The sequence below is a fragment of the Gouania willdenowi genome, chromosome 4 (assembly GCF_900634775.1).
Source record: "Gouania willdenowi chromosome 4, fGouWil2.1, whole genome shotgun sequence".
Lineage (NCBI taxonomy): Eukaryota > Metazoa > Chordata > Actinopteri > Blenniiformes > Gobiesocidae > Gouania > Gouania willdenowi.
The window spans coordinates 12,708,151-12,838,420 of NC_041047.1; the positions used below are offsets into that span (position 1 = coordinate 12,708,151).

General features: G+C 37.4%; 6 protein-coding genes across 8 annotated transcripts; 1 reads left to right on the plus strand and 5 right to left on the minus strand.

The window, feature by feature from the left end:
- Nucleotides 1-10,897: 10,897 nt before the first annotated feature.
- Nucleotides 10,898-15,208, plus strand: gamt (guanidinoacetate N-methyltransferase). The gene is made up of 7 exons (XM_028444353.1): nt 10,898-11,200; nt 12,813-12,958; nt 13,078-13,141; nt 13,894-13,961; nt 14,149-14,259; nt 14,654-14,809; nt 14,939-15,208. Exons 1-6 carry the CDS (start codon nt 11,023-11,025, stop codon nt 14,792-14,794), a joined length of 708 nt encoding a protein of 235 aa, XP_028300154.1. The 5' UTR covers nt 10,898-11,022; the 3' UTR covers nt 14,795-14,809; nt 14,939-15,208.
- Nucleotides 15,209-17,804: 2,596 nt separating this feature from the next.
- Nucleotides 17,805-26,688, minus strand: ndufs7 (NADH:ubiquinone oxidoreductase core subunit S7). Its single transcript, XM_028445186.1, has 8 exons — nt 26,584-26,688; nt 24,980-25,016; nt 24,481-24,552; nt 24,263-24,407; nt 20,913-21,092; nt 20,567-20,613; nt 19,528-19,616; nt 17,805-18,247 (listed from the first exon to the last, which is right to left on the minus strand). The coding sequence occupies exons 1-8, from the start codon at nt 26,597-26,599 to the stop codon at nt 18,150-18,152; spliced, it is 684 nt and encodes a 227-aa protein (XP_028300987.1). The 5' UTR covers nt 26,600-26,688; the 3' UTR covers nt 17,805-18,149.
- A 1,773-nt stretch (nt 26,689-28,461) lies between these two features.
- Nucleotides 28,462-42,893, minus strand: LOC114462021 (transmembrane protein 79-like). Its single transcript, XM_028444573.1, has 5 exons — nt 42,759-42,893; nt 37,693-37,977; nt 33,768-34,334; nt 31,621-31,834; nt 28,462-29,053 (listed from the first exon to the last, which is right to left on the minus strand). The coding sequence occupies exons 2-5, from the start codon at nt 37,964-37,966 to the stop codon at nt 28,795-28,797; spliced, it is 1,314 nt and encodes a 437-aa protein (XP_028300374.1). The 5' UTR covers nt 37,967-37,977; nt 42,759-42,893; the 3' UTR covers nt 28,462-28,794.
- A 1,874-nt stretch (nt 42,894-44,767) lies between these two features.
- On the minus strand, nt 44,768-58,589 carry ctdspl3 (CTD (carboxy-terminal domain, RNA polymerase II, polypeptide A) small phosphatase like 3). Its single transcript, XM_028444528.1, has 11 exons — nt 58,198-58,589; nt 54,566-54,674; nt 54,357-54,497; nt 54,158-54,272; nt 52,201-52,312; nt 52,001-52,087; nt 51,701-51,763; nt 49,528-49,607; nt 49,226-49,352; nt 48,306-48,401; nt 44,768-45,009 (listed from the first exon to the last, which is right to left on the minus strand). Exons 1-11 carry the CDS (start codon nt 58,339-58,341, stop codon nt 44,944-44,946), a joined length of 1,140 nt encoding a protein of 379 aa, XP_028300329.1. The 5' UTR covers nt 58,342-58,589; the 3' UTR covers nt 44,768-44,943.
- A 9,118-nt stretch (nt 58,590-67,707) lies between these two features.
- On the minus strand, nt 67,708-109,536 carry arid3a (AT-rich interactive domain 3A). 3 transcript variants are annotated; one of them, XM_028445015.1, is made up of 9 exons: nt 109,239-109,536; nt 89,703-90,431; nt 88,818-89,100; nt 74,692-74,764; nt 73,630-73,813; nt 72,275-72,522; nt 71,061-71,351; nt 69,991-70,080; nt 67,708-68,272 (listed from the first exon to the last, which is right to left on the minus strand). In XM_028445015.1, the coding sequence occupies exons 2-9, from the start codon at nt 90,032-90,034 to the stop codon at nt 68,121-68,123; spliced, it is 1,653 nt and encodes a 550-aa protein (XP_028300816.1). In that variant the 5' UTR covers nt 90,035-90,431; nt 109,239-109,536; the 3' UTR covers nt 67,708-68,120. The 3 variants fall into 3 exon arrangements, with proteins under 3 accessions (XP_028300816.1, XP_028300818.1, XP_028300817.1); XM_028445017.1 differs by having other exon boundaries at nt 71,061-71,348; nt 109,239-109,535; XM_028445016.1 differs by lacking the exon at nt 109,239-109,536 and adding an exon at nt 92,704-92,948.
- Nucleotides 109,537-118,418: 8,882 nt separating this feature from the next.
- On the minus strand, nt 118,419-127,470 carry r3hdm4 (R3H domain containing 4). Its single transcript, XM_028445217.1, has 8 exons — nt 127,285-127,470; nt 124,641-124,798; nt 124,428-124,552; nt 124,249-124,351; nt 124,068-124,153; nt 123,108-123,193; nt 121,922-121,977; nt 118,419-121,780 (listed from the first exon to the last, which is right to left on the minus strand). The coding sequence occupies exons 1-8, from the start codon at nt 127,323-127,325 to the stop codon at nt 121,677-121,679; spliced, it is 759 nt and encodes a 252-aa protein (XP_028301018.1). The 5' UTR covers nt 127,326-127,470; the 3' UTR covers nt 118,419-121,676.
- Between the last annotated feature and the right edge of the window lie 2,800 nt (nt 127,471-130,270).

Genomic DNA, 130,270 nt, shown 5'->3' on the forward strand with positions numbered 1-130,270 from the left:
ATGGGAATTGGGAAAGTTGAAGTGAGCTTCACCTTTTCATTCATATTAGAATTTTTTAATTTTTTTTTACCAGTACATACATTTTTTTAGAGGACAAATTGCAGCAACACAGCAATGTGTCATAGCATTTGACAGACTCTCTGCAGGGACTAAAAACAATTCTTTTCCTATTACTCGGCCTGTACCTGTAGAAAAAGTGCTCTCTCAGAGGTATTTAGCTCACTCTCAAGGAATACCGCTTAGTAAATGAAAGCAATTCGAGGCATAGTGGTTTTTTATGATGACCATTAATTTAAACCTCTGATGATACAAAAAAAATAAAATAAGGCCATGCATGTTATATTAATCTGGTACAATTTATAAATATTGTGTTAGTAGGCCTGTTTATCATATTTGAAAACAGTCTTTATCTATTTCATACTCAGCAGCCCAGAGGAAGTTAGCAACTGCTGCATCCTGGTTATAAAGTAGTGGGTTAGAATCTTAGATTATAGTCTGAATTCTCTGACTGGGCATGTTTAGTTTTGCTTGGTTCTGTGCTTTCCATCTTCTTATTTCGAGTGCCTAGATAAACAAAGAATGGGATCGACTACTTAAGGTGGAACGTTATATTGTACGAAAAGATATTGCAATATTAAAAGGTTACGAGACATATTGTCGAGGGTACGAAAAATCCAAACGACCTACTACACACCAGAGTATGGTTTGTTTGTATTTTTTTAATATATTCCTATTGAGTTGAAAAGCTGATGTTCAGAGTAAGTATGAAAGTATGTCAAGAGTTGTAGTCATTTAAAAGCATGGTTATTTTTCCAACTGCAGTTCTTTTTCCTTTTAAAAATAAGCATATCGTTATCATGAGTCCCTTTACATCTATTGTATCGTATCGTGAACTTGGTGAGATTGTTTACCCCTATACTACTAACTACCAATTCTGGATGTACCCCGGCCTAGTACTTTGAATTAATTGGGATAGGCTTTGCTAGCCCACATTCTTTTTCTGGGTTTTACAAGTGATTGAATGCATGCATGATTTTAGTAGAGCAGTGATGGTGAAGGTCCTTTGTCAAGCAAAGCAAGCCATTAAAATTTATGCGTAGTAAAGTGTTACAAATTTAATAGCGTAAGTAAAAAATAAAAACACATTTTTAGGCTTTCTTCAACCAGCAGATAAATTGGCAGCACTGGTATGTGTCTAGAGTACAGAAGGCAGATCAGGGCCAATTTTGATGGAATAATTAAAAAAACAAATAAATTAAATAATTTTGGTCGTATATGGTGAATTGGCCCTAGTCCACTTCCGTAGATTTGACTTTTCTCACAATACTGTATTTTGAGTTTGATTTCAAAATTCTGACTGTAATATAATCTTTTCAACTTTAATCTCAACATTATGTTTCAACTTTAACCTCTGCATTTCGACATTAGTCTCGGCATTTTGACTTTATTCTTGATTTGTTCAAAATTATTTTCTCCATTAAAATTGGCCCTTACCTGCTTCTGTACTAGAGAGATTAGGCTGCTAGTCTAAAAAAAAAAAAAGCAGGAAAAAAAACATTTTACCCAACATGTGAGCTGAAGCTTCACATTGTCTTTAAGAACACAGCACCCTCGTCCTGCCAAGGACTGCAACACAACATGACAGTTATCTTCTTGTCAAAGCTGATGGTGCTCAGGTGAGGCCTGATGGTGAATCATTGTACACAGTCAAACCTCTTTATTCCTGTTTTGTTAGGGCTATGGATCATTGTTGAAAGTTTTGTGTGTTTTTTAAGTTTGACGTTAGAAGCTTTAGTGACAGAAGTACAGAACATACACATACAGCAGCAACAAGAGAGAGAGGAAGATTTCTTCATTCATGATTGATGTCAGTCACTTAAAACAAGTGAGTTAGAAACTATCAATCATCTGTGCAGCACTTTATTTCAAAGATTTTTTTAACAGCAGTGCTGTGAAAAGTGTTTAACCCTCACAGATTTTCATAGTTCTCACTTTTTTTTCTCGCACTTACATGTTTCAGGTCATCAAACGACATCAACCAAGGATGAGTAATCACATAACGATATTTTACAATTCTGATTTTATTCTCAACAGGGATTTGCTATCCAAACAAGCCTGGCTCTGTAATAATCAGAGTTCCTTCCTACATACATGCTGAAGTTTTGTTCCTATAAAACTGCACAAATATACAGTTTCTTTTTGCCTTTACAATACATGAATATTAAACACATATCACCCACTGCGACCATGATGGTTAGTGCTGAAATGACCACTATTAGCCTACACTTTCAAAACTGAACTGGTCCTAAAGAAATTATTTATCTCACTGTGGTGTCTTCTTTAACCTCGAGGCATGTTTTATTTTTCAAGCCCATACTCAGAACTACAACCTGAATGAACGCTTCCATTGGCTGTAAACACTAGAGCAGAAATGTTCTCAGTAAACTTGAATCTGTTCTTTATTTTTTTTTTAATGTTACCTCATGTTTTGGTTTTGCTTAAAGGACTAAATGTCTAAAACAGGGGTGTCAAACCTATTTTAGCTCAGGAACCAAATACAGACCAGTTTGATCTCGACTGGGCCGCAGATTTGAGGCGGAGTAAAAAAAAGAGCTATTTCAGCATCATTGTGCCCTAGTTTTTAATATCAGTCCCTGCAGAATCTTTACTTAATGATTTTGTAACCAATTTTTGTATGATTTAGAGGAATTTTATGGAATTCTTTGTAAGAAGTTTCAGGATTCATTTAAAAATTGAGAGTTCTTTCCACAATTTGCATTTTAAAACGACTGCATTTTAGTGATATAAGCATGGGAAAACTGCGAGCCTCTAAAAAAGTTGTGGAGTTTGATTACATTTGTGAATATGCAATATCTACAACTGAATTATTTGGTAATTTACACTATAATTTATGTTTTCTCATTTCTACTGTCTTCTGCGGACCAATTTGGATGCACTTAAGGGCCAGATTTGGCCACTAAGCCTTGAGTTTAACACAGGTGGTTTAAAAGAACATATACCAGTGATAATGCAACACCATCTATTGCCAGTAGAGGTCTGCTGTCTACACTTTGTTCCTTTAGGATGGACACTTTAGATCCAATGCAAACACAACTCTTACAGTTTATGCATGTATGACAAAGTCTGTAGAGAAGATCTCAAAGATCCATTCAAAGTTTAGAATTATCCATCCACACAACCTGTTCGTTGTTTTAATAAAGGTTTAACATGAGACACTTTAAAATGACAAATAATTTGAAACTAAAGGTTCTCTAAAATTCTGGTGTGAGTAACTTACTTTTATGACTCCCTTTGAGAAAATACGTTGGACTATGAATTGGAAACAAGATGAAGAACCTCTGCACTGACTGATAAAAGAATGAGGGATTATCAGTCCGTCCTGTGGAAAGCACTCTATGTTCTGCCGCTTTGACTCTGGCCACCAGACGTCACCTTCAATTTAGGCTGAAATGCTGAGTGAAGCAGAAAGGCTGAGAGCAGACATGGACACAAATGTGTGAGGCATAATGGTAGCATAACTGAAAGGAAACAAAAGTATAGTCTTTTACACTAAGATAAAGTTGTACTGTAACAATGGCCTAGCTTTAGTGCAACTAAATACAAAGAGTTTTCATACATTCACTGCTATTATTTATTCACTTTGTTTCTCTAACGACGTTTAAAGTTAGCTATTCCACATAAGATCTGTAAAGTACAATTATGATTGTATTATGTTTTTTCAAGAAAGTGTCTATTTGTACGGTTGCCATACGGACAACCCCCGGTGCTATTGGTACGGTTACCGAAGTACAAGTATGTAGCGTCTTAGGGTTAGGTTATAACCCAATATCGCAACAATTTTTAGGGTTAGGTTTAGGTTAGGGTAAGGTTTATTCTTAGTCACGCAACCTAAACCGGCCAATGTCTGACCTATCACGTGACTTAACCTGGCCAAATAGGGGCGCTGCGTACGGATAGAATGTTGGTATATGAATACGGCAACCGTACGGATAGCCACTGCCTATTTTCAATGTTGTGTTGGAAGTGTTGCAGTTTGTGCCTTTTTAAAGATAAAAAATAAAGAACAAGAAAACAGTTCAATGCACTGTAATGAACATTATAATAAAATTCAACAACCCAACCATTTCAGCAGTGTTTTAGATGTCACTTATTTGAAAATGCCATATTAAAAATGGACACTAAAGAGCAACTATGGCAGGGTTTAGTTTAAACCTTTGTTCTGTTAATCTACTGGGAGGTTTGAAGGCTTCTGAGCATTATTTTACAAACCACTATACATATACCCTACACTGAATGCGATTCAAAAGCCTAAAATATGTGCAACTGAGGTTGCAGGTGCATTTCTCACCAGAGACACTCATCTCTAATCCCTCTTCTCAGTCTATTCTGTAGCTGCATGAGTGTGTGCAATGGGGAATTGTTTGCTGGTTGACAATAGGTATAGGCCTCTATACGAACACAGGGTTAGTAAAGTACCAGTGATACTGGGCTGTGATGAGGATTGAGGACCCTCACTGAGGAACCAGTGACACTTGGACTCAGCTAATGGGAGTGAAGAGGAAGACCAGATGAAAGGAGTCAAGCAGATCATCAGACAATTATTACATTTCTGCTTCGTGTTGTGAAAAACATTAACATAAATTAGGTGGTGGGGGAAAAAGACTTCTGAGTAAAGAGGTAACATGTAACTCCATTCAAACCACTTGTTCTCAATAAGTGATGTATCAGTTTTGATATTTTAGGTCTACTTTGTTTGGAATCCAGACAAAGACTAAATCCAGACAATAATAATGGCTGCTTCATGGTTGGAAGGGTAGTTATGATTTAAAACTAAAATCACTGCCCTGCTTCATAGGGTGTTTTATCTTTAATTCCAGTGTTGCATCCTCAAACTACAAACATCAAAAAGCACCCTCAATCCATTTAACGCGTTTCCCTCTGATAAATGTGTAAAGTAGGCGGATCTCTTAAGAGCCACAAATAAATGGGAGGAGGAAATGCGAATAAATTAATGCAGGGAACGCAATGCAATTCATCAAACCTGGACTTCATTGCTGCCTCTGTTTTTCCGTATAAATTTAGCATGGGCCACAACCAGGTGGTAACTGTTAAAGCTTTTTGTGCAGTGATGACATCAGTGATATTTGTGAGGAGACTGGGCAGGGTAGAGGAAAGACGACCGAGGGATGGCATTTTCAGACCTTGAGTTAATATATATGGGATGAATGACTTGACAATTTTAAGAACGTGTTAAAACCTTTCCTGTTTTGTCTCCCCGCCGTGGACTGGGGGGACACAGCGGAGGTCTGCACTCTCCATGGCCGGAGGCTGCTTCTCCTCCGGGGTTCACTCCTGTAAGGTTGTTAAAGATGGTACCGTGTAGGAAGAACAGGCCGTCCCGGTAGCCAGTCGGACTCTACCCATAGGCACACATACATATCTCTCCACAGCTCACTCTCACACACACACACACATGTGCATTGGCCGTGCGCATGCTTCCTTGTCACTCATCCACACACATTTCCCCAGTGTGGAATGAATAAGAATCCATCTATCTATTTATCTATGTCTTTGCTGTAATTCATTCATTTTTTATTAGCTTCCTCTACTAACACCTCCAAATCTGCTGCTTCAAATGCATTGTTTCGCTTCCGCACACTCAGCTCATTTAAACGCTCATTTAAATAGGGGGGTCTGCACCACTTCTGCACGTGCACTAATCATTGCTGCAATCTTAGTGAAAACCTTGCAGCAGGTGAGGAAACTGCGTCACCAAAGGATTTAGGGAAGCAACTGGTTTACCACCCTTTATTTCAGATCTTAGTGAATATGCCCCTCAGAGTAGTGCAGTACAGTGCAGCAGCTACAACATAAACATATAATCCAAATAAAGCTGTACAGTTTATTTCAAGTTTATTTTTGTGTCCGCTTCCGTAGATGTAAAATCTAAATCAATCAAGGCAAAGACTTAGGATTTTTCTATATAAAAGTCTCATATTGTAATCAGAATCAGAATTGTTTTTTATTGCCAAGTACATTTACAGTACATATACAAGGATTTTTTCTTGGTGTACTGATGCAAAAAAAAAAAAAAGGCTAAATAACAAGTACTTCAATAAAATAAAATATGAGAAGCAGTTACCAATATATAAAGTACAATTTAAACACAAAATGTAAGCTGCAGGGTTTAAACATAAAAAATAAAATAAAGGGGTTTTTAGCATAATATGACAAACAGCTCACACGTGTTGTGCAACAGGATTCATGTTTAAATGTCTGAATAGGAGCTCAAGCAATGGTTGACCACAGCACAGCTGTCCACATTCAGGGAGCAGGAGGAGCACAGAGCTCTCACTCTAGTGCCATTTCATGGCATCACAGGCTTTAGCTGAAACAATGGTTGAAACTGTCCCAAATAGAAATCCCTTTCATTTAACATCACAAACTAACTGCAAAACTGCACTACTCTGGCTATCGCCAATCTGTTGGGTTATGCCAGAGGTGGGCAACTTGTACAGTATCACAATTTGTGTAATCGAAGGGCCACATTATCAGAAGTTATCTGAGTGTTAACTGTTAACACAGGAAAGATCAAAGGGTTTTTAGAGTGATTTTGTGTGTTTTTCTGCCGTTCTGTGTATGTTTGTTGTTGTCTTGTTTGTTATGATTGCATTTTGTGCATTTCTGTTGTCCTTTTGTATATATTTTCCAGTAAAATCTATGTTTTTTGGAGTCATATTGTGTATTTATGTTGTCATTTTGCATTTTATTTTTGGATACATTTTTTGTGTATTGGTGTTGTCATTTTGTTTGTTTGTAGTACTGAGGGGTATTCCAGCAGGGAGGTTCAACAAACTCTGAGTCTATCCATAAACTCTGGGTCAACATACCCCACGATGGGAAACTCTGGGTATCCAATTCCATTACAGCTTGTATGAAGTGGGTCAATCACCTTTGAGTATGTAAACCTTGGGCTACTTACATGCTCAAGCGCAATAAAAAGCCATCATAAATGGAGCAAAGATAACACAAACTACCATGGCAACTACCTGAAAGAGAGTGATTTATTCATCCCGATGGGTGAATTAAGCAGGTGTTTGTGAAATATGAGCCTGTTCTAAAGGTGCGTTCACACAGAACGCTATTTCAGCGATTATGTTTACTTAAATCGCCTGTGATGAGTCGCTTGAACATTGTCTCGCTTTTTGGTCGCTTCATCACTTCATCGCTCCAGTGACGACAGGGGAATAATATGAATAGAATGTCCCTGCAGAGTCGGGGCTGCTGCGTAGAGAGGTCTGATCACTTCTTCTCCGGCCATACGTTTACAGCACTTATCATAGACAGCTCCACTTGTAATTACGGTTTAAATGATCAACGTACGGGTTACTAAAGGATGAGTTCACTGAAAATATACTTAGAATTTAAAAGACATATTCAAGAAAATAACACTTTCATTTGGCCCCAGTAAGTAGAGGATGTGTACAGCCCTCTCATTGCAGCTTCGGCTTTACAGACAGTGACGGCCGTTTGACGTTGTATCATTGACATTGATTTTGAATGTAATGTAGTCGCCAGAGTCGTCTGGACGTCCGAAGAACAGAAAAAAGACTAATGTCAGATTCCAACCGCACTTCCTTACCCATTGCACCATTGTAACATTCATATTGCATTGCTCACTCTAGGGTCAATAAGTATACATCCAGTCATATTTCAGTAATATTCATATATTGCTCTTGGATCTTTCCTTTAAATTGACATATCTCCCTTTACATTTGCCACAGGTTTGTATGCAGGGGATTTTACTACAGACATCAGTAGGCGTTTTAATACAGATCAACTTTTCTAATTGCTCTGCATACAGAGCCTTTCACTAAATGCTCTGCATCTACGTCTATGTTATAAAGAAAACCAGTTTGCCAAAAAAAAAAAAAAACAACACAAAATTTGTAACCATGTGAGTATACTTCTGTGGTGTGTGATGTTACTAATGTGTGTCAATGTCAAGTTAAATTAAAGTGTTTCTTGAGACAAAACCTGCGAGTGAGCAGGTTCTGTTTACTGAGATTGTTACCATGGTGCCAAGGTGACATACTCATAATAGAACTTTAGAACCTCGCTTTCGGGAATGGAATACTCAGTTTCCCTCATTTGAGCCTGAAAATTCTCAGGCTCATTCAAGTTTTCTGGAATACCCCTCTGTAGGTTTGTGGAGTAATTTTTTGTGTTTTTCTTGTCTTTTTGTGTAATTTGGTAAATTATTTTGTAATTTTTTGTATTTTTGTTGTTTTTTTGTGTTATTTGGAGTACATTTGTGTATTACTGTTGTTGATTTTTGTTTTGTGTGTTTTTGGACTATTTTCTAGAGGTGTCCCGATCCGATATTGGTCCAAAATTTGCCAGAAAATTAATATTGGATTTCATCAGACTATCAAATCTAAAATCACTGATATAAGCACTCCAATAAAATTTTCCGCTCCAGCACTTCTATCCATAGGTGACTGTGGTTCACACTCCAAAAAAATTTTTATTCAATTGTAGAATACTGCAAATATTATGTTGAAGGTTAAAATGTATGTAATAAAGAAAGAAAGGGCCTGGAGATACATTAAACGTAGCCATAGCCCCCAGGACCATGGGTACGTTTACGGACCTTTACTACATAAGCGTAATGTGCCTGCGTTTATACACCGTGGTCTAAGGCGCCGCACTCAAGGATTCTTCCTTCCGTTAACATGGGTTTGAATTTGAGTAACATCACTTGATCAAGCCCTTTCTAACATTCCACACTACAAAATAAGTAAATAAAAGTATGTATGACTTGTGCTGATATCGTATCGGGTAAATATCGGTATCGGCCGATACGCAAGGCTCCAATATTGGCATCGTATTAAAAGTGAAAAAGTTGTATCAGGACATCCCGAGTATTTTCTGTTTATCTTGTCTTTTACTGTATTTTCCTGCAATGTTGTAATTCTATGTATTTTTTAAAATGCATTCCTACTTTTTTATGTCTATTTTCTGTCATTACTTTGGGGGCCGCATTAAAAAATTATGATTGTAAAATTGATAATTTACTACAATTATGTCATAATTATAATTGTAGTTGTAATTTTAAAAAAATCTGTTGCTGTGGTAATTGTAATTAAATTGTAATTGAGCCATGAAAATTCTCAGAAAAGTCTATAATTTAATGCAAAAGTGGGGAACCATGTTATAGTCCTATGTACAGTTCTACACATATGTAGCTAACAATTGTTAAAATATATTTCATATCAGAATCAGAATCAACTTTATTGACTAAGTAATTAATTGAATACACGAGGAATTTGTCTTGGTAGTTGGTGCACAAAACAAACAACAAAAAATAAAAATAAGAAAACAAAGAACAACCCAGCAACAATAATAATAATAATAATGATAAATATAAAGGATGAGGGATAAATAAAGGATAGATAGAGAATAAAGGATAAATAGGATAAATATAAATATATATATATATATATATATATATATATATATACAGTGCAGCAGATAATGTCATCATGGAGGTGGTGATCGGGTGGGGGGGGGGGGTTCAGTGGGTGACTTGGGGTGTGTTCATGTGGATGGTGGCAGAGGGAAAGAAGCTGTTTCTGTGTCTGGAGGTTCTGGTCCTGATGGACCGAAACCTCCTTCCAGAAGGGAGAGATTGAAACAGTTTATGACCGGGGTGGGAGGGGTCGGCCACAATCTTTCCTGCACGCCTCAAAATCCTGGAGGCGTACAGGTCCTGGAGGGAGGGCAGATTGCAGCCGATGACCTTCTCTGCAGAGTGGATGATACGTTGCAGTCTGGCCTTGTCCTTGGCAGTAGCTGCAGCGTACCAGATGGTGATGGAGGAGCAGAGGATGGACTGCATGATGGAGCTGTAGAAGTTCACCATCACCTTTGTTGGCAGACTGAACTTCTTCAGCTGCCGCAGGAAATACATCCTCTGCTGAGCATTTTTGATAAGGGAGCTGATGTTCAGCTCCCACTTGAGGTCCTGATCAGAAGCAGGAGCAGGGCTAGCAACCAAGCTAAAAGCTAATCCTCAGAGAACGCTGCTTCCTTCCATCCTGCGTTCTAATGTCCACTCCCTGCAGAACAAACTGGACTACCTGAAGCTGGATTTAAATGTAAGACAGGAGATGAGGGCGGCGGTGTTTGCATAAACACCAATAACAACTGGTGCAACAACGGTGAGCTAGTCTCATGTCACTGCTCTCCTGATGTAGAACTACTGACTATAAAATGCAGACTTTGTTCTCCTTGATTTGTTATAACTTTTGGCAGTCTATATAACGCCATGTTTTTCACGGTCTGACAAAATAGTACAGCCAAAAACACGGCAATAGTTCACCATTTCCTCTCAAATTTCGGGAATTTGCTTGTGTGTGCTGTTTGTAAAGCTGCTGCTTATCTCCAAAATGGCGACTTCCGGGTTGATGACGCACCGTGAAAAGCTTCTATTGGGTGCGTTCAGTGCACACACATTGAATGTGTGGAGGCCGGACATATCACGGTAAATACTGTTTTCTGTATGCATTTCAAATGTTGGTTGATAATGCTGCTCCAGTCTGGAGTTATAGTAATAATAATATTACATCAATTTTATATATCGCTTTACAGAATTAAGGGATTATTCTTTCACTCCACACTTGGTGGTGGTAAACTGTAAACACAGCCGGTGTTTTCCCTGTGTGTGTGTGTGTGTGTGTGTGTGTGTGTGTGTGTGTGTGTGTGTGTGTGTGTGTGTGTGTGTGTGTGTGTGTGAGCCATCGCCTCTGCAGAGGATCTCTGTAAAGGCCGGGGGGCGTTCCAGGGAACGTGTGTGTGCGCCTTTGACCTGGACTCACGGACGCAGCGTCAGCACCTTTGAAACCGTTATAAGGCCTCGGCCTGCTGACTCTCACTCTCTCTTCTCTTTGGAGACGCAGCTTGAACCAAACATCTCCAACAACAACAGCAGCACTCACCATGTCCACCACCACCCAGCCCATCTTCTCCAAAGGGGAGGACTGCAAGACCTCCTGGCACGACGCTAACGCCGGATACAACGAGACCGACACGCACCTGGAGATCATGGGCAAACCCGTGATGGAGCGCTGGGAAACCCCGTACATGCACTCCCTGGCTACTGTTGCTGCCTCCAAAGGTAAAAGTGGATGGTTGATGATTGATTATGTGCGTGTTCCATTATCGGACACAGTGCATTATGTTGCATGGTGTCCGATAATGGACGCATGGTGTTACAACATTGGCACTACACCAAGTAGTCAGAAGTAAATTAACGGCTCAAAAACACACAAACTACTAATAATTTTAACTTCAGACAATTTAATCATTAGCAACTGACTGAATTAAATCACTTATCACATATAATTTTTATTTTTATTACTATTATATTGCACTGCACAAACATAACTTAACTTCGGAGTTGCTTGCAGTGCAGTGTAATATTTGAATAAATAACGCTAAATAGAAAAAAAAAAAGATAAAATGGTTTATTATACTTATGGGATCAAATTTAAAGTTTTTTTCCCCCTGCAAATCCAAAGTTAACTAAATAAGTCACCTGCATTTGAAAAAAAGGAACCAATTTAATACATTTCTGACACTCTTGGCTTTGTATTAATTTCGTCATTGTAACTCAGCACAATTAAATGATAATTAAATAGAATATATATATATATATATATATATATATATATTAGAAAAAGGCAGAATAACAATAGCTTGATACAATAAAAATGTTATGGTGTTTTTAAAGAAATACAAATAATTATGCATTTTTATACATTATAAGTTTCATAGAGGTTATAATTTGTATTCATCTGTCAGTGTTAAAAAACAAAACAAAATGAAACTTTTAGAAATAAAACTCGATAACATATTGTAAAAAGGCTTTGCTTTGAACTACTTTAGTGGTATTAGTTTCAAGTTGAGCTCATTTTTCCTTTTCATTTGTGGCCACTTATGTATCAGACATATGTGTGAGTGCATGTGACCAGCATGGTGCTCACACTCCTGCTTGGTGAGTACTACAGCAGCTGTTAGTGAGCCACGAGGACAGCCAAAAACTCTGTAGGGGGACTCTGCTCATCTGCTTTTATGTTTCTATGTTTTATGTGAAAAACAGGTCGACCCGCACAGTTGCACAGACATGGTGGGATTGCATGGACTCAAATCCAGCTCTGCAATTGTTTTTGCAGTTTTTAAAAAAAAATTTATTTATTTAATTGCGTTTATTATCTTTTCTGATTTGTTTTCATCCAATATATGACTTTAAACACATTCTGTATTTCAGAAATATTTATCGTTTTAAAAAAAAAAGTAAAACTGCCCCGAAAGTTACTTCAACAACTGCCTTTTAGACTTTTTCTATATAAAATAGAAATTCCACTAATTCCAAATTTTGCAAACTAAGTATTTAAGTCTTTAACTGATCAAACAACCACCAGACCCTTAGAAAAGTGTCGAGCAGTAAGTATTGGCCTTTAGCCCTCATCTATTTATAAGACGCTTTGGGAGCAGATGAAACCCATTGGCCTTTCTATGCAGCCACATGTCGCCGCCAACTGTCCCTCCCACCACACCCGGCAAGGAGACCATTAAAGTCTGTCCAGTAGAAAAAACAACAAAGGATGACTCATTATGATACTTAAGCTTCTGTTAATATTGCTATGTATTTAAGCTAATAAATGCTTACATTTGAAGGGAAATTGTACATAAAGGTTGGTTTAACAGTTTTGCTTCTGTTTCCGCAGGGGGTCGGGTTCTGGAGATTGGCTTTGGTATGGCCATTGCTGCCACTAAAGTGGAGTCGTTCCCCATCGAGGAGCACTGGATCATCGAGTGCAACGATGGCGTCTTTGCGCGACTGGAAAACTGGGCCAAGTCTCAACCACACAAGGTCAGTAAAACCGATGAATCAGATAGACCTGTCTTATGTTTGTGTGATTTATTATACTTACATGCAAAAGACCAAATAAAAGAATGATTTAGAGACCCTGAGTGTTTCTGTGTTTGCAGGTTGTACCTCTTAAGGGCCTTTGGGAGGAAGTTGTTCCCACACTGCCAGACAACCACTTTGATGGTAAAAAGTAAACCATACATGAAGCAACTCCGATCATTTTTAAGAATATAAAAAAGTATATCAAAGGAACTTTTTACTTTGTTAGACTGAAACTTGGACTTAGAATAAGTGTGACAAATCATCTGAGCATAAAATGCATGCAGTTATACTCACTTCGAAAAATCACAGCTTTGAAGGGAAAAAACCTAACCTCTATTTTTAATATATATATATATATATATATATATATATACGTATAGCAATAGCACAGAGCCCAAACCTATGCTAAGAACCAAATCTCCTCTCTGTCAGATATAGATATAGCTAGTTATCCCAATTACTGACAATGCAGTATAGGTCCAAATGTTCCGACACCGTCATGTTTTTGGAGTCGCGATGCAATGCGCAATGTGCATCCGATCTGGATGAAACTCTGTAGGGTAATTGAAGAACTAACCTGACATAACTGAGTTAAATTTCCTAAAAATCAGTCAATTACCAACCGAGGAATGGATTTTTGAAATGTTGCCAATAATGAGAGATAAGGTTTTTTTTTAACATCAGAATCAGTAATGATTGATCTGCATCCCATCCAAAATGTATTGTAACCCTGCATGGTGTAAGGTCTATCTTTGGTTAAAATTCTGTCAAAATGTGTACTTTTACTGCAATCCTGCTAACACAATCAATCAAATAAACAGGTGAAAATATGACCTCCTAGTGGGCGGTAAATAATGTAAGCTAATGGGTGCTGCATTATTTCTCTTCTATAGGTATACTGTACGACACATACCCCCTGTCAGAGGAGACATGGCACACTCACCAGTTTGACTTCATTAAGGTAGGTGTTTACAGATTTCTGATAAGTTATTCAGACCAAAAAGGCAAAAATAGTAAAACAAAACAGTATATAAGAGTGTCAGTGTTAGATAATAGTATGCATTAAACAGGGGATCTAAGATTGCATGGATTCCCTGGATTTATCTTATAGCGGAATTCTTGACGGTTGGTTGTTTTTTTTTCTGCAGGGTCATGCTCACAGAATGCTGAAACCTCATGGCGTCCTCACCTACTGCAACTTGACCTCGTGGGGCGAGCTGCTCAAAACCAAATACGACAACATCGAGAAAATGTTTGAGGTTTGTATTGTTTTAAGATACGGTCAAGGTGAAACATAAGCCTCAACAAGAACACGTTAATACATTATGCTGTGTCTTCACTGTTGGTGCTAAAAAAAGGCTCAACATTACCAAAGACTGAATACAATCAGAACATGATATGAGACTTTTGTGCATCAGAATGTTAAATAGCACGATACTTTTACTGTCAGTGGAAAAATGTGCAAAATCCTGAGGCTACATTCAGCAACTTATCAATTGGATCAATGTTAGTTTTTGTGTGATAAAAAAGAGACAATGGACTGAGTTGTTCACACTCTGGTGCTTTGAGGTCATGTTGGATCATTTCAAGGTTAAACAAAGTAGGAGAAATATTGCCTCTGCTAATCATTCTCTCTCTGTTAATGTTTCCCAGGAGACACAGGTGCCTCACCTGCTCCAAGCCGGCTTCAAGAAAGAGAAGATTAGCACCACCACCATGGACATTGTACCACCCAGCGAATGCAAATATTACTCCTTCAAGAAGATGATCACTCCCACCATTGTCAAGGACTAAAGTTCAAGGATGCTGGTGCAGTATTTTTTTTTTTTTTTTTTACTAACATGCCTTCTCTGTTTAGTCTGTGGATTTGCTCAAATGTACTCACACCAAACTACATTTTATAAGGTTCTTTTTGTTTTTCTTTTGTTTTTTTTTTAGACGTCCATTTTAGTGGTAGGTTCTGCTGAACACAGACGTATGAGCATAAAGTCTCACATCAGATTCTATAAGTTCACCTATTTTGCAACATGTCGACCTTCATATAAAGGCTACACTACATAACCATGCAGCAAGTCAGAGTTAGGGTAACAGATGGGACCTCCCCCAATACTCCCTTTGTAAACACTGCCTGGGCTGAGAAAACACTGGCTGCTGAGGACGAAAGCGATGGATTATTACTTAGGCATGTGCAAATACATGTTTAATTAATAAAAATATTTAAAAACTGATGTTAAATGAAGTGTGTGTGTGTGTGTGTGTCACTCAGATTATCTATAAAGCTGTTACACGGCTGTTGCTCTGTAGAGCGGTATGTAAACATAGCGCAATACGGTGGGCCTGAGAACTGCACATGTGAAGCACTCGTTTGTTCACATTAAAAAGACAGTTTTGCTCCCCTGGAGTTTCTAAATTATCTATAGTGATGTGTGAAATATGTTAGCTTTATAATGGGCCGCTGATCTTTCCAGGGTATAACCAACCTTAATGAAATAAGCTATATAATTAATGGATAATAAGAAAATAGTAACTAAACTCCAGCAAGATTCTTTTTGAATAATATGTTAAGGTTTCATTTATTCAGACAACTGTTTCTCAGGAAATCCACCTTGATCTCCTGACATGTTTCGACTCAACTGCCAGTCTTCCTCAGACACCAGAAAGAATCTTTGTGTCTGTACTGTTCCCTTTGATGTTTCCTTGACTTCCACGTAACAATTCCAGCAAAATTATTTCTGAACTCTGACGAAGACTCGCAGTTTACAGTCAAAAAATGTCAGGAGATCAAGGTGGTTTTCCTGAAGAACAGTTGAATGAATAAATGAAACCTTAACATAGTAACTCAGGTTTTCTAATATTTAACTAGATTAAATTTTCAGCAGTAGATTGAAAAACCGTTAAAGCTCCTCAATAGAATTGGTCACAAAGACACTTTTTCACATTGAAGTCATTCTGATTTAAAAATCTGATTGGGTGAAATTTAAGTACAACTTTTTATAATCAGAAGGAACATGTAAGAACTTTTAGATTGATCTGAATTATTTGCAGGCTATAGTTTTCAGTTGTGAAGTATTGACCAGCAGTCTGTTTATGTGCACATCTCTTAGACTGGTATAACTCTGGACATTAATTACCCAAGCTCACAGAGGTGTTCACAGTTCACTGTATGCATGTTTTAGGTTAAGGTTGTTGATAAAGCTGTTATCTGATCACATGGGGCTGTGACAGCAGCTGGCCTGCACACATCAGTCTTTAGATGGAGGCTTGTGATGCAAGAGCAGACTGTGCTCAGGTGGGAAAGTCGAGCAGCTGCTGCATTTAAAGTAGGAAACCTCCACACAGAGAATACAGTATGTGCCAAAATAAAGACAAACATTCCTTAATACGTATTTAAGAGGATGAACTATTTGGGACATCCTCAATCAACTGAAGATCTTTAAACTGTAAGAATTTCTGACATGATCAATCACTGTTGTATTGTTAAACATGTCTATGGCCATGCTGATGCCATCTTATGCTATTTAAATTGGTTCACGGCACTAATTTCACAAAAGCTCGTCTGGCTAAGATTTGACATGTCTCCAACTTGTGCCTGGTATCAAAAGTCTCCAGAAAACCTTTTACATATGATCTGGCTCTGCTCATCCCTACAATAACTACTGGATGTCAATGTTGTCAGAAACATTTGGGCTTGACTTAAAACTACATGCACTGTGCTACTTTCAAATACAAAAAATGAATGGATTTACCTTTGCCACAATACTAGCTAGAAGATTGGTTTTAATTATTTGGGAATTTGCAATCACCTCACCTACAGTACATAGCTACTGGGTTAAAAAAGTTTTTTTTTCTCATAGTAGAATGAAATGACTTTACTTAGCTTTGTCAGAATTTGACAAATTTTGGGGTCCAAGTAGAAAGATTTTTTACAATGACTGATCTTCCAACCCATGTGAAACAGCTGGTTATTTGGCTGTACTACTGGTTTTGGTGCAGGTCAGAAGCTGTGGACTACAGCTCCTTTATCACACTTAAAAAAGCCGATATGATGTTCTAAGAATTTTTCTTTTAAGCTTTGTAAATATATCTGGACATGTTGGACTTTGTTCTGTCCTGAAAAGTTCAATGTACAAAGTTAAAGAAAAACAGTATCACATTGACTCTATGCTGATTGCAACAATCATGTTGTTTTTCATATTCTAAACAATAACCAACATAAACAAGTTTAAAAAATAAATAAAAAGATTTCCTGCTGGTGAACAACAGGGATTTAATTGCACATCCATATCGAGGTTTGACAGTTAAGATCATGGAAATGTTTGGTTTGAGATCATAGACAAATCGCACAATGATTGAACAAAATAAATAAAAGCATAGTGTGTTATGACGACTCGTGATAAAGGAGCCAGTGACTGCACGTTTCCATCAACAGACTTCTCTTGATTTCAGTGATCAGATCCACAGAAAGCCTGAGCCCATTCCAACATCCACAGGGAATTCACAAGCATGAACTCCTACTGGCATTAAACAAGTATTATTTAATAAAGAAATGTAACGTTGTAATAGCAAACTGAAGGATAACAAAATAGGAGTGCATCACTGAGACGCTCTCTAACTGCATCATCTTTGATGGATCTGATTCTTCCAGACAGTTTTCGCTTTGTGGTTCTGTTTTATAATCAGTGACTTCAGAGTGAGGCAGAAAGGGTGAAAGAGGTGAGACAAGCAGCTGGTGATCACAATGGGCCCCCTTGTGGCCAAGGCTTAAAGCTTGTTACCAGAATAAAACATTACACGTGTGCACAGATTTGTTGTCATGTAAGCGCAGTTTATTGAAAATAGTGCGTTACTCTCAGACGTCACACTTTTTTTCTGTTCACAGGGAATATGAATGTAAAGAATGACAATGTAATAAATGACTCTTTGAATATGGATAAATAAAACCTAAAGCAGAAGTTTTCCAAGCAGAAAAGTCAACAGAGAAACCTTGAAGAAATGAGTCTCAGCTGGTTTTTTAATGGCTACAGTGTGTGAAACTGAAAAAGGATTTGACTGACGTTAAACACCGCAGCTCTACATGGAGGAGGAGCAGAGCTCCAAGTCAACCGATATACATCATTTACAACGTTTAGCAGAAACACATAATTCATGTTCACTTTCTGTACCAAATCCCAATTTTCTTCTCCCGCTTAATCTTCCTCTGCAGCTGTAGAGTCCCATAGAGCAGAGCCTCTGCAGTGGGAGGGCAGCCTGAAGACAAGAGGACAGACACACACTGAGGGTTCACTTACTGGTAAAAAAACAAAATAAAACTAAAAACAAGAACACTCAGAGAGAACAAAACCTCCTCCAAATGCCAAATATCCTCTTCATCAGACATTGGCATTTATCTGGATCAATGATCCTAATCCCATGATAATTAACACTTTAAAGGCTTGGAAGACATTTCTATCCCTATTAATAACCATACAGTAGGTACAAATGTATGAACACCCCCATTTATTCTGAAAAATCGTAATGAAACACCAAGATATGAATTTTCGACAAAAGATGAGGAAAATGATTTTTCGATTCTTGAAACTAATCCATCAATATATTGATCCAGATCCCCTCCAAAATCTTCCATGACGTAAGGTCTTTGTTTAGTTAAAATTCTGTCAAAATCCGCTACGTACTTAACAAATAAACAAATTTGTTAATAATAAACATAAACAAATAAACAAACACCAGTAAGAATATTACCAGTAGCTTGTCGGATGTAAAACAAATAAATAAAATACACACAATAATGTTAATTTATAACAATGTGCTTTAAAATCCTACAACCTTCTAGTAAGGCAGCCATACTAGTAGTCTTCGGTTTTAGTTTACAGCCGTTGTTTGCAATCAAAATTTTTAACACCTGTTTTTTCAATAATGCTATAATTAGCTTAACAAATTGTACATGAATTGCATTCCAAGGTTTTAGTTTTTTTTTTCCTTCATACGGTGAATATTAATAATTGAAAAAAACTTTTCCTAACCATAAACTTTAATCTGCTGCAAAAAAGTCTACTTCTTTTGTTCTTAGGTTCCACTTCACATGCCTGCAGCTGACACAACACAGTTTAAAAACAGACTTTGATCAGACTCCCTTATCAGTAAAGATAATTAATCAATAGATCTATGAAGCAAAGTCTGTCACCTACTGTATGTCCATAACATTAACTGTTCATGTCTATTGTATTAAAGATACCAGTGGCTTGAAGCTAACCACTGATGCACAATTAAAGTCACCGACACTCAGGAGTGGCTCGACTGTGTTTGTTCACAATGTTTATGTTTTCAACCCACTTCATCAAAGTAAAAATCAGTGTTTCAACAACAAACAGAGGAACTAGCTTTTTGTCATCAATACTAAGTGAACACAATGAACAAACACTGTGGTAGGCAGCTTGCGTCCACAGCCTCACAAACTCTGCAGACTGTATTTGTGTGGATGTATAATGATATTCTGTTCATGTATCATATTTAGGGAAGCACAACAGTACCTGGAACATAAATGTCCACTGGGACGATTCGATCACAGCCTCTGACTACTGCATAAGAATAGTGGTAGTAGCCTCCTCCATTAGCACAGCTGTAAAAGAGAGTAAATAAATAAAGGAATGAATAAAAGATCCTCATTTTTAATAAAGTTAAAAGAAACACTGAAGGTACAAATATACTGCTCTCTATAGAGAAAATATAAACTTCTGATGACTGTGAATTCAGTATTCTTTGTTTAAATAATAAAAAAAAAAACATTACTAATTAGATTTCAGTTTAGTGATTGTGAGTAAATCATAAAAGAAACATGAAAGAATCCAACTTGAAGCTTATGGACTGCCGGGACGGAGGGGTATTAATAGGTCTAGTTCTGTTCTAGTACAAAGTCAAAAATGTTATGCACAACATTTAGAGATGCTGAACATTGAAGTAAAATTAAAGTTAAGGTAGGCGATTTTCTCCAGATACACTTTTTAAGTTTTTGGGTGAAATTGTCTTTATGTCCTAATAGAAATGAAGAGTCTTATGTGCTCTGAAAAAGAAAAGAAAAAAAATCCATCATCTGTAGCAGCTGTAAACCTGTAATAACTTCGACCAATGGAAAAAAAAAAAAAAAACGTTTTTTTGACCGATCACATCTCCCTGTCTCCCTGCTCGTTCTCAATCCCTCGCATGCACAAGCTCACACTGAAAGCGCGTCATCGCTCTTTTAACAGAGTTAAAACAGAGTTTTTGGTCACATTTTTTAACATATACAATGGTAAAGTTAATTGTTTACTTACTACTGAATGAGACAACAAAGTTTCTACACAATACAAGTGATGAGCTGAGCTCCTCTTCTGCAGCTGTGCGCATGCATGTGAGTGAGACGGAGCACAGGGGGAGGGAGTAAAGGCGGAGCCGTCACGGAAGCTACATTCAAAATCATGCTAGCTTTTAAAAATCGCCTACCCTACCTTTAAAATAATCAAACATCAATCAGCACATCTCTGTAAAGAGTGAAATGCTTCTATACAAAAACCTGAGAGAGAATTGTCTTACCTTCCCATGGAGATAACATATCTGGGTTCAGGCATCTGATCATACACCTGTTGGGAGAAGCAGTGAAGTCACCGTTAACGAATTCGATTTGTGGATTCAGCTGGAGAAAAGCTACATGCTGGACTAGCGATGGTGAGACAGACTAGTTCTAATCCCAGCAGTGTTAACACAGCCAGACTGTACCCAGCACTCCCATCCCACAGGCACAAATGTCTGACAAAAAGCACAGATTGTGTCAACAAGCTTAGCACTCAGTTTCCCAGCTGTACTGGTACAAAATCAACACTTTGAACTGCACTAAAATGAGAACAATTGGAAAAAGCCCAAATACTTTCCAAACGCTTACCTTCCGCAGAGCCGGAGCCATCTTATTGGTTAGTGTTCCTGCCACTATCATGACGTCAGACTGTCTGGGACTCGCTCTGAACACGACTCCGAAACGGTCCATGTCGTAGCGAGGAGCCGCCATGTGCATCATCTCCACGGCACAACACGCCAGGCCGAAAGTCATCGGCCACAGAGAACTCTGAGGAGAACACACAGCAATACAACATTCAACAAACTCATGCTTTGTTTCCTATTTAAACAGATAATAGTCTCTTAGGTACTTCCAGTTTGACTTGCCATGATATATGGATGGTCATTGTATTCAAGCCTGATGTGTTTCTGCATAAAGTCTATGCATAGTTTTTAAAATATAGCTTTTTTTGCATTGAAAGTTAAAAAAAAAATGATCAGACAATGGCGTACTGCTGAGTAGGGTTGGGTACGAAACACGGTACCAATATGGCACTGGTTCCGACGTAAACGGTAGTAACCAGACCAAAAAAGAACGAACATTTCGGTGCCCCGCCACCCCCCCCAGTTGTTGATCGTGACGTCAGTGCCGCTACTCAGCAGACTCAGCGCAGCATACCTGTTGCTTATAACTGATAGCGAGAGGATAAAAGACCACATGGAGTTTAAAAAAACGAACAATGTACCGTGCACCCGGAGCCAAGCACGTCAACAACAGCAGCAGCGTCGGCCTCCCTGGACATACTGAAGTGAGTCCCGCTCCCAGTGCTGTTAGTGTGGCGCACATCATCACAGATGATGACAGCTGCCTTTCCTCTCAGCAAACACTGATGCCATTCAACGTATGACAACAATATATGAGCTATGTCTATACTTCAACTCAGTATCCGCTGACTTTCTGTTTAATGTTAGGCTCATAACAAGTGGTGTTTGTAGACAAACTGTTGAACTTAAGCTTTAACATCAGATTTAAAAAGCACAGTTTTGCATTTACACAGTAATGCAGCATATTGTCAAGCTCAGGGGTTTACTGCAACCTGCGGCTCAGGAGCCACATGTGGCTTTTGACTCTTTTGCAATGGCTCCCTATAGCTTTAAAAAAAAAATTTAAATAAAGATTTTTTATTTTTTTATTTTACAAAGGCTATTAATGATTATTGACAATCAAAATCATTATAACAATATTAATCTCCAGTATTATATAGTTTAATATAATATTGATTTATTGGATATTATTTAAATGTTTTTGTTTATTTATTATTTCCATGTTCCTTGTATTATATTATTTAAGGTAATACTGTGTTCAATTTGGCCCTGAAAATAAAAGGATATTGTATTTTGACAAAGTGTATGTTTAATTTTTTTAAAAGTACAGGTTTAAGCACCGGAACCATTTAAAAAATACCGAGTAGGCACCGGTATCGCATAAAACCGATACATCTCTGTGACATTTTATATCAACTGCAGCTCAGAAATGAGGAGAAAATATCTGAAATTATCTGTTAGTGCCAATTTTTTTTGTACCTGTAAAATATGATAGTTTGATCTTTAAAATAGGGACAAATGTCACCTGGGGCCTCATGTACAAAAAGATGCTTGAAAAATTGCGTGAATCAGGCTACGCACATAAAAATTCAGATGTATGAATCTGTGCGTATGATTGAATCCATGCACCTATCCCGGAGGATTCCCACCCAAAATGATTTTTATCCTACGGGTTTGTGCATCTTCAACACTACGTCATTTACTCGCTAACCTCAGCCACCAGAGTGTGTCAGTGCACTGTTTAAGAGAGAGTAAAGATCCCCTAGAAGAGCTCTTCTTCTCTGCTTCATTGTCTACTACCAAATCATAGACTTGGAACTGTCGCCCAATGCAGCCATAGATTATTTTTCGGGTCACGACTGTTTTTATCTTCTTTCCATAAACATCAACATCTTTAAACTTTTTCTGATTATTTAGAACAACCAAAAGCAGCACAATTTGGTATTTTGACCTAAAAAGCTGCTAAATGATCTAAAAAGCAGCCCGAATGCTTCACTCCAATAGGAAACAATGGGATGTTTACAGGCAAATGGGGCTGTGTGACATCATCAATCACGTGATTTCAAGAAGGCGGAACATAGGCTCTAAAACGGTAAAGCTAGTCCCATTTTTAAAAGTTAATAAAAATGAATATGGTGCCAAATAATGCATTTTGTTAGGCATAGATCTTCTAATTACTACATTTCAAAGGTTTTAAGTCACATTTGCAAAAATAGTGAAGGATGCCTTTAAGAAGTGGGAAGCAGATTAAGAAAGAAATGGAAAATATCACTAAATAATATATATAATGATGATAATGGCAAAACATTTTGCTGAATAATGATAACAAGGGGGGACAGAGCTATATACCAGGAAACCCTTATTTTTGGTAGTGAATCAGAGACATTCTGAAGGTTGACATTATGCAGGCGTAATGTTTGGCATGCTGTCTTCGATCTGAGCATAAAACAGGGTGGGAATGTGTAACAGGTAAATGTGACTCCTAGTGTCTAACGCTTTGAGACTAAAGCACTCTATAAGTGAAGTATGTTTACCAATACATTCAATTAAAATTCACTACAGGTACCCTTTAATGCAGTGGTTACCAACCTTTTTTTGTGACCCCATTTGAATTTTACATATTTCTGTTGACCCGAGACTTTTCCCCCCCTCTAAAATGTATTTTTATTTTACCTAGATTTATATTTGAAAACGTGATAGCTTAGAACAGTGGTTCCCAACCAGGGGTACGTGTACCCATAGGTGTACTTCAACACACCTCAGGGGGTACACAGAAACATTTGTTAATTTATTTTTCCAAATTTCTGCTTGCTCACAGACATTTTCCTTATCTATCAATAATACATTGTGGCACAACTCATTAAAATACATTAAAAAAAGGTGAAGATCAACACCTAAAATGGTCAAAACATCAGAAAATATGAGTGAAGCTTTCAGATGAGACTTCTGATGCAAATTAACAAAATAAAGGGGTACCCGCCTTAAGACAGAAAAGAAAAGGGGTACATTAGACAAAAAAGGTTGGGAAACACTGGCTTAGAATACAGTTGTTGGAGATTGTGTGTGAGAATGTATGTGTTTTGAAAAAGAATGGAAGTATTTTTTTTAGATGTTATTATCATTAGACATTTGAGTCGACCCCATTTTATTTGTAGGTGATCCCAAGGTTGAAATAAAGCTTTTCAGAAATACAAATGCCGATTGATAATCTTCAGATGTATTATAGTTGCAGCTCTAACTGTATCAAGCTCCATGCAGAGATGACTTGTTGTGTGTCTGGCAGTGTGTTCAAAGCACCTATCCCCAAAACACACGTAGCTGCCGTCACATGATGGATATCTTTAAACTACTCACTCTGCGAGCCCAGTTAATGAGGTCGTCCAACTTGGTAACCACATACTCCCCCTTGCTGCTGGCTACAGCTGCTGGCTTGGCTGTTGCTGCTGCTGCTGGCTTGGCTGCTGCTACCGCTGTGCTCCTTTCTCGAACAGGCACCACACTGCAACAGACGGAGCGAGTGTGACTGACCCAGCTGTCCATGATCACAACAGGTTGTTCATTAGAAAACTTACCTCGTGCTGGCATTTTCACTTTTAAATCCGCTGTGTAGACTTTTCTGTTGAACAGCCAAAAGTGAAATGGGCCTGCAAGAGAGCCAATACAGAACAACTGATGGACTCATTTTAAAAAAAAGTGACAAAGAGATTTTAAATGTTAAAGCTGTCACTAAAAAAAAAGTCAGTTCAAAGGATACAATACTGGATAATATTTAATTTGTATTTGAAGAAGCAGGCACAAATTTCCAGTTTGGCAAGGATTAGCTTCAAATAATGCAGTTAAAAACAAAATAAATAATGATAATAATAATAATAATAATAATAATAATAATAATAATAATAATAATAATAATACATTTTGATTAGAAGGAAAAATTAACCTTCAGCTTTTCAACGGGCTGGCTGAAAAAGTTATCTATTAAAAGGTGCCTGTCAAGTACTCAACAAGCAACAGTAAAACAAGATTGGATTAAAATTAAACTGGAAACCAGAATAAGAATTATCGAGGTCTTACCTTGAGGAAAAAGAGCCAAACATGGCCAGGCGAGGTGCTGCAAAACAAAATCAAGAACCTAATGAAATTTCAAATCCCAAAAATATTAAAGGTGTTTCAGAGTTTCCTGGAGCTGAAGTAGATAATGCACATTAAAAAGCTTGCTCATTTCATTTCCTTTGCATATTGATAAGTTTTAAACTTGAGTATACCTGACTATGTGTCGAAGTGTCCTTGGGCAAGACACTGAACCCTAAGTTGCTCCCAGTGGTCGACAAGCGCCTTGCATGGCAGTCCTGTCCCACTGGTGTGTGAATGTGAGAGTGATTGGGTGAATGAGCTGATATGTAAAGCGCTTTGGGACTGCTTCAGTGTGGTGATAAAGCGCTATATAAATCAAGTCCATTTACCATTTATACAGGAACACCAATTCAATATCACGGAGGCCAACAGTGCCACCTTTCAGTAAGAAGGCTGAAGTCAAATTAGACATTTTATAATTTCTTCATAAACATGGTTTGTTAAGGGAGCACGGAGCATGAGTGGGTTATTTGGGAGGATGATGATAGATTAGCGGATTGCTTTGAAAAAGAAGACATAGCTAAAAGTGGTTCTTTGTGACGCGTACAAGTCTATTCACTCATTTCATCATCACAATGCTAGTAAACAAACAGTGAGCATTGTTTGTCGTTTAAATTGCGAAGAAAAAAAAAAAAAAAACATAGGTAAAGGTGACATTTACTCCTTCAAAAACAGAACGGGAGATATGGCATTCTTTCTTCTTTAAAAAAAAACAAAAAAAAAACACATTTGCACAATAATGAGTAAGAATCTCACAGTTCAGTTTGCATTGATCCTTATTTGTGACATTATTACACACTTACTGAGTGAATTTAATATATTCCAGTTGAGTTTTATTTGAACACAAAAACAAACTGACTCAGACTAACACCGTAGACATTTGCTGTTGCACGTCTTGACATTGGTTAACATCGATTATAAAATATTGAACATTTGGTATAAGCTTGTCTGTGGATTTTAAACAACATGAACCCGTTTATCAATAGTTAGTTGGTCATGTGTAAACATTTGAGACAGTCACAGCAAATATTGTACGCCCCAAAACAATGTAAGAGGAGATAATATAATTTGTTTTAATCTAATTTTAACCCTCTTTAAACCAAAAGAATGAGAAACTTCCAACACGTTTATTTATTATAGTGATCTCCTAAAGCTAACATGATAAAGTCTCACAAGTCTCTCGAATTTTTACATCAACTACAATGACTCAAACGCCCCAGTGAATAAAACAGATGCATTAACAAACAATTGTAATAGCTAACAATAAATTATGAATGCGATCAGTGTAATGCGTCAATACGATATGTTATATTTTGACTGACGGTGTTCACATTAGCTAACCAAGCTAGCAGCTATGCTAACATAGCCAGAACAAGGTCAGTGTGCGCATTCAACAAAAGTCACAAAATATTCATCAAACGGAATCCCGTATATGATCAGAACAATTACGGGCATTTCATTTAAACGTATAAAGAATAAAAATTGCCAATAAACGCAGCACTGTGAGATAAAAAGCGTGTCATTGGAGTCAAAACATCACTCACCCACCAACGCCGCCATCTTTATTGTCCTATTACGTCACGAGGCTTCATGTGGCCACGTGATGGCGCTGCTCAATCTTAAATAACTACACTAAGGCTGGTCCGAATGGTCCCTCCTATTTCCTTTACTATCCACTGTTCCTTCACCCCCGGAAGTGTTTAAGTGGTGGCCATGATAAAGAGCGTCCAAGTTCTCTTTAAGCTAAGGAAAAGAAGCTCATTGCTTCTTTTTTAAACCTCCTTTAGCCTAGGAAACCATGATGAACCCTTTACCAAAGGAGACGAGATATAGCTGACCCACAATTCTTTGCGGAGACAACATTTAAAGGAAACACACACACGAGCGCTCACGGAAACTCACGATGACCGTGAGTAAATAATACGCCTGAACAACTTTAAAGAAAAAATCTAAAACCTATATCTTCTTATATGTAAGACATATTATCAGATTATAACTGACATAAAATAGACACTCTGTGGTTCTGGAAAAAGGGATCACATACATTTTTAGCCACATTATGTTTTATTCAACATAATTCATATTTCTATGTTGTCACTAACTCTGTGTTTGTAACACAAACAGTACAACAAACATGATCAAAAACTAATTCTGGAAAGAAAATAAAAGTCTCTTTGGCGTTGCCAATTGAGGTCACAATCCAACGAAGGTTTGAACCCCTTCTTTGGTCTGCGTGAACATGGTTCCTCTCTGAAGAGCAACAATAGAAAAAAAATCTGCATAAGGCATAAACTCTAACATTTAACGATAGGCACGTCTGAAAGTGATGCACTTTACTAACGACGCCAAAGAGAATGAAATAGTGAAGATGGCACTGACTTCATGTAGTAAAAGGCTCCTTTAGAAACATTTACACCATTGTTCTGTAATGATTAATAATTTTAAAAAGGAACTGCCAGCTGCTTCTTCACGAAACAAATATTTTGTATATATTAAACTAGCCAGGTATTGGCAGCTACATAGTAAATACAGATATATGTAAACGTCTCGTTACCATAACAAGTTTAACCAAAATGCAAACTAACTAACAATAATCTCATTATTTTTCTGTAATTAAAAATATGTTGCTCACTTTGTTCTGTAGCAATGTATTATTAAAACTGTAATATTTCCTTTACTGTTAGTCTGTGATAATGTTATTATGACTCAACTTGTCGTTTTTATTAGAATTTAAGGCTTAGTTTAATGTCTCAACACCATTTGTTTTACTTTCCCAAATAAAATCAAAGCAGTGGCTTATTTTCACCAGGATCATATAACTCTGTCACAAATCAATTTCAATTCATTTTATTTATTTATTTTTTCAACTAAAATAACAAAAAGTTGTTGTCAGATAGCACAGCACATCTTCAGGGGTCTCAAAGAGCCCATGCTTTTAAGAAGCCAGACTTTAATCAGTATACTGTATATTTTAATTCTTTTTAGAACTATGTTGTAGCATTAGTCCACATAAGTGTGTGCGTTCGGTTTATGTTTCAAAGTTTGAAGCCAAAGTGTATTTTAGTCTTGACCCAAAAATAACTTCAAGTCCTAAAATTATAGTAATCATACGACGTGATTATTCTGCAAGTCCAAAATAAATGAAGCGAAAATTGACTCCTCCTCATTGTGCCACGAACCAAAAACTTTACATCCTGCAAAGAGGACAGAAGCAGGGTGGAGGGACGGCGAGCGAGATGGAAAGCATGTTATCACATAATGACAGTCCTGCAATGAAAAACACAGAGCAGTGCGCCATTTCTCCAGGAATAGCTCAAAGAAAAAAGCAACTTCATCTCTTCTTTTTTTTTTTTAACAAATGGCTTTTATTCCGCCTTCATCAAATACAAACTTTTTACACAATACAAAAAAATAAAGTGTGTAGCTGCTTTTATTTATTTATTTATTTTTTAAAGGGAAAACCAAATTGCAGAGCTTTAAGGTTCAAAACATTAAATACAGGCACTGGTGTAGCTTAAAAGGAAAGCCAGTTTTATTGTTCAAAAGAGCCATCAGAGCGCTTGTATCGCAGATAATAAGTATAGATCAAACGTAAAAAAGGATTTGTTTAGGGAGGAGCAAGGAGTGGAGTGAAGCTGCCACAGAGCTGCAGATTATAGAGGCAGTGTGTGTAGCTTGTGCTCTAATGGCAACCACAGGAATGACCTATTTATGGATAGATGTCCTCTTAGAGAAGAAAGCGTGGGTCCATCTCTTCACTGAGCATCCAGGATGTCTGTGGGTTGGACGTCTGGTTTCCCATTCGGGCTCTGTGATGTTTCCCCTGACCAGGAAGAGGTGGTGACCTGATTATAGAGGACGTCCTGAGAGCCGGAGAACAGCGGCTCTGTTAGGTTTCGCTTGTACATGAGGAAGAGATTCAGAGACACCAGTGCAAGGAGTGGGAACACACTAAGACCAGAACCAAAGCCTCGCCACGAGCTGCACATGTTCAGACTGGCCCAGTAAACAAGCCTGTGGAGGGTCAGACACAAGGAAATCAGAGTTCAGACAATCACAGGTTCTCTTCTCTTATCAGGGGTGGACTGGCCACCTGGAAAACTGGGCATCGTCCTGGTGGGCCGTCAACCTGAAGTGGACCGGTCCGGTCCGCTATGTTTTTTTTAAAGAGCGAGTGGAGGCAGACATGTTAACAGGCGGTCAAAAATGGTCCAAAAGTGGCAAATACATGACAAGAAAAGAGTATAAAGTGATCAAAATGTGCCAAAAGCAGTCAAGAGTGGTCAAAAAAATGGAAAAATAAAGAGGAACCAGGTGGTATTTAATGACAAAGGGTAGCTTTAATGAGCAAAATGTGACAAACGATAGTGAAAAAAAGTAAAAATGTGGAAGAAAAAGAGGCAAAATGTAGGGAAAAAAGGAAACAAGTGGTATTTATTGGGCAAAAGTTAGCTTATTTGGATGAAAAGTGGCCAAAAAAAAATTGTCAAAATGAACAAGGGACAAAAAAAGGCTTATTTATTGGCAAAAGGTAGCTAAAATCTGAAAAAAGTGTCAGAACCTTTTGAAAAGGGGAAAAATGGGCCAGAGAATATAGGTAGAAATGGGTTAAAATGTTTCCCCCTTTTAAGGTTTTCTTATGGAATAATAATTAAAGATAAGTCATAAGAACCACATGTTGACCATCACTGACTTAATAACGGCTTCTACGTGGTGTCCCTCTGATCTTGTAGTGGACTGGTCTGGACACAAAATGCTAGGACTGACTTTTTGTCCCAGTCCACCCCTGACTCTAACAGAAGCTTCTGTGTAAATATATCCCTTTATTTGATATGGACATCACAATTACATTGGTAACCCAGATGTATTGTTTTAAGTGTGTTAGCAAATGTGCTAATTTACAACACCTGCCCGGCAGATATGTAGCAATAGGCTAAGATGTTCACTTCTGGAAAAAGGCATGAACATTAGTACATGGTGGTTTTTGAGTATCCTAAATTCATTTTTAATGGGATCCACACTGGCAAACCAACAGTTCCCACTCAGAATCAAGAAATCCAAGAAGGCCACCATCCGTATTGCCAATTTGAATGTTTTGTCATAACTTTGGTTCTATTTGATATAGAAGTATGATGTCAATGGTGAATTGTAGGTTTTCAGGGTCAAGGAATTGAATAACATATTTTAAAATACCGTAAATTGTGCTCAGGGCAAGATCCAAGATGGCCGCCATCCGTATTGCAAAATTTAAATCTTAGCATAACTTTGCAATATGCATACTTTGTGCCTGGCTGTCTTTCTTTTTCTGGCTTAGTGTGTCACATGGAAAAATTCATAAAGTTTTGAGAATTCACTGCCCATGTTGGCATGTTTTTTATTTATGACTCTGTCGCCCTCATGGAATAAAGGCTTTTTAACAACAGACCCTCTGAGTGTCCCTTTCAGTTAAATCCCCAAACTGACAACATTTTTCAAGCAACTTTCAACTTCAAGAAACCCATGCAGCACTTTATGCAACTGTTTTTTGACTCATAAAAAAAGATGAGTAAAGTGTACAATTGTGTTATTAAATGAATTGCTTTTTATTTTTGGCATGTACACTGGGTTAAATCCATGCAACCTGTGACTGAATCTGCTTAACCTTATTAAGGGAACAATTTACCTTATGAACTGCACCAAGTAACAGCTAGGTTAGGGTTAGGTTAGGTTGGAGCCAGTGAAAAAAAGCAACTAGTTACCATTACTAGTTACTACATTCACAAAGTAACTCAGTTACTATTTTGATTACTTAAAACCAAAAAGTAATGCGTTACTGGAAAAAGTAACTTTTGAGTTACTTAGAATTAAAGAATGTATTATTTATTTTGGGTCATTTGTGTCCATACAGCTTCATATCAGTGCTGTAATAAACTGCTATAAAACAACCATGAATGATGTGCATATAAAGCACAAAACAGTTGCCCCAAAATTAAAACAGTAATTTTTCAGCCTTAGCACAGTAATGTAAAGTAAGCTGTGCATATTACAGGTGCACATTCTGCTGTTGAAAATGCTTATAAAAATAAATGTGGAAAAACTATTTCACAGCATTTTTCTCAGCTACACAGTGCTAAACATATCAGGCTAATGAGCTGCTGTTAGCAGTGACTCAGCAGCAGCGACAGGCTTCTTAAATACAACAACATACCGTGCAATAGTTTGGCTGATCTGTCCCTGGATAACAGTCACAGTCCGTTAAAATCCAGCCGCAGCGTTAGCTTAGCTTCACTCATGCATCTTTTGGAGACAAAAATAATGCACGTATTTCCACTCTGAGAAGCGCGTCCTGCTCTAGCTTTGACTCACCATGATTGGTGCACGTGATGTAAACAGAAACACACTGACAATGCTTCTTCTTCCACTGTTTTACCGTGTTTGGCACAGCGTCCCGCAAAAATATATGGCGCCACTGTAAACAGCAAAGTAACGGACAAACGCACCATATTGTAACGGTAACGGCGTTATTTCTTTAGAAAAGTATTGCGTTACAGTACTAGTTACTGTCAAAAGTGATGCTGTGATGACACTGGTTGGAGCCTCACCTTCCTAGGATGAACATGGCAACCAGTATTGGCACCAACTTGAGCTGGTCTGGAGGCAGCAGAGCGGCCATCACCACCAGGTTGAGGACGTACAGGAGCAACTGCTGTGTGGATGCTGTGAGGAACAGCTGCTGCACAGCCCATCTGCTGGGAGGCGACTCCTGTAGCTGAAAGGATCCGTGACAGAACATACACGCTGCTCCCACCAGCATTGCTGCAAAGGATGACACAGCAACAAGTCAGTCAGCATCTTGTACCTCAGTCATAATTCCACAAACAGCTTCTAACTTCAGACATGCCTTTTTTGGCAGCAAACTTTGTTTTTTTACAATCTCCTTATTTGACTACGCTGCCTGCCGACATGCAAATAACCCCTTTCTGTCTTTAGTTTGACAAATAGAAAAGAGTAGATGCTGGTGAACTGAAGTAGGTTTTAATGTTCCTGCCACTTGCCTTTCTTTTTCCTTTTTCAGGGCACACTGATTGGAAAGGGATTCTAATGCTCTGAAGTAGCATAATTAGGCCACGGCCTGAGAGATGAGACACGTAGTTAGGCACCATTGTAGTTTCCATTAAAAGCTGTGTGAAGCAGAGGGAAATTATGAGAGGCCTTGGGGAAACGTCTGCTGCACTGGAGTTTAAAGGGAGTGAAATTAGAGATAGACGCAGAAGAATTCTGAGACAGAGGCCAGACAAAGCTGATCCTTTCCTAATCTTTTACTTTACCTTAAAGCAGAGGTTTTCATGGATGGAACCAAAGAGGGGACAGCAGACCAGTTGTAATTGGGTCGTACCATTTGCTTTTTTTTTTTACATAAAAAAAAGTAGTCTGTACTAAAAAAGTAGTCTGTACTTACCTAAAGCTGCTAGATACTTAATTATTAATCCATATAGGTCTATAGATCAATACATTGAAGATCATTTTCTTGAGGAAAAGATGTAAAAGTTGTTGTTTTGATCTTCACTTTAAAAACTTGGTTTGTTGACATTTTCTTCATACATTGCATTGTGGGATGTGAAGTCCCATAGACAGATGCAAAAAAGTGATGTGTAAATTGTTACAGAGATTTCTTATGTTTACCCACAAAACTCAGCCAGAGTGACTTCCCAACACATTTCTGGTGTTTTCATGGACTGAACGTTGTGGCAAAACAATGGCAAATGTTTATTTCGGGGATTTCAAGAATACATCCAAATCCAGTCAAAACTGAATGTCTCATGGAGTGAAAGTAGAACAAAAATTGTGACAAGCCAATCACTGTCCTCCATTTCTGGTGAAGAAACTCAAGAACTCACAATAAGTCATCCGTCTACGGAACTCCACATCCCACAATGCAATGTACAAAGCTTTTCCAAAAATGTCAATAAGAGAGTGTTTGCAGTGGAGATGAAAACAAACTTTCAAGCAGCAATTTCACTTTTTAAATATATTTTTTTCAAGCAAATAATCTTTGATTTATTGACCTATGAGGCCTACACTACAGAATGTATTTATTGGAAACAATTATTGTCTCCAGCAGTTTTAATTTAATTTTTAAAGCTTAATGTTTAGCAGTATTTATTTATCTGAAGGGGAAAAGAAAAAGGAATCAATATATTCATTTTGTCTTATTTCAAAAGTGCTTTTTAAACCATTATATACGTACATACTTCATGTTACTATGCATTTTAGGGCTTTCAAAGAAAAGCAACTACACGGAAATGAAAACCTTCATCTAAGCTTCAAACTGCACTATGTCTTTACTGAAAATAATATAGAGTTTTTGAAGACAGAATGAGCCACCATTACACGTAAGGCATGCCTGATCACTGCATTTTTAAAACTGCTTAAAACCCATTTCATTCCATGGCTTTTTAAGACTGCTCTTGTTTTAGTGTCCTATGGTTTGTCATTATTCACTATTGTGCTTAATACTACATCAGTTTTAATGCTTGTTTTACTTAGTTTATCTCATTGTTTTACTGTAGTTTTCCCCTATTGTGTACAGCACTTTGTGCCAGCTTTGGCTGTTTTAAATGGGCTGTACAAATAAAGTTGAGTTAAGTTGAGTTGAGACGGACCAGTGGAGAATCACTGCTATAAAGCACTGATCTGATGGTCAGTGTGCAGGTGTGATGATGATGATGATGATGATGATGATGATTACCCAACAGGATGGGGAGGGTGGCCAGCATGCAGCAGCACAGGGTGAAGACAATCCGGCTGCTGAGGTCGGGGCAGTCGGGGGGTCTAATGGGGACATAGAAATAGAGTGCATAGAGAATTCCAACTGAGCACAGCAGAGAGGCCAGCACTGAGAGGAAGGCGGGGACTCGACCGCTCGGACAGCTATTACACTGACAGCAGTGACAGCAGCAATGTCCCGGGTCTGACACCCCCTCCACAGCCTCACACGTGTCTACTCGCTCCTCTGGGCTCCACACGGTCAGCTCCACATTCTCTAGCGGCGGGCTTATCAGGGGCCGGCCCTCGTCTACAGTACTGTCCAGATTGGTGGATTCAGGATTCCATCTTGGAGAGTCTGTGCCGTTGGGAATGTCTCCCTGAGAGGTCGGGGTTGGAGGGCCGATGCAGTTTTCCGTGGCGGTGTCTAAACTGTGTGCTGTGGTGATGGGAATGGAAAGAGTTTGATCCAACTTTCCCTCCTCGGTCGGATCTACTCGGGGCTCCTCTGATTGGCTGACACTGGAATGCTGGAGGCAAGGAGCACGACCTGTTCAAAGAAAAAAACACACGTTAACACCAGCTCCACTTTTTTTCTGTTACTGTGTATGAGCCTTCTGATAAATGAGTTGCGTAGCTTATTGTTCAAACACAGAAAAAGTTCATTGCCTATAAGGCATTTGTGTCAAACTCAAGGCCCGGGGGCCAAATCCGGCCCTTTAGATCAGTGGTTCTCAACCTTTTCAGCCCGAGACCCCCTAAATAAAGGTGCCAGAGACCGGGGACCCCCACCAGATATAAAATGGGTTAAAAGTGACCAAAAATGGTGGAAAAGGTGGTGAAATGGGATTTTAAAAACTACAGAAATTAGTTAAAAGTTATAAATTCGAGTGGCCGAAAACGAACAGAAAAAGTGGTAAAAAGGTAATGTAATCAAAAAAGTTAGTTTAAACTAGCAAATAATAGTCATGACAAATCGTGAATGTGGTTAAATTGGCAAAAATAAGAATGAAATATGGTGAAGAGAGGCTAAAAGTGACAATAATGGGTCAACATATGTAACATTAGGTGAGAAAAGTGGTGGAAAGGGTTTATAAGTGCTGTAAATGATGAGATTTGCAAAAAAGGCATTGAAATTTGACAGAGAAGTGGCAGAAATGGATAATGTAGCAAAATCGTCAAAAGGAGCAAAAATATGGCAAGAAAAAGCAATGAAAAATTATTACAAAAAAAAAGTTTGGTGTAGTTGCAGAAAAAGGCTAAAAATAAGCAATAATGGGCTTAAATTGTTCAAAAATATTCTTAGTCTGTTAAAGGCATCTGGCGACCTCCCTCCAGTGTTTCGCGACCCCAAATGGGGTCCCAACCCCAAGGTTGAGTACCCATGCTTTAGAGCACCCAATTTGGCCAGCAACAGAAAACAAAGGAATCAGTAAATTACCAACTAATTCAGTTGTATTTTTCTCCAAAATATTAAGCAAATTCAATGAAACTCCACAATATTTAGCAGGACTCACATTTTCCCGATGCTTGTATCACATGATGGTATTTCTTTGTTTTTAACTCATATTGTTAAAATAACTGAATTTTTCCACAAAATTTCCCCAAGTTATATAAAAATTGGCCACAAAATCTAAAAAATTAAAAGTGAAGATCCTGTAGGGACTTGTAGCTGTTATTAATTTATTATTGCCTTGACATTATCAGTGCCGTACATATTTTATGTGGAAGTGCAAACTAGAGCACAATTATTACATTTAATCATTTAATAATGGTTAAATTACTAATTTTCAGCCCACTTAAGATAAACTGCTCCGTATATGGCCCCTGAACTAAAACCCCTGCTGTAATGTATTCATTGAAGAACCTCAAAATTTGAGAATGAATCATAAAAATGTCAAACAATTAATAAAGATCTTAATATGAAACCTGGGAGATATGTCATTTTTAACAACTTTATCCCAAATTAATGAATTAAAACTCAAAGAAATACCATCACTCATAACACACATTTTTTAAAACCTTATGAATAATTCATATGGCATGTTAATGCACTGAATGTCAACTTTAATGAACCCCTTGCAGCATCTTTACTTCTCACAGAAATACAAAATCACATCCAGACCAATGACCCAAAATAATGTTGTTTCTCCTAAAACCACAAATCTGTGAGTTTTAAAGGGACAAAGTCATAAAAGAAACTTTACCGGCACTTTTTAGGGCACTTAATCTGCACTTTACCGGCACTTTTTCTCTAAATGAGGAGTAGCACTTCTGTCACTGTAAGGTTTTACAGATTTCTGCAACTGGTTTTCAAAGTTCATATTTAACTGACTAGAATATAATAATTAGAATAACCTGTATTCCTACCAAAATGAACTGTGGAAATCTCTGTCCCTGTAAAAATCTGATTACGGGAAACATGGGTTTATTTTTATTTCCTATGACAAAATGTAATATTAACCTATTAAGCTCAGCTGGAGGACCCACAGCTGAAAAAGAAAGCCTTTAAAATCCTTGTCTGGAGTGGAGAGCCGGAGCGTGAAGCTATCCAGACCCCATGTTCCTGCAGGCCGTGGTAACAACAGCTATTAAACACCAGGAGACACCGGGAAATATTTGTATTGAGGAAAGTTTCTTATTCCTGTTGAAACAATGTTCTTTCCGTGCGACATGCTGTTTTTATGTGTCCTCTCCTAGCACCACAAACCACACCAAGAGCCGCTATAAAAGATTTGAAAAGGCTCCTTAAATGTGGATGCCCTGATGACCTACAGCAGACATGGGCAACTGGCGGCCAGGGGGCCACATCTGGCCCTCAGTCTAATATTTTGTAGCCCCCAAAGCAAATCCCCAAAAAATGCAATTGAAGAACTTGGAAGAAATATGAAGCCCAACATAATACACAAAAGAACTCCTAAAACACACAAATCGACAGCAAAAAGTACACAAAAACACCAAAAAAAATCCAAAAATAGACAAAATGACAACAAAGACAGACACAGCAACCACTTTAAAGTCAAGGCCCGGGGGCCAAATCCAAGAGAGAGATAATCCAATTCAGCCTGCAGGATAAAGTAAAAATGACAGAGAAAACGTGAATTTTTGTGTAAATTACCAAATAATCCAGTTGTAGATATCTCCAATTCACCAACTCCACAATATTTTAGGGGCTACTATTTTTCCTTTGTTTCTATCACATGTATGCAGTCGTTTTTATTTGTAAAATGTGGAAAGAATTCTCAATTTTACCACAAATCTTGCAATTTCTCACAGACAATTCCACAAAATTCCTCTAAATTACACAAAAATCAGTATCAAAATCAATATTTTTTTTAAGTGAATGAAATTAATATTGTGTTGTGTATGTTAAAGTTGTTATTTCCCCCCCACCTAATATCTACGGTCCGCTTGAGGTCAAACTGCTCTATATTTGGCACCTAAAAAACTAAAATGAGTTTTACACCCCTGGCTTAAATAAACAAAATGACTATAAAAACATCAACACATTACAGAATAGCTCCAAAGACACACAAACTATCAACAAAATGACAGAAAATGACAGAAAACTACAACAAAAATACAGAAAACGACAGACGTATTCCCACGTATTAATGCTCTGATTGGTCATTATTGTGAATGCTGACATGAATGTTGATCATGTGGCCCTTGGATCAGATACAATCACGTTTTTGTGGCCCCCGCTGTTATAGAGTTGCCCAACCCTGACCGACAGTACGTTTTGATTGCAAAAAAAACCTCAAAGTTTCACTTTTATAAATAATAATAATATGCTGTTCATGTGCTTTAATCAGTCCTGACGAGTTGAGCTTTTCCTGGATTCAAACTTAACTTCACTCCCTTTTGATTTGAGATCATCAGACGAGTCACAGGCAACAGTAACTCACTGCTTTGCTGGTCGGCCACTGGTGGTGGCTCCAGGGAGCGCTGTGAGCCGGAGACAGAGTGGGAGGATAAGTGCAGCTCCTCCACTGAGGATTCGGGACTGTCTGACACTGGAGCCAAAGAGATCTGAGTGTCCAGGTCCAGGAAAGGGGAGAATGAGAGCCTGGCTGGGTCGATGTCCTGGAGCTGGTTGATGATGTCACTGATGGACTCCTTCATGCTATCAAGCTCCTCGGCGTTCTGCTGGTTGGTGGCCGGAAGCCCTGAGGTGCTCATAGTCTCACAGGCTGAAAAATAAGGTTCGGACAAAAAGCAGAACACGTGATAGGAAAAGGAAACCACTTCTATCATCCAACGACCTCAGCTGTGTTCATTTTCTAACAAAGTGTGTCAGCATTTACACATCACTCTGCTGTGTTGTACAAACTCTAGACCAGACATAGGCAACAGGTGGCCCGGGGGCCACATGCGGCCCTCTGTCTAATTATGTGCATTCATGAGGTTGGACGTGACATGAATCCCAACATAACACAAAAAACTCCAGAAATGACAGCAAAATGCACAAAATGTCAACAAAAGTACATAAAATGAACACACTAAATTTTAACCTGGCAGCTTTGATTCTTGTATATATCTGTATTATATTTGTAAAGTTGTATATAATTACAATTATTATTATTTTGTTGTATTTATTTTACTGTTATGTGTGAACTTGTATTTAATCCTTAATTAATTAAGTCTATTATTTAATTATGTATGTTTTCTTTTCACTTTCTTTCTTTCTTTCTTTCTTTCTTTCTTTCTTTCTTTAGTGTTTATTATTTTCATTTGTAATATTTCTCGAGTCTCTGTGACACAAGTAATTTTCCCCTGGGATAAATAAAGTACTTCTGATTCTGATTCTAAACAACCTAACAACATACACAAAAGGACTTCAAAGACACACAAAACACGAACAAAACTGCACAAATGAAAACAATATAAAAATATATATATGACAAAAACACACATAATGCATCATCAAACACCCAAATAGGCAACAAAAATGTGCCACCATGACACAAAAACAGACAAAACCCTTTGTTCTTTCCTGTTTTAATGCTCAGATTGGTGATTATTCTAAATGCTAACACGAATGCTGATAATGTGGCCCTCGGATCAGACAATCACATTGTTGTGGACCCCGCTCTGGTAGAAGTTGCCCATCTCTGCTACAGACAAGGAAGAATGTTATCATCAAAACTACACGTATCTAAATTTTTCTTCGAAAAATCAAAATGATGTTCCAAGTCAAAGTCAAAACAGATTTTTTTTTTTTAATTTTTAATCTGTGTTTTCTTTGGCATTGTCTCCTGTAGATTGTACGCATTGTACACACCCTGTTATTTCTGCTTTGCTTCACGATGAGACTCTGGATATTGTCTGTTGTAGTTTTGACCTTCCAAATCATGAACATATTAGAGAGACTTTTTTAGAAGCAATAACCTTATCATGGCTTCATGTAGATTGATGGTGACCTAATAACACTTTGTGAGGAACCAAAATGTTCACTGGAACAAAGGAAATTAATGTTATGATCATCACTGACAGGATGACAGAGTTTATCTTCCCCTGAGAGGAAGCGTTGTTTGAACGGCTTTCAGCTGCTTTCCATTGAAAAGAAAAAAACAACTACGTTTTTATTGACTTAAAATCAACATGTGTAAATGTTGTACGTGAACCTGATTCAAACACGGACAATGTGTTCACTTCATGAAGAGACGCTTCATGCTAAATGAATGTTTAGCTTGGTCTAGCTCGTGTGTTGGTAAGATATTTGTGGGTCAAAAATAAACCAGATTGCGTCTAATTTATTCTTTAAACTTAAATACATCAACAATTGAGTGGATTTAATACATGTTGCATTATACCACGATCCACACATATACAAGCTACATATACTTAAAGGTAATTCAAATAATTGTTTTATACTTTAACAAGCATATCTCGATCAAAGGTTTAAGTATAAACTAAATATACTTTGACTTTTACGTAAAATAATCAGGGAACTTCAAGTTTTTATGTATCACTGATAGGGTAGGGCAACTTAGGCAAATGTATTTGTAAAACACATTTCATACACAAGGCAATTCAATATGCTTTACATGATCAAAACGTGCACCAGAAAACATTCAACAGCTTAAAAATCAGTAACAACATTAAAATCAACAATAAAAACATTTAAAAATCAGCAATAAATACATTTAAAATCAGCAGTAAAAACATTTAAAATGAGCAGTAAATCCATTTAAAATCAGCAGTAAGTACATTTAAAATGGCAGTAAAAACATTTAAATTTTAAATGTTTTAAATATTTACTGCTGATTTTAAATTAAAATCAGATTAAAAATGTATTATGCTACAGATTATAATGCATAAGAACATAAAAGTATATAGTCTCTCATTTTTAGTTTAAATAAGCATTATAATTGAAGCACACTTGCATAAACTAAAGGGAAATCCAACTTTGGACGTTAAAAAGGGCTGAAAATACTCTGAAGTGAGGTCATTGACTGGAATCTGTAGCAACAGCTAGCCTAGCCTAGCCTATCTTAGCTTAGCATAATCAAGCATTAGTTTTGTAAAATAAGAGTGTGATTTAAGCTTTTTTGCCCCAGAATAATAATTAAGATATTATCACTCATAAACACAATGAGTTAATAATTCAATAATTAAGATACACTGGTCACTTTGCTATAACACTTGCTAATGGGGTAGCATTTAGGCTAACAGGCAAAGAGTAAACATGTTGTTATTATTGTTCCTGGGAAGTTTGTTGAAAACTAGTTGTTTTATCAATAAGGTCAAAATAAAGGTTTTCTTTTTTTAACAAAAAGTTTTGAGAACTTTAAACATTTTAAACGTTTGTAACCTTTGACGGGTGGTTCCAAAAATATTATATTTTCAGAATGGTTTCATTTTCTCAAAAAAAAAAAAAAAAAAAAGCATATTTGAATTTCTTTTCTTATGAATTTGCCAATGTCAAATTCAAAGCCTGCGGACCAAACTCAGCCCACCAGAGCATCTAGTCAGGCCCACAAGAACATTTTATTCAAAGTAAAAAAAAATATAGCAAAAACACAACTCTTTGTAAATCACCATATACAATGTAGATATAAAACTTTATTAAAATACGATGAGGCTTACATAGTACTACATTTTACAGTAATATTGAATCAAATCATTTCTTCTAAAACCAGGAAAATTCTTGCAAATTATCCAATAGAATCCTGTCAAATTACAATACAAATTTTAAGAAAATGAGTTGCAAACTCAAATAATTTTGCCCAATTGCTTCACATTCAGGAAAATCTAAGTGGCTTAAGATGTTTTTTTACAGGTGAAAGTGCAAACTGGGTCACCAAATTTTCGAATTTGCGCTTCTTCTTTTTCTTTTCCACCTGGGTGGTGACGCTGCTTTTAGTTGTTATGCTGCAAAGAGGTGCAACAAACTACCAGCAGAACTAATGTTTTAAATCCAAGTGAAAGACATTTTTTTTCTCTACTGCTTATGATTAAGAGGGATATTTTTAATCATGTTATTGTTAATTTAAAGTTTTTACTGCTGATTTTAAATGTTTTTTGCTGCTGATGTTTCACTGAAAATGTCCTTATCTATTGATTTTTAAACTATTAAATGTTTTCTGTTGCACTTTTTAATCATGTAAAGTACATTAAATTGCCTTGTGTATGAAATGCGCTATATACAAATAATTTTGCCTTGCCTATATTCGGAATCTCTTTCCAATGTATTTATTTCTAATCTTTTTATAGCAGAGACACAAAATGAACTCCATACATCAGGGGTATCAAACTCATTTTAGTTCAGGGGCCAAACACGGCGCAGTTTGATCTCAAGTGGGCCACAGATTGTATGCGAGAAAACTAGTAATTTAATCATTATTGTGCCCTATAGTTTGCACTTCTACATATACATAAAATACAAAATATTTAAGAAGTTGACAATATCCAAGCAATAAGGGGTAGATATCAGTCCCAACAGGATCTTCACTTTAAATTTCCTAGATTTTGTGACTAATTTCTATTTCATTGAGAGACATATTATGTCATAATATGAGGAAAATTGAAGGGTTTTGTAAGAATTTGGAGCTTTTTCAACTGTTTAACATTAAAAATAACTGCAATCATGCAATATTTATGAGCACCGGGAAATCCGTGAGCCCCTGCGAATATTGTTCAGTTTCATTTACATAATGATTTATGTTTTCTCCATGATTTTGTACTTTCTCCTGTGGGCCGAATTTGATGCTCTAAAGGGCCGGATTTGGCCCGCAGGCCATGAGTTAGACACATGTACCATACATCCATGAAATTTAGGTGTAAAACGTTGGTCTTTGAATAGAAAAAGTAAAAGCAACGCAATAAGCTGCAGTCATTATGAACTAATCATTTCACAGTTATTTCTGTCTTTTTCCATTTGGCGCTCACATTAGACTGAAAGAGCCCAATCATTAGGAAACAACACGATTATTCTAACCATGAGCAATTTGAAGCTTTTTGGCGCAAAGACATTGCGCAGAAACGGTTTGCAGTGACGCTGTGATTCAGTCCAAACAAACCAGGACGTTGTTACCATGTATAGAGCGCGTGCAGGACGCACACGGAGGACCTGAGGCTTTGATCGTGGTCACAGAGATGAAAGGCAATGTGCTCCAAAGCCCCGCTTTTCAAAATTAAAAAGAAAAAAAAAAGACCTTTCCTTTAATGCTGAGCGTCTCTTTTCAGACCAAAGTCCTGCTTCACAATGTAAAAGTCTGCTAATGTGTTACAGGCTGCAGGAAATGCCACATTTACTGATTTAAACAAAAAAAAAAAAAAAACTTTCATCAAATGAAGCAGAAACGCGCCTCCAAGGAGCTGCTGTGCTGTGCGTAATGGACACATTAAGCCATTCACAAAATGTTTTATAGGTAGCAGGAAAAGTGTTGAAATCGTGAACTTTCTTCTATAAACACTTAGTTTTAATGGCGACTTCAATGATAAATACAAAGCACTTCAATGGACTTACTGCAGTGGTGGTTGTTGAGTATTTCAGTGGATTTTCTGCCCTCTCTTTCTTTCTTCCTTCCCTCCCCCTCCGTTTGCTTTTTGTCTTCCAGGATCCTGAACTTCTGAATCAAATTTCAAGCCGGACAAAATACTAGACTCTCCCTCCGCCCACTACGGTTTTTTTTTTTTTTTTCTTTTTTCTTTCCTTCCCGGGTACCATGTCAAACACCATATGGAGCAAATAAAGCAGCCAGAGGAGGGAGGGAGGGAGCGTGCGTGCGTGCGCATGTGCGTGTACCTCCAACGTTCACCATCCCCAATCATCACATGCATGACACAAACACAGGTTTATCCAAACAGAGCAGTAAACATTTACACTCAGACTAAACCTGCATGTGCAGAGCACTGAGTGTACATAACACTGATCATCATCACTGTAACCCTCAGAAACACTGCTCTGTAAACATGGACCCAGCCTCCATTTAAATTACACATTTCAGGATGTTTTTATTTTATTATTATTATTATTATTATTATATCAAAGTTATTAAGGGCCACAGACTTGTTTAAAGCAGGGGTTGCTGATCCTTTTTAGCCTTTGCTCATCCCATGGGATCCTCTTGTTTTTTTTGGTAATCTGATATGTGTCAGCATGCTGCCCTGAACTCCCTCCTGTGTCCACAGTTTAAACCACATCTGCCAAGCTAGAGGCCCGAGGGCCAAATCCGGCCCTTTGAAGCATTTAATTGGGCCCGCAGGACAAAGTAAAAATGACAGACGAAACATGAATCACTGTGTAAATTAAACTCAACAATATTTGCAGGGGCTCGCAGTTTTCTCTTATACAGCACGATGGCAGTCATTTTTATTGTTAAACTGTTAAAAAAATAAATAAATCATTCTGAAATCTTTTAATTTTCCTCAAATTATTACAAACATTAAATTAAATAGAAATTGGTCACAAATCGAGTGAAAACCCTGTTGGGACTAATATCTGTCACTTATTGCTTGCATATTGTCAGTTTCTTACATATTTTGTATTTTATGTTTACGTACAATTGCAAACTAGGGCATAATAGTATCGACGTTACTTACTTTGGCCCCTGAACCAAAATTAGTTTGACACCCCTGGTTTAAGCCATGTCTCTGTCATGGTTTAGACACATTTGAATTTGGGCTTCGCCCTAAATGTGTCTTTGCAGTCATTCCACAACCAAAAAACACAAGTTTTTTGTCCAATTATTATTATTATTATTTTTTTTTATCAATGAAGGTGTTTATTAGATAGCAGCCTTAGGACATTTTCCCTTTTTATTTCCCCTTTGTATAGCATAAACATAGTTTCAGTTGATAAACTCAAGTTTTAAACTCAAACATTTAAAGATCAACACACGTTTTAAACACATTTACTCAACTCGTTTTATCTCTCTGAACTTCTCAAAATGAAAACATTCAAATGTTATAGAAACATCAATATATAATAATAGTCATACACATTAATACCTCTTACAGTTCCTAATTTGTGGCTTTTGTTTGCCATTTAGCTCATCTGATGACTTCTCCAGCCACCGTGATGTTACTATAATTATATATTTTGTCTCCAATAACTTTGAAACAGCTCAAATGTTTTCCACTGGAAGCATCATTTTCCTGCTGGATTTTTTCTGTGACGCTGAATCAAATCGGATTTAGTGTTGCAGAAAACAAACATGTCATTTCTGAACTAGTTTCTAGTTTGACACAAATAAAGCTGACATCTGAAATAAATGGCACTAATAATAAAGAGGTGGAAATGTTCCTTTTCAGGAAATGCAAAATGTGTAAAAGCAAAGAGTGAAAATGAGACACAGATCATTTAAGTTTGTCCTTTTTATTTACTAAGTTGGTTTTATTGTATACAAATCAGTCCTAAAATATACAAAAACAAACAATAGCAGCAGCATTATACATTTGATCTTAGTCAAAAAAACAAAGAAATGACGCCAATTAACTACATGATCAATAAATAAAAAGTTATTACTATTGACATCGTTTCATCACAGGTATTTATTTATTTACATTGACACGGTGAGCATTTTATTTTGGTGAAATGACTCTCAGGGTAAACGTTGAGGAGCGACTATGTTGGTTTGAGCAGGTCAGCAGCTATCAGCAGGATAAAGAGAGTCCATAGGAGCAGTAAAAGTCATGTACAGACGGACTCATCAGTCCTCTGACAGCAGCCTGTGGAAATGATCCTTCCTCTTCTTTAGCACCTCCTGAAAATCCTCCTAGAAAAGCACAAAACGGGATGTTCAGACCTCTAACAGCTGAGAAAAGACAACAGATAAGCAGCTAAAACATTAAAAAAAAAACAGCAAAATGCCATGGGATGCTTGGTGCGTTTTTCACTTTAAAAAAAAGTGTCATCAGCTTTTGTTTTATTATATATGAACCTGCTGGAGCCGACTGTGAAACCATCAGCTCACATCAGTGTAAGAGATGTCCCGATACAACTTCTTCATTTCCGATATGATACCGATATTGCAGCCATGCGTATCGGCCGACACCGATATTGATCCAATATCAGCATGAACCATACATATTTTTTTTTTAAATAAAAAAAATAATAATTGCTTATTATTTTGTAGTGTGGAATGTTAGAAAAGGCTTGATCAAGTGATATTACTCAAACAGAGAACAATAGTCAGCAACAGTAGGTATGAGAAAATTTGACCCATTTATTATTAACCAATCGGTTACATACATTTTATCCTTCAACATAATATCTACAGTATTCTACAATTTAACAAAATAAATCCGGAAATTTGAATCCAATATCCGATATCCATTTTCAGGCTAATACCCGATATTGATATTGGATATGGACCTCCTAAATATCACATAAGCTTTAACAAAATATAGAAACAGCATAAATGACTTAAAACTTAGTAAACCACAGACGGATGTCCAGAAGCGTAGGCAGTGGGTGGAATCGACTACTACTCTCTTTCTGCCCGCCTTGTACTCTTTTTAATTTATTTTTTTAAATTTAAAAAAATATTTACTTTCGATTTTTTTTCCCTCTCGCCTTCTACTCTTAAACATGTTCATAAAGGCTTCCGTTGCCCTGACTCTGACTCTACCCGGGAGAGATGCACATATTCGGACTCGGGCGGAACAGACCTTTCTACTGACACCTCAAAATCATAACACAAATGTATTTCTTCTGTACACTGACTTTAAACATCCATGATGAACTTTTGTGCTTCATTAAAATATGCTTGTGTTAGAGATATTAATATGAATATTAATGTGCATTGATACAACTAAATAGATTTCCAGTCCAGAACCATCTACAAGCAAACTACACAAAAATGATGTTAATCATGTAGACATGTTACAGTGCCAGACAGCATTCTACAGAGGACTATTAAGAGAGCAAGCACCCTTACTACTGCTATACTATTAGCTGGTAAATTTTCAACTGGAAACAGGTAAACTGATAATGATGCTCAATTCTTTGTCATCATTATCATGAATACCAGATTTCAACTTGTAAATGCATCATGTTTACACAAACTAGGTGAGAAAATACATCATGCTAAGAAAGTGCCACAAAAAAGACAGAAGAAAAACAACAATTACACTAACATAATGCACCAAAAGCCACCATACAACATAATTTTTGCAAAATTTTCGGTGCGCAGCGACGGCGTTGCCGCAGTTATTTCTCGCTGCGAGTTTTAACCTTCTACTTTTTTTTCCTGGAACATCACTGTACAGATATTTTCCATTTAATAAACAAAGGATTTTTATCAAGAAGTTGCAAATCAATATTAATAGGACAATAAGATATTTAGTTACGATAGCATAGCTCCTTATCCTTTATTTAGTAATTGTGTGTTTAAATTTTCACCATTAGCTATTTCCTGGGTTTAAATTAGGTAAGCGTGTTGATTTCGGTCTGGTTAATTGGCGCGCTCTAGTGACGGAGGTGGATACTACAGCGTCTGCCCAATCAAATGTAGGAACTGAAGAAATCAATTTTTAAAATATGAAGAATTAAAATACATAATTCAGACCAAAAACAACACTGGTGCTGCAGTAAAAGCAGAAAGTAATTAAAGCAGGAATTGATGAGTGTTAACTGTTAATACTTAAATTAGTGAGATTATAAATGGACAATAAACACACACTTTGATCAGTTTCACTTTCTCTTTTACCTTGTCTATGGCTTCATCATAAGGTGTAACATATTTATATGTTATATTATCTACAGGATTGAGGCTCCTTGCATTACCCCAGAATACATGAATTAATAGATTAATTTATCGGTGTGAAAGCGCCCGATGCACTCAGGCTTCATCAGCTCATTTATTTTACTTATTTTATCAGTCATCAGATATTAATCTTATTTTTCCTATAGGATTAAAAGCGAAAATAACTCCAATTGTGTTTTTACTGCAGCTGAATTTTTTATTTTATATCTGATAATGAGTTAAATAAAGTTATGGTTGATACATTTCTCTTTAATTTCCTATAATTAAACTGGATCCAACTTGATGATTTAATACTTCAGGATAGTTTGGTGTAATATTCACAATAGTTAGATTACTGTCTAATGAGACCAGCTTTGTCTTGTGAACATGTGAATTATAATAAAAAAAATAGTGTTTCACAAGTTGGTACGGGTGAATAGTGACATTAGTTTATTGCTAACAATTATTTCACATGACATGTGACATGTTAGCTTTTAACCTTCCATAGAAGTGTTAAATCTGACCATAAACAGTAAGCCGTGTACTTTATACTTGGTCTATTCCTTATGCTGTTAGCCCAGTCTCTTATGTGTCTGTGGGTTAACCTAGCTTAGTTAGCTTTAGTTGAGTTTCCAGTTGATAATTGTTGCTGGCAGGTTCATCTCTGTACCCGTGTTTGTGGAACTTTGGGTGGATCTGACAGAGGAACTTGGCTTGGTTGACTTTGTTGGATGATTGTCTGGTCTTAACCAAGTAGTAATTTCTGACATGGGAATTTATGGTTTCTATTGTGGGATGACATACAGGTGCTGGTCATATAATTAGAATATCATGAAAAAGATAACAATAACAATTTGTATTCTTAGAATGTTTTTGACGATACATCGTGAACGATAACATATCGCACATTCTTAAACTCTAGGAGAAGGTGGGATAAAAAAAATAAATATTTCTAATGTTTATGAGTTGTCTGAAAACATGAGGGAAGATATTTATCAACAAAATAAATCCTCAGAGAAACATTTTGATGAAAATAATGTACCAACAAATAACCTTCCTACTGTAAAACCCTGACATCATCATTTCATATGAAGTCCAAACCAGGTCTTTGTTACAATATTAAACATATGAATGACTACATTAATTAGGAAACATATGACAACATTGAAGCATTTATGGTTTTAAATGGCATATATTTTTATATAAACATACTCAGATCAGGTCTAAAGTGGGTTGTGTGAAGTTTTTAAGTTCACAGATTAATGCCATACAGTGGAATATAAATACAAATCTAAACATGAGGGAGTCGGACCACACAGACTTACAGTTGAGGACAGTTTCTCCATGTAGGGAATGAGCTTCTGCAGCTCCCGGTCCTCAGGCTCTCCACTCCAAGTCTTAATGGGAATCATGTTCATCAGCTGCAGAAACAACACAACATGGAAACATTTGTAAAGTAAAATGTCGGAATCTAACTCCAGTGGAACAAAGAACAACAGGTAGGGGGGGAGGTGTATTATTAAGGGCTGTGCATTACCATGATTCTGACGATACAATACACAATTTGCATGTCACGATGCGATATATCTCGATACTAAACAATACAATATACATCGCAATATCAATAAATACAAAATTCAACTTCAAGGACAAAATGGCATTGAATACAACTTATTTATTCATTTATTTTTTTACTTGTGAGAACAAGTAGATGGTAACTAACTGTAATTAAAGTACAAATATAAAAAAACAAGTGGTATGTTTATCAAACTGTCAGATTAAATTTTTCAAAAAAGTGTAACTTTTGCTTCTACAACAGATTCTGAAAAATGTTATTAAAAAAAACGATTTGGAAATTTTTTTTTAAATCGATACAATAATTGAGCTGTTAAATAACATGATATATCACCAAATCAATTTTTTCTTACACCCGTAGTATTATTACTATGTTAGATTTATGTTTTGTACACAATGTTACGTTAAAAACCATGTTGGTTCTTCTGTCAACCAATCAGGAAAGAGCTTTCTGGCTAATGCCACCAAATCAATTTACTACTGTTGGTTTGCAATGAACAGGTTAGATTTTCACATCAATTCAGTCCTAATGTGCCCAAAAAAGATGGCTTGAGATTTCCTCCAATAAGGTCACATGGTTTGAACGTGAAATGTTCAAATAAAGTATAACTTGGTCAAATGTGATTCCGCAGCAGGAAAACGATGCTAGCCTGAGCTGAGCAGCACTCACATGGTATGGATACGTGTGCGGTGAACTGTTGAGAACCACCGTCTTCTTCAAGTCTCTGTTAATGACGCCCAGGTCTTTGATGTAGTGGCCGAGGACACAGGCGCAGTCCTCCTGGTACAGACGGTGTCTGTGGAGACAAAACCTGTTGTTTATCATACAGCAGGAACAAACTGCTGAGTGCTCACAAATACAGGCCAGAAGAACCAACTCTGAGGAGTAGTGTTCATAGTTCAGTGAGCTGTCACAGCCACAGTTAGTTAGTTAGTGAAACCCTAGAGAACCCAGCGCTCAGTCAGTCTCACCGGAACAGTTTCTTCTGTGGGTCCAGGATGTCCAGGATGTTCTTGGCATATTCTTTCTTTGCACATGTGTAAACAAACATCTGGAATGGAAGAAAGAGCAGCTGGATAAGTTGGAGAGTAACACAGAAATCCTCACTAGTTTTTTTATTCATTTATTGTTTACAATTACATGATAACACATTAACACAAATTAGGGCTGGGCAAAAAATGTATTAATCGATTTATCAAATTTGTAGATAAAAACAATTTTTATTTTGCAAATTCGAGTTAAAAAAAATAAATTATATATATAAATTTTTTTTCTTCCCCACCACAGGTTTTTCAGATTTTTTCACGTTCCGTCCTTGTGAGTTACCGTAGTGCGATGTAAGCCCGCCCTTCTTTGTATACCCTTTGAGTATTCTATATGTGTGCCAAAGGGCATTTTTTATTCACACTATGCTAAGATACTAAGGGAAGAGTTTATTATTATTTTTAATTGTAAAGTTATATGTTGTAAAATATGTAGTTATCTGATTTCTTAATTAGAAAATTTAAGCTACTGTTTAGATGCTGTTGCACTTTTGCTTAAACCTGGGTTAAAGCTTGAAATCGTTGAATGACAGAGCCTCATTTACTTTTTCTTTTGAGACTCTAGGACAATCACAGCAATAATGTTGCACTTTTGACAATATATCTGATGTCTGCAGTGATTTTTAAGGGCAATGAAAAAAAAAAAATCAAATCAAAACTTGAGTTTTTCTTTAAAAAAAAAAAAAAATCGGAGACTTCACTAGAAACATGAAAACCAACAGATGTTTTAGGTTCTGTAGTAAAAACCTTTGGCTCCATGAAAAGTCTTTTCTCCTGCACATGCACATCCTCCAGATGCTCAACTGGATGGAGATTTGTAATATTTGGAGGCCAAGTCAACATGTACAGAAACTCAGACCGTCGTTTCTGTAGGAGAAACAGGAAGGAACACTTCCAGGTGTTCCAGAGCCAAGAAGTAAATCTAAAATAACAAATGCAGCCAGCGATTAATGTGATTCATCGAACACAATATTGTTTACTTGCTCTGTGGCCCAGAAACACTGCTTCATGCTCTCTGATGGCACTTTAGGTATGAAAGCTTGAGTACGGCAACTTAGCCCTAAACACCTGTGACACCTGTGACACACCTAAAGTCACCGATTTTCCATGAGTGTTGAAAACTTAAAAACAGAAAAAACAAAATTCAAGTCCTGAAACGATGAAAGCAATTTGACCCAGTTTTTTCTCCCCGACTAAATTTAAAATTGATTCCCAACATGAAGTGGAAATGCCTCACATGCATGTTTTTGGACAATATAACACATTCACACACTTTTTCTTTTTTTTTTAACCAGAAAATGGGTGTTTAAAAGTCTATAAAATGTGACAAACAGACAAATTTGTCCAACTGCGCTGATAATCCTGTTCAAAATCTCTCGCAACGTATTAAAGTACGTCTTGTGATTATGTTATCCTGTGATTGAAAATGAATACAGAGATTCATTTGACGTGGATTTTGCCATACGTGACGCCGAAATGGATACGCCCCAGTGTTGGGCGGTATACCGGTTCATATTTTCGTTATGATATTAATTTTTAACATACAGCCGTACCGGTGTATTTGATTACACAACGTTCGGAATGCTACGCCGCGCCGCGTTTCAGACCGGTGTAAATGTATGAGAAAGGCATTGAAAGCTCTGAAGCTGCAGAACTAGTAGAACATGTCTCAACCAGTAGAAAATACTGTGAACATCTGATTATGCATGAAAAAACAAAACAAAAAACCTTCATCTACCGTGAAAATGTTACAATTTTAAAAAATACCATGATATACATTTTTGGTCACACCGCCCAGCTCTAATACGCCCTGAAACAAAATTTAAGAAATAGTGAATCTGAGGCCATACACACTTCAATCAGACTTTGCTGCGTTATTTTCCACTACTTTGAAAGCTATTGTCGCCTGCTGGATCACACACATGCAGAGCACGAGCACCCCAAAGAACAGAACCTTTTCCCTGGTCAGACTCATCTTTCTTCTTCTAACACAACATGAGTTCACTTGCTGATTAATGCTTCCCACCCACAAACAGGTGCCATGATGGAAAACCTCACCCGTCACTGGTTATATTGTTATGTTATAGTTTCCTAAACATACCTCATAGTGTTTGGACATGGCCTGTAGAAACTCCTTCACATGTGGTCGGAGCGTCATGTAAACCTGTTGGCAATCACAATGAAATCAAATAAAAACGAGGTCACACCTTGCACAAGTTAAAATACCATCTTTAATAACTGGGAAGATGCTCAAGAAAATGTTCAAACACAGTAAAGTATGGGACATATTTTTACATTTCTTGTGCTGCTCTGTGGATAAACAAAAAGCCAATTATGACTCATAGCTTTAGAAACAGATTATTATCATTAAAGCAGGTCTGGACAGAGGAGCAGTGATCACCTTATATCGATTGTCCTGAAAAGCCGTGTAGAAAGAGTACTCGGCCTCCTCGATCACACCCAGAGAGCTGAACACCAGGGTTCCCTCCTAGGAAGAGTTTATGTTGTGGTGAACCATCAGGAGTTAAATCACAGAAATATGTTGATACATGCGTCTCTGCTTCATTTAACCAAACTGTGGCCACTGTGTGAGGAACTCACCAAGTCCACCACGAGTGTTGGCACGGGGGTGCTCCGAGTCTTTGGTGGAATGTCTCTGACATGTGGACGGGAATGCTGGGACTGTGATGGTACGTTCTTGATGAACGCAAATCTGAAAAAGCAATAGTATTTAATATATAATGCTGTTCATTGATCTTTTCATATTTTTTAAAATACAAAAGGACTAGTGATGCACCAAAATTCCGGCCACTGAAAAAAGCCGACCAGAACAGGCTGTTGTAAAGACTCAAGCAAACAGTAGTCAGTGCACGTTCTTGTCTGGTAATCGGCCAACTTGTTCGCGGACTCACGGAGCGTCTGCATTTCAATACATCTGAGCAATAAAGTGTCTTCTGAGCAGAATTGACGGGGCACATAAGTGTGTTTTATGTTTCTGTGTCACATCAACATTCTAGTTACGTGTCGCCCTCAGTCAAAACGGACCACACGTCAGAATGACGCTGGACATCAGCAGTAGAGTCTGGTTTCAGTCTCTCTGCGCTCGTTTCATAGAGAACCACTTTACTACATCCTACACAGTGTGTGTGTCTTGGAGATGCACACGCTCTTGTACTTCAATTTTCTTTGTGTTTTAATAAGAGAACATATTTAATTGAACTCTCTTCTAACAGCCCAGTCAGTTATAGGTCTGTACAATATTTATTTAATGCATGAGTGGGATCAAGTTAAACATTTTATTGTTTTAATGTTATATTGTGCATTGTTGGAATGTCAGTGATGAATAAATATTTTCATATTTTTAAATGATTTGTTCTTTGAAGAATTAATATTAATTATGGATAAATTATTAATTGCATTTGCGTTAATATCGTGATACCAAAGACTGCAAAGCAAAGCAAAACAGGCGGATGGGGATGAAAACGCTACTTTAACCTGTTGCACAACAGCCTCAGGCTCAACAAAAGCCTACACTGCCTAGAGTTTATTACTAAAGAGGCGCAGCACATGTGTGTGGAATTATTTTGGCTTTAAAAAAAGATGCTGCGCTGCCTCGCCAAGCAACACGTCTCGCGGCCCCGCTCCGAAGTCCTTCACTCTGAACCCCACCCTGCACCCGGTGGGTGCAGCAGTCTTGCCCAGGCCTCCCACCCTCCTCCACCCCCTAAATTACTTCCCAGACCACGCGCAATGTTGTGGCAGCCCACTGCTATCTATGAGGGGGATATAGGTGAAATGCAGAGGAAATTGTAGTGTTGTGTGCTACATTTATTGAGTGAATATAATGTTTTTATTAGTGTTCAAAAAGTTGTATTTCCTTCTTATGGTTTAATAAGAACATACACTTGTTTATTGGGACTTTAATTTACCTAAAAATTGTGCCATTTGTTTAAGCACATATTTGTTCTCCTTACTTTTCCTGCACTTTAGTTTTTAATTCTGTTTGGCAGAATTTTGTTACGTTGTCATGGTGAATGCTAACAAGACTGCATGTCAAAGTATTTAAGTTTACAACTGTAATTGAAGTAGATAAATAAACTGCCTTTAATAATAATTCATGCTTAATTTTCCTTTATCAAAACATAAGACTAGCCTATAAGAAAAAACAATTTATATATAATACATATATTGTTTATTAGAAAACATTACATTGATTTATTGATTATATTTGTTGAAAAATACATAGTAGATGACCTTGAAAAAATTATCGTAAATTAAATCGCAATTGCAATATTGAGGGAAAAAAAAAATCGCAATTAGATTATTCTCCAAAATCAATCAGCCCTAATAAGAATTTAAACAATTGCAATGTTTTAATTTTAGCAAAGTTAGTACACATGTATACCCATAAATGCAATGTGTTTTGGTTTTCGGCTTTGGTTTCTCATTTTCGTTTTCGGCCAATAATTGTAATTCTGGTGCATCCCTACCAAAGACTCCATCAGAAACAGTCGGTGCACGTACCTAAATTTAATAAAAGAACAGTCGTTGTACTTACGGGTCAAAGACGTCATCCTCCTCCTCCCCACTCAACAGGTCCATGGAGCCGTAACCAAACACGCCTTGTTCAGGACTCATCAACACGCTGCTCCCATTTGTACCACGTTTTAAATCTGCACAGAACACTTTATTAGTGACTAGTGTGTTTGTCAACATCACCACCATGTAAGAGACTGTCCATCACTTGCTTTACTTACTCTCTTTGCTGGGTGTAAGAAAACGCACAATGGGCGAGTAGATATTCCTGGCTGTTGAGTTACGCGGCGTCACCGGGTCAATCTCGGACAGGACGCGCTCGCTTCGCAGGATGGATCTGATAGGAGTCTTAAAGGCCAAATCTAGATGATTGGGAAACGATTAGTCAGACTACGACACAGAACACTGAGCAGAAAACACACTGACGTACCGCCATCATCCACGGCGATCGCCCTCTTCCTCGGTCGACCTCGAGGCAGCAGTCGCCTCGTCATCATGGGAACTTCCTTGTCCGAGTCGTAATCTACAACATCTTCAGCCTTTAGAGTCAGACGAGAACCAGAGGTTAAAAACCCAAAGAATGAATTCAGTCGCGCAAGTTAACAGCAAAGTGAAGAGGATAAATCTCCTCATGACAACAGTTTTTTTAGTCATATATACTGTAAGTCTGGCTGTTTTTACACACAAATACAGAATTTAAGTAGGTAAGAAAGTAGCCGCTGTTTTAAATAGGATAAGCTGCAAGCATTAGTCATCATGGAAAAATATGACATGTTTTAATAACATAAGTTGAAGTATTGTTCACATTTTGCACAAGGAATGATCACTGATATACATCATTTTTAGCTTTGTCATGTCTGTATTTTCCACCGGGCTGTGGCAGTGGTGGCGTAACGGTAAAGGAAAAGGGAGCGAGTTTGTAATCGAAGGGTCACCGGTTAAAATCCAACTTTTGCCATAAATGTGGTATTTTGAGCAAGTCTCTTAAACCTAACTGCTTGTGTTGTACGTCGCTTTGGATAACAGCGTCTGCTAAATTAAATTGTGTGTATGAGAAAAAAATCAGTATGTTAATTCCACTATCCATCAGTTATAGACCAATAATTCAATATCGTGCATCTCTATTCTGAATTTAGTGAATAATAGCAATAGTCTGGTGTATCCTAAAAAGCCTACAGTTACTTTTTGCAACAGCGGTGAGTAACTCAGCATTACAACTAGTAGGTAACTGGTTTATTTCTAGACCTTTGGGTTTCTAAGAGGAGTTGTTAGTCATAGACTGAGTACAAAATATTCCAGTCTCAAGGACTTAGTCCTGTGTAGATAATAAAACAACGTCACCAAGCCAATAAAGTGTTACAGAAAAACTGGTGAGGAATAATCTAAACACTGTCCTAAGACATGTGTCTGCCCTGCTGCACAAAACCCGTCACAGTCAACAGTCAGTCTACGTGAGTCCTGGTGACCTGCTTTAAATGGGACCGTCCATAACATGCAACAGAGCGGCTTAATCCGCTGTCAGACAGACACCACGTAATAGAGCAAATCTCTACAGCCAAGCTGTCTGAGCATCAGTACTATGTCATTTAGTTTGGTTCAAAGTCCTACGTCACATTCTATTCATTGCTGTATGTACAGTATTTATCTATTGTTAGAAACCGTGAGGTTGGCTTAAAAATAATAATGATTCTAATGGTACGTTCACACCAAACGTGTTTCGGGAGTCAAAATCGTGCCTCACACCCGTAGTGTGACACTTGTGCTCATTGAATCAGTACGCTTGTCACCAGCGTAATGCTCTGGATGCAAGTCCAAACAAGTTAGGATGAGAGCACGTTGAGGAGATGGGCGCGTAAAGCTTCAAAACACACCACACAGGAGGCATGGGATGCGCAGTGGGACCTCTCGACGCTCCTAGAAACGCGTCCACCATATATTGTCTACGTAAACCTGATGCTTTCAACGGTGCTTTGGTGTGAACGTGCCATAAAAAGCCAAACTCAAATATTTTATTTGTTCAAATTTGAAATGCATTTGTGTTTGAAGAGACTGAGTAGAGTGAAGTCTAAACTAGATGTTAAAGTGTTTGTAAAGCCAAAGGAGGTAAAGCTACATCTGTAAAACATCTGTGAAATAATGCAGATTGCATCCATTTTAGAGGAAGTTGGCCACAGATTCAAGGATTTTTACCCCAATTATCACAAATAAAAAATGAGATCAAGACTTACATTCAGGGAGATTTTTCAAAATGCCAAAACAATGTTTGGTTTGATGTTTGCTTTTTAAAATATAAAGCATGAGGCTGAGCCATCCTAATGATCATGAAACTAACCATGAACCTAAACAAAGCTCAAATCGATGTCAAAGATCTGTATGCTGTCTGCAGAGGATACATTGATTTTAGTCCTGTACAGTATAAGTATTAGTTCTGTAATCATCCATTCCTGCATAAATAAGATGAATGAACAGTAATGACATCTCATACCGGGTTGGTTGATTAAAAAAAACAACTATTTAGTCAGTAACATTATGAAAATGTGTTCCATTTGGTTGTCTTTTTATTCTGCATCTTAGTTTACTGTTCAACTTTTAAATATATTTAAAACTGTTTTGAAAAGTAGGTCAAAGAACTTTGAAGCCATTGTGTGCAGATTTATTTATTTATTTTTGTAGAAAAGCCCTTAGTAACTGTTCAATGGAAATGAGTCCCTGCTAGAAGTAAAATAAACAGAATAAATATAATAATTTAAAAAAAAAAAAAAAAAAGCTCCAACACTTATTGATTGTGAAAGGTTAAGGTAGCTCATAGAGGTGGAACGATACACTACGTTCATGACACCATTGTTTTGGAACAGAAAAATAACAAATAAATAACTGCAGTTTAAAAAATAACCATGCTTTGACTTTAACTCTTGACATTACTTACTCTGTGTATGACCTTTTCAACACATGAGAAATATTAAACATATCACGATACTACTCGTACCCTCGACGATACATTTTGTCATGTTTTATGACTGCGATATCCTGTTGTACGATATATCGTCCCATCTTGAATCATTACCAGAGCTGGAATTGGTCATATTAAGAATACTGTACCTTCACTATAATTATTATATAAGCAGATTTAATAGGTTATAATATGATATGGTCACTTTTTTCTTTTTGGTAATGGTACATTTGTTGAATATGGTAAAATAAACTCGACTTTAAGTTAACTTGATGAAACTATGGAAATAATGACGCCTCCTATGTGAGAAGTTAAAGGTCTTCGTGGAAGTCCAGGAACCACATTTACTGACAGAACTTGATCGACAACAGAGAACACAAAGGACAATATCTTAGTTACAAAAATGACGACATGAGTGGATATAAATATGCATTGGAAACAAAAGCTTTAGTTTAGAAGCTCTGAGTCAGTGGTGATAAACAGCAAGTTGATAGAAAGCTTAGGCTGAGGTCTTTAAATATAAATACACCACTTCATTAGCCTACAAGCTAATTCAATGCTAGGTGTTTTGGGTCTACTCATGGCTTTCCAGTTACCTGATACCAGTTATCTTATTCAAACACTTTTAACATCACGTTTATAAAACCCTAATGCATGTCTTTTAAAGAGCAGCATAAGACAATCCAAAACATAAATAAAGCACAGCTGGGGAAATAACTAGCACAAACAAAGCAGAGGTTTACGCTCGCTTCTAATTTAAGTACTTCCGGTAAATAATAATAATAATAATTTAATTTAATTAAATTAAATAGCTTCATTTTACAACACAAACACGAGAATGTTTTTAAACACACGAACATAATATTTATAGTTGTACCAAGCAGCCATTCAAACATATTTCACGAACAGCTTGACAGAGAAACTACAGGAGCAGGCGGAAGTAGGTCAAATTATACCAAGGTAACGAATGGAAGCGTAACACCGGTCACTAACAAACATGGCATAGGTGAGTAAACACTTTTAATCAATGCCGCCACAGAATGTTTATCGACTACTTTGTATACAATTACATGTTCTCGTGTAATATTGATAACAAACACCAGCATTCTCACCGCTGTCTGAAGCGGGCTTTCGATCACCGACACAGTGACTGACGTTCGCCTCAGTCTCGGAGTGGTTTTGTGGGGGTTGGAGGGTCTCCTGGTCCTCGGTGTCCTGGGGCTGGATGAGACGGTTTTGTGAGACCTTAATCTCATTTTTCTTCCTCAAAAACGACAAGAAAACATCAACAAAGACACTGCAGCGACGGTATTTGCTGCCGTATGTGATCCTGTTCAAGCAGAGGACAAGTAGGGTCTGTGTTGCCAGGTACTGAGGATGATTTCCGTGACGACTTCATCCTAATAGGAAGGAAACGCCAAAGCGATCAGCAGACGCCTATGACAGAGACTGGCAGTTGACCAGAGGTGTAAAGAGTACTGTTATATTCTACTCAAGTACTGTTACTTGATTGAAATTGTACTCAAGTACAAGTAAGCCATAAAATACTAAATACAAGTTAAAAAGTAGCTCAATTAAATAGTATTCAGTTAAAGTTACTGGTTACTTTCAGTCCCCACATTTATTTTTGGTAATAAATCTTACAGTAAACATCTCATGTATAAACTTATAAGGGAGGAGATGAAATCTTGCACAATTGTAACTTAATTTATTTTCCACAAAGGCATCTGTATAAAATAAAATGTTTTTCAAAATGTAAAATAATATTTTAAATAAAATAACACCAATAAATTAAATTCATTTTTAAATTTTTTTTTTTTTTTTTTTATCAGCCTTTAAGTATAGCTACATCTATAAAGCACTGTCATGTCAAATGTGCTATATGGGTACCCACAGAATAGGTAGAAACCCCAACCCGAACCCGAGAAAGTGGCTGGGCGTTGATCAGAAAAGGCACAACTAAAAACATATTATTTGATTTTTGTCTGGTCATTTCATTTTTTGTAGTTTCACAATGTTTAATGATCATTTTAAAACACAAAAATATATAATTTAGTCAGTAACGGTTCTGTGTAGAAATGTAATAAATTACTTTACTTCTTTATAAACGTACTTATGTACAAGTAAAATTACTATTTAGAAATATACTGAAAAAAGTACAAGTACCCATAAAAGCAACTCCATTACAGTAATGTGAGTACTTCTGTCAGGAGACCAAAGTGGATTTCCTAACCCTTCTGTTTATAGAACTACTGCATTATGCTGCAAAACTGGACTCAGAATCATCTGATATATTCTATCTACATTCCAACTCATTCTTGCAATAATGTTCGATTTTATTTTTTTATCCCCTCTACATTCATGTACCTGGAAAGGATGCCAGTGTTTTGCGAGGCTAACACATTTTGAGAAACATCCTTCATTCCCTTTTTCTGCAATTTCTTAGCTAATTTAGCAGTAAATTCGGACCTGGCAACCCCTGACAGAGCCTGCTGTTGCTCCGCCCCCTGCTCTTTCAAACCAGGGTTCCTTTGAATGAGCCGACGTCCAATTGGTTCACTGCAGCTTATTGGGCGGGGTTTAAATAATCACAGAGTACACGTGAGAGGCCCGTCACGTTACATAGATGGCGCTGCTTTCCGCGAGCGCGTGAGATCACGCGTGAACAACTGGGCAACATCTGGATTGATACAGAAACACATTTCAGTGCATTATTAAACCGACATGTGCACAGTAGCAGCTCCTGGTTTTATTACAGAAATCTAAAAGTTAAAGCAAAGAACACCAATGAAAACACAGATGAGCTGAATAACCTAAATAATTTTAGTCTTACATTTTATAATTTATGAAAAAATGTTGCATTTTTAAAAAAAAAAAACATATATATATATATATGTAATAACTTAGAAGATGTATTCTAGATAAAATTAAGTAGAAAATTAAGACATCTTTGTGTAAACATATTGATAATTTTTGAAGATTAAAAAGACTTATAAATCATGTAATAGACACTTAGCATTAGTCTCTTCAGGCCATAATGTACATGAGTATTAATTAAATTTTTATGTCACTATATTATTATCATACTGTTTACTTTTAAGGTGGATTAATGGAAACTGCTCTCAACAAAACAACACACCAAACTATATGACAGGCAATTTTAGGCAAAACAAGACAGCAGCTGTTAGCATAAAAAATTCAGTTAAGAGAAAAATCTGAAAATATCCATATTTCACATAGACAGCATGGAGATGTTATTAGTTGGTTTTTCACAATGAATGATTGGCTCCGTAAGTGGAAAAACTGATGTTTAAAAATGCAGTCTTTGCATTCACTCCAATTGTTAGCATGATAGCGAAATTCTACAAAATAAATTTGTCATTTTTGAGATAGAATTCTGATATTTTCCAAACATCATCTACCACGACTACAAAATCGTCATTTTTTAAGTGTATGTTTACAATACTGTTTACAGGCAAACATTATGATGCACTGTAGACTAGTACATTTTGCAGCTTTTGAAAAAACAGAGTATCAGACTTCATAGTTAGCGGTAGGTAGGTTTAAATGTGCAAAAGCTTCTTCATTGTTGGGGTATCTTATCAAGATCTGAAGCAAAACCAAGTTCTAAAGTCTGTATTTTGGTGAAACAGATTGAAACACGGACAGAAACATTGATTGTCCATCTTCGAGCAAAATAAAATCCAATGCTTTGTTGTCATTTTAGAAAGTTGATGTTTTAATTCCAGATTCAAAATAAGTATTCACACAAACACATATTGAGTAAATAGGCAATAATTGCTTTTCCCCTTCAAAAACAAAAACAACAAAAAAGCATTACCCATCACTGCTTCAGTGTTGCCATGGTTGCCGGGGATAAAGAAAGAATCCCAGGAAAGTGTAAAGATAGAAAAGGAGGAATAAGCACACAATGATGGGAGCAGAAAGTAAAAATGCTAAATCAGCCTTGTGGTGCTGGCAGTGTTAGCGAGGACCAGTACTTTAGGTACCACCAGTAATTTAGATACTGGTGGTGTTTCACTGCTGTTGATGTTCAAACAGAGGAAACACTCCAAGTGTTTTACAGATGTTACAGCCTGACCAGGGTTTAAAATCAACCAACACACCTAAAAAATAAAAAAACCACCCTACATGTTTACTTCAGAAAACCCTGTTTGGTGCTGATAGTGGAGGATATGAGGCTGATAAAACGCAACTACAGGCCTCTCAGGTTAAATGCATAAAAGTGGAGGTAGAGGTAGGTTTTCCTGAGAGGTTTTTTTCTAAGAGACAGAGACTTGTTTCTGTTCTAAAGATACTCAAAGACACGTGAAAACAACACACACACATTCACCACAATATTATCATAATAATCATCTCTGTAATCATAAATCTGCTTTAGAAGTATTCCCAGCGTTTTCCCAAAAGAAAGATAATCATCATAAAACATATACATGATAAAGTCCACAGCCCTGAAAAGCCATTGCTGCATTAATATATTTAATGAATCAGAGTAATACAGGTTTATCTATTACAATAGTCACAGCAGAAGGCATCTTGAAGTCAGTGGTGAAGCCCAAAAACTCTATTATTCCATTGAAGTCCTTCACATCTGAACTGTTTTGGTTTCAGGAGTCAACGTCACATCCCAGACTTAAGATTTGAAGCTTTAACCAAGCACAGGAAACAGTTTGGATATTAATATAAAGTAATTCATGTAATGCTCTACGTCTGGTTAAAACATCCACAGTGAATCCATTCATAAAGAGGGAAATCTAAGAAATAACAGAGACTTGAGCAGGTGACAAACACTCTACCGTAGACTTTACTCAGTGAGATGTCACCTTTATTTTGTTAATAAGAACAAGGGTTGGGGTCAATTACATTTTTCATTCACAATTACGTTTTCAATTATCCATGTTCAGTTACAATTAAATTACAATTACAATGACCAGCATTTTTTCCAATTGTAAATATTTTTTTTATCCTCAAAGTCAATTACAATTATGTTCTCAATTACTAAAGTTCAATTACAACTAATCACAATTACTGAGCCTGAAATAAATAACCTTTTGTGTTAGCATCTCTCATGATAACGGGTCCTAAATCAGCTGTAAAATACACTAAAAACTCAAATCTATCATCTAATTTCTTTTCTATCTATTGGTTTTTCTTGTTAGGCTTCCTAATCAATAAAAATATTGATTTTATTATTTATGGTGTGGACATCCAAGCCTATTTTTATGTGAGTATACTTCTCGATTATTTTTTTTTTCTTTTTAAACGGTAAAATGTGGCAAAGCTTGATATGAAACATATTTTAATAATTAACTACATATGTGTAGAACTGTACAATACATATAACTTTAACATGCTTCACCCATTTAGCGCTTTATCTATAATGGACAATTTTTCTAGAATCTTTATGACAATTACAAAGTCAATTATCTAAACTCAATTACAATTTAATTACAATTACAACAACAGATTCTTAAAAAACATAAGAGATGCTAACAGAAAGCTAACACAAGAGAAAAGTTACATTTTTTGGATTATTTATTAAAGGCTCGGTAATTAAGATTGTAAATTGTAATTGACTTTCAGATTAACTGTAGCTGAAAAAAATGCTGGTCGCTTTAATCGTAATTGAGTTGAAGACGTAATTGTAATAAAAAAAATGTAATTGACCACAACCCTGATGGAAATTCTATTTCATTTTTCCTTTTAATCTAGATTTCTGAGGTCAGTGTTTTCACGTAAAAACACTGGATAATAAATTTAAAAAAAGCACAGTAAAGTATTTTTACAGAGGGCGAAAAAACTCAATTTTTTCCATGTTGTCTTCCACAGAGAGGAGCTCTAACTACACTGACTGCTCTGGTTTTTGGCTGGTTTCTTTTTTTTTACTATTCTCGTGTTTGTTTGTTTTTTATATATAATCTCTTTAAAAAGGATTCCATGTCGAGTGTGAGGAGAAAGAATCTCCTAAAGTTTGAAGACGTTGAGGTAGAAAAAAAGCTTTCCTGATTGGTTGATGGGATGTCCGAGTGTTGGGAGGTAAACTGTTGTCTTAACATCTACTGATTGTCACAAGCACAATTAAGAAAACGCATCAACCATCCCTGGAAACGCTGCACAAAGGGATAGAAGCTGCAGCGCCTTCCCCCGTTCAAATGCAAATATCTCACAGCAGCTGTCAATAGATATAAGATAAACATGGATCTGCGGGCTTGAATGGTACCTTGGGGGGGTGAAAAGGTCAGGGGGTCAAATCTGAAAGAGAGGAGTTGATTCTTTAGAGCTGGATTGATTGAGTTTAGCTTCCTCGTGCGACTCCTCCCCCCATAAACCTTTAGATCTGTGCTCTTAGCTCGGATGATGGTCATCCTGTGACACCTGCGTCTCACACCCATCCCCACGCACACAAAAATGTACTGACAGTAGACAAAAATATAGAGATTATATTATATTTAGCTGGAACGTGTGCAATATATATATATATATATATACATACAGTGGTGTGAAAAAGTGTTTGCCACCTTCCTGATTTCTTACTTTTTTGCATGTTTTCCACTTAAATGTTTCAGATCAAACAAATGTAAATATTAGTCAAAGATAACACAAGTAAACACAAAATGTAGTTTTTAAATGAAGGGTTTTATTAATAAGGAAGAAAAAAAAATCCAAAGCTACTTGGCCGTGTGTGAAAAAGTGTTTGCCCCCCAGCTCCTGTTAAAACGTAACTGTGGTTGATCACACCTGAATTTAATTTCTGTAGCCACACCCAGTTCTGATTACGACATACCTGTTCTCAATCTAGAAATCACTTAAATAGGACATTTTTTACAAAGTAGAGCCATTATCTACAAATGGCAAAAACACAGAACAAATCATCCAAGAGGTGACGAAAGACCCCAAAACAACATCTCAAGAACTGCAGGCATCACTTGCCTCAGATAAGGTCAGTGTTCATGACTCCACCATAAGAAAGAAACTGGGTAAAAATGGCCTCCATGGCAGAGTTCTAAGACAAAAACCACTGCTAAGAAAAAAGAACATTAAGGCTCGTCTCATTTTTGCCAGAAAATCCTTCAGTTGTTACCCACTTTTGTCATCTAAATTTGGGGCGCCGCTCTTGTGACGACCCCCAGTTCTCCCGCTCCTGTCTCCCTATGTTATAAGTGTTCTATATGTGATTGTCTGCTCATGTTTTTCTTGGACGGGATGAAACTGAAATAAAAATTTTGTTGCTCTGTAACGACAATGACAAATAAAGCTGATTCTGAAAACATCTTGATGATCCCCAAGACTTTTGTGAAAATATTCTGTGGACTGATGAGACAAAAGTTGAACTTTTTTGGAGGTCTGTGTCCCATTACATTTGGCGTAAAAGTAACACAGCATCTCAGAAAAAGAACATCATACCAACAGTAAAATATGGTGGTTGCAGTGTGATGGTCTGGGACTGTTTTGTTGCTTCAGGACCTGGAAGACCTGCTGTGATAAATTCTGCTGTCTACCAAAAAATCCTGAAGGAGAACGTTCGACCATCTGTTCGTGACCTCAAGCTGAAGCAAACTTGGGTTCTACAGCAGTACAATGATTCAAAACACAAAACACACCAGCAAGTCCACCTCTGAATGGTTGAAGAAAAACAAAATGAAGACTTTGGAGTGGCCTAGTCAAAGTCCTGACCTCAATCCTATTGAGATGCTGTGGAATGACCTTAAAAAGGCAGTTCAAAAACCCTCCAACGTGGCTGAAAAAACAACAATTCTGCAAAGATGAATGAGCTAAAACTCCTGCACAGCGTTGTTAAAGACTCATTGCAAGTTACCGCAAATGCTTGAATGCAGTAGATGCTGCTCTTCCTCATTAATAAAACCCTTCATTTAAAAACTGCATTTTGTATTTACTTGTGTTATCTTTGACTAATGTTTAAATTTGTCTGACGATCTGAAACATTTAAGTGTGGAAAACATGCAAAAAAGTAAGAAATCAGGAAGGGGGCAAACACTTTTTCACACCACTGTATAGCACAACGTAAATAGGTTGTACATTAAAATAATGTAACTTCCACAAACCTCCATATTTCATAATATAGCATTTGAATAGAATTTATATTGTATAATTTTAGGGAAAAGTAACCTGAGAGTTCAAGCCAACAGAGGTAGAAAAGTAACCTGAAGGTGATGGACAAAACTAAACCTTTTTACACACATGTTAAGGTTTTCTATGATGTAGAGTTTTCTTAACCCTCCTATTATCCTTGGGCTCAATTAGACCCCATTCAACGTTTATCATGCAAAAAATAATAGTTAACTTGTTTTTTTTGCTTCATATTTCAAGACTTTTCCTAATTTGGTGGGTACAACATTATTATGATGATATTTTGCATGCATTGGTGTTCCTCTGGGGTCAATTTGCCCTTAACGGTAAAATGTGTTCATATTTGAGGACAATAGGAGGGTTAATTCAATATTTTTAAAAAGTCAAAGCATTTGATCTTTTTTTCATTCCTATGACCAAATTAACAATCTGAAATTAAACCCTACATTAATTTTTACATCAACAGAAGAACATTTCTGCCAACGCTGAGCTACACGTGTGCAGCATGAATGGACAGCACACACACGCACACACATACACACCACAAAAGGAGAACACTCACCCCAAATATTCTAAATGTAACCCAGTCTGATTTGCAGAGTGCCAGACTTTCCAATCTCTTAATCTGGTTTCATGTGATCATTTGTGGTTAAGAAACCTTTAAATTATACAGTTCAAATATATTAAAAGATAAATCTCAAACTTTGTAATTGTAGAGTAAATAAATGTCTGATGTAGGTTGAAGTGAAGCAACACTGTCCCTTTTGATTGTCCAACCACAGCTCTGGTGTAAATAAAACCACTGACGGTCCGTCCAACGTCCTGTAGACCAACCTACGCTGTATCTGAGAACCTCAGAAACTTTTAAACACGTCTAAAGCATTGTTGAGTCCTTTCCAGAACTGACCAGTGTTTGCATAACAGCTGGAGGTGATTTCCCACCAAGCAGCGAGTCCAGAATCAAAGACGCGACCACCATCTGGTGACTTTTGACTGCAACAGTAAAAACGGATTAGACGGACGTCCTGCTCGCTCTGCGTCGTCTCATGCTGTGTTAAGGCCTCAGAACAGAGCCCACATGCAAAGACTGATTTACTTCCTTACGTCAGTAGGAAGGAGGCTGCTTTGCATGGTGGTGGGTCTGTGTGTGTGGGGGGTGGGTGTGGGTGAGCTGGTAACAATCTTTAACAGCCCAAACAGGCAACACAGGTTGGAGTTGAAAGAAAGAAGCTGTATAATTGATCCACTCTAGAACGCAGAGGCGAGGCTATAGCGATGAGGCAAGACAAGGCACCTCCTCTTAGGTTTTGAGACGCTAAGCAAGCCTAAAAAGCTCAATTCAAGCAACAGCTAACAGTCGAAGGATCACGAGACATTCTCTGTTATACCCTTGATAGGTGGCAAGCTTCTCTATTAAAGAGACTCCGCCTACATCACAGCACAAGATAAGAAGCACTTAGATAAGAAAAAGCACAAAGTCATGCAAAAAACACAAAGCTGAAACAAAAAATATAAGCATCTCCAAATCTATGATACAAAAAAACAACAACAGAGATGAGCTAAAACCTGTCCAGGTCCTGATTGTCCATGTGAGCTCCTCAGCTACAATAAAAAATTCAGAAGACGCTCAACTCTTCAGACGTTATGATAGGAAACGGGTTCATCTCTGTCAGACTTTCATTTTGCGTTTACACACATGCATCTGATCTTAAGACAATCACTCAAAAAACACAACAGATGCATCCTCCGACAAAAGACATAGAAAAGCATCACTCGGTCTGCTCTAATTCAAACTGAGGCCTAAACAAGTAAAGTGATTGGAAACCTGAGAACAATCATGACAAACTTCTGATATTTCTGCGTGAGCCTGAGACCTAAAATCGAGGCCACTGACGTCCATTGCAGTCTCAACCCTGCAGAAAACGCTGACTCATGCTTACAAACTTCTGCTTGACAAAAACAACCTGCCATGTTTGAAATCGATATGTTTCGTGTGATTTTTCTTTCAATGTGAATGAGAACAGCTGTCTGAAGTACAACAACCGCGACAACTGCAACAGCGGCTCAGCATGGAGATTAGCTACCACCAGGAGTCCGGTCGCCACCAATAACGGACTATGCATATCAAAAAAAAGAAAAGAAAAGAAAAGAAGAAAAAAACACACCTGTGCAGATCTGCAGAGTCAGACCAACCTGCGACTCACTGCACGACTGCAGCTCTGACCTGCATCTTCCAACATATCCAAGAAGCTTTTACATAAAACGAGGTCACGGCGGTACAATTTTACATGCCCTGAAATAACAACACATACCTTTAAAGCTTTTCTGATTAAAAATAGAAGATATTAATATTTATTTTATAATAGAATTCTACTTATATAGATTTTTTCCTTAAGTGAAAGAATTATTAAAGCTCTAAAAGATAAAACACACAAAAAAAGAGAAAAACAATAACGAGAAGAATTACAACGAAAAGTAAAAATAAAAACTCTCCCCTAAAGGAATAAAAAAAAAAAAAAGAAAAGAAATCATCGTCAGTCAGTAGCTGTGTTTGTGTGCGTAAACAATGCATTACCCTTCCTAATCATCAGCATCTCTTTTGTTCTTCAATAATCTGTACATTTATGGAGAAATAAATAATTCACAGGCTGTGCATACATATTTAGTTAGCATATACTGGCTCTCAGTGGGATTTTCGTTTCTTTCTCAAAATCGATTTGGCCATGAAGAACAAAAGAGGTGAATGCGCGAGAGGAAACCTGAGATAGTGGACTCCAGGGGAACTGCGTTTCAGTTTGTGTCTCTCTGTACTGTCGAAGGTTCTCTTGTTTTTTGGCATAGATGTAGAAAATGAGGTTGATTTTTGGCTTTCCGTAGCATGGTCGTAAAACTAAGTGGAAAGGCTTGGGGGTGGGGTGGGGGGATGTTAAGACAATGGGTTGCTGGAGGTTGAGGTAGGTGTGTTCTGCTGCTGAGGCGGAGGAGGAGCTACGCGACTGCTGAGGGTCTTGGTGGAGATGGACGATGCAGACACACTGGGCAAGGTCGTGCCTGCAGCTCCCTGAGCAAAAAGTACGCCTGTAGAGAACACATACGGAAATATCACTGAAAAAATGTTCCCGATAATTTCAGTTATTTATCACGATAATTTCAATAAATAAAAACAATAAATAAATAAAACAATTCACAACTTTAAACAGGTCCCTTACAAACACAAATTAATTTTAATACATCAACACGAGAAACAATAAAAAAGCTGCTTACCCAAAAAGCTCATGGGCTGATATTTTATGGAATATATTTGTGCATGTGGGTCACTCTTTTATTGTTACTGTATGCAATTCATTTATTTCCTCAGTTAAAATGAAATTATTTTCTAAAAAAAAACAAAAAAAAACATTAAACGCAAAAAAAAAAAACTCCAATCAGGATATTTTGGTGTAATATTCACAATAGTTAGATTACTGTCTAATGGGACCAGATTTGTCTTGTGAGCATGTGAATTATAATAAAAAAATATTGCGTTTCACAAATTGGGACGGGTGAATAGTGACATTAGTTTATTGCTAACAATTATTTCACACGACATGTGACATGTTAGCTTTTATCCTTCCATAGAAGTGTTAAATCTGACCATAAACAGTAAGCCGTGTACTTTTTACTTGGTCTATTCCTTATGCTGTTAGCCCAGTCTCTTATGTGTCTGTGGGTTAACCTAGCTTGGTTAGCTTTAGTTGAGTTTCCAATTCATAATTGTTGCTGGCAGGTTCATCTCTGTACCCGTGTTTGTGGAACATTATTGGGTGGATCTGGCAGAGGAACTTGGCTTGGTTGACTTTGTTGGATGATTGTCTGGTCTTAACCAAGAAGCGGTCCATGAGCTATCACAGCACGGCAGCTTTAGGTGAGCGTGACGAGCACCGCTGTGTGTGTGTGAGGGGCGTTGGTGGTGGTGCACACTGCAGAGGCTCCGTGGCGGAGCTTCCGTGAACAGCGTTCTGCTATAGAGAATAATAAGTTGTTGACAAAATACTTGGGGGCAATTTTGGCTCGTGGAACAAGGTTTTTAGGGGCATTCTTGGCTAAATTGTTGGACAAATGGCCCGTGGCCCTCACTAATTTCCAACATGAGAATTTATCGTTATATCGTCAACAATAACATTCTTAATTCTTACCGTGATTTTTTATGTTTCTTTGCCAGACTAGGACGATATGTTTGTTCCCGGTTTTCCCCGGGATATCACATCACATCACTCCATGAGACATTCAATTTTGGCTGGAATCATATCTCTCTGTAAAACCTAAAAATACACATCTGCCATTCTTTTTCCACAACTTTCATGAATGGGTTAGGAAGTCATTTTGGCAAAGTGTTTGGGTACAAACACAGGAAATCACGGTAAGAATGAAGTAAAAACACTTCCATGCGTCCATCTACGGGACTCCACAAAACGTTTCCAAAAACTGACAGTGGAGGTAAAAAACAAACTTTTGATCCACAGGTTAAAACCTATGCATATTTTTTTTTTGAGCAAATGATTTTCCATTTGTTAATCTATGTGGCCTACACTTTGGAGATTATTGTTTATTTAAACATGATTTGCATATATAGATTAGGGCATGGAAATTGGAGGGTTGGATGATCCTACAAGTGCACTAAACACCACATTGATTAGGACGAAATGTGCTTGGATTCATACACCTTGATGGTTTTGTGTGAGTATTCTTAAGTAAGAACTTGACACCAGTCTTTATACATGTGGCCCCTGATGATTTGACGCTGCAGTCCCACTCACCAGTATAAAGCACTCCGTTGAGCTCCACTGACATGCTGATGCTGCTTGTGCCATTAGTGGTGAGGTTCAGGGCAGATTCTTGCCTGGTCTCTGTAATATGAATATAGAAACATCCTTATTATTTTAATTTGCTGTTTACAGGCTTTTTCCTTTAAAATTTAAAACGGTGCATAACATGTTACGAAACCATAAAAACAACACGTGAGATTCTTTGAAATCACCTACATAGCCGCCAATCAGACAGATGGGGAATCCCCACATACACATTTGAACTGTCTGCTAAACAGGTCAACAAAAAGGCCTCCGTATAGCTGACTTCCTTACCGCTGCTGGGTGCTGTGGTTTGTGACACCTTGACAAGAAAACTGTAAGTTATAACTGCCATAAGGAGACAAAATATAAGCTGTTCTTATCAGGGTGAAAAAAAAACCCAATATCAGATCTAACAACTATGAAGCATTAACTGAAAATAGATTTCAATGACAACATTGCAAAATAAAAAAACAATGTGATTTTCCAACTCAATATTTCAAGCTTTTTTTTTACTGAAGTCCTTAACTGAACCAAAATGAGTCTAAACCAACATAATGTTTGAATTAAAGCACATTTATACTGTTAAAAAAAAAGACAAACAAAAAGCATCAATTGGAAAAGTGGAAACAAAATATACATAGACAACTATGATATAGTTTTAGGTATTGGCACCTTAGAGTAAAATATATTAGATGTCCATTTTTCCCTAAATCATTTATCACCCAGAATTGTATTATTGTTATAATACAAATTCTTGCACATATTGATTGTTTAAACTAAATCAATTGACCCTGGCTGTATCATCTGTAACCCGTCATTCTAAAAGAAATGGATGAGCATGAATTTTACTACAGAAAAAACATTCACTAATGATCGATTTTTAAATCTACTTTTGCAAAAAAAAGTTAGCAATGTATTTGTTTATTTACTAAGGAAATTCAAGTCAAGAAAAACAAAATTAATCTGTGATTGTCAAATGCATTTCAGACGTTTCAACCCCAAACAGATCATTTTCTCCCATGCAGTGGAAGAACTACCTTGGTTGTGGATGCGGATGTTCATGGGTAGCTGAGCGGTCATGGCCAGCAGGTTGTGTTGCAGTGCTCTCTGCAGCAGTCTGTGGTGCTCCTCGGCCGGCAGCGCCATCTTCTTCTCGGGTGGCTCGCCGGCCTCCAGCTTGTCCCTTAGTTGCTCCAGAGCAGCAACCTGCGCCGCCATCGCTGCTTGTGCCGCCGCTGCCTGCACGGTGGCGACCGAGTGTCCCATGTAGGCTCCCGTTGGCAGACGCGGCACACCGACCCCGTGCAGTGGCTGACCTCCCTCTTCTTCTGGCCCCACAGCACAAACAAACAAAGAAAATGAATTGTGACATTTTGCACAAGCTTTTTCATTTTCTTAAGGCAAAATAAATAATGAACATCAATACAGTGGCAAATTAATCTTGAAATATATTTACAGTTTCATTGATTTGTTCCAATTTTGAAAGTTTAAACATGAGATGACATTTCTGAAAGTGCGTCCAACTCAGGGGTGTCCAACTCATTTTAGTTCAGGGGCCAAATACAAAGCAGTTTCATCTCAAGAGGGCCTCAGATAAGACAAATCATTTAAACATTATTGTGCCCTAGTTTGCACTTGTACGTAAACATAAAATACAAAATATGTAAGAAACTGACAATATCCAAGCAACAAGTGACATCAGTCCCAACAGGATCTTCACTTTAAATTTCCTAGATTTGTGATCAATTTCTATTTAATTAAGGAAAGTGCTTCGTAATAAATTGAGGAAAATTAAACGATTTTGGAATAATTTAGTTTTTTTTTCAACAGCGAAACATTAAACATGACTGCCATCATGGGATATAAGCACCGGAAAAACTGTGAGCCATTGCAAATATTGTTGGGTTTTATTTAAACAATGATTCATTTTTTCTTTGTCATTTTTACTTTCTTCTGCAGGCCTAATTGGATGCTCTAAAGGGCCTGATTTGGCCCCCGGGCCTTGAGTTTGACAAAAGTGGTCTAACTGATCTGATAATTAATTGTTGAAAAATAATCCTTTTTGAAGGTCTTAATTCTTAAGTCTTAATTGGTTAATTTCAGCACGCACCCTAATGCTAGTTTTATTAATACATTTTTATTAAGTCCAGGAAAGACCTTTCAAGTGCAATGACACACAAACCCATTACTGCACACAAACCAATGACAAACTACCTATATAGTCAGATGCTAAAACTGATTCAGAATTCACCTTTCTTGATCTTGTGGATGGGGGTCAGAGAGGCTCCGTTGGTGCCCGCACTCATGCCCATAGAGTGGCTGGGGAGCTTTGGAGAAGACAACATGGTGGGCGTCCCGTTGGGCGAGTAGGTAAAGAGGGAGCTACCAAAGCTCTGTCGTCTTCCCTCCCGTCGGTTGCTGTCGATGGCTGCCTGCAGTTCGTTGGGGTTGCTCAGGCCTCGCTTATCACATTCATACGGGTACAGATACTTCATGTATCTGAAAAGAGGACACAGTGTCGCATTTAGATTCAGTGAACTTCTTAAAGAGCGCATGGAGTGTGTTGTGTAGAGTATCCTTATTTATCCCACAGTGGAAAAATGTACTGTCATGGCAGCTTATATCTGATAAAGTGCAATAATTTAAAAAAAACAACAACAAAAGGCAACACAGAAAACCAAAAAGACACCCAAAAAAATAGTGCAATGAAGAGAAAATAAACAATAATAGAAGGTATATATAAATAGGAACAGAAAATTATAAATAGAAAGAGAAAATTATAAATAGAAAATTATGAATAAAAAATTATAAATAGAAAAACTTATATAAAAAGTATAAAGAATACAGATTATATACATATTTACAGGCAGTGGCAAGGAGATATATTTACACAATTCCATACAGTACAATGCCCTAGAATGTTTTGTTGTACAGTTGTACAGCGGTGGGGATGAATGACCTGAGGTAGGGCTCAGTCCTACTGTACACTGTGGGTGTTATGGTCTGCCACTGAAGGAGCTGCTCAGACCCTCCACAGTCTGATGCAGGGGGTGAGAGGTGTCGTCCATGATGGATGTCCGCTTGGCTACCATCCTCCTCTCACCCACTTCCTCCAGTGTTTTTGGCTGTCGTTTTGTATATTTTTCTGTTATTTTAGTGCATTTTCTAAAGTAGTTTTCTGGCATATTCTGTGTTCTTGAAGTCATTTTGCACATTTTTGTTGTGGTTTTGTGAGCATTTGGAATCATTTTGCATGTTTTTGTTGTCGTTTGGGTTTTTTGCTGTGTTTTTGTATATTTTTTTGTTATTTTAGTGTTTTTGTAGTATCCTAGAGTTTTTTTTTCCTGTCATATTGTGTGTATTTGGAGTTATTTTGTGCATTTACTCGAGAGGATGCACACAATTAGACTGAGGGCCTTTGGATCCTTGGTAGGCTGGTATAACTGCCTAGGTTTAGAAAGTAATGATTGTGAAATCAAACACAGATGTTTTGGCTTTAAGGTGACAGGGCTGACTACTGATGCACATTCTAAATCATTGGTGAGTTTTTTTGGACTTAACTGATGAACATTTTATCAACAATCAGAACAGACAGTGTGTACTTACTGAGTGCGGAGGGTGAAGGCTGCACTGGTGATTGAGGTAGGCAGGTTGAGTCCCTTGGTGATCTCCCTCCAAAGCTTCTTGTTGATGACCTCGACCAGGCCGCCCTTCTCGGTCACCAGTCTGTAAAGCATGTACAGATCCAGGACCTGCTTGGCCATGATGGGAATACGATTCACCGGCGTTCCTGCAGAGCGCACAAGCAGAGAATAAACGTGAAATGATAAAGAATGCACAGAGATGGAAAATTAATTAAGCCCTCGCTGTAATTCTGAAAACTGTAATCTGATTTACAGCAAGGAGGAATCTTGATTTTTTGTACTGAGGAAGGATGTGTTATATTACTATGCCAGAGAGATGGCGCTCTCAGATCCACTGATCCCTTATGATAGACCCGCCCAACATCCCTCACTCTGTAAATATCTAGTAGTGGCTTATCAGCTGGAAGCATGTCTGCTGTCATGTCATGTCACCGGTTCACTGATCTGATTAAATGTTTTGGCAACAAATGTGAGAAATCAGCAACGCTTTTAGAGTCTTCCTGTCCTGTTCTTGGGAGCCCAACGTGAAAAAACATCCACTTTTATTACCATAACATGCAGGTGTCCTGATGAAAATGAGACCTAATGGTGTGTGTGTGTGTGTGTGTGTGTGTGTGTGTGTGTGTGTGTGTGCGTGTGTGTGTGTGTGTGTAGCATGATGGGATGGTAAACCTATCCATTCCCAGGGACTGATATGAAGCTTCCTTTTTAGTTATAGCCTGGGAACAATGAGGGGCTGTAAGAACATAAAGCAATCATGTCCAAAATGAATAAAGACCCCACCCATGAGAGGGAAAGAAGAGTAGACTGTGCTGTGTCATATGTCAGGGTGAGAGTTGAGGGGGAGGGGGTATCATTCCCTTTATATCCAACTATAGGGTGCAACCTATGAAGCTGGCTGTGGATAAAGGGAGGAGATACAATACAGCAAGATAAGAGACCCAACAGATCAGGTGCACTTTAATGAGTGTGAGCACATGTGAGATACTGAGGCACATGCATGCACATATGCACAGTGACATACCTCTTTTCTGCATGAAGCTGAAGAGGTCATCCAGAAATTCTTTTCTCTTTGGGTCTCCATCCAGTTCATACAGCTGTGAAGTGGAAGAGGAGAGACAGAGCTCAGTTATATCACGAAGATGCAGGGATCAGGAGGGCCTCATATCGTGAATAAACAAAGACACATCAAGTGAATGAGAGAAAATGCAAGCCACAGTGCTGTTGCTACGACAACCAGGGTCAATAATGACCTACAATGGCATCGGAAAACACAAATGAAACCTATATCTTTCTGTGTGACGGCATGGACTGTTATCATGGAAGTTAGGGAGCCCTTTGATTGTAGAAAAAAGAAAAAAGGACAGACATGGAGAATTTGTGTGGTTGAGTGAGGCTTGATGAGAACCTGATGTAAGTCCAGCTGCTGGCGGGGCCCCGAGCACCGGAAAGTTCAGGGAAAGTGAGCAGTAAAAGTGAGGCACCCATTTGGGAGAAAACAGAGAGGCTATTGAGCCTGTAGTTGGTTTTCTTCAGCCTCATTTGCCATCTTGATTCTTGTAGAGCCTCCACAATCTAATCTGGCCTAAATCTGTTTGAAAGATCTCAACCTTCCTTCACTATTTCATTTTACCACCAGCTCAGAGAAAATGAAAGGCTTGGTGCGCTGTGGCGTCAATAGTGACTTCTTACCGCTAACAGACCGTCCCTCAATGTGGCATTCAGCCCTCATTAGTGACTCCAAGCTGCCGTAAGTTCTTATTATCTCCTGGACAAGGGTGGAGGGGTGTGGGTTGGGGTGGGGGCTGCTGGACTCAAGAGGACCTGGGTGGATGTGGTGGTGGGGGATTGCCAGCAAATGTATACGGGTGCTGGAGGCAAAGGGGGAGTTTTAATTACAGGATGCATGCATTTCGTGAAGTGCCGCATCATAAATCTTAGAAATTTCCCCTCACCAGTTTCCATCCCCCAGCCCATGTTTTTTAAATACTCTACCTTTTTGTTGCTGTTTCTGTCACCGCACCGACAGATATTTTCCTATTTCAGACTACCATCAGCCTGTAAAACTTAACTACATGCTAGCCAGTAGAAGCCAACATATGAGCACTTCTGAGTATAATAGGAGGAAAATATCAATTTATATCAACATGTTACGTGCATGTTTCACAACAAGATAATAAATTTGTGTTGAATAGATGATTGTTGTATAAATCCACTTCTACACTGCTGACTTAAGCTGTCAGTGTCACCAGTGTTAACATCTGTTTTATGGACGTATATCCAGTTTCATGTCTCTTTTAGTGCACCGTGTTCATTAGAGGGAACTCCAGCACTGCTTTGTTTGAATAAGAATCTGGCAATAATGCAAATAAGATTCAATAAGATTTATGTGCAGGGATTGTGTTACTTCACCAAAATAAAGAGTTCTGACAGAACCTATGGTTAATAGAAAAATAGATGAAGCAAAACAAAGGGTACACTAGCTTTAATGTAAAAAGCTAAATTAACCATTACAATAGTGACCAACTAAAGAATATGTAAGATACAAATTAACAATACATTCAACATAATCAAAGAAAATAGTATAGGTAAATAGTAAACACAGTTAGATGATTACCCCCAAAATATTAACAGGTACAAAAACACTTTTTATTTAGCCCTGTTTCTGCAATTAAAAAAAAAATAAGCAAGCCTTCCTGAACTGAGGAGTTTGAGACACCTGATATGCCATTTTTTTCATTATCTGCATTAAAGAGAAGATGCAAAGAAATCAAACAATGTTCTGTTGAATCTGCTCATTTGAAAACGTAAAAGTGGAGAAATAACAGCCAACACAGACTGTTACAAAAGAGTTGTAAATTGGGCCATGCACATTGCGTGGGAAGGGAAACACTTGAAACAAACTGGTGCTATAACCTTGTGTGGCAGGTGAACAAACCAGATAAAAAAACCCCAACAATCTAAAAATCAAGCAACTGATAACTGAGCAGATTGAAATGCAAACAACTGCATGTGACCTTTTTCCAGAAGCTGTACATTGATGTCATCTTTCATTAAATGCATAGTTTTAAGCTTGTCAATCTGCAGAAAAAGGCTGATAATGGGGCTCCATTAAGGGGGAAATTAGGTATGAACAGTTATGAGCCTGGAGGCTTCAGCACTGAGTACCTGAATGGGACAATTGATTGACTGAAGATAGACAGCCAATGTTGTCCAACCAGCAGAACTGGTGCTTATTATAGCAGCCATACGTGCATTGTTATATATGCTACATGGTCTTTCTACTTTCTGCTTTAGTTAGTTGATGAACCATCAGCTTCAATGTCCCTTTTTTTGTCTCTTATTTCAGTGCATGCGGCACTTGTGTACATTACAACTAGCCCGCCAGCATTAGCAAACTCCCACCCTCCCACACATATAAATGCAAGCTTTATCAAGCCTATGGTGGGTGCGGTCGTTTTAGGCTTATGTAGGTTTTTCACGTTTATAGTATGTGCATTGGGGGCAGGGGCCCCTGCTGGATTAAAGCTCTGTTACTCAGATAAACAATAAGAAACTAGTTAAACAACTAAAGAAACGGGGCTGACTGGTAACACAAGGTACGTATGCCCTTTGACCAAATCCTCTGTCCAACATAAAAACAACAGAGCTGACAAGAAACGGTTTCTTGCTTGATATAAATCATCATCATGCATTTAAAAAGTGTCACAGTCGTTTGATTTGAAGAAAAGTTTGACACATTGGCTTGTAACATTTGACAATTCTTTTGTGTCATAATGGAACATAATTCAAAATAAACTGATGACAGGCAGTTACGATGTTTTACAAGAATATAGACCATTTACAACCTTGATACGTGTTAATACTCATGTACGTTCTATAGATGTTTATATTACAGACAGATAGTTTTGGGGTGTATTTCTCTAAACAATCTACATTTAAATCAATTTAACCAAAGCACAAAAATACATAAAATATAACTTCATGGGTACAATTTCTTTTTTTTCCTTGTTGGTCAGTTGATTAATAGTTTCCCCACTATCAGTGTAAATGTAGGTCAGCAACAGCCTGTTTGCAGATAAGTTAGAAACAGACTAAACACTGGCACACACAGTGTGGTTTTATATCACAAATAATCAGTTTCCAAAGAGCAGCAGTGGTGTTGGTGATAGCAAATACCATGAAAAGACAATGTGTGTGGGTGGTTGGGGGGGATTCAGGGCTTCACCACTGTTAATGCAAAAGGCTGAAAGATATGTCAGCACCCAAGTGTCACATAGCACATAATGGAGGCCTTGCAATTGAAAACCAAAGCTAACACATGACTGGGGTATCATCTGGAAGCTCCCTCATCTGTCAATCACTTCAACACACCTAAAAAACTCCCAAGAGGTTTATGTTAAAAAAAAAAAAAAAAAAAGGTCAAGACTAAAACTCTTTTTATACAAATCGCAAAAAAATAAAAAATAATTATACTTATTGTCTGTCTCAGACTTGTGAGATTGGGAACATCTGAACCTCACACAATAAACAGTCAAAGAGGTTCCAAGTCCAAAGTTCAATTTTATGTTCCATATCTTGAATGGCAGCTTGGTATAATAATAATAATAATAATAATAATAATAATAATAATAATAATAATAATAAAGTGCAAATAAAAGTACTAATAATTTTGTTCACAATGAAAAACTAATAAATAAACAGAAATGCTGATAACTGTGAACCCTCAATCTTGATACGGATAAACACCAAATAACCAACTCAAAGGTAAAAGGTAAAAAGACTTTGTTATTTCGCAATACACAATGCATGCTATAATATTTCGGAATTAACTAAGTAATGTAACAAATAAAATGTTACATCCAGGCTTCATTACATATAAAACATAAGTCAGGAGACATTCAGTTCAGTTGCAGCCTCACAGCACACAACACAGCAGGGACAGTTCTTATTTTTGTGGCTGTAGCCCGTAGTAACCAGGTTTCCATTGAGACTAAATCCCTTTTATCCAAATGATGAAAGAGCAGTTTCATAACTTGACGTTAAAACAGGTTCATGCCAGAGATTAGTACCAACGTGTTTTCTTTATATGATCCAGCTCGACTTGAACAGAAACATTGCGTCTGTCTCATGACCATAAGGCTGCATTACAACCCGACTACAGTCTACATCAAATTATCTCTAATAAACTGGGATATATGCGCTCCCACACATGGAGGGGGACGAGAGTCACACACTTGTGAACACATGATTAACCATATTCAAACACTGCATTGTTCCAGGCTTGAGCTCCTGTGTGAGTCATTAACCTAGCAACACAAATACAACCAGTAGGACTGGATTGCTTACAATGAATAGGTGGATTAACTTTATTCCATGATTAAATCTTTTCAAATTTTTTCTCACTGAAAATGTACCAGGAAAGTTTAAAAGTTTAGGAACCATAAAGACTCAAATATTTATTCCTACGCTGTTGAGTTTTTAAATACATATGTGTAAAAGTCACACAAAAGATGAATATCAATTTGGTTTTTTTCAATACATGCATGGTAGAAATTTTAAAAATATATACAAAAACAAACTCCGGACGTACCGTAATTGTGGAGTAAAGGTTACTCTTGTATTTGTAGCTAAATGACTGAAAACAAATGGCTGTCAACCAACTAAATAGTATTTTTGATGGAGCACATTTACATAAGGCTTTTGACTATAAATCAACAACATCAGCCTTTGAATGTTTTTATGAACCTAAATATTTCCTGTATACCTTCTGGCATGACTGAGAATGAGCAACACATGGACTTTCTTAACCGAAGAGTGACTTAGATGAGAACAATATAACTAGATTTTACCAAAGATGTTGCTTTCAATCTATTTTTGTTTCTCTTTAAAACAGTTGCATATGGTCGACTGCAAATGTCTATCAGTGGTCCTTAAGCCACAAGTGGTTTTAATGTGGTGAAATGGAGAAAAATGAACAAAAATTAAGCTGAAATAAGCCCATTCACGAACGACTATGACTTTCAAAGTAAGTGTGAGACACTCGACTCAATCAGATCAGTTGATGACAGCAGGGTGACAGAAAAAACTCACGCACATCTCAATAAACCAACACCCTTAATCATTCATCCGTACCCTGTAATACCACAGCCATCAAAAGCAAACAATGAGCAACTACAATATCTCTGATCCGTAACAGGGTTTATTTACATGAATGATCCAATACATCAAACCCTTCCCGACTGGCCAACCTCGTAAATTCAACGCAATCAACCGGGGAAGAGGAACCCAACAGCCTGATCACACACTATAACTACTAGAATTAATGTTACTGTATCTGCAACAGCCACATTCAACCATAAATGACAAAAGGTGATAAGGAAGCTAAGAGGGACACAAATCAGCAAAACTGTGGAAAAACACTCTTTCAGTTTCTCAGTAGTGAGAGCTTGTATGGAATCCTTGTCTTGATAGAGGATGAGGGTTTAATCCCAAATGCAGAGATTGGAGGAACCAGTGGTGGATTAAGTCATTTTAATAATCAAACTCATAAACACAAAATATAAAATGAAGATTGCCTGAGGAAACAAAACTTGACAAGAAGACCAAGAGATAAGGGAAACAAGGAGAATAAACCAGAAAACATGTCCAACACTCAGCCAAATAGTGAGGGAGGCTGATTAGAAAAGAAGCACACCTGAGTGCAAAACATTAACTTAAAGAGGAACCCACACAGGGCTTGAAAATACACTCAAGTGATCATGAAATCGTTATCGTTACGCGTCTTGCCTAAAGCATCTAATGCTAGCCTTCTCTTAGGTATCACTTGCTGACATGAAAAAAGAAAATGAAAACCATTTGCTGAGGTCATGTAATGGAACTAGAATAAGCTGTTCTGTGATTACATGCACCCTGTAGCTGGCTACCAGTACCAGGTTGGCTGCCAAGGCTTTGAGATCTGGAAGGGGCTCAAAAATAGCAGGAAGTGTTCCCAAGGCCTTTGAGAGGTGGATAGCTGTGAGCAATCTACTCTAACCACAATGCTAATGAGTTCTATCATTATGATAAATGCCAAAACCTGGCAATGCCAGGCTGCATAATGGGAGAAGGAGGGGCTGCGGCTGAAGCCACAACCCTGCAGCAAGAAGTGGCATGTTAAGACTAAGAGAGCGGGCGGTTTAATAAGTGATCCCACGAGCACTGAATAGGTTATTTAGCCATTTAAAATGCTTTTCAAAATGCATTACTTTATAAAGTATTTTTGTACAATAACCACCGTGTATGTAAACCGGTCCTTTCTCAATAACAGACAAGTCAGCCTCAAAAGTCATACAATGAGACTCCGTGCAAACAACTAGCACCTACAACACTATGTTGGGATAGTGGAAAAGACTGAAAGCAGAAACAAATGAATAATTAATGTGTCTAAAACAAAGAATTGTAAAAACACTTCTGATGAGGGAAGGACAAATGGACACTTGCTATGCTCCAGGAGCACCCACCCGCCTGGATGCTGTCATTCAGTGTGAAGGAAGGTAAGGGCAACGCGTTTAATGTTCGACAACTGTGGCCCTTAAAACAAAATCTGACTCAATGAGAACACAGAGCTAATCTGTAAATTTAACCCCAGTTTGTCTTCTTCACTGACTGGTTTAACCTTTTTATTTACTTTTTAAAGTTTTTAGTTATTAATATTAGAGCAGTTGGATGCACACAGCAAGTGTGTCTCTTGAACCTGCAATGCTGAGGAAAAAGTGCTTTTCTACCGCAACAAATAATGATAATGATTAACTAAACTTTTGTGTTGTAACTTGGTGTTAGCCAATCAAAATAGCCAATTGCCATTCGCAGCCTAACTTGTATTTATTTGTTCCAGCTGTTTGAGGAGTTGCTGTTTGGGTTACTTTTACCAACATGCCTGGTGTGACGATTAAGTCACCATTTGTTTAGCTTACTCTGGAGCAAAAATTACTGTGACAGCGACAATAAAGACTTTCTATGTTTCAGTATATTTGAATACAACTCTCCAGCCTCAAGTTACATTACAATGTTCGTTTTTTTTAATTGTTTTTGTTATTTACAATACTTACATACTTCGTATAAGGCATTATTACGCTCTGCTCGTATCAGCTACAAATAAATCTTAAATTCTCGTCATTGTATCGATGCAGTGAAGTATGTCCCACCACAATTTTGAAAACATGAGAGTTACTGATTACACCGTCATCGAGCCCAAAAGGAATAAAATTGAGAAATAGCAGGAGGGCATTGGACTCTGCACTCTGACTATCTGCTGTTAAAATATCACAAGAGAACATTCCAGTGAAAGACGGCAAAAGCCTCTGGGCTTCAAACTCTACGTATAAAACAGGGCTAAACCAGTTTTTTTTATTGGCAGCAGATCAACGTCTCATATCAGGAAAAGCAGAATAATTGTTGATTAATTAATTGCAGTGAACTTATTTTGAGCGCTGCAGTCCTATTAAATGTGGAGTTAAAGACTCACAATGAAGCCCCAGCTGCACGAGTTCCTTAAACACAAAAGCCAAATGTGGGAAGTGGCAGATCTAAATGGAAGCATTGATCATAGGTTTCTTGTAAAGACTTTCCAAAATAACATCAGCAAACGGTCTACTATTCAGAGTGTCCATTTGCTTTGTGAATAGACACTTCCTTTTGTGCCCACACAAACTAAAAAGGTTGCACAGGCAAGACATGTCTGACCTTATTGATCGCACACACTTTTACAGACATGTTTCAAAACATGCACGTCTATTTTCCAGTCCCATTTTATTTCACACTATAGGACAAAGAGCAACTTAGACCTTGAGAAAAAAAAAGTATGACTAAAATGTCTAAATGCTGTTCGATCGTCTTTCTTAATTGATTCCTCAAAGAATGAGAGCTTTTAACAGACAAGCACATACACACACCTTTTCAGAAAAAGAGGAAAATGCAAAGCTTTTGTTTGAAAATATGAAGACACAGGGTTCCTCTATGAAAAGATGTCACTCAGGCATTGTTTGTTGACAAGAGAAATCATTCAGTGTGTATCTATTTCTCTGCTTCCACCAAGACGAGCCAACAGCAAAGAATTTCCTGTGTGGTATAAAAGAATGAATAAGATAAAGCTGCACTGATGAGATTTCTTTCTGAATGCAACACAATAGTTGTTGAGCACATAAACAATCTCATGTGTTTGTGAGGCACTTTGCCTCATATTAATACTTTCCTCATTCAACGGAGATGCTTAAAATGGCAAAGAGGGCATCGTAGAATAAAGATCGATTAAGAGAACGCCAAAATAAAACAACTATTGTCGTCAAAAACACAGGGAGAAAGAGTAAGCCTCAGCCTTCACACAATCTTTGTTTACATTCCTACCCCCACCCCCATATTGAGTGCCTGCCAATTTCCAGAATCCCCATGGCTGTACAGTTTCTGACATCAGCTCAATGCAGCACGCTAGGAGTTGGACACGATTCAAAAAGCTCTGCGGTCCTTTCCACTCAAAATGAGCTTTTACTACATGCTCCACTTGGCAGTGGTTCAAAGCCCAATGACTGACTTTCCTGTTCCCTGAGTCACACCTCCTGTTTCCCCTCCTCCTTTTCCTCCTCTCAACACCAAGACTTTCAAAAGTCTTCCCTGTCCTGGTTTTATACCCTTTGTTTTCATGACACGAACAGGCCCCCCTCAGCCTCCAATTGTCGACTGGTTCAACACACACACTGCACACAGAGGTTTCTCGTAAGCTTGGTTCATGAATTTAAAAACTTGCTGGTGCTGATTACATCACATTTTCTCAGCTCATAGGGAAATTAAATATAACTGCATCAGGTAAAATAGAAATCTTTAGTTGCGTGTAAAAAATGTGTGTATTTATTAACAGACCTGTAATGACAAATCAAGTTGAAAAAATATTATAAAATGTTCCGTCTTTGTGGGTTTTTGGTTTTGTAACCATAACAACCTAATTTTCCCATAGTGTGATTAAAAAAGTAAAATTTCATCTTATTAGGATCATGACAAGCCAGCAGGAGGTGTGCATTTTTCCTCATTTTAGTTCCCATAAAACCTACTCCAACAGATCAAAAGATCTTTTAGTGGAATATAAACCAAACGAGTACCTATCAGACAGCTGTATCAGCAGAAACCTGATGGGCAATCCCAATAAGTGTCGCTCCCAACTGGCTCTCACTGGAGCTCCACTTCCTGTAGTCGCTAACAGCCCCTCCCCCCTTCTCTTTAACATGCATGTGTGTGTATGTGTGTTTGTCAGAGCAATTGAATGTTTAATGCCATCTCCCCTCCATTCACCCTGATCATGGTGAGTGCCATGAATTTTTAAAGACATCCCTACTTTACTGTCCGTCTGGGCCCCATCTGCCCAGCTGCTGCTGTGTAAGGCTGACAGAGACACAGGCAGGGGACTTCAAAGGCTCAGCATGACCTCCGTACTTTTCCTGGTTTGAGGATGCCAGTGTTTATAAGAAAGACAAAAACTTTTAATTTAGAAGAGCATAAATACACTCAAAATGAAGACGGTGAAATAAATACTGAGATGGACCTCAAAGTCTTAACTTCAGTAAATGAAACCTGTCCATTTAAAACAGCCTCACATGTGAAAAGATCCAGATGCAGCAACATGCATCTGATTTGATTCTGGTACATGGGAAAAGTTTGCCTTTAGAGGTTTGTGCCAAATGGTCTTTATAAACAAATCCAAACCACTGTCGTAACAACAAAGGATTGACACCAAAGAGAAATAAGTGTCCAAGCTTGCCAACCAAGAGAAGTGACAGCATTTGTGCCGACAAATACTGTAGACTTTGGTTGATGTACATTTTCACTGACAGTCCAAAAAACACAAATTGGTGACCTCGCTCCTAGATCTGAATGTATGTTTCTCTTTAGATGTTAGCGTTGTGGGAGAGGGGACCTTTGCATTGTGTTCCCAGCCTTTAACCAAGTCAATCAAGAAAAACTCAATGTTTCAACAGCTCCACATTTATTCTTATCTTACCATTACTGTATCTTTGTTTGTTGGTTTGGTTTTTGTTCTGTATGTATTGTGGTTGTTTTGTTTTGTCAAACTCACAGTCTTGGTTTCTTTGAAAGGCGCTATAAAAATGTAAGTTATTAATATAATTGTAAAAAAAGGTGCACGTTTTTTTACCTGCGTGTAATTACACATTAGCACACTGGAAACTTCAAATTTAAAATACATTATTAGAAGGAATACAAAGATACCCATTTAAACCTCTCAGATTGAAGATAGAAACCAATGCCGGCTGTTGGATACAGAGCAATGCATGCGCTAAGATTTCCTGGAAATTAAAAGCAGCGATAACATGACACCGACATGGATACATTCTGGGCAGCCTCAGTACATACACTGGCATTACTGAAATTAGTTTACACGTGCAAATCAATGTCCCCAGCCAAAAAACGGCCAAATTTGATATCTGTATAAATCCTTGCCAGTATTTACTTCTGCTGTACTCTGTCACAGATAGATATGAGGCTCCTGGCAAAGTGCCGTGAATTTATTTCCCAGCAGCGCAATCAGACGTTCGTCCAGACAGCTTCTCTTTGATTTATTCTAACCTTTCAGCCGAGAGCAATGAGAGGAATATTTAACCGAAGGGAAGGGAGTCTGGTTTAGTTTCCCTGGATCAACTTCACAAGTGTTTTTTTTTTAAATATCTAAAGGGTATTTGATAAATATGCTTTTTTTGTAGCAAGTGTAATTTTAATGCAACACATAATCAAAACGTTTTCTCTGATAATAATTTTTTGTTGTTGTTGAACAAAAATCATCCGTTAGTATAGCTTGGATTTGGGCTTGGACAGAATATAATAATAATAATTCCAGCAAGTTCATTTTGTCTTCTTTTTTAAATATATATTTAGGTTTTGTTCATTCAGGCAAGGTTTTTCAGGTCAGGGAATAAAATTTCCTGAAGAACCTTGTCTGAATAAACAAAACCTTAACATATATTGGACAGAAAATGTTAAAAAGTGTGTTTGAAATGCTAACATTCTCTTTAAAAACATACATAGTTAATTATAAGAAAAAGGCCGTTTTCAGTTTAAAGTAACTCAAACTGCTTTGCGCTGATAGAGGCATGTAAGGTTTCTGCTGAGGATCTGAGGTTCCTAGTGGCCACATTATCACTCTCCATCAGGCACATTCCAACAGCCTCCTCCACCCACCTGCCCAAAAATAAACTATACACACTTAACCCCTTCCTCTCCACCCATCGTTAAACAATAACACAAGCATAATAAAACACCAAGAATTGATGGAGTTAATACAGAAATAAAAAAGTTCAAATAGCTTCTCCCAATACAGTATCTGACTATTAAAATTAGAATTTTCTTCTTCTTTAAGTTTTTTTTTTTTTTTTTTTAAATAATTTTTTTGGCTCTAGTGGCCTTTATATTACAGTTACTTGACAGGAAGGGGGTGAGAAAGAGCAGGGAATGACACGCAGGAAAGGGTCCCAGGCCAGGAATCGAACCTGGACCCGCTGCAGGTGAGGAGCTACAGCCTCCGTACATGGGGCGGGCGCGCAACCCACTGAGCTACACACCGCCCCTTCTTTAAGTTTTTTATCAGGGAATGCCAGAGGAAGACAACCCCCACCTCTTTGAGACAGTATAAGTGCTGTCAGTTCATTGGCTACATCCCATTGTGTGATCTACTATCTCTCCTCTGCATGTCCAAACCATCTCAGTCAATGTTTCTGTTATCAGAGCCAATGCATCTTGATCAAATACATATATTAGATTTCATAGTTATTAGTGTATGGTGAAATGTCAAAATAATGCAGTGAAAGTTTTCCAACTTTCTCAGCTGGTGTGGTGGGCAGAGTTGGCCGTTTGAATTTGTGTTTAAGGGGAGCCTTAAAATTGAACCAACCTTGCCTCATAGCTCGCATCAATAGTTTTGCACTGTAAAGTAGAAAGCATTGTTTAAGGAAAAAGTTATTTCAAAAGATAATATTCATTATTTTAGAATAAAGGTAGAATTTGGAGACTTTGACTTTCTAAAACATCTAAATTGCAAAAACCAGTAATGGCAGTGATCAGTAATTACTACACTACACCATAGGGACTAAATATATTCCCTTCCCTTGTAACTATGAGCAGGAGGGATGTTTACTATGCTCTCCATGCGGATAGAACTGCAGTTAAAAGGTTTCCGATGGGGCGCTCAAATACCAGGGTTTTAAGTGACCGGGTGCGGTTACTGGAGGTCTTCCCCTCGTCTTCTCACTCGACTTGATGTTTTAAAGGCTTGACATTGATTTTAATCAACAATATATTGGGTAACACCATCTGAACAGCTAAAAAACAGGTTGCCTTGATTGTGTAACTGCCAGCGACAATAAATGTGTACAGGCCTGATTCATTGTTGCCTGACGTGTTGCTTTTTAAACAGTTTCTACCTGACACATAGCGACCACCGAGTGAGAGCACCATTTCAACACATTCACATAAAGCCTTGGCTTGGACTATTTGGAGAGTCTGAGTATTGGTTTGAGGGGAGTTATTCTCCACACACTCTGTAATTAAAAAAAATTGGCCTCTATTTGCAGAATCTATGGATAGACTTAGAAATAAATCATGTGTTACCTGGTTGCAAGGGAGCACAAATCATTTTCTGGCATGTTAGATGCATCTTTAAAGTTGTCAAAAAGTGCATTTGTTTTCTCCCACGTGGGGGCTCTGTGAGCTCTGCACATACGAGAAACAAACTGTTGCTTATAAAGTCAAAGATGTGGTGACAAATATCGCTGCTGGCCATGAATAGTATTTGAATTTCAATAGCGGCTTCCATTACGTAATAAACTGTTGCATAAAATGGTGGCTCTAGGAACGCCACACTCTAGTCTAATCCCAGTAAAAAGGCCCCAGTTATCACACAGTTAAAGGACCTCTCTGGGTTTATGTTGAGTAATTTGTGTACATTACCGGTTGTTAATAGAGCTGCTTCACATGAACATATAACTTTGTGCAATGGTTCTCAGTTACAAATTCAAGGGCAGCAGTAAACAAGCTTTAGAGTGATTTTACAGGATCTTTTTTTTTTACAGCAGGGTGCAGAAGCTCTCTATATTTTCCAATCGACAGCAGTTCTCACACCTAAACTTAGCTGTTGACAGTATTACATTTCTTTCTGTGAACAGCCACTGCCTCCTTCATAATATCCAGCCTACAAACATATTATATACAGTAAACGTGAGCACGGCGAAGCTGTTAAAATGTGCCTCCTCACATCGACCCAACCTACACTAAACTCAGCTTCCCTTTATTTAGCCCTGAGTCTATTTTATGACATCAGGCTCAATGTTTGCATTTAGTCTGAGGCCTCATTAGATATCAAAAGCTAAATCCTACTCAGCAGCTCCATGATTTCATATCTCCCTCTCTCAAAGGATAAATAATTGAAATTATCGAAGTATATAGATAAAAAAAGAAAATCTAAGAACTATGGCTTTAGAAATATCCAAACCAGTTCAGCAACATGACATTATCAGAAAGGTAATCCAAAATGCAGTTTTTAGTTTTAGTCACCCAGCACTCTCGTTTTTAGCAGCATTAATCAAGACAATCATCAAGTTCTTCATATCATTATGATTGAATTTGTTTAAAATTCTAAATATTTGTAACTAGCTATGTTTAATGCTCTATACTCGATGGATTTACCTTTATGCAGATGTTTACTGTACAATCAAGTGGTTTTCAACTGCAAGCATTTCCAGTGAATTTTTAGAAAAATGTAATAATGGCAGTGAGAGCTGAGGGTGTCAGAGAAGTCTTTCAGTTTTTGCTGTGAACCTGCTAAAGTCACTGCTACTGCACCTCATGATTTGTATGGATAGCTATTCAATAGTGACAAGTCCAACATACCACATACAAGGAGTGACTTCATCACTCTTTAAATGTCAGTATGATGGCTCTTTTGTATTATCTTAAAGGTGAAAGATTCCTTCTGATCTCTCAGAAGCTCACCTGCTACATTTCACAATCCGAGTCACGAAAGAAGGTGATTACAGGTATGCTGCTATCTCTACATGACTGTGAGAGGAGGAGATGCATGCAGAAAAAAACATTTAACATCCTAAGTTACAAACTGACCTGTCTGAACTGCTCCTCATAGGTCCAGTCACCGTGGTCCTGTCCACCCAGGTGGCTGTGTGTAGCGTGAGGAGGCAGGATGGCAATACGTGGCTCTGGTTCAGTGCTGGGACGGACCTTTAACAGCTGGGAGTGGGGATGGAGCTGGCGGTGAGGCAGCAGGAGGATGCCCTTACCGGGGGCCACGGCATCGTGTCCTGTTGGCAGGCCTTCCTCTGCCAGCTCGTCATCAAAGTCCTCCTCCATCTCGCCTTCAAAGTCCTCCTCGTCCCACTTCCTTTTACTGTTTGGGTCAAGAAAACAGAAAGACAAAAAAAAAAAAAAAAAAAACAAGTTAAAGTTGGTCGATGTATGGCCACGGTTACATGATGTTTTTTCATTTCGGAATTAATTATTCCAAATCAAATTATTCAAATTAAAGTGTTCTACTTCGTGTTTACATGGAAATAGTAATTCAGAATTGAGGTTTACATGGAAAACAGGTTGATTTGGCTTTACTCAATTCTGCTTTAGGTCTGGGGGTCGGGAAGGGTTCTGATTGGATTGGGGTGAATTGTGACGTATCACGCTTGCTTCGAGCAGCCATCTTAGATTATGTCGTCACCCGCGCATCATTGCAACAGAACGAACATGCGCAGAACGACTGGAATTATTTAAAGCAGAATTAAATGTTTATAAGATCAAGGAATTATTCCATTCAGAATTAAAATCACATTAAACCAAACTAATTAGGATTTAAGTTTACTTCAGAATGGCCATTTTCATTCGGAATTAAGTGTTTACAAGGAGGATTTAACTTTTATTCTGAATTAAAGGGGAATTAAAGCTTCCATGTAAATGCTGCCTATGTAACGGTAACAGAGAAAAAGATAAATCAATGCTTACATTTGTTCCTCCTCATCTGAACCCATCATGTCCTTGTACTGCTCGTCTACTTCATCGTCATCCTCGTCTCCTTCCTGCTCTCCTACACTGCTGCGCTCAGACATGGGACTGTCTGAGACTCTTTGCAGCCCGGCTGCAGCAGCACGCATGGCAGCCAGGGCGGCCATCTGTGCTTGCTCGGCCTCTGAAGCGGGGCTTCCCATTGGCTCATCACCTCCACCTGTGCGGACTTGAGTGTGCTGGGAGGTGGCCTGTTGCTGCAGCTGCTGCTCCATCAGGAGTTTGGCCCTCTGCTGCCTGTGCAGGTTCTCCATGACGGCCTGCAGCTTCATCTCCAGGGAAAGTGGCACAACTTTCACAGCGCTTTCCTCCACTTTCTGCCCCAACGGTGAAGCCCCAATTGGTGAACAGATGAGGAACTAACCACAGATTTGATCTGCTACTGATTGTAGCAGCAATGGGCAAGGTAAAGTTTGAACTGTTAATGATATAAGATGTAGGTGGAAGGAGGAGAAGGTGTCATGGGGTTTGTGCTGGCACTGAGACATGCAGTCAGAGGTCAGCTACGGTAACTGGAGAAAGGAACTTCTCGCTTGTGTTAATGGTTATTCCTGCAGCTGAGAGAGGAAACGTAAGCGGAAAACAGAGATGACTCCAACAGTGTGAATCAGGCACGAGCCGTGGAAGTGAAGGTGTCAGCTCAAAGCTTCACTGAAGGGTTACAAAGACCTGAGAGAGGGAAAAAAAAAAGAAGCACAGGCTGTCAGACAGATCAATAATTGCTAAACTGCCCCAGACTGTTACAATACATTATTATCTTAATATATCAGATCACAAAAGCAATCATATAATTTAACCTTTTAATATTATTCACTTAAATCTCAAATAAATTCACTATTAACATAAGCTTCAGAGATCTTGATAAAAAAAGAATTAAAAAAATAAGCAGCTCTGGTAAATGCCTTATAATATAATGATGACAAACTTACAAACATGTATGATATTCTCTCACTACATAAAATAATCGTAATGACACAGTTGGGTTGCAATATAACTTTTAGTACTGCTAGATTTAGCGGTTTTTTAAAAAAATATTTAAAACATAACACTGAAGTTTTGAAGTGTTTGAAATTTATGTAAGAAAGCAGAAGACATTTTTGTGTCATTTCATGCACTCACAAAGAACAAAATCAAAAGCAGTAAACAACATTACTTTAGTACATTTAGTACATTAGTACATTTAAGCAGTAGAATGTTTGAGTATACGAGAAGGAAACATGAGTAGCTAACACAGGTGCAAACATCACAGAAAACTGTATTAAAATCTTCACGTTCTGCCATGTAAACAATGTCAGGCAGAAAGCTATCTATCTAGAAAGTTATCAATTGTTCATTTAAAGCTGTAAAGCACCTGAACTGTGTGCATGCCTGCTGCATGCTGGTATGTAAAGCTGAAAGATTCTCACAATGTCTGTTATCTGTGAACGTGATGCCACACTCACCCAGTTTACCCAGAGTGGGCTTCAATATTTGAGCAGTCAGACTTAGAGAAGGCTGAGGCACAGATAAGAGTTGCAAACATAAAACTCAGTATGTGAGCAAATTAAAGTGGAGTGCAGGCGCTGGATGAGTGTGAGTAATGACAGGAGGCAGCAGTGACTGAATGCCACACCTCATTCAGCTTTGCTGACAAATATGTGAAGACGCAGACCTGTGTGAGCGCCAGCTGCCCCAAGCTTGTAATTTCAGACTAGACTTTACGGTTTGCATGGCTATGTTTAAATCCAGATTCAGCATTAAAACAAACCGTTAGATTACTAAATACACTGACACAACATTTTCATTATAACTATATTCTTCTACTTAGACATGGCCCACATTGCTGCTCTAATGGATCTGGAGTCTTTAAAAAAAAAAAAAAAACCCACATGTGATCTAATTTGTTCCATTTTTTGTTGATTGTAAGGAGCATTTAAAAACCCAGTCATTCATGCTAACAATCTACCTCATTAAAACATAGCAAGCTTTTTATCTCCTGAATACAACTCCAGGTATTACTCACTAGTTTCATGAGTACTTTTAAATAATTACTCACGTTCAGTACAGGAGTTGAACGGATAAACAGATTCACATCAAAAATGAGTCAACAGGGGCTGGATTTCTTGTAAACCTCTCCCCATTCAGCAGCAAAACAGACCACTTCATGCCCTTGATTTATTCACGTTACTTAATGAGTAAAAAGCAACAACCACAAACATCAACCATAAACTGAACCCTCAGAGGCAGGCAGTCAAATGTAGAGATGTGGTTTTCATTGTGCCAATCCTTGATATGAGATCCCCTTGAAAAATAGGACCTTGTGCACCATTACACATGTCTGACTCAAAGGATCAACTTATATTTACATAACGGCAATAATCACAAAATCTGCAGTCATATCACATATGTGACACATCAGATTTTTTGTAGGCTTCCTCTCTCATGTTGGGAAATGATAAAAACTTATCTGTAGCGTAGTAGTAGTACCACCCTGTCTAAAATAAGATCAGTTTCAGCCCCAAAGGAAACTGAACAACAAAAAGTACAATTGAAGACAAGTGTAAGCAAAGCCACACCCTCAGCCCTAAATTATTCTTAATTACACACCAAAACCAGCCATAGACAAACACATAACCACCAGCGGGTGATCAACTTCTCATGCCGGTAAATGTGTCTGCTTCCAGTGAATGTCCAAATACTGAGAGGCATTTCTACACTTGGTTTTCTGTATGAGCGCACGGGCATGTCAGCACATTGTAGGACAAAGAAACAAGAGCTGTGAAACTTGTGTTTCTTAAGATGGTGAAGGAAGTGACAACTGACAGAGCAGATGCAGCGCGGCAGCCGACAGATATTCAATATTGATTCACGGCATTCTTCGTGGGTGATAGAGGCACAACTGAACATCCACAGTTGTCAGATGAATAATAGCAGCAGGTTTAACAGGATTAAAGTATCTTACCTAAATGGATCTGGTCAGAGTGTTCCAAACCATCCGCGGACTCCAGCAGGAATGAGATCAAGAACTACTGACACCAACTTCTCCAACTTTGCCTCGAGTGTCACAAGCAAATTCAGTCCAACCTTCTAACACACTGTTTCCACATCTGATTATCAATAGGCTACACTACACTTTTAATGTTGTGTCCATGTTCCGTGCCAAGAGTAACACAGCCTGTGACACCATGTCACTGCCTCCATGTGTCATACATGTAATGTGAAAGAGAAGTGATTACAACAAGGCTCATCTGTTGATTCCAACTGTGAACAAGGAAGCAGAAGTGGTCTCTTTGCCACACTAACATCATAAACTCCTACAACTCTACGGTGCACGTTACATTGCACCACAGTAATTTTTGTGACAAGAGGAGCATTTGATGCCTTGTTAATTCTTTTTGTCTGCAATACTAAAAGCCGTGTGATGACAGCAGGGAGCTGTTTTGTGTAAAGCAGTGAATCGAACGTAAACCCACCTTTTCTAACATGTGCACCTGTAACAGATTCACTGTCCTGTATCTGTAAATAATGGATACTTGATGAATAAGCTTTGATCCAAAGAGGTTAAGCTGTTCGTAAATTCATCATGTAGTAACGTTGGAACAGAGTCAGTGTTTCTACTTAAATCCTGGAGGTGCTGCAATAGATGATGAATAGTGCGAGGCATTTAGTAACACTATACAGAGTAAGTCGATCTCATAAATCGCATGAGGGGAACACGATGTCTTGGAAAGGATACTTAATGCTCTATTTTTAAATAGCTTAAAACAACTTGATCATAGATCAAGTGAAATTTGATCAAAATTGTTTATTTGTGCATATCTTTTGCCAGTTTAATAATTAAAGAGTTTTTGACTGTTTGCTGCAAGCAAATTTATTAGAGATGCACCAAAATGGAAATTTGAGGCCGAAGCCGAATAAAATCTAAACGCTTTGCCGAATACCGAATAATACCAAATACTGAATAACGAATGCGGTTGTTAAGTTTTTCACTTTTCTTTAATAGTGCATAAATAGCCTAAAATACATTTTAAGACATGTTTTTTTAAAGAAAGTAAATGTTTACTTTATATTCTGTCATAATTTTTTAAATATTCCAGTAGCCTTTGCTTTTCAAAAAAAGCACAACAAAGTTTTTCATTTATATTACCCCTTAAAATAAAACAAAACATTCCAAAAAAACTAAAGTGCATTAAAGGGGAGGTATGATGAAAACATCACTTTATAATGGTTTTGCTACAGTGATATACATCCCTTTAGCCTCATTCTGAGGGCCAAAATTGAGAAAGTTCTGTTTCCTCCTCCCCTTGTTATTCCACATTTTGTAAAAACAAAGTCAGCTTTAAACAGGACAGTTAGATTTTGCCCACGTTGGCAGGTGACGTCACCTAATACGCCTCCTAGAATGTGAGCTCCTCCCTCTCCAACTATCCAACAGCTAAAACAAACACTGCGGTTTCATATAGAATATATATTATACTTTATTGCCATATATGTACAGTATATGCAAACTGCACTACTGGACGCCCAAACTGCACTACTTTTTCTGCTGCTGATCGTGTTGAGAGTCACTGCTTGGAGCCACAAACCCATTGTTTACACACATCAGCTGCTAGCACTCCGTGCTAATGCTACACCAGCCTATGCAGCGAGACCCGACATCGCTTGTAAACTGAGGAGGAAACGATGGGGATGTTTATGGATTCATGGCTGACAGCGCTAACAACGGACTCGGTTGTGAAATTGGACGGCTTCCAACTTTTAGTTGGTGTTAGAGAGCAGTGAGGAAAGGAGAAAGTCTGGTTGTATTTGTGTGTGCAGCAACGCTATGTGTGTATTTACAGACACATCTATGCTATGAGTGTATTCCCGTCTGTCTCTGCGTGAGCGCGGAAGTTTGTGTCCGTCTTATCGCTGTGAGTGAGGTGGTGAGTGAGGTGTCTGTAAGGCTGTGCGTGAGCTACACGTCATGATTGCGTGTGCCCATGGTTGTAGTGACAAATTTCCGCTTATGAACTCACTGTGTGTGTGTACAGACACATCATTGTGTGTATTACTGTCTTTCTCTGCGCACAGCACTGAGCAGCCAGAGTGGGCGTGTCTTACTGCTACAGCAATAACGCACATAATCAAGGCATTTTTTGAGTTTCCCTCCTAGTGGCAGCTCAGCAGAAAGCAGGGGTTTAATTTCTCTTTAAACTAGAAAACGCAAAACACAGTCATATTTTTTCTGCCTTCTTTAAACCTGGTTGTGGGTTTTCTCCCATGTAATGGTTAGATATTCTATATGCCAGACATCTTACTTCACTTCATCTTACTCACTTTATTGTGCAGGAGCTTTGTTTGCATTTTATGACAGAAATTGGGGGCAGCAGGTCTGACTAGTAGAACCAGCTTTTACACCGAAGGACAACAAAAGATCATTAGTAGTTTGAGGTTCTTGACTTGTGGCTTTTCATTTAAGTTTTAAAAAATTTAACTTTCAAGCTTCAAAAGCATCAAGGACAATCTGTGTTGTTGTAGTTTTTGTTAATTTGATTAGAAACCTAAATATGAAGCTAAAATACATAAATGCATCAATTACTTTCAATCAAATTCAGGAATTATTCTGGTAAAAGTCCTTCTTTTTACTTTTTTGATTAAAAAAAAAAAAAAAAAATATATATATATATATATATATATATTTTTTTTTGTTGCTAATTTACAATTCTTTACTACTTGAGGATCTAAGATTCAAGATGTGACAATAAATGAACAATGCTGTTTTTATTTAACATACCAAGTCCATCTCTGACATGGAATATCAACAAGGCCCTTACTGCTCATTTAACACCTTAATTGGCTAAAGACAAACCACCAGATGGGAGAGGTCTGGGGGCTAAGGGGAGCTCCATTAACTCCAACAATGAGAGCTAAAGGACTTAATCTTCTGTTTCAAACCCACATTTTAGAAGTGGAAGATTGCAAAGTCTTAGCAAACAGGGTACTGAGATAACAAGAGCCAAGGGTCTAATTCCAATGAGATAAAGGGACCCACACCAACTCCCATATTTGTACTTTTTCATATAGGGGATGGGCTGTGTGCAGAGCATGCAAACCCACCAGTGGCTGCAATGGTCACATCGATGTAATGGAATTTACCCCTTAAATGTTTACTTAGGAACCGAGCAACAGACGAACAATGCCTACGTTTATTAAAAAAAGTAACAAAAACCTGGAATCCTCAAACAAACATTAATGGTGACACATGAGGGAGTTCACTCAGTTTGCACAGTACTCACATAAGTGCCACTACTCACCCTTTATTACAACTGTAGGTTTGAATAATGGCCTTTGTTTGGCAGATGACAGGAGCCTATTGAGATAACTTAAAACTACTAGCCATTAAAATCAAGTAGTCACAACTGCAGTTTATCAATGTGGAACAAAAAGATCAAAACAACTTATTAATGTAAAAAAATTACAATTTCAAAATAGGGGCACGACAATCTACTTGGAAAAAACGAAGGAAAAAAAAGCAAAAAACACCCCAAATTACAGTTTTTAAGATTAATTATGCATCTAAATTTAACTTTACTAAATGTATGTCTGTGTGACTGGATGTGTATGGGCCACACTTTTGCAATTTAAAGACATTTTTTTTAAGTTACTCAGGCTTTAAAGGCTTAAAGGTATGACTTATTCTCATTCAGATAATGTAAAAAAATAAGAGTTGGTAACACTACAAGACTGCGACAGATTTGAGTCGATTCGGTTTGAGATTCTCTCTGTGGTTCACGCTTCTCTCTATCAAAACAGCTCTCTGATTATTGCTCAAAGTCAAACCTGTTCTGAATAAAAGACACTGCGTACATACAACAAGACGTTTGCTTTGATAACAGGCAACAATCTTATCAACAACATAATCCCCAAACAACTGTTCATCAGAAGCGTGTGAGTATAGCTTGAAACCTGCTTTTCAACCTGATGCGTTAGAAAGCCGTTGGATTGGTGTATTTCTGAGAACTTTGTGAATGGCATTACAATGATAGGTTTGGAACAATTATTGAAACACAAATTTCATTTAATCTTTAGTTGTTTTTTAGTTTCTGTGTTTTAAATATCCATATGAATCATAGAAAATCTGAGTTTTTAGGCTTTTTGATTATAGTTCAGAAATATTTAAGTTATGCTGTCTGGTGATTCTAAAGAAGGCTGCATAAGCAGGCTTGACTTTCCTTTTTTGTGCCTTTTTTCTGAACCATGTCACCGTTTATTAATTTATAGTTTAGTACAAATTATATATATATATATATATATATATATGAATGTATTATGAATACTACACATACCAACATACTCTCTTTACTCATAAAACAACACAAACACACACTCCACACAGTAAAGACTACACAACATCCTGGGCCTTCTTACAGTGAATCAGAATTGCTAACCACCTCAACCTTTAATGGTGAAGTATAAATATTATATATACACACATGATGACGCCTGTCTTCTCCATGAGTCAACATCCATGTCTGTGTACACTTGTGTACATATGATAAAAGAGTTCAAATAGTGGGTGCAACAAAAATATTTTACCATGTAAATTTCAGCCTATAGCAATTCCCTTCAAGGTGTTAGCTTTACATTAGTGAAATCTGTTGATCCAATTTATGCAAGTTCCAGTTAAAGCATTTATCTAGGGTGTGTTGAATATGAAATATTTAATCAGATTTGAATTAATAAATGTTAATCTATCAATAAGAAATTAGATAAAGGAGTGTTGGGTTCTTTCTCTCTTTCTTACTACGGACTTTATATTCTGTTAAGCGCTCTGAGATGACTTTGTTATAATTTGCGCTATTAAAATAAAGTTGAGAGTTAACAGTTGTCAGTTAAGCTAAATATTCTGTTTTTGTTTTTTTTCATTTTAGCATGCACACATTATATTACCCGAATAGCAGCAGCTCAGAACAGCAACTTTGTCACAATTATTTCAACATTTCAAAAACAGGAAGTTAAAAAAACCTCAATGCTAAAAATTGGTCAGTGGTGCTGGCCTTGATTATGCATCCTTCTCCCACATTCCTTGCAGCATTACCTCGTAAGGCAATAACACAGGCTCCATTGAGCCTCACGGCACCAACAACAAGATCATTGAGCAAGTGTCGCACAGGCTGGTCACGCATTTTCCACTGACCTCCTCAAACAAGCCGAAGCAATGCAGCAAGCCAAATCTGATTAGCCCTCGCTATGCCATAAATTAAGGTGGCATATAGCAAAAATAATCCAGTGATCCACTTCTCAGCAGGGAGATCTGCAGCCATCTATCAAGCAGCAAGATTAAGCCAAGTAGGCCAGCCAGTTACACTGTAACTGCATGTATGATCTGCAGAGTAATGGCTGAGCTCAAATAAACATCTGAAGTCTGAATTTAGCTGTTTGTGTGCAGTGCTGCACCACTGGGAACCATATCTGACCAGTGTGAGTTTCTCTTGTTTCCATTTATGAAGGAATGGAATGTCAAAGAAAGCTAAGACTTCCTTTCTACTGTCACAGTGGGACGAGAGTGCAGGGAACACTTATGTTACTGTTAAACATCCTATTATCCTTGGGGTCAATTTGTCCCCCATTCAAAAAATAATAGTTGACTTTCTTTTTATGCTTCATACTTCATGAGTTTTTCATAATTTGATGGCTACAATCCATTAAGCATAAAATTATTATGATGATATTTTTGAACACACATTGGTGTTCCTCTGGAGATAATTTGACCCCAATCTGTTTTAGCTGTGTAATACCAGGTTTGGGTTTTGGAACAGCTCTTTCGCAGTGAAAGTGAGGTACAGGATAATATGTCTGAAACAGAGGACTTTAAAGTGAATATTCCCAAATATATTACAAAAAAAGGATATAAAAATAAATAAATAGGTATGTTCATGGGGGGGGGGTTGACCAACATCATTCAATATGGTTAATTCTGTGAGTCTTGAATGTGCACTAAAACTAGAAAAGGTCTGATGGTGGCACTAGAGAATGGATAAAGGTTTCTTAATGAAGGGATTATTTGTGTATTCAATAAATAAATAAGTGCCTGATACAAAACTTTGGTCAACAATTTTCTGAGAATAATTTTCTGAAGGCAAATATCCCTGGGGTAAAATGAGTTGGTAATATTTGAGGATTATTGGAGGGTTAAGATGGAAAAACGATAACAATTAGAGGAAATGTACTTTACTCTTCAGTGAGTTTAGGTAAGAAAGGAACTACAGCATTCAATATTTGCTGCTGAGTCAAAGAACACATGTAGAATAAAATGATCTGTACCCTTATGTATGTGAAAGGCCCCAAGAAAACGTACACAAAACAGTAACACTAAGCTTTTCTAAAAGCCGAAGTAAGAAATCTGATTCTGACGAGGTAAACAGCACTAAACTTTTCAGCTGAATCAACAGTTATATCTATTTATGTCCAAGGCCGACTCACTGGTGGATATTGACCTGACCATGTTATAGCTTCACATGGTGACTGTAGTGTCACGGGAGCAAAACATGAATCCACTTTGATGACAGCTCCAAAGGGGAAGCACCAGGACACGACAGGAAAACAAAAGATGACATCAAGTTTATTTCAATCCTGCCTCGATGGGTAAATATACACCAGCTCAGCATTTTGTCTTTGGTTTCTTCTTTGCAATTTAAGAAGTAGAAAACAACTAGCAGTGGCAGTGGGGGGCAGGGATTGACTGTGTTTATTGTTTCTCCTCCATGGTCACATAGAATGAGTAATGTTTCTGCCAATGAATAGTAAGTGAGTGGTTGCATTAACTCCTCTGGTGCCTCCATGACTGAGGGATCGAGAGCACTTTTCATGCTACTTGTGAGAAAAAGCCACTAGGTCAGATTCCTGTGCTTTGGCATGAAAATGTGCAATGCAGAGAATGAAGCTGCATGTTGCAGCTCGCAGTCATAGGCGCACTGCTGTTGTAATTCTACACTGATGGCATGATGATAGTTCCACTACTGCAGGAGAGGGGGAAAAAAGAGGGGGGGGGGTTGTCGTTGGGTCGCATTTTTCATTTAACAGCATAAAAACTGGATCAACTTGTCGGTTCATTGGTGCAGCGCATTGTGATCTTTAACAATCAAGTCTTTTGTGCCTTTCTGGTCAGAAAATCTAAATAGATTTGTCGTGAGACAGAAACTGCCACGTACGACTATGTTGAAGCAGGATTACAGTTTCACATGAGAGTGGTATGCTTAATAAAGACTGGCAGCTTTCTCATATCACGAGGTATGAATATGGATCTGAATAAATTAGTTTGTGATATCAAACACAAACGCTGGAGGTTTGATTGACGTGTCAGCATGTTGTTGGCGCTGTGGGCTGGTATCCAGGCAAAAAACACTACCCTGGATCATAGCGGCTGCCTGGCACTGAAACCCCGAGTCAGCCGCCGAGCGAATACACAAAGCTACAACTGTCCAAACAGTCTGGTTCAGGAACTGTGGGGCATCCCATAGCACTTCAGACTTTTCCTCTCCGTCTGCGTCACTGTGTGAGCCCTGCTGGGATTCCCCCCATGGCTTTAACTCAAGCAATGAAGTAACTTGTACATGTTTTTTTTCTGCATTTTTTGGCTGGATAACAGAGTAAAAGCCCCACGTGTCACACAGAGCCTACAGGAAAATAGCTCTTGGCACAAGAGCAGCTGAAAGTCAGCCAAGCCACAAAGCCTCCCACTACTTTAATGGCAGGAAAGTGTGTGTTGTTCAGACTAGTTTACATTCTCAGTGAGACAATACAGACTCTTTTTACAGATGGATAAATATGGAATCATGTCAGTAGCACAATTCAGAGACACAAACCATAACCCATAAGCCTGTGATGACAATTAAAAGACTACCTGTATAGCCACATGGAGGATTTGAGTTCGATCATGAAAGAAAATTAAAAAAAATCAACAGGCGTTGGACCTGTCTGTCTTGTCTGTGCATGTTTAAATATAATTAATTTCCTGTCTTTTTGACAGCTGGGAGACAGACGCTCACTCAGCTAAGATGCTGGAAGGCAAAAGTTAATGTGGTTTCTGCATTTTACAGCCGATGAGTCAAAAACACTCTTCAAATAAAACCTTGGCTTCAATCAGACAGAAAGGTGTGTAAAACCTAAACGACAACAACACTTCGACACTACTAATTTGAATATTAAATAAACTGAAACTCAGTGCAAACAAGGAAAACTACTTGCATGTGTACTTAAAGGTTTTTCTTGTGGAAACCCAAGTGGATTTAAAGGCAGATCTAAAAAAACAACAAAACAAAAACAAACATCTTTTATGGAAAGAGATTAGAAAACTATACTGTGGAGAGTAGGGAGAAAGTCGACACAATACTACAAACCAAAACAGTGAGAGCATACTTTTATTTTAGATCAAAAACTAAATTATTAGATCCAAAATATCCAAAAAGAGTTTACCTAATACTTACATAGAGTTTACCCACTACGTCCATAGTGTATCAATGTCACATCAACAAAATATAGGCAGACACGACAGTACCAATAACCAGCTGATGGAAGTTAAACACACAGGAGAACAAATAAAATATCCCTCATAAAAACATTAAGATGTTGAATCAATCAACACCTACTATCTGTAGCTCAGGTGATTGTAAGGAATTCATTCTCAGCTATACTACTTATCCCTGTCTCTCTACGCTGTTTCAATGCCGTGTGATGATTTAAAGTGTCAAATGTAAGTTTCCTGGCCACATCTAACCATTAAACGCTTACAGAGAGTCTTTTCAGTTTTGTCATGACATTTTTAAAACATGTTTAGCCCTTTTTGGTTCATAAAAAATTGTAATTCCCAAACTGGATTTAAAGCAGCTATACCAAACATATATTTTCTTTTGATAAAATCATTGTGTACACATTAAATATCAGTGACTCGGAAAGCCATTACTCCATAATTAAAGAAAAAAAGGTTGAAATTACTGCTCGAAAGTACGTTCTCTTCTCTGTTCGTTTCATGCATTGCATTGTGGGATGTGGAGTTGCGGATACGGGTGTATAGAAGTGTTTCTGTTTAGAAATAATGTTCATTTCATTTATACATGAGGCACACACTAAGATTCTCTCTAATGAAAAATTATCGGATGTAGCAGCATTAATGTTAACCGTAAATAGACACCCATGTTGAAGTTAAACTGTTCAAAGTGCATTCTTCAAATGCTACTAAATATGATACTCGATTTACCAAAAACAATCCACTAAAGTACAATAACAGCATAATTTGATGCTCTATGAAATAACCATCACACAATCAGATGTATATGTTATCAAACTAGTTTGTGGTTTAAGTTAGCTCATATACAAGTCAGTTTGACGGCCCTTACAGAACACATCACAGACGTCTGTTTCCTTAAAAAAGCAACAACATCTTCATGCAAACCACATTTCATAACAAGCAGAGCACTCATTAGATCTGGTCGACATTATGCAAAGGCAAGCACAGACCTTTTAAAACCTGAACTCGATCAAGTTCCTGCCTGGCCATACGTTTCTAATCCACAACGGGCCAATCACAGCATAAATGCCCCTCTGAGCCAATCCCCTCTTAGTCCACCATCCGGCTGCTTGGTTGTGTCTTTCTCTACATGCACACAGCCAATGGTGGTCACTGGAGGCCATATTCAACCAAAGAGATTGGCCTAAAGTGGTTGGAGTGTTTGCGAGCAAAGGCTCAGATATGGTTTTAAGGCCGGTTGCCACATTTCAGTCACGGGCTGTGTTCGAAATCATATACTAACGTACTACTCATACTAAGGGTGTACTCACACTGGCAACTGGGGCCGTTCCAAGCTCACAGCAGGAATCCCCCCCTCCCTGTCCCTTTTCTGACATGGTAGAACGGACGTGATCACCAGCTCAACTCGGTTCCCACAGAGAAACACATCATCACGTTAATTTATGACACACGTATGGCGTTACGTCACCACCTCTGGGTTTGTTGTTGACAGTACATTCTGTGAATTTCATATTTTCTGTTGCGTAGGGTAACTATAAACCAAGATTTACCCAGACACGTGCTCTTTTCACGGACTGGGTTTCCCAGGGCCCCTGAACGCATCACGTTAATTTAAATGACCGTAACTCTGCTCATATTTGCTCGATCGGAGAAATTCCACCAGTTTATGAAAGATAATAAGTTGCTCTTTACAGCCAGTGTCGGTACATTGCGGTAATTTTACTCACACGTAACGGAAACATTAAAGATAGAGACACAAGGAACAGAGAGAACCAAGTGAGTGAGAACGAGAGATTAAAACAGACCAAATAACGGTGGATTTATTAAAAATGAAAGACTCTCTCTGACAATAAAAACCACCATGAATGGAGGTTCAAATGGATTTAAAAACAAAGGAGGAAACTGAGCCTATAAAGGTAAGATCAGTTTAATTTCTGGATCAATAAATGTCGTTCTGATTTTGTGGAGCTAGTCTTTGTGTACATTAATATAAGTGTAAATAGATGCTTTTAATGTGTGAGACAACTTAGGACAGAGTATTTGTGTGTTTGTTTAAACTTTGTGTGTGTGTCTGTGTCCATTTGAGCATATTTATCTCCATCACTTTCAGTTTTCCTTTTGATGAACATGACATTATCTAACTCTTCTTTTATTTCTTCTTCTTTAAGTCCATGCAGAGTGGCCACGCCCCTCCCTGGACATCAAAACCATGCGCTGATCCTAGTTTCCATCATCTGATCTAGACCCATCACTTCCACAGACAACAGACAAAATAAAGCTCAGAGTCAACATGGGAACATGTGATGCACTTATTTATTGAAATGTATATTAAATGATTATTTAATTTTCTGTAATTTTATTTTTTAGGAGATGTTTTTAATTGTTTCAATAATTTAGAGACTTAAGGAACAGGTTGTTATAATGCATAATAAAGGTGATTTACTTGAGTCATCACTAATTTCAGATTGTTTTTAATTCTTTGTATAAAAATATTTTAACAGGACAACAATGATGTGCAGAGCTGCAGTAATGGTGGCTTCATATAATAATAATAATAACAACCACTGCACACGCCACCAGAGAAGCTTCCAGTGAATAATTTACAAATAAAATAGTTCACTGATGGTGACATTGAGATCTAAATGTCACCATCAGTGAACTTTTGTTTTTTTTTTTGTAAATTATTCACTGGAAGCTTAGATATTGTGTAACAAAGATATCAAAGTTTGTTGTTTTGAGTATAGTCATATTTATGATTAAAAGTTATGATTATATTATATTCTAAAGTTTAGGATTATCTGGCTCGTCTTCCTTTCTTTCTGTTGACAGCATAACCTTATATTTAGTTCTACAAAATGTGTTTACAGCTAATTTTACTGTTTATTGTTACACATCATCCTGTATGTGCATTATATACAGAATAAATGTGAAGATTTAACCAACTGTTGGAGAAACCATTTTATTAAACACAAAGCAAACGACATACAAACAGAAAAACAAAGGTAGAAATAGTGTATTTAAATTATGAAATTAGTGAGTTGTTAAAGTGCTGAGGTGCAGCGGAGGGTCTTCTTCTGCAGAGACGTGATGATGAGGGGTCCGAGTAAAACCCAAAATTCCATGGTAATTTTGAGGGTATAAACATGCATATAAACACATTACTGGTATATTAACCCATATAAACCAAAAAATATAGAAATGGGACATTTTACGGCTGCAAATGTGTAACATATTACTGGTATTTTGAGAACAGGACACATGTAGATTTCTGAGCAATTCATTATAGTTGTGCAGGACTAACAGGAACTCCACATACTGAAAATTGGTATTGCCACATGTGCACTAACACAACACAACCTAAGAAGAGAACTACAATAAGATTAAAAATAAATAAATAGTTGCAACAATTTGCAGTCTTGTTCCAGGTCCTGCTGTCATAATATTCCCATCCTTGTACTTCCAATGTTTAAATGTTTTGTTTTTAAGGTTCATGTTACATTTTGCAAAAGGTTGCACTTTATTTCTGGCTTATTGATTTTTGGTTTGGAAAATTATTACCCTTTCTTTCAGACATTTCATTTATTTGGGCTTGTATTTGTGATGTTCTGTTTTTGGTTACATTTAGATGAATAAATTAATACACAACACTTTGCTCCCCAAGACACTTTGTTTGCTTTCATTCTACAGAGTTTGTGAGTATGTGTCCCAGAACACTGAAACACCATATATATATATATATATTTATATTATTTATACATTAGCAGCAGTACAATGTCCAATTTCCATATTTTCTGGTTTATATGGGTTAATATACCAGTAATATGTGTTTATATGTATATTTAAACCCTCGGAAATACCCGGACCTGATGATGAGCTGCTACACTCCGTTACTGTCCCGCTGTCGGCTGAACAAAGAGAAGTCCTGACGGTCATGTTGTCCTCTTCCTCCATGAGTTCTCTGTGGTGTTGTTCATATATATCAGGTAACGCCAACTCTGAACTTTTCATCGGCTAACGAGCACTTCTGACACCGCCATCATTGCGGAATGCGGATGTTTACGTGCCGTAAAGCGTCGCGCGGTACCAACGTCATCACATTTTGCGCGCGGGTCGAGTCGAGTTGTGCGTGCGCATGTGTGGCCAACCGTGCCAGTCTGGCACGCTGTTTGGATCACCTCTTCCAGCAGGACCATCGGGCCGTTAAACCCCCCTGTGGTGCAGTTCACACCTACGCAGGCCAGACAATGGCCCCCCTTGGTTTCACACATGCACAGAGCTGGTTAGGAACGGCCCTGGTTGCCAGTGTGAGTACACCCTAAGTCTGACGTCAAAACGAGTATATAGTGCGTTCACATTTGAAAATATGGAAAAATTGCGAAGAATACCCAAATGTATACTACATCGGGATGTTTTTGAAGTATGCGCGGTGGGCACACTAGTCATACTCAACCAGCCCATGATGCATTGCGAGATGAACGTAAAAACCATCCTGGGACCGGCTTCAAGCTAAAATTCAAATATTTCCTTCTCAAAACAAAAACATCTCTTCTTGTCTTCCATCAGTTTTCAACACTTTTGTAAAGTTAAGTTAACCTTAAGTTTAGTCAGTGGCAAAATGGCGGATCTCCGAAAATCTCTGAAATGTCAGCATGAAATGTGTTTTCTGCTAGTTTTATGGATCAAATGACAACATGTTCATATTCTATTTGGTCACTTTCTTGCTTAAAATGTTTTCGGAACTTTCAAAGGTGACGAATCAACAGAGATATTTTGCCTCAGTGTGCTTCATGTTTTTTTTCGCCGTAGGTTCGAAATGCATCTTGGGAAACTCGGAAGTATACTTCAGTGGGAACGGTTCATCATTGTGATCATGCTAACCAAAACAAATAGTAGACAGTATCTACTCATTGAGTGTGTAGTGTATGGTACGTTTTGAATGCGATTTCAAACACAGTCTGTGACTTGACTCTTACGTAGGCGACTGTGTTCCAATGAGCATTCACTGATGCACTGTTGTGACGTATTTGTCAGTAAAAATAATTGCGCTGTGGCTAAAAAACATGGAAATGACATAAATATTAACCTGTGCTCGACTCTGCTGACTATGTATATATATTTTTGAGGTCCTTATCACAAAGCCAAACGTATGGCATCAGCAGACAAACTGCTTCTGGTGTCTATACACCCTCACATCCTATAGGTGGTAACAATAACCACACACACACATGTTTCCCAGGTTTAGCTCCTGCTGCCAGGTCTATCAGTTTCCTTAATATTACCAGGGAGACCTGCTTGGAAAACAATACCAGGACCCGTTTACTGGCACCTTTCATCTTGGTCAGGCTGATGTCATCCTGAGGAACAAACGTCTTGGCTTTTCTCACAAGCCTTCTGTAGAACTACTGAAGGCAGCTCATTGTGTCTGTGTGTGTGTGTGTGTGTGTGTGTGCGTGTGTGTAATGTTATGACTTGACTTGTGTTGAGATGGTGACATCACTACTGTTTTCTACACAACAACTGATAATTAGAGGGATTTTAACTGAAAGAAACTTAAACAAACAGCCACTATAAGTGGTATCTTTGCTCAACCCTAGTGGAGATTACACAAGATAAAAGAGTAATATTGTTCTTTCCTGAACAGTCCAGACTGACACGTCTTTATTTCCTTTAATGCAACATTCGTTCTCTCTGTGCTTGGGGATGGTCTAAAGGCTAGACTTATTTTTATCTTAATATATTCTCTCACTTGTGGTGTTTAGTCTGGACACGTTTATTTCATTCTATTACACAAAAATATAAGATTCACTAAAAGCAAATGACAGAAAAACAAGCTTAAAGTCCTATGCCTTTATACAACATATTATTTATATAAAACAAATAAACCATTAGAATAAAAATGACTTTTTGATAAATGTAAACTTGATGAAATCAAGGAAAAGAACAAAAATCCACAACAAACTATATTTAAACTGCCATTATTGAACATTTGTACTGTATACGTGAATGCTGAAAATGAATGCAATACTATGAAGCCATGGCTGGTCTCTCATGTTATTGTTTAATTTGACCGTCAATCATAAATGGAAAAACTGTGAAAACATCTGAGAGTGTTATTAATAGTTCATCTATTGAATTAATAAAGTATAGAATTAATAAATTTTCTGATTGTTCGGCAGGTAAAAACATCCACTTGACAATGTGTTATTTTTCTAATAGAGTTAAAGCTGTTTAAATAATTACTAAAATCATTTCAATAATAAACTTGTAAGAAGCTGACTTTCTAATCACAGCATTTACATTAGGGTTCAAAACACTCAACAAATCACAAAGATTTAGACAATATCATATATAATCCATCTTACATTATTTGTTTACATTCTATACTGTAAAAATAAATATATATACACAAAGTAAATGTCTCTCTAGACACTGTATAAGTCATTTACAACCATCTTCTTGCATCTTTAATGTAAAGACCAACCCTAATGTCCAATACTAAACCTCCATATTGATCCTCGTATGCCAGACAATCTTTTATTTATAGCTTTTACTCTATTTCCAGTAAAATACAGGTTAAAACCTCATCAAAACACGTTTTCAGTAATCATGTGTAGAGTTTCCTCTACTCGTATTCTACATATTTTATTTTAAAAAGTTAAATTGCTCAAATATCACTAAACTTTTTCTGTTTATCATTTCATCTTCAAACTTTTTATGCATTTTTCCAAGGTTACTATAAAACTATGGGTTATTTGATTACTTTTTTAAATTATGAAAATCATTTTTTTTAAAGTGTTTGTTATTCACATTTTTTGGCACCCATTTATTACTGTGTTCAAATCTATCAAAAGGTAAAAGAAATATGTCAAACTTTGTGTTTCCATCCTATAATACAAACATATATTATTATTGATGAGCACATGACTTTGACTATTCTGATCCCACGCTTTTAATCGATTTTTACTCAAAAACTACCACAAAGTTTACACCAAACATACAACATTTATATCCTATATTGTCACTAAAAGCAAAGACCGGTGTTTTAAACCACTTTATTGATCATAAATGCATTTCTATTGTTTTTACACACTTCCCACTAATAAATATCACTGAACACAAACAAAAATGTGATAAACAACACATATCAGTGTATGTAAATCTCATCTTTACAAGTTCATTATAATTTAGTAATGACATTTTTGTATAATTACAATAAAGCAGGTTGACTTTTTAATCATTAACACTGGTTAAAAAAAATAAAATAAAAAAAACGTGTTAAAGATCACAAAATATCTCTAATAATCAACTCTTGTCAAGCATTGCTTTACTTATACACATACATATATATATATGTATAAGCTTATTGAAGCATATTATATTAGTATGTTATAATCTTTTTTTAAAACCCTTGATTGATCATATGAAACATCTGTGTAATCAGGGTCATAATATAATTTGACTTAGTTAGAACCAAAAAAACAAAACAAAAAAAAACGAACCAGAGCAGTTACAATTACCAGAAATAAATAACGTGCCAACTTAATAAATACATATTTTAAATTTAATTAAATAAATATTCGATATGTCGTCCCATTGATCAGCGTTATCGACGTTATTCATTTCTATAAAAACCGTTAAAACGTTAATGGGAACTTCATGAGCTTCAACTTTTATGACAACAACAAAAAAAAAAATAATAATAATATAAACATCAAATACGCTTTTCATTGATAAAACAGAGTTGTTTTTGCTCGGGTTTGGACGTAGAAATGCTTTGCTCGGTGAGTTGGTGGAGACGTGTGCTCCGTGATCGACTATTGATCAGCAATTTAATGGAAAAAAGAAGAAGTATCGATTAAACGGAGATGTGTGGAAACAAACACACGAAGGAAACTAGAGAGAGCTTTAGGTTAATATTATTATTATTATTACACAGTAGTAATGTTAGGGGGAAAATCACATGGAGACACGCAGGAATATAAACTTACCACATCGGATTCCGTGGGGTTTTTTTCACGCTTCGTGGAGCCGGAAGACACATTCCTGTTTTCCTCGTCTCTTCCTCTTCCTCGTGTCTGGTACCGGACGCTCACGCGCAGGAGAACGAGCCTGGGCAGAGGTGCTTCGTGACTTTATCGCCTAGAAATGAAGTGTGCTCATGTGACACTGCATGCTATTTCCACGCAGCCGTCTCTCTCTCTCTCTCTCTGTGACCGGGCTGTCGGAGCCGCGCGGGCGGATGGACACACACACACGCGCGCGCACACACACACACACACACACGGAGGGCGGCGGAGGGAGGGAGGAGGCCTCCACACTCACATCATTGGTTGACAAACAGCAATCAAATGCAAATTCCTAACCTCTGAATCAGCAGAGAGCAGCAGGACCGCCCCCCTGCACCACCTCCACCCAGCGGCCCACTGTGGGCTGCTGGAAACAGGCCCACTGTGGAGCTCCGAGCTGGGGATCATGGGATGCTGAGCCTCAGCAGCATCTTACCAGAGATGGATAAAATACGGTATACTCACCTTTATTACTTCAGTGAAATGGATTTTTGGCGCTTCAGGGCTACCGTAGTCAGTGGAGTGATATATACCAGTACTGTGCTTCAACACACTGAACTGAAAAAGTGAGTGTATTTTATGTGTTAAACCTGAACAATGTTGAGAGTTATAGTTAATGAGTTGAATAAAGTTTGACTTATCTGACTATTTTGTTTCGCTTGATGCACCTTAATAATAATAATAATAATAATAATATTATTAATAATAATAATAATAATAATAATAATAATAATAATAATAATAATAATAATAATATTATTAATAATATAATAATAATAATATTAATAACAACAACAAACCGGTGCACCTTATAGTCCGGTGCGCCTTATGTATGAAAATAGACCCGGTCAGAGCCATTCAGTGATAGTGCGCCTTATAATCCGAAAAATACGATAATTATAAATCAACAACATAATTTTCTTCATAATCACATGCACAATCCGTTACATGTTTATATTACTGTATAAAACTGGATTACACTGTTATGGGGTGAAGAATGTAAAAACTCGGTCACTTTGTCATAGCCGATATATTTTTAACATTGAGCTCAGGGTTTTAACCCTAACCTAATCAAATATACTAATAAAACACATGTCAGTTCATTTTGAAAACAAAAATAAACAAAACTGAATTATTATTATTTATTTTTTTAAGCTAAAATTCATAACCCTAACATAACCCAATAAACAAATGAAACACATGTGCGTTCACTTTGAAAACAAAAACGAATTTTTATTTTTTTAGCAAAAGTTCATTTTCCAGTAGTGCGTATGTGTGCGCATGCGCATATATGCACATATACTATCTCGGTCCAACACGCACTCAGTCCGGGGCACACGAAAGAGATGGTCAGGTGTGCCATTGGAAATTATTCAATTCCATATAATTGATCTAAAAAACATTTTTGAAAACTAACAATCTTATTGTTTACCAACACAGAACAAAACTGAATTATACATTTTTTATTTTTTTTAATTAGAAATTAATTTACTAATAATAATAATTAACCAATCTATATATTACATAAATGTAATATAAATCTATATAATATAAAACATAAATTATACAAAACAAAACAGAATAAAGTTCAATTATAGTTCTAAACTTGTTTTGTTTAGTTTTTTTACAGTAGTTGTACTCAAGACAATTTGATAAGAATGAAATATTGTTAATTACACTTTTTATTTGAAAAAAAATAAATATAAAAAATCAAAATAGATTTCTGTTGTTGTCCATATGATTCCGATTAAAAACACACTTAAATGCACTTTTATTTAATACAAATATGAAAGATAATTTAAAAGCATTTCTTTGTGTTCATTTGATTCCATTCAAGACACTTTTATGAGAATGACTGTATATTGTTAATATAGGCTACAAAATTTCATTTTTTAACATTTTGGTTGATGGTGTGCCTTAGGATTTTTTTCAATGAAAAGATGTACCTTGACTTAAAAAAGGTTGAAAACCACTGATTTAGCTCACTTTTTTTCCTCATTTGAGACAGAAATTCATGTAAAATGGCACATTTTATATCGGGGGTCACCAACATGGGGCCCGTAGCCACAAGGTAGCCCGTATGGACCATAAGAGGTGCCCTCAGGCCTCTTCTAGTAGGAACCCATGAGCTTTGTCTAAAATCTGAGTTGTGGATTTTTGTAAAATATTACAAAATTGTTAAATTGTACAAATGCTACATGTTTTATGATTAGTTAAAAAGTTGCTAGTTAGTGGCTAGTAAAATAGTAACAAAGATTTCCTATGAAATGTAATGAAATTGAAACAATTGCATGAATTTCAAAAAGTAAATAAAAAATTGTTGCACGTTGAAACATTTCCTATCATTTTAAGTTACTGCTAGTTTTCCTGATTATCTTTCCCTTTAATTCAAGTGAAACTGCAAAAAAGCAGTATTTAAGAAGTCAAACTGGTAGCCCTTCAGATTATTCAGTACCTTTTCAGAAAGGTTGGTTACAACTGTTCTATATATCATTGTTAAAAATGTGTGCACATGAAAAATAAATGTAAATGATAAATATAGATAAATGTAAATCTAAAGGTATATTTAAATCTAAATCTAAATGTGAAATCAGTCACCAAATGTAATGTTTAGGAGTTATGCAAAGTGGGCAGTGGGCGACCGATTCAACATTTAAATTTACATTTAACATTTAAATTTATATTTAACATTTAGATTTAACTTTTACATTTAGATGCTGTTTTAAATGAATTTGTCTGAAATGAAAGAAAAATGGGCTAAATGTAAGGAAAGTGAGCTAAAAGTTTTTACATTCGGCACCCCATACACTGTGATGTTTCATGAACTACCAAAACATGTAGGTTTTCATTTAAAAACCCTTATTAAACCAAACAAATCCCCATGATTCACAGAAGGAACTCAGAGACGTTAAATAGGCTCAACATTACAGAAGTCTGAATTTAATAACCGAGCTGCATTCATCAATACAACTGTTGCCCAAAAAAAAAAAAAACTAAACTAAACAACTGTATTATTATCTAAAACACATATTTGTTTTGTAGTAACATGTAAGCAACTAAAAAACGAATGAAATGCTATGTTCAGTGTTTCTTTGGTTTAGCGAACCAGACTTTAAATTGCTGGTTTGGATTAAAAAACCTTGAATGTGGGCTTTAGTTACGACCATGGATGCTACGGCCCAGTATTTTGAGTGTTTTTGTCTTTCCCAGGGTCAATCTCTGCCTGCCTCCCTCTGATTGGCTCTTGCATTGACGAGTGTGACATTAAAGCTGTGGTAGAACAGGGACAACCTGAATGAGCATCAACGGAAACTTTTTTTTTTAATTAGAACTGAAGCATTAACAAAAAAAAGGCCAAATAATAAGATACATATACATATATACTGTATACTTTCCCACACTTCAGAATGAATGGCAGGATGAGTGAGTGAATAAATGAGAGAGTGGGTGGGTGAGGGGGGTTCAGGGTAAGGAGTACAGTAATAGAAATACATAGTAGTTATTATAAAAGGAGGATAAATATATTTAGGTTAAACTTGAAAAGCTTCCGCTTCTTCCTACTTTCCCACACTTGAATTGTTTTATTGTGTTTCTCTTAAATGAATAAACAAACATATACACAAGCACTTTGTAATCACAAAAAGCTAAAAAAAAAAAAAAAAATTATAAAAAAGAAACAAAACTACAGATGCAAACAATCCGAAATAAAACCAAATATGATAAGTACTATATGCCACAGAGTAATAATATATACAACACATGAAACTATAAGAAAAAAGAAGAGATGATACAAAAAACAATAACTCTAATGAGTGACCATACTAATGAAAACACGAGTTAATATAAATTGGGCTTTAAAATACCACATAATCATTAAAATTTGGGTCAACCAAAGAAATAATATATATATATATATATGTGTGTGTGTGTGTGTGTGTGTGTGTGTGTGTGCAAAAGCAAAAACAGTAATAAAATAAAACACTGTGCTGATTACAGAACAATGGGAAGCACAAAAATACCAATTTGTAAAAACAACAACATAATGAAATTCAGTATTCACGCTTTACTAACCTGAGGGAACGTTTTACTTTACCACAACACTGGATAATAAAAAAAAAGAAAAAACACAGTTCTCAAACAGAAGGTAATACTAAAAGGTGTAAAGTCACAGTAAATCAACACACACTGTATGCAAACAGCATGAAAGTGGCCATTAATGTAAGACAGAATATTAAGGTAGAATACAAGAAGTAGAAATGAGGCCTTTATTAATACATTTGACATTGTAAAGGGTAGAAAAGTCATTACACAAATATATATTCATAAGGTTTTGCGATCCGATATTGATATCTGATATCTAATAACTCTCAGATCCCTCCCTCCCCGCTGCTCTCTTGCCCTGCCTCCAAACTTTCAAAAGTCCCTCCCTCAGAGGAGCGCAAGCTAACGTTAGTCCGACAGCAACATCACAGTAATATAACAAGCTCTGTTAAAATCATAATACTGCAGCGCTTCTCTCTTTCAATGTGCAACACCTCAGCAGCAGCAGCAACAACAAGGTGTCACTTACAGCAGCCCACACAGTGGCTGCTGCGTGCACATGAACAACACGTGCATTACTGCTGGATGAGTGAAAACTTCCTTCAACTAAACCATGACAAGATGGAGGTGATTGTCTTTGGTAACAAGGAAAAGAGGACTGCTGTCAGTGAGGACCTTTAGTCTTGATCTTTAAAAGCTAAAGACCAAGTCAAAAACCTTGGTGTTCTGATTGACTCAGATCTTACATTCAGCAGTCAGATCAAATCTATCACAAAAACAGCTTCTACCACCTAAAGAACATCTCCAGAGTGAAAGGTTTAGTGACTCAGAAAGATCAGGAGAAACTGGTCCATGCTTTTATCTCCAGCAGACTGGACTATTGTAATGGTCTTCTGACAGGAATCCCCCAAAAGAGCATCAAACAGCTACAGCTGGTTCAGAACGCTGCAGCTCGTGTATTAACCAGAACAAAGAGATCAGAACACATTACTCCAGTTTTAAAGTCTTTACACTGGCTCCCAGTCAGCCTCAGAATAGACTTTAAAGTTCTGCTGCTGGTGTTTAAATCTGTGAATGGGTTTGGTCCAGAATACATCAGTGAGATGTTAGACCTGCTGGGTTCATACCTGACTCTCAGATCTATGGACACAGGTCAGATAGTGGAGCCCAGAGCTCACAGTAAACATGGTGATGCTGCTTTTAGTTGTTATGCTGCAAAGAAGTGGAACAAACTGCCAGCAGAGCTGAAGTCAGCATCTAATGTGAACATTTTTAAATAAAAATTAAAGTCACTAATTTTCTCTACTGCATATGATTGAAAGAGAGATTTTTGGTCATGTTGTTGATCTAATGTGTTTGTTGATGATTTTAATTGATTTTACTGATGATTTTAAATGTTCTTATTGATTTTAAACAATTTAATGTTTTATCATGTAAAGCACATTGAGTTGCCTTGTGTATGAAATGCGCTATACAAATAAATTTGCCTTACCTTGCCTACAGAGTTCTAGTGTAACAATTACAAATCAAACATAATATAAATCAAGCAGAGAAGTCACCAATTCCATCTTCTACTCCTCCAGACCATACACTGTATAAAAGACGGTGCTCTATCTCCGGTAAAGGGGCGGGGACTGTCACACAGCTCCTCAAACACAATCCTGGCTCTGATTGGTTCTTTTTGCTCGGTCGCGGTGCATTCTGACAATCTACCAAAGGCTGCAGGAGCAGCAGCGGGGACTCAATGAGTCTGTTTTTTTCTCACACAATCTACTAGTTTCATGTAATGCTGTCCTTAAATAGTGACTGCTTTAGCAAATATGACAAAAAGTTACTTTTATAAGAGTTGCAGACTGCACCTTTAACCCCAGAAAGTGTTTAAGTGGTGGCGATGATAAAAGAGCGTTCGAATTGTCTGAGGAAAGGAGGCGCGGCCGTGGGATTATTACGTCACATAATGGAAGTGCGTCTGATTGTCAAAACAAACGTTATCACCTTTTCCTAACTCCTCTCCTAACACCTTTCCTTAACTCTGTGACATCTTCCATGGGGTTAATGAAACTGGGTAGGATATCGCAATATATAATATTGCAACATCTTTGACAATACTCACCCCTACTCCTTAAAGATGATGAATGATGAACCACAAATGGTAACAGAAAACTCTGTGAACACTGTATGTGTTCCTGTGTGATGTGTGAGCGCTGGCTGTTGCCATTTGCAGCTGTTGACCACAGTAAAGAGCAGGAGACAGAAGTGAGCCTCCATCTGCCTCGTCACATGAAACAGGAGCCGGACACAGGCTCACTCATTGCCCCGACACACTGACAAATGAAATTAAAATCAAACGCGCCTCTGTGGCGATGACGGCCATAATCCAACATTTGATACCAGAGCAATTAAAGATGACTGATGCCATTCAGATCAAATCAACACACAGCAATAAGGGCAGGAAATGACCACTTTTTTATTTTTTTATTATTGCCACAATGATTCAGCAATTAATAAAACATTGTGCAACACATGAGCTCAGTCAGACAAAGATAAGGACTGGAGCTGAACATCTTTTTGCACAATATTTCCCCATATTTATGCAATACACACAATAGTTACTTCATTACTCATAAAGCCTTTGGATTGTCATTGTCACTTCTCTTTTGTTCATTTATTACAAACTGATAATAAAGAGTGTTTCCGCATTCAGACACCTGCTGACTTATTTAGTATGACTGCTTTTATAATAAGCCTTAAAAAAAACACAAGTACACAAATGAAGCTAACAAAGGATCTGAAACTTAAGAAAAGAGCAATGTTTAAACAGAGTTTGGAAAAGATATGAAATTAAAGCTATTTTTTTCCTCTTCAAAAATCATGTTGTATGGACTAATATATATATATATATATATTTTTAGTTTTGCTTTTTCTCATTTGATCAAATGTGTAAACTTGTTTATTGTGAAATAGCACCATCTGGCAAAAACACTCGAAAAATCACATTCATTTGATTTATTTCATTCCCGCACGCACTCAGTAACAGTAGTAGTAGTTTGGGACGATACATTGAGTTCACAAAGTGATAGACGATAATGGGGTAACGATACGATAAGATTGATTATTGACATAAGCCATAAATGCGCTATACAAATACATATGCCTCGTCTTTAATATTGTGCAAGGATAGTCATGGAGCGACAAGTCCTCTGAAGGTGTGCATTGGTATCTGGCTGTTAGCAGGAGATCCTTATGGTGCTGTAAATTGAGAGGTGGAGCTCAGATGGGCAATAGCCATTGGTCTAATTTTGTGTGGCACCCAAAGCAAATGGACAAAATGACTTCAAAAATCACACAAAATACCAGAAAAAAGAACAAAAAAGCAAATATTTACAGAATGACCCAATTAACATTTTTTAAAAAGTACAGAATTACAAAAAGAATACCATCTACAGCTTATCTACAGCTGTGCAAAATCAAAAACTGACAAATGCAAGAAAAAGTGATCCAAGTTTGAACAGAAAAAAAAAAAAAATGGTGTAGTTTCAGGACCTGCCAAAGCCTCTGAAAACCAGCCATGACCCAAAGGAGGTACCATAGTTATAGAATTCACCAAGTGTGGTATTGTTCACCCACTGGTGATCCTCTCATTGTTCCACACATTCCACTTCTGCTACTCACAGTATTGCAGTTGCTTGTGGTAGTGAACATGGTCATAACATGACTGGTACGCAGTAAAGTAATAATAACAATTTTTTTTTTTTTTTTTACTTTGTTTTGTCCTTTTTAGGCATATTTCTGACTTGAGTAGCATGAGAATCAACAATTTGATTCACAGTAGCTCATCTGTCAGAACAGGGCTGTCAAACTCATTTTCACTGTGGGGTCAAATATGAAACAGTTTGATCTCAAGTGGGCTGCAGATTTTAGAGGGAAAAACTGACATTTGAACCATTTTATGCACAAGTTTGCACTTCCACTTATTTATATATATATATAAGGCTATAAATATTCAGGTAATAAACAACAGAAATCAGTTGTGGATCACCATTATTTTGTGACAGACCCAAAATTATGTAATTTATGGCAATATTAGCAGACTGGAGCATTCTTTCAACAATTGTAATTAAAAATGACAGCAGTCGTGTGATAAAAGCACAAGACAATACTGTAGTAAGCCCCTACAAATATTTCATCAGTTTCATTCAAATTTAAAAGGTACTGCCATATCTACATCTGTGATTTTTACTTTCTCCTGCGGGCCAATTTTGATGCTCTAGAGCAGTGTTTCTCAAATGGGGGCACGTGATGGCACTACAGGGGGTACTTAAGAGAGAGAGTGGAAAATGAATGGATAAAAGCATTCAAAATATGAGGTTTTAGGTTTATTATTTAGGTTTATTTTTAGTTAAAAATGATAATCATGATGATGTTGGAAGTGATCTTGATTAGAACATGAACTGACACTGAAAATACAAAGTTGAGAAAGGGACCAGAAATGATCAAAACTGTAGGAATAATTCTATTTAGGAGGCATTAAATACAGTTTCATTCCACTTATTTACAAAATTGGACTCTTTAAAATGTGTTATCATTTATTCCATCATTATGCTCTATAGTTGTTTATTGACAGTATTCTGTAGTCAGACAAAGAGAAAATGGCTACTCGAGCCAAAAAAAAGTTTGATTTCGGCTTTATTTGAGTTAATTAACAAATGAAAGTATTAAAAATAGGGGATTTATCAAGTTTATTTTTTTGTTAAAAATGATAATCATAATAATGATCTTGACTTGAACATGAACCTACAATACAAAGGTCTGTCTTGGTCCCACACCAGGTGGGAGATGACCAGAAATGATAGAAACTATAGAAATAGATATATACAGGAGGCACTAAATAGTGTTTCATACATATTTACAAAATGAGATTCTTTAAAATGTGTTATCACTCATTCATTTCATCATTATGCTCTATCGTTGTTTTTTCATTATATTCTGAACAAGATGTTTAAGTCGGAGAAGGTTACACAGAAGCCCATCACTGACCAATAAAAACCAGACAATACTGAATGATTTCATTTGACTTTTATTAAGTGTCCTAAAAATGGCTTTTAGTGATCTGTAGTAAACCAGATACAGAATGAGAGAAAAAGAATGATCTAATCATTAAACAGCTGCAGTGTAATTATAAATATGCAAGTACCATATATACACAACATTGCTTTATTTGACTGTATAAAGCTCTTACAATGTTCAGGCATCTTCCAAAAAACTTGGCTTATTCAACTAAATATATTATTTACAACACAACTGCAGTTTTCAAAAGGTTGGCATCGCCCCCTGGTGGCGACCATCCAAACGGTTTAGCGTACACAAGAAATTACATGTGAATGTGTATATATATATATATATATATATATATATATATATATATATATATATATATATATATATATATACTGTGTTGACCAGATAACATTCAGATTAAGAAGAAAAAGCCTGAGAGGTTGAACAAACTTTGGTTGTTTAAAAGACGCACCAAGTCAAGTTTTGTCAAATTCCTTATAAGAAAACAAAAACAAAACTAGTGGCTTAATTCTTAAACTAAACCTGTACACACGTTCAAAATCCATATTAAATAGCATTTTAAAAATATGTGTATGCATAAAAAGAAAGAGATCTAAGTGTTTTAGACGTTTTTTTTAGTTAAAGTTTTTACGACAAAACTTCTACTTCACTTACAGTAGTTTTAAAAACATTTACATCTAAAGAAAATCTGTGGTTGAGCAAAAACTACAGTATTTATGATGTTCAACAAGAACAAAACAGCATTGCACAAGCCAAGTGTATGACATGAGGGTGGCATTGACTGCTTTGATAATCTAATGGTTACATTTACATATCCTGCACCTCCTTTGATGTATATAATTTACATTCTAAATAATGCTCGCACAACTTGCAAACAAAGCTTTTCAATTTGACTTCTCTCAAATGTGTAGCATAACAAAGTTAAACCTCATTGTTTAACACTGTAACCATGTGGATATGAACAACCAATGTTGCATCCTTGCAAATGTAATGAATTGGTTAAAAAGCCTAGTCGGTCCTCTTTGAAACGTACACACCTGTTATTAACCTAGTTACTATTAGGCAGCACTTTTAAACTGACTTGTAGACAGTGTTGGTGCATCAGGCACAGAGAGAAACCAATGCAAATCTTCTCCATAACAACCTTAAAGCCACTCTGACGCTAATCATCACACATTGATACAGGCAACAACTCACCCCACAGCTACAATAAAAATGCATTTACTCATACTATGGTAGGGTGTCAAACTCATTTTAGTTCAGGGGCCAAATAAGAACCAGTTTGATCTCTTGTGGGCCGCAGATTATAGGCATGAGAGAAACATTTATTTTTTTACATCACTGTGCCCGAGTTTTAAATATCAGTTTAATTAACTTCAAAAACTTGATTTTGTCACCATTGTTTATGTAATCTACAGGAATTTTGTGCCATTGTTTGTGAGAAATTGCAAGATTTGTGGAAAAATTTAGTTCTTTCCACAATTTGCAATTAAAAATGACTGCAAACATGTGGTATAAACAAAGGAAATCTTAAAAATATAAAGGAGCTTCATTAAATTGCTGAATTTGTCAGTCTACAACGGGATTATTTGGTAATTTACACAATAATTCATGTTTTCTCTGTTATTTTTACTTTTTCCTGCGGGCCTAATTGGATTCTCTTAAAGGGCCGGATTTGGCCCCCAGCCCTCGAGTTTGACACGTGTACTATGGGATGTACAGTATCTGTTCTTACAAAGAGAATACACATAATCATGCTTCATTACTCGTCTACGTGATGTATCGTTAAGGCAGTGATGACTAAGACATTTCAGCACCGACATAATTGATATAACGATATATCAGAAGAAAGAAAAAAAAAATGGCATAAATATCAACCCCGAGGCCCAGATTGTTATTAACTGTCAAAACTAGTAATTTATTTGATGACTCATTTGTCTGTGACGTTCACAGTAAACCCAGTCAGACAAGACAGTGTGCCAATTATCATCAAATGGAAATGGAGAGTCATGTCTAAGAACCGGTAATGACTACTGTGAGGCATTCATTCACACGTGGCATCATGTACGGTAAAAATGTGAAACCATGCCAACAGTTTAATGAGGAAATTTAAGGCTTTGGCAGTTTGAAGATCTAACAAACATTTGAATTGAACTACATCTTTCCAAAATTGATAATGTCTCAATAAAATTACTTAGTAAAGCACATTGACTTGCCTTGTGTATGAAATGCACTATACAAATACATTTGCCTCACATAGAAATAAAAGACTAAAGCTAATTTTGGTATCAAATGGTAAGAAATTAAAAGGAGCCTTTTTGATTAAAGGCAGTTAGCCTTCCTTTAAATTTGATTGTGAGATGACCTTTTGTCATAACCCCCAATTTCCACTGGATGCGGCTCCGCTGCGCCACCGGAGCTGATAGGTTTCCACTTTAGTTTATGTGTTCACCGGGTCCGCTGCGGCGCGTGTCTGCTCCTTCCCAGCTACGGTAGTCCGGTGCCCTCCGCCAGATGTACGCAGGGCTTCAATTTCTGGTGGACACCGGAGCACGACGCATCAATCAGCACAGAGCAAATGAAGCTAAACAGGAAATAAAGCACGTACTCCGCAATAAAATATCCGGTTACTTATTATTATTTTTCAAGTAACTACATCACCAAAACTTCATAATGTGTAAAAAGTAAGCAAAATGACATTCACCATATTGTTTCCTCTCATACTGTAACTACACTGTAAACTGCAGCAACTTTGATTTAGTTCATGTTTTACTGATGAAATTGAATCTCTTCTCTGTTGGCTGTTGCTAAAAAATGTGGCTATGACAAATCCAGAGTCCAACCTTCTTGTTCTCCTTCGTTAGGAACACTGACCTGTTTATCTGTTTATTGTTGCGTTTATAACACATACCTTTAACTGCATTCATATGAATATCGTGAGAAATCCTCTGTCTCGTGACGTCACAGTCGTCCAAGCGGAGTGCACTCAAAAAACAACTGGTGGGAATTACCGGACGGCGGACAGCGGAGCAAAGCCGGATCGGTGCTGTGGCGCAACGGAGACGTATGCAGTGGAAACCCAAATGTATAAATGAAAAGTAAGAGGTGAGAAATATCTCTCAAACCACAGTTTGGTGAGTGAGTGAAAGCTAACAGCAAGGCAGTGGAGATGGGGAGAATAAATTAAACCTAGCTGGGGGGCTCCAGGATGCAGGGCGCTGACACGTGTGAGCTACAATCTCAGCTCATCTGCTCCAGGTACGCAGACAGCAGCAGCTGAGGAGGCAGAAACTCTTCTTGTCTATTCACCACTTCAGTCTGACGCTTCCCTTTGCAGTCGCTGCCTGAACACAAACATGACAAGCAGACTTTGAGCTTCTTATGTAAACAACATTATGTGACCAAAACAGCATCTGGATCTACTTTACAAAGACATTTCTGACGATTATAAGCCTGTTGTGTCTTCAATATGTGCTTGCACTCACTGGCAGAAACGAGGTCCATATACTGGCAGATGGCATGAAGCAGCAGTCGCTCAAAGCTGATTGATCACAAACAGAAGCATTAATTTTCCTTTTTATCAATTCAATATGCATTCCACACATTCTTCTGCTCTTATGTTGCCGTTGAGCTCTCTGGAGGTGTAATGGGCCTATCAACAAAACGTCAATAAAAGAAGGTACCCACCTGATGACGTTATTACCCCTCTCCCCACTAAAAAGCCAGGATCTTTTCACCTCCTCCTCCTACTCTCTTCTGAGTGGGTTTTTTAAGCCAGCAGTATCAGCCGTCAATAAATAACACGAAAGTAACACCTCACCGACCACCTTCTTTCCCCTAATCCCCTTTTCCTACTCAAATCCAGGATGTGCTGATTACTAGAGATATTAACAACAGGATCTATGAGCTGAAACAAATTATCCTACATTCACCGTATATTAGGGTTGGGGTCAATTATAACCAGTGTTTGAAATAACGGCGTTTGTTTTTCAGTAACAGGGTAATCTAACTAATTACTTTTTACCCCGTTACAACGCCGTTATCGTTACTGAACGTTAAATGCGGTGCATTACATGCATTGATTGAATAAACTGTGATCCGAAAGCATACCTGGCTTCTGACTCCGCTGTTGTGAGGAGGTGGGTTAAAAACAAGGTTTTTTTTATGTTATGATTGGCTTAGGCGACGTGATGTTTCATGGTAGCCAATCAGAGCCAGTGTTTTTACACATGTGCCAGCTAGAGGAGGCAAGTTAAAAACAAGGTGAGCGATTATGATTGTCTAAGGCGACGTACCCCCCTAAGGCTAATTATTTAATTAACAGCAGGCTTCATGTCTTTATATATCCTTTAATAAATGGTAACTATTGGTTAAAACGCAACCAGTTTGACACAAGCCAACAGTGTCAGATGAAGTTCTGCAGAGAAGTTTGTGTTTCTGAAATGGGTATGAACAAGTACAGAAGAATTTCCCCACAGCTTCATGCGCAAAAAGTCAAGGGTAAACATGCTTTATTGAACAGTTTTAGGTTATATAACTTTATCTATGAATGCAAGAAAACGTTACCTTTATTATTATATATTGCATGTCATATAACAAATGCCTGGATTCAAATAGTGAATTTCTACAAAGTTCCAAGCGTCACACAAATGACAGAAAGATGCCCCCTACCTGCTCGTGAGGCTGGTTAAGTAAACAGAGCGAGGTTGAGAGTTGAAAAAACTCAGAAGGTCTTCCTCAAGGACTTCAAGTGTTCCCTGAGAAATGTGAGGAGAGGTGAGACATAAAGTCAGCGATCTCTGAGCATTGCGAGTTGTTACGATTTGAAGACTGTAGTTCATAAATAAAAAATAAGAATAAAAACTTTGTCCTTGGGATAGCATGTGTTAGCAGTGAAATCATGTAGGTTAGGACAGTTTCCAGGACCTATATAATGTAGAGAAGAAGGTGATGCAGACAATGGCCCTCATTTATCAACCTTGTGTGAAAACGGGTGGAATTGTGAGTGCACATTTAGTCCTACGACAGGATCAACGTGTGATTCATGAAACATTCACATTTGATCAATCCCAGTGTACAAATGATAGTGTTGATGAATCCGGCGGCTGAATTCAATCGTCATTAACTAGTTACGCCCTTTGGAGGTCCCGCCCACTGAGGTCAAACAACAAAAGAGAGGTGGAACAAAACAAAATAGTGCTATTTGAAAACTGGAATTAAACACTCAAACTTAAACGCTGTGTGGAAGAGGATCAGCTACTGAGCAGGTGATGTCTGCCCCCCTGTGTGCACTGCAAGCAACTTCACAACAGAGATCCTGGAGACTTGCGTATACGACCTCAGACCTGACGTGAGATCTGATCGTACCGTACGCTCACGTCACAATTGATAGATACCGATTACTTGCATGAATATGGTCGAACGCACGCCATACACTCACTCAACGTACAACAGTTGATCAAATGAGGACCAATTGGAGTAAGAAATTACCCAGAGGGCTAATCTTTCTGGCATCAAAGAATCTGCTACTCTGTGATATGAGCTCTAATTTTGAAACGTCTATTTGTTCAGTTTCCCATTTGAGCTGGCACCACGAAGAACATTTATATGTAGAGTTGATGTGGCACTTACTAAGGGGACTTGCTTCCTCTTCAGAGTCGTTCGCAGCCTGCGATCAATCCTCTGAAAACAGTTCTGAGCATTAAAGGAAGGATCTACTGTAGAAAGAAGAATGGCCGTCATTCAGACTGATTGCAAAAAACAAACACACAATAACCAGAATGACGACAAAACACAAGCAGAGTTTGCGCACCATTCCTTGGGTCTCTGTTTTTCTTCTTGGCCTCTTCCTGCTCCAGCAAAGACAGGAGCCTCTCCTGCTCCTCACCTGAGCAATTCATGAAATCGTTCCATGGCTAGAAACAATGTAACATGATGAAGGTACCTTGCGTTTGCAGAAATGGCTGAATGATAAGAACTCAATCCAAGTACCTCTATGTAATTTCCATTTGTGCATGCCTCAGTAAAAATGGATGGGATTGCAGGGTAACTGCTGCAAACCTCAAGGTCATCTTTGGAGCATTCTTCCTTTTCAAGAAGATTTGCAAGAAAACGAGCTGTTGGAAGCAGAGATATTTGTGAGCAGGGAACAATCTTGACACTTCAGTCTTGTTATTTGATCTTGGTGAATGATTAAAGACTTACAGTTCTCCTGTCGGCGGAGGCTCTTTTTGCCTTTGGCCCGAGGTATGAGGTCAGAATTGCGGATGGCTTGGTTAATATAAAACTGCTTTTTCTTGGACGGAGACACACGCTTGGCGGGTGAGCAGGGCAGTGAGGTGCACTTACGCTCCTCAATCAGGCTGCAAAACAGAAATGAATGCATTTTAATATTCATTATGAAGCTTTTCTCTATGTATTACACTGTGATAGGATTCCTAATCTTTAAGCGGATAATGATGATTAATGTGTGTTTAAGCGTGGTCCATAAAGACACAGACTATGTTTGGCATTAAAAACTCGACTATTCTTCATATAGTTGTCATATCATTATATTACACCGTTAGAGTAGGGATGGCCAATATAGACACAACCTCATACCTTAATATTTATTATCAAAATGGCAATATACATATATAAATCTTGATCATTTTAATTAAAATGAAGTCTGACCAGAAAGACAATTCAGGGTTAGATTTACTGATGAAAAATGTCACACAGTCACATTTATTAAACAGTTGCACTTTCTCTCTTCCGCGGGGTGTGCGCGGAGCCGGTGACAGGGGAGAGAGAGAGAGCTGATCACTTCTTCTCCGGCCGTATCTTCACAGCACTAATCATAGACAGCGCAACTTTTACAGGTTAAATTACCAACTTACAGAGTTACTAAAGGGTGCGTTCACTCAGAATGAAGCTCATTCAAGTAAACCGCTTTAATTTTGCCCCGATAAGTTGTGGAAGTGTAGTACAGCCATCCGCTGCAGCCCTCTCACTGTAGCGGAAGGGAGGGGCTGCTGCCTCGGCTCTACAGACAGTGAAGGACGGGGGAGTTGTCACTTGAAGTTGCTTCATTTACATTGATTTTGAATGTAATCTTGTCACTGACCGTCGTCTTCTGATCGAGAGGTTGGGGGTTCGATCCCAGTACCTGACTATGTGTCGAAGTGTCCTTGGGCAAGACACTGAACCCTAAGTTGCTCCAATTGGTCGACTAGCGCCTTGCATGACAGTCCTGTCCCACTGGTGTGTGAATGTGAGAGTGATTGGGTGAATGAGCTGATGTGTAAAGCGCTTTGAGACTGCTTCAGTGTGGTGATTAAGCGCTATATAAAATCAAGTCCATTTACCATTTACTTCAGTCACGTTCGGTGTGAACGCACCTTTAACTTAACAAAAAGCAACGAGCAAACGACACTAACGCATATAATAGCCACATGCTGGTCTTTGCAACCTACAACCGAGCAGGTTCTGTATTTCGTTTTGCCGGTAGCCATCACTCAATCGCTAGTGAAAAAAACAATGACGGACTTTCGCAAAAGTCTTCATCAGGTTGGGGGTGGAGTCCATGGGTGGAATCACCAACGGAGGGGAGGGTATTTTCTTTCCTGATTCAACTTCTGACGTCACAAACTGAGAAAATTTGAAATGGAGCACTTTTCTCAGTGTTGTAAGACTTACACAGACCACAAACAAATGACTGGATGGGTTTATTTCAGATTTTATGTGCCGGTGGACACTCAAGTTACCTAATATGTGTTCAAAAACACTGCAAAAGTGGATTTTTTATAATATACAACCCTTTAAATCTGAATATAGTGGAATTGAAACTATTTTAACCAGAAATTGATGGACTGGAACGCCACAAAGTTCATGTGCTATTTTAATAATAAATTACAAGCTCAGATAGCAATAATTTATATCATATTTTGTTAATGATTATGCTTTCTACTTGTTTTTACTGTTGCTAGAAAATTAAAGCTTTAATTAGCAGTAAACATGGAAAGAGTCAATAATGACAAACTCCTTCATATTTTTTGTTATTGGAGGAACGCATATGGAAAACCAAACAGCTTGAAATGTCTCCTGCAATGCCTGCTGTGACACATATCTGCAGTGTGTAGAAAAAGAGCAGAGGAGCGTCCTGCAGCAGTAATCAGATGTAGGTCAGTGGTTGTGGGAGGATCCACTGCCTTTTCTGCCTCTGAGCTGCCAACACATCCAGCTGATATTATTTTTAGCTCAGCAGAGCAGGTTTTTCATACCTGTCCTGATGTCATCAGCCTGCAAAATGTAAAAGGGGAAAGTCCTCGATTTAAACAGACAGTGGGCAAAAAGTGCAGCTGGTTTCAATTAAAATATAATCTATAGATTAAATACAAATACTCTACTTCAGCTGCATGGATGTCAAACATTGTGACATCTAGATGTACTGAAGGTCTATTGGAGCCCATGTCTGTGTGGGTCAGATGGAATATTTTATTTATTGAGAGCAATTTAATACAAACAAAAAAGGGTTCTTAGTATGCGTTCATCATAAATAAACTGCTCGTAAGAGAGATTAAAAATAAGTCCTGAACATCAGTAAGCAGGTGTTTTGACGAGGTTTAAATGACCAAATCCACTCCCTTACACAAGACACTTAGCTAACTGCTAAAATGATAGCAAGTACACATTAAACTACATGTATACAACAGGGAAGAAAAAAAATCAATAACCCTGAGTGTGGTATCGTCATTTATGTGAACCATCCATCCCACTGTTAAACACACACTTCATGTGTTCACCGAGGTTAATCTGACCTGTAGTTTATGCTAACGCTAATGTAACAGACGGCTACATTTTCACTTACATGAAATCCTGCTCTTCATTGCTGTTTGTCAAAACGACCATTTTACTCAAACCGGAACAAAACACAACAAAAAGAGCCCTTCCAACTGTGTAAACACGGAGAGAGTGGGGAAAGAAAATCAGGTACAAGACAGGGGAAGTGTCAGACGGAGAGTAGCTGGTTAGCTGCTAGCTGACTGCTACACAGTGGGTGTGGCCAAGAGCGTGGAAAAAGAGAGGGGTGGAGTCGCACGTCCGCACTGGCGGCCATCTTGTCTCGGTCAGCTCGCTTCCTCATACTTGGTAAACACACATTTAAAAGTCTGTGATCGACTCCGTTTGGCGGTGCTTCACGTGCTACAGCCATGAAAGGAAATAATAAAACTCTGACATTTTTCTCCGTTTCGGTGATCTCTGAATCAATCCACTGTAGAAACAACTCTCATATGTTTCAACTTTTTGAGTAGCGATTTGCGTCATATCGCTCCGCAAAAAGTTGAATCTCGAGCCCAACTCTAACCCTTTATTATATGATATCTATGGTTTTGTCTCGTGTACCCCCTGAGTCTATTTTATTTTTTGACTAAGTTATTAAGGATGATGGTAATAATTTACTAACTCACATTTTATAGTATTTAAAAAAAAATGCATTAAAGATAGTGAAATTGAATAAATCATATCCATTGAAAACAAACCTATATGAAAAGTGATTTTTCTAAAATAGTACAAACTACAAAGGGGTTATACGTTTCTTGCTGTGATATACATTAATACAGACTAGTCATACATGATCCTTTCTTACTCAGCCCATGTGGTAGGTAAACTTCAGCACTTTTAGATGATGAAATTTGGCCTCCAGGGGGAAATAAAGATGACAAAAAACGTGTTAATTGTTTTAAATACAAAAATATTTAGTTGTAGTTAGGGCTGGGCGATATATCGAATATACTCGATATATCGCAGCTTGTAGTCTGTGCGGTGTTGAAAATGACCATACCGTTAAACTCGCGGACTTTTTTTTTTTTTTTGAAATGTCATCTTAATGACAACATGCACAAAAGGGCACTATTTGTTTTAAAATATTGTAGTGGCATTATGTACAAAAAGTGCACTTTAATTTTGTGTTTTGAAATGCCATGTGAGTTGCATCCTGCACTAATGTCTTGTTTTGAAATGTCTCTGTGACAATTTTGCACAGAACGTGCACTTTCTGTTGACAATTTTATGTTTGAGCCACTCACTGTTTAATAAATACAGTTATGTCAACTTTGACTTAGTTGTGATATCCCCTTTTTTGCATGAAAGTTTAAAATTGGCATATATTAATGTAGTATGATCAAGAATGTTTTAATGTAGACATATAGAATCATCATACTGGTGTGATTTTGTGCATCAAAGTGTTAATTCAAGGGTAATGCAAAATATCGAGATATATATCGTGTATCGTGACATGGCCTAAAAATATCGCGGTATTTATAAAAGGCCATATCGCCCAGCCCTAGTTGTAGTTATCTCTTTTTCACAAATTTCAAGTTGTCCTGTGACTATATCACATGACTGTAGTTGTTTTTAATCGTCGATAGTGGAAATCCTGCAATATTTCCCAAACAATGCCACACAATTCCTCTACATAACATAATTGTTCACAAAATCAAGGATTTTTGAAGTGAAGATATAAAACTAGGTCATAATAACGGTGAACTTGCTGTTTTTTCCACCTAAAATCTGTGGCCTTCATGAGAGCAATTTGTCAAATCAAAATGTCAGTATCTTGAGAAAAAGTTAAATGCAAGATATGTTTGAGACTATAGTTAAAAAACATGAAATCACTGCACAGCATTGGGGACTGACAGCAGAGTAAATACACATCTTTCACTACTTTTTCATGTTACAGAACAGCTAAAAAGTCTATCAGCAAACTGATTTTATTTTAGTCTTCAGACAAACATTAACTTCAGATTTAATCAATATGCAGTTTAAATTTGTAGAGATGTGAAGTGATCAGGCAAGAAGTTGCATATCGAAGTACCAAACAAAATAGACAAAGAACAAGTAAAATACATGAAACCAATGCCAAACCAAAGGTGTAGCAGTGTTATTAAAAGGAAAGAATAATGTGAAAATGCTTTATTTTTCATTATGATTCAGACAATTTAGTATTTTCCCCAATTACTCACATACTTTAAGAACACAACACTCATTTTATATTGCTTGCATAGATAATATTCAAGTACGCCATACATTCTGGGCTGTGGACTTTCATTCCAAAATGAGATTTGTTTGTCCAAACATGATGCAACTTAAAAAAAAAAAACAAACAAACAAAAAAAACTCATTTGATTATGTTCTTTTCAGAAAAGTATCCACGCATTTGCATTTTAAATAAACAATATTCAGGGGGGAAAAGAAGCAAAATTACTTGTACTAGTCAGAAACAGCATTTTGGAATGAAACTCCTAATAATCTCTTGCCCATGGCAGCTATAGTAACAATCTGACAATGACACTGCATTACAGTGCAGCATGAAACTCCTTTAGACATTCAGCAGCCAAAAAGTATGTAACGATAAAACGATAAAACTTAATATAAACCCAACACTGTTATGTCTTTTAGAGGTTGATTTCTGTGAGTATACAATTACAATATGGAGTGTTTGACATACAAATGTTTGCACCTAAAAACAAAATGATATTTCTAAGTATAGATCATGATGATGATGATCTGAATAGGTTTTTGGTTGCTCTGATTAAAGCACAACATCTACCTCGTAGATTCCAAAGTCAGAAAATAAAGTGCCTGATAAACCATGGAAAAAAAATAATCTACTGGACTTTCAAAGATCTGATTCATTCAAATATAAATAATAAAAACAAAATGTGATGCTGAGAGATCATGATTTATCAGGCCAACACAATCCCATAACCACTCCATCACCTGGCTGTACTAGATAAAGGGTGTCACTTTTTTTTGGTCAACACATGTGGCACAGTAACAGTAAAAGTCATAAG

Excerpts from the sequence above, each read along its gene's own strand:
- r3hdm4 (XM_028445217.1), bottom strand. The coding sequence starts at position 127,325 with ATGGTCGTTTTGACAAACAGCAATGAAGAGCAGGATTTCAT. Across the intron at positions 124,799-127,284 it reads AATGAAGAGCAGGATTTCAT|CCTGATTGAGGAGCGTAAGT; the intron begins GTAAGTGAAAAT and ends TCTGTTTTGCAG. Across the intron at positions 123,194-124,067 it reads AGAGGAAGCAAGTCCCCTTA|GGAACACTTGAAGTCCTTGA; the intron begins GTAAGTGCCACA and ends CACATTTCTCAG.
- arid3a (XM_028445015.1), bottom strand. The coding sequence starts at position 90,034 with ATGAAGCTGCAGGCCGTCATGGAGAACCTGCACAGGCAGCAGAGGGCC. Across the intron at positions 73,814-74,691 it reads CAGCTTCATGCAGAAAAGAG|GAACGCCGGTGAATCGTATT; the intron begins GTATGTCACTGT and ends TGCGCTCTGCAG. Across the intron at positions 71,352-72,274 it reads CATCCACAAGATCAAGAAAG|AAGAAGAGGGAGGTCAGCCA; the intron begins GTGAATTCTGAA and ends CTGTGGGGCCAG.
- ndufs7 (XM_028445186.1), bottom strand. Across the intron at positions 24,553-24,979 it reads TTTGGCTCTTTTTCCTCAAG|GCCCATTTCACTTTTGGCTG; the intron begins GTAAGACCTCGA and ends GCTCTCTTGCAG. Across the intron at positions 18,248-19,527 it reads AGTGGACATTTATGTTCCAG|GCTGCCCTCCCACTGCAGAG; the intron begins GTACTGTTGTGC and ends TCTTGTCTTCAG.
- gamt (XM_028444353.1), top strand. The coding sequence starts at position 11,023 with ATGTCCACCACCACCCAGCCCATCTTCTCCAAAGGGGAGGACTGCAAG. Across the intron at positions 13,142-13,893 it reads GCCAGACAACCACTTTGATG|GTATACTGTACGACACATAC; the intron begins GTAAAAAGTAAA and ends TCTCTTCTATAG. Across the intron at positions 14,260-14,653 it reads ACATCGAGAAAATGTTTGAG|GAGACACAGGTGCCTCACCT; the intron begins GTTTGTATTGTT and ends AATGTTTCCCAG.
- ctdspl3 (XM_028444528.1), bottom strand. The coding sequence starts at position 58,341 with ATGAGATTAAGGTCTCACAAAACCGTCTCATCCAGCCCCAGGACACCG. Across the intron at positions 52,088-52,200 it reads CAACACTCGTGGTGGACTTG|GAGGGAACCCTGGTGTTCAG; the intron begins GTGAGTTCCTCA and ends AACTCTTCCTAG. Across the intron at positions 51,764-52,000 it reads TTCAGGACAATCGATATAAG|GTTTACATGACGCTCCGACC; the intron begins GTGATCACTGCT and ends GATTGCCAACAG.
- LOC114462021 (XM_028444573.1), bottom strand. The coding sequence starts at position 37,966 with ATGAGCACCTCAGGGCTTCCGGCCACCAACCAGCAGAACGCCGAGGAG. Across the intron at positions 34,335-37,692 it reads AGTGGCCGACCAGCAAAGCA|GTCGTGCTCCTTGCCTCCAG; the intron begins GTGAGTTACTGT and ends TTCTTTGAACAG. Across the intron at positions 29,054-31,620 it reads GCCATGTTCATCCTAGGAAG|GCTTGTTTACTGGGCCAGTC; the intron begins GTGAGGCTCCAA and ends GACCCTCCACAG.